We start from the raw sequence: 111401 nt of genomic DNA, 5'->3' as shown, positions 1-111401 counted from the left end.
TGACTAACCTCTGGTCTCTGCGTTTTTGAACCCCAAAAATGACATATGACATATTTCTGAAAAACGCCTAGTCTGAATCCAGCCATATAGTACATGAGAACATACCCCTCTCCTAGTTATTCACAGGATAAGGGATAACAAGCCCTAAAGAGAATTAATGGAGCACTGTCCCCACTGTTTATTTGAGGGGGACATGTTTCCCGCATTCTCATAACCACTGGGACCCCAACCAATCAGCTCGATATCCCCTATCCTATGGATTTTTCAGGGGGGGGGGGCAGCTACCTAGCCCACACCTGCATGCATGGGTGTGGGGGCACAATACTCTGCCTTGCCCCTGATCCTGCCCACACACACAAGATCCACTGGGTTGTGTATATTAGATGTATATTTATGGTGGTGTCCATGTTGCTATGGTTGGTGTGACCCTGTCACTTGATAAAACCTTTTGACAAACCTTGTAGATGTAGGTATAAACCTTGTGATGCATGTTTTTTCTTCAAGATTTGAGTGTTCCTTTAATCCAGGGATACTCACATACAAGCAGGAGTTCCACCAGCCACCGCTCTATACTACTTTTATGCATTGTGCAGGTGATAGATCTGTGTAGCAGGCAGATGTCCAGCTTTATGACTCTGCAATATGTCATGGACCCCCAACTCCCCCAAGTTAAACCAAAGAACGCAAAATAAAGACATAACACATTGTAATCAGGTGTCAAAGGGTCCCAATTTTATTTAAAATTACATGACACTGAAAATGGCAGACCCCCGACTCACGAAGAGTCATCCTCCAGCACTCAGGCAAGGAAAAACCCCCTGTGGGGGAAACCTCGAGGGAGCCATGGCTGGAGAGCTGCCCCTCCCCTGGGCTTAGAGGGTAATACCATACTATAAGTATAATAAACTGGATGTGAGAGAGATGAGGCTGCAATGTCTGTCACCTTATTGATGGCTAGGCGGCTGTATCTCTTCTCCTTCACAGATCCAGGTCCCCTGCTAGAACCTCCAAATTTCATCAAGGGTAGGGGGCAGTAAATTAGTAAAGCTCAAGGTCCTCTGGCGCATCCAAGATGGCACTGATCAGGGCACGGTGCATTGCTTTATGGAACCTTCTTTATGACATAAGCGCTTGTCATCACAGTGCATGGTTGCCATGGTTACTGCAGGTAAACACATCTGAAGCATTAACCCATTAATGACTGGCGATGTGCTTTACTGCAGAGGTCACTAAACACACTTGTGACCAAGCAAACAGCCTATGGTTAGGCCACACTAAGAACACTAAATAATATGGTTTGATGTGGCCCATAGCAACCAATCACAGCTCAGCTTTCATTTCTCAAATTACTCTGGTAAAATAAAAGCTGAACTGTGATTGGTTGCCATGCACAATTTAGACAGTCTAATCTGCCCATAGCAACCAATTAGAGCTCAGCTTTAATTTTATAAGAGCTTGTTAATATATGAAAGGTGATCTGTGATTGGTTGCTATAGGCAAATTAGATTGTGTTTTGTCTCTGGCAGGTTGATAAAGCTGCTCCATTACTGTAAAATCTTATGATGATGATGATGACTGAAAACACATGACATCAAGCTTCCCCATAATGCTTTGCAGTCAGCCCTTCCTCCATACCTCACAACTTTTTGGAGGGACACTTGTGGTTCACAGACATCTCTATACACAGTTTAGAAAACCACTGTTATACAGTTATATACGGCGGACATTGTTAACATGAATGAGACAGCTGACAATCTGATTTTGTTGTATGTGGAAAGGGCAGCCAAAGAGTATTACTACATTTCCCAGGCTGTCATAGGAAATCGGTGATCACCCGATTAGTTGATTAATGGAGAAACTGCACTGACTGTACAAAAGGGGCTGTCAAGTTGTTTAAAAGTAAAATAGTCCACAGTATTAAAGGGGTACTCCAGCAAAAAAAACATTATTGCAAATAAACTGGTGCCAGAAATTCGTACTTCTATCAAAAAAAATCTCCAGTATTCCAGTACTTATTAGCTGCTGTATGTTCAGCAGGAAGTGGTTATTATTTCCAGTCTGACACATTAATATCTGCTGCCAAAGTAAGTAACTGTCCAAAGTAAGTTCCTGGCATGGACAAAGGTGGAAGCAGAGAGCAATGTGTCAGACTGGAAAGAATACACTACGTCCTGCAGGACATACAGCAGCTGATAAGTACTGGAAGGCTTGAGGGGTTTTAGTAGAAATAAATTAAAAATCTAAATAACTTTGTGACACCAGTTGATTTGAAAGATTTTTTTCTTAGCTTGACATCCCCTATCCTATGGATTTTAGGGGGAGCACCACCTTGGGCCCACCTGGGAATTTGATTCTTGGGGCCCACCATATCTTACAACAGATATAATAAGCACCAAACCTTTCACATTACTATAGTGACCTTGCACAGAGCTGTGTATGTGACCAGCAATGCTGGCTCACTACTAGTAACTCTTCAGTCAGTCTATGCGAACAGCATAACCTGCCACTTAAGTTTCTTGAAAGTAGAAGTCCCATGAAACTAACAAATCTCAGGTAGGCAGGAACATGATAAAGAAAGTATACTTACCCATCCCTGTGCCCCCGAAGCTCTTCCTTAATGTGCCCACTCAGCCAATCACTGACTGGGGATGGACACCACTGCAGTCATTGACTGGCTGAGCAGGCAATCCATCAGGCGAGTATGTGACATTGAGCTGAGGCCGTGACATACACAGAACCTGGTCGAAAATGACTGAAAAACTTCCAGCAGCTGTGGGAGAGAGCGCTGTCCAGGGGCACCGGGACTGGTGAGTATAGTTTTTTATTATCTTCCCACACTCCACTCCCTGACTATCATTTGTTACGAGACTTCTGTCAACTGTAATTCGCGTTCCAAACTGCTGACGTTGTTAGATGCTGTTAAACCAAGAAGACACATGGTACCTTACATATAATTGTCTGTGCTTCTATAGCATAGAAATAGTTTTTATTCTCTGGTAGAAAGAGTCAGACAGGGAGGCCCACCTCCTGCCAGGGGCCCACCAAGGGGTAGGGCCCACCGGGGGATTCCCCTGTTCCCCTGTAGGCCAATCCAAGCCTGAACGTGGTGTGCTCACTACTGCTGTACTGATAGATGAAGCTTCAATATATATATATATATATATATATATATATATTTACTGTATATATGTAAAAAAAAAATAATAATAATTGGAGAGGGCACTCACCGTTAAAACTTTTATATTTGTTTATATCTTCCTAAAAACGCCATTGCAGGACAAGCACAACAGGAACGCCAGACCTCCTTAATCAGCGTGGCAGTGTGACAGCTGTTTCGCGAAGGTACGCTCTTACATATTTTGCTTCAGAGTACTATAAATAACTTTTTGCTATTTAGCACCTAAATGAGCATTTAGGGCCAGTTCACATGGAGTAAAAGAGTCACAATTCTACGACGGAACTCTCCTCTGCGGAATCCTGCCAGCCTCAGTGTCCTACAGGCTGTCTATGGGAGGGATTGCGCGCCTTCTTTCTCTGCGCCTCTCCACTTAAACAATTGACACTATTTCCATGAACAGAGACATAGACATATGAACATAGACAGATCTTACATTGGACGCCTTTCAATACACATGCTGAACCTCCGCGACCTTCTGCTTACAGTCCTTCTCACACCCCACCTCCTAGATACCATTACACCGAATGGAGACACCATGTTGCACGTCCCCCCCCCCTCCTTTCCTGCGAGGGTGACCCTCCCGGCCCCACAAATCCTCAAAAGAAAAATGAAAAGCAAACATACAGACGGATCATAGACCCTCCAAGAAAAAGGTGCCCCCAGGCCCCCCGCCATCTCAAACACTCCCTCCTACCATCTCTCATACTTGCAATCTCCACAGAGAGCCTGCCAGAGCCCCTTTCAGATACCATCCGGTCTGTGTAAATGGGGATACCATCTGTTTAATCTCTTGGGAAGTGAGGAAGGCGGTAATAAAGGTTTTCCATTTGGTAAAGAATGATTTAACCATCTTTTCCTTTTGTTGTTTCGTTTCCAATTGATCCATTCTAAGATAATATTTAACCTGAATGAGCACTTCGGACATGGTGGGCATATCTGACGTCACCCATTTAGCCAGGAGGCATCTTTTGGCCACCAGAATAAATATATGTACTAATCGGGACATAGGCCTATCTTCTGGGGAAATATGCAAGAGGATGGTTTGCGCATCTATTGTCAGGCTTAATTTCAGCTTATGCTGTAATAGGTTAGCCAAAGATTCCCAATATTGGGCCACCCTGGGACAGGTGAGCAGGCCATGCATCAAGTCTGTACCTGAAGTAGAACAATTAGGGCACGCCGTTATTCTGTCAGGATGAGAGGGTGATTTTGGTAGCGTACAGTAAATCTATATGTGGCATGATGTAAGATCTTAAAATGAGTCTCCCACCAGCGTTCGTTCACCACTGAGCCACGAACAGCCTCCCATCCTTGCAGAATAGGCTTGAGTAGGTTGGGAGCGCCTAATGTCCTTTCCCAATATGCGAATATAGATCGGGCAATGCTAGTTGTGTCCGCGTTTTTAAGGTCCTGGTACAGGGAAGACAATGAATGCCCTGCCATCTCAGACCCCACATAACTATCCAGGATTCCTACCTCACATTCTTTAGTCCAATCTTGGAGTCTGGAAGATAAGAATGAAGCTACCTGATTGTACGCTAAGAAGTGTCCCGGTGGCAACCTATGACGAGCCTGAACCTCTAACCAGGTCAGTAGACGTGATTCCGAGTCATGCAGAACATCTCTCACTCGTGCTAGTCCCCTCGTGCTAGTCTCATAGCGTCATAAATTTGCTGATCTTATGAGATAATGCTAGCTTGGTTCTGATGGTCTTCCACGCTGCAACAGTGTCCCTGAATATAACACTGTTTAATAGAGCGAGGGAGAGCAGAGAACGTAGTGTGCAACAGGGAATTTAGAGACCATGGGAAGGCCAACCTGCTATCATTATTGTCTTAAAAAACAATAAATAATTATCAGCAAATGTTACAAGGTTGTTTCCATCTTATTTTGCTGTATGACACCACTGCAGTTGCCTTGTGCTATAAAGGTATGTTCACACTGAGTAAAGCAGGTGGAAATTCCAAGCGGAAATCCTGCCTCAAACTCTGCTCGGAATCCTGCCTGCCTCAGTACCTCAATGTAATGTGTTGCTGCAGTCCTATATATAATCACTGATACACACTTTGTAATGCCTTGTTCATGAGTAGCTCTAATGCTATGTGGCATTTGTCATTCTCATCAGTGTTATGTATGCATGAATAAATATGTTCAGCCTGGCATGCAGAAATAAACTGGCTGATTTACTGGCAAAGACATAGCTGGAGATATGTAGGTGTGTCCAGACAGATGAGGTGAACAGTTAAAACACGTAGATGATATGTTGCAACAGTTGCAAACACAAAAGCTCTGGACACCTTTGCAATCATTTCTTTATTGTTCATTTGCTTCCTGAATGTACAATTAAACAACTTACTTAATAGTCTTCACTATAAATTTACTACTATTTAGCCCCATCTATTCAAAGATTTCCTGCTCTCTCTCTCTCTGTTAGGCCTCATTCACACGTTCACAAAAAGTGTCTATATTTGCGGATCCGCAATTGTTGGCAATGATAGATCACTTTTCACACATACTCATTGTTTTTCTCTGCATTTGTGTTCTGCAAAAAAAAAGGACATGTTGTAGTGTGGACCACAATTGCAGCACCTTTCCCATGGAAATCTATTACAGTTTCCACGATCCGCAAACTATCCACAAACCGTGGACAAAAATGCTGATCACAACACAACTACTGTAGTTCAAAATTGTACACTGTGGGGGAGATTTATCAACCATGGTGTAAATTGAAACTGGCTCCGTTGCCCCTAGCAACCAATCAGATTCCACCTTTCATTCCTCACAGACTCTTTGGAAAATGAAAGGTGGAATCTGATTGGTTGCTAGGGGCGACTGAGCCAGTTTCACTTTACACCATGTTTGATGAATCTCCCCCTGTATTTCTGGGCATAAGCAAAAAAAACACATATGCTATAGATGTGCACTACGGATGGTACGAAGGGGGAGTTACCAAAAACAATCTTTTAAATTAACTGGTGCCAGAGATTTGTAATTCACTTCTAATAAAAAGTTTCCAGGCTGACACAGTGCTCTCTGCTGCCACCACTGTACGTGTCAGGTACTGTCCAGAGCAGTAGAAAATCCCCATTAAAAAAAACTCCTGCTCCTCCTTCTCCTGCTCTTTAGACTGGAAAGAATGCAACACTTCCTGCAGGACATACAGCAGCTAATAAGTATGGTAAAATGAGATTTTTTTTAAATAGAAATCTCTGACATAGTGCTCTCTTTAATAGAAATCTCTGACACAGTGCTCTCTGCTGCCATCACTGTCCATGTCAGGAACTGTCCAGAGCAGTTGCAAATCCCCATAAAAAAAACTCTCCTGCTCTTTAGACTGGAAAGAGTTCAACACTTCCTGCAGGACATAAAGCAGCTGATAAGTACGGGAAAATATGAGATTTTTTAACAGAAGTAAATTACAAAGTGCGTGAACATAGCCTTTCTGTGTTTTCAATCCACTCCTGGTTTTGGTTGCAAAATATTGAGCTAAATAGCTGAGTACATCACTCAGCTCTTTCCGGTGGCTCCATAGGAATGAATAGAGCCGAGGGTCACGTGCTGTACTCGTGGCTGTATTTATAACAAAGAAGCCAGGGGGGAGATACAGAGAGCAGCAGGGAGTATGGAGGTCAGATCCCCTGCAATTTCAGTTTCAGAGTGTGCACCAGCTCAGAGCGTGAAAAATCATAAATGAAGTGGACCCAGAGTCCGCCCCCCCCACATTCCGCCCCCTCCACACCCCCTCCCCACCCCCTGGCGAAGCTGGCGTAAAATGGCCAGATGCAAATATTTATTCACAAAACGGCTATTTCAAAATAAAATTATTTGCAGCTGGCTATTTTACGCCAAAAAATACAACTTTTTTCTTTGATAAATTTCCCCCCATGTCTATCCAGACCTGTCAGTGTCCTAAAAAAGAGCACTGGAAAAGAAGGACCTTCATTTAATCCCCTACTCTGGTCATCTACAGCTGAAGTATTGACATTTCAATTAACTAAGATGAGCCAAGTAAAGAGAGAAACTTTTTTATTTCTTGTGTATGACATATTATAGGACATCAATAGCATATGATCAATATGACCCACCTATTGTCATTATGTCTGGGCACGTATCTGAGGAAGTACAGCCAAAACCAACACAAGAAATGAAGCTCCCAAGCAGCCCATGTACCATAGCATAGCTTGTAGGGTCTATGGAGCCCTCCTGACTGTGACCACTGGTGACACTGCAAGGTCCAGCCAGCCCTCTGCTTCTGCCCCCATCAACTGGTATGCCCCCAGCCGATGCTGTGTTCTGCAATAGAAGAACACTAAAATGAAAGTACACTGCAGTACATAAGCATATCACGCAATGGCATAGTCCAGTTTGCTAATCATTTTAGGTACTACCAAACTAAAGTAAATAAATAAATACACACACACACGCTTAATACAGTGGATATTACTGTAATTGTACTGAGCAGAAAATAAAGCTGCCATGTCAGTTTTACTGCCCTGCCAATTTTTGCATTAAACTTTATGACTAAATGAAGAGTACAGTTAAAAAGCACAATTGGTATTACAATAAACAACCTCAGGATATGTTCACGCGTCTGAAAAGATCATCTCGGTCAGTACTGCAGTACCGGCCAGATGATCTTTATGGCCGCAGGGTTCTGATGCGGGTGCATCCATGCGCGCCCGCTTTAGAACTCGTCACAGTACACTATAGAGCTTGCGGCCGGAGACGCTCGCTCCACAGTGTGCACTGACATGGTTTTCTACAGCCGCTATTCACTGAATAGCGTCCGCAGACAACTGACATGTCAGTTTGAGGTGCCGCTAGGGATCCCGACTGGAGCGTATACTATGTGCATACGCTCTGGCCCGGATCCAATAAACAGCAATGCAACGTATATTCCCGTAATAATCGTATACGTTGTGTGAACATAGCCTCATAATGGAAAATCGAAAATGGTCTATTCTTGAGGGGTGGGTGCATTGCTTTGGTGCCATATGGAGAGTGACCCCTTTATTCTGAAAGTGTTTGCTTTTTTCTATCCTTATCTCCACTTGGAAACATTTACATAACTGTAGAAGGAATCATGCAGATTACAATCCTGTAATATACGATAATTAGTGGCGACACCCTGAAGCCTGTCCATGTGACAGTGTGTTAAGTGCAAATAATGCCTGGTGCAATGAATCACAGTGTAGGTCTAAAGTGGAGGAGTCCTATAAAAGCTGTTATCCTAACCAGTATGTACAGTGTATGTTATGACAATGCAGATTACAGCTTGGTGTGGGATAAAAGAGAAGCCCTGTAAAAAAAAAAAAAAAAGACAGGAAGGCCGGGGGGTGTGGAAACATAATAAAGAAAGTAATACTTACCCATCCCTGTGCCCCCATAACACCGCTCCCAGGTCTTGCTGAAAAAGAAAAGGTTATTTATGTGGTATCACCCTAACTGCTCTGACCTGCACAAGGCTAACACATATTGCATATGCTGAAGGGCACAAAATACATGGGGGTACTTGAGACTGCCTAAGCCTGTGTCCCTCTGGTGTTGTGTTGCCTTTAAAAAGTATAGTTTACACATTTTACCTCATTAAGTAAGATAATTATTAAGGGTGCCTTCACACCTACCGGATCCACAGCGGATCTCACTTCTGCGGATTCGAAACGAGAACCGCTGCGGATCCGGTATCAATTCACCCTTTTGATAGCACATACTCGCAGCGGGATTAACATCCCGCTGTGAATATGTGCTTTAACTCCCTGGTGCCTGCAGCCCCGCCGTCGCATCCCCGGCGCATCCCCCTCATACCGGCCACATCCCCCCATAAGCCCACCCCCCAGCCCGCTGCAGTGAGGCTGCCGGCTCTGGTCCCGCTCAGATCAGCTGACCGGAGCTGGGAGCCTCAATGCAGCCACGCCGCCGAGCAGGTAATGTATGCGATGGGGGATGCGACGGCGGGGCTGCAGGCACCAAGGAGTTAAAGCACATATTCACAGCGGGATGTTAATCCCGCTGCAAATATGTGCTATCATAGGGGTGAATTGATACCGGATCCGCAGTGGTTCTCGCTTCGAAATCCGCAGAAGTGAGATCCGCTGTGGATCCGGTAGGTGTGAAGGCACCCTAAACTTATATGGTGGATATGTCAGTGGATGTTGTACTGTGCTTTCCATCTTTGATGTTTTAACAGATACCTACCTTGGATTTGTTAACCGGCGTCCAATCTGCACATGTGGTGGTGATGGAAGTTGCTGGGAGAAGGAAGCATATGATTGGTGGATGGATTCTGATCTGGCGTGGTAACCATCATCTGATTGGTGGAGCTGGCTCAGGAGGTTTGAATATAAAGCGGCTCTATTTTCAGTCAGTTAACCTAGAGACAAGAAGAGGTAAAAGTGCCCTGCCCGCCCAGGGTAAGGGCTGTCACTGTCCTTCTATTCAAAGGGAGGAATTTGTCACCCAGCGCTGCTGGGGGGGACTGGAGGTCTGAAATTTATAAGAGTTTAAAAGTTAATAAAAGCTTTGGTTTGTGTGTTTATTATTATTAGTTTTAAGTATTGATTAAGACTTATAGCAGGGAATTTATCCAACTGGTGTAAGGTTAGATTCACACTGGACATATCAGCAGCGGATTTCACAATGCGAGTTTGCAGCGAAATCTGCAGCGGATACCTCTCCTGTCACTTCCAATGTGATTACATACTCACAGCAGGATTGTCATCCTGCTGCGAGTATGTAAGTCCCAGCCCTAACCCCCTGCTGCCGGGATGTTACTTTACCTGTCCCACGGTCCAGCCACATCTGAGGCTCCCGACTCCAGGAGGTCCCGTGCAGCCAATCAGTACACGGCCCTGCCGCAGTCACTTATTGGCTGCACGGAACCTCCGGAGCCGCACTCTCCATTGTGTGAACTGACATGTCTGTGCAGCCGGAAGTAAACGAGTGCTGAGCCGGGGACGGCGCCATCTTGGAGCGGTCCCCGGCCGGCTTCATTTACGGAGATCGCTCCTCCAGGATAACATCCCGGAGGAGTGATCTCCCCACTAGACACCAGGGATGACGCTGCGTCCGGTAATTGGATGCAGCTGTCATGTTTGACAGCTGCATCTGATTACTGTATTAGCGGGCACGGCGATCGGACCGTGCCCGCTAATACCTACGGTCCCGGGCTACACGCGGCACCCGGGACCGGCTCTGAACTCCCTTACCGGCATCAGGGCGTAAATTTACGCCCGATGTCGTTAAGGGGTTAATAAGAGGAGAAATCTCAGTCTTTCCTTTATGACCTGTTCTCTGTTTACAGTCCATTCCTGGCTTTGTCTTAAAAAAATCTGTCAGATAAATCTCTTTGTGTAAACACACCATAAGCCCTTCTTTTCATTATTTCAGTAAATTCGCTCATCTCTACGATCAATTCAATCCATTGGAACATACAGCATATTGCATTTGTTGTCTTAGACAAGTATCTTGAAACAAGCTTTACATTATATGAGCCAGGTTCAGGACCTTCTAAAATCAGGCAATAAGCCACAGAAGTTGCTGTCAAGTGTGAACCCTGCATTATTCACTATTATGATATTTAGTTTGATTTATAATAAAATATCTGCCATTCAGCTGCCATCTGGGAGAAAAACATTATTACTGGCACTATGCCACCACTGTGCTTAATGTTGAAAAAACAGAGTTCTGCTGCCACCTAGAGGTTGCTACAGTCTACCACACTGTACGCTACAAGGCTTTATTCACACGTTCAGAGTTTTTTTTCTTGCCCGTAAATTCTATTTACGGCCTTCATTAACAAACGTCTGTTATTTTGCCTAAAAAGAGGTTGTCTGAACATAGCCTAAGTGTGTTCTCTCATAGCCCTCTGTCACATGACCAGGGACTGTCTAGCTTTAATAGACACTAAATGGAGACAGAGGGATGCGGTAGCCCACAGCTCTTTCCGCTTGTTCTCCTGATCATCTGGGTCTGAACACTCGGATTCCAACCGATAAAAGCTATTCACATGTCCCTGTGTCATAACAAAAGCAGTAGAGGTCCAACAGCTTCTAGATATAGAGTCCGATAATGAGAAGTTAGAGAAGTTGATGTGTTGATGCACAATCCCAGTGTGGACATGGGGACAACTTGCAAACATGGAAGACTCCTACAGTATCCAGAATATCAGCAAAGTCCAATCTTTATTAGTACAGAGGGCTTTACCAGATGTTGTAATAAAGCTTGGACTTTGCTGATATCTTGGATGCTGTGGGAGTCTTCCATCTGCACGTGTCATGTCAAACGTTTTTCTGTGACAAGTACATGCCCCTTTTGTTTGAGGCCTTGCTCCTTTTCTGGGATATTGGGAGAAGGTACCTAAAACCCATAATTATCGGGGCAAAAGTGATGTACTATGTTTTTTGGTGCAAATTACACTGGAATTCTGGTGCATTTGCAATTGTAAATCTGCCCCTTTGTGTGCTACTCTACAGGCTCTGTGTATATAGCATAGTATATAGCACTGTTATATGCACAAGGGTGCCCTCACACAATACTTTTTGTCTGGTGTTTTTCAGACCCAAAAAAACCCACCACATTTTTTCTAGTGTTTTTAACTTTATGTGTGATTGATCTTGCTTGTGGTTTCGGCATTTTTTTGTACTGAACTTTTTTTTCTTCTGCCATCGCATGACCTAGCTGTTGGACCACATAAGGTGACAAAAACACCATATGCAAAGCAATGCATTTCTGAGAGAACTAGAACAATCCCATTGAAATCTATGGGAGAAAAAAATGCCACGAAAAAAAAAAAAAAAAAAAAAAAAGACACACCCTCAGCATGCTGACAAGGCGATGTGAAGGCAACCTCAGCCCTTTGGCAGGTTTCATATTAGCACGAGTATTACATGTGCTAGGCAATGACCACACATTTTTTGGCCATTTGATGACTATCTTTTTGAATGGCCGTCATTTCGCACCAAAATAGCAGCTGTTATTTCAAAATTCTGCCTATTATTTGTGAATGACGCCCATTGTTTTGAAATAACAGCTATTATTTGGGCACAAAATAATGGCAATCCAAAAAGACATCCAAAAAAAAAATTGTGGTCGTGGCCCTAAAATACATCTGTACGTCCAGCCTTGTACACGATTATATGGAGGTATATCAAGTTTTTTTGTGTTGACAAAATGAAAAAAATATATATTGTGTATCACTGAATTTAATGTATTCACATATATGTGAATATATGTTCACACAGTATTATGGGTCTTATTTACAGCCATTTTAGAACATATGTATAGTACGGAGTTGTATGTTTATTGCAGTACAGTCTTCTGTGTAAACAAACCTGTGAAATGCATTAGGCCATGTTCCCACAACGTATGTTTTACACAAATCCAAGCTGTGATTTATGCAAAACATACAGTACGTTGCATTTAAATGAAATCCTGGACAGAACGTATAAACATAGTATATGCTCTGGCTGGGATTACATACGGCCGCACGCAAAACTGACATGTCAGTTTTCCGTGGCCAGTATTCATTAAACAGCAGCCGCACAGAACATGTCACGTCACGCAATAGAGCATGCGGCTCCGGCAGCACGCTCCATTGTGCGCAGTGGTGAATTGGGATGCGGGCGCACACGGATGAGCCCGCATTCCAATTAATCAGAAATGAAGATCATCCGGCCAGTACTGCAGTACCGGCCTGGGATGATCTTCTCTGGCACCGGCCGTTCTGTGACCTGGTCGGGTCACAGAACAGCCGGTCTTATGCCATGTGTGAACATGGCCTTAGGCTGTAATAGACTTTCCAGACACCATCACTGCTGTCCTGGCTACAAATGTTATCGGCATTAGGGAATTGACCCTTGTTTAGTCAGTATCATTTAAGAACGCGTCTATCCAAGGTGAGTTTACATTTTTAGGTTTAGTAGCCTATACAAGTATTCAAGCGTATGATCTGACGGTGACCTGAGACAAGTTCACACACTGTGGTTGTATGAGCTGAAGGACCCTTAGTCAGCAGATTAGTCACAGAGCGCAGAGTTTGCTGATCTGCAGGGATTCACCACAGTGTTTAGACTTTATATCCCTGTCTTTCCCTTTTCTTCAGATTCTTCTATTAGGTAGGTGACAGATCTCTTTTTGGGTCCGATCTCCTGTGTTAGAGACAGTGATCAGGTGAAGACATAAAGACGTGTGAGAAATCAGTGTGCATGGCTTGTAGGAAGTGAGACAAGACTCACTACTTCTACTTTTCTCTCTTTGTTTTTGTGAGAGAAAAAAAACTGCTGCAGGAACACAAGGCCCAAGATGTTTCTCTCCGGCTTGACAGCCCTGCAGCAAAGTTCACAGGAAGTAAAGTTTTTTAGTGTTGTGCAGACAGCGGTGGGGTCTGTTGTCAGGGCTGCCAGGATCCAGGATCCCTCCTCTGTACACACACTCCCGTGCCTGTGTCTCAGGAGGACGCTCGCTCTAGGTTAGCGTCTCAATGTGGTGTTCTTGAGCAGTTTGTGTTTAACCATTGTTTAATTGTTATTGTTCAGTGGAAAAGCAGAGCAGTCTGATTGCTCCTTGGAAAGTCCAGGACAAAGGGCAAGAAAGCAACATAATTGAGTACAAATAAAGCGACAGGGAAGGAGCGGTGTGTACATCTCACAAGCTGCTGCAGGTACCATATGTGTACGGGGAGGTATGTCAGAACAAATTATAATAGAATGATTGCTGTGTAAATGATTGTGAATGCACTATGTTTTACTATCTTACGGCTATCCCCTGCTCCGTAATCCACAGAGGTTTACGAAGTGTGAAGCTGTGATGTGGACTTCCAGATCTCCAAACGTCATGTATTAATATAATGTAATGAGAACTGGAAGTGTATAAATATTTACAGGAATGTACTGATACAGCGTCTGTCAACATTGCTGCTGGAAGTTGTGGCTCTGCTATACGTAGGGTGGCTATATTCAAGGGCACTTATGGATATGAGTTTTCTGGAGTCTTACCAATTAAACAATGAGCCAAGTCAAGAATTATTTTAATACACCATGTACTATGTGGCCTTCTGTTATACACATATATCAAAATTGTCTGCCGACACATCCGCGCACGTAGTGCCATAGGTCCAATTTTCCTTAATGGCGTTTTCCCTAAGCGGGTCATTTCCTGCTTATTTATTTTTTACTCTAACTTAAAAGTTTTGCAAATCACATGTATGTGCAGGAAATCCCCCGAATATAGTCACTAGCAGACCAGCTTCAGGCCATTGAAGTAAATCATGCCTGTGGCTCTTTATGAATAGATATGTCAGCTGTCAATTTTGACAAATACGCATGATGTCAGTGAGCTCTTAGGTAAACAAGGGAGGAAGAGTTTACATCTCAAATGAATTTGACTATTCCATAAAATGTCTGGAACGTTCTGCATAGTCTCCCTGTATTTTACTGATCACTGTCTTTTTGTATGTCTTTATAGCTGTCAACATGGCTGCTGAAAGTTGTGACTCCGCTATACGCAGGGTGGCTATATTTGGGGGCACCCATGGAAATGAGTTATCTGGAGTCTTACTAGTTAAACACTGGTTAAAACATGGAGGGGAAATTGCCAGACCGGGTATGGAAGTGAGACCATTTATTGCCAACCCAAAAGCTGTGGAGAGATGTGTTCGATATATTGACACTGACCTGAACAGAGTTTTTGACAGTCAAAGTCTTAGGTAAGAAAGCACTATATTCTGTATTGTATTACTTCTAATGCAGTTTTAGAATTCTAGCTGGTTGTGGGAGCAAGGACTATGCTCTGTAAAAAGCCTTGTTAAGTCTTTTGAGCATATATATATATATATATATATATATATATATATATGTGTATATATATATGTATGTATATGTGTGTGTGTGTGTGTGTGTGTATATATATATATATATATATATATATATATATATATATATATATATATAATGTGTGTGTGTTCAGAGTTAAGTCACACAGGGTCCCTTTGTCCGACGGGCCCCCAAGGCACATCTGCCGATAAGAAGACACTAGTATTATATATGGCACATAGGAGCATGGGGCCCAGAAGCTAGAAGTTACACCTCTGTTCTGTCTTCAGGTCTATACTACCTGACAACAAGGCTGCCTGTGCTGTAAAAATACAGTATATGTTGCTCAGAAGTGGGTCGACCATACGCACTGTGAGGCCATTTTTGATCCATTGAACTGACTGGGTATAGCTCTGGTATGAGGCTGTATAAGTTTGTATGCCAACATATATGTCAAACATACCTGAATAAATCTTTATATTCCTTATGAACTAACAAGCACTTATTTTTAGAAACAATCAATTCCTCTGTTATTCACCTTCTAATGTATGGCTGGGCATTACACTAGATATGCCTGTACCCACTTTACATTGTCCAATGTTACACACTGTAGGGAGTCTCATCATATTGACAGGAATCATCACATCTATTGTTCAGACATTTCCAGGAGGAATAATAGAAGAACGGCACATTTAGTTTCAGGAAAAGAGTCATTATATAAACAGACGAGTCCAGAGAGCTGGCGGATCCCCTTTAAGTGGCCTCATAGCCTAAAAAGCTGCTATAGATTTTTGCTAAGAAATGAAGGCTACTAGAATTCCTTGCTTTCATGTCTTATGTCTAGTTTAAGGGAACGTTCACACTTACCGGCTGCGGATCCGCAGCAGATCCACAGCAGATTTCATTTAAATAACTGAACACAACATCAAATCTGCACCATTAAATCTGCTGCGGATTTGCTGCGGATCCTGTAGGTGTGAACGCACCCTTAGGGAATATCTCTGCTCCTGTAAATGTAGTGAAGGGTAAAGACGTCCATAGTGCAGCATTTAGCAGCTGACCCTCCAGGACAAGGGAACAGAACACTTCTCTCTACATGTTCAGTGACATTTGTGTGGATTGTGCTGAGTCATCCCGCCGTTTGTTCTTGGCATGAGCTCAATACATCTACTTTGTTTCATTATCACAAGTGTTCCTGTCTGGGATTGCCCAATTTAGCACTTCTATACTCTCAGGGGGAAATACCTTAGTACAAATAACTAAGATTCTCTTTGATCACTTAATGACGATAGAAGAGATTTATGGATCTATGTTACAGTCTCCTTTAAAAGATCACATATTTACAATAGTCTGGCATAACAGCTCAATTTTACTGACTGACTATATTGAAGCTGCCTGGGATTTAGGCTTTTAATATATTTTATTTATAGGGAATTTCCTAAAAAAAAAAAAAAAAAGTTGAATTCCCTTACCACCTATGAAAGTCTTGCGTTTAGTAATTGTTGTAAAGATCCTTATGTAGTGAGCTCTTTCTAGTGTTAGCTGTAGGAAGACTGAATCAGGTTAAACCTAAAAAAAGGCTTTATTTTATTTAAATTTTTTAAATGTAAACTGTAACTAAGCAGATTTATATTTCTTCTACTTTTAGAGCTGTCTTGTCTTCCTATTTTGCAGCAATGATCGTGCAGGAAAAGTATCCTATGAAATTGCTCAAGCACAGAAAATCAACTCTTTATTTGGCCCAAAGGGGAGTAAAGATGCTTATGATGTAATACTGGACCTTCACAACACCACGGCACACATGGGAGCAACGCTGATCCTTGAGAACTCTAGAGATGATTTCACTATACAGATGTGTAACTACATTCAGGTAACAGCAATATGCTGCAAGCTTCTACCCACTGAGGATACAAGGGGCACCCATACACAACTAGAGTATCTTTCTAGGTCTCAGAATTTGAAACCATCATTAAGGCTCTTATAATGTCCATGGACTGAGTAGATATCATGGGTTGTCCTTGGTTTTAGGCTTTTCTGTTAGTCAAATTAAAGTTTATCCTCTTCTTTTTTTTTTTTTTTCTCTTGCATTACATCTCCGTAATGTAAACACATAACTGAGTTATTCATTTATGTACACTGTAGACATCCATGGCTCCCGTACCATGTGCTGTGTTATTGATTGAACACCCTGGAGTCAAATATGCAACAACTCGCTCTATAGCGAAGCATCCTATTGGTAAGTGATCCCGTACTCCTAGAATCATCTCCTAGAATGAAGTAACAAATGACCAATCATTATCCAGTAATGCTTTCTTTAGCTAATTTGCCAACCATCCAAAAATTCCTGGTGGCCTTTTTTTCCAGTGTCTGTACAAAAAAAAAAAATTATATATAGGAATACATGTGTCTGAGTAAACAGTAAAGACCGCACAAGGGGGGGCAGTAGTTGGACCCTCTGCAATCAGCTACTTGTCCCCCATTTTGTGGTTAGGGGATACATTCCTTGGAGGCAGGCCCGTATCTGCCATGAGGCGAGGTGAAGTGTTCGCCTCAGGCGGCAGATAACACAGCCCTTGAGGGGGGCGGCATCAGAGTCCTGTGTCCTTATCATTACAACTAGTTAGGGCTCAGTGCCCAGCCGTGTTTCCTGTCAGTTGCCTCATGAGAAGCGCTGAGGAGGCACTGGAAGCCTTGTATTCACATCACACAAGACATAGATATAGTGTCTCCTGCTGTTAACCCTTTCAATAATGCAGAGTTATTATACTCTGCATCACTTACACACTGTAGAAAAGAAAAAGTTAACAGCGGGGACGCTATATTATGTCTTCTCTGCACTGCCGAACTGAGAGCTGACCTCAGCATAGTGCAAGAGCAGGAGAAGAGGCATAAAAGTAATGTTCTGCTCTGCTGTTAACTCTTCTTGTATAGCAGAATGGAAGTGATGCACAGTAATACTCTACATTCCGCAGTACTGAAAGAGTTAACAGAGCAGCCTGTTTTATGGCTCTTCTCCGGCTCCTGAGGTTAGAGGTCAGCAGTTGCAGATTGTTGTTTGTTTTGAAGCTCTCAGGGGGCACATAGTCGCTCAAACGGTTAAAAAAATCTGGTCACCGCACGGCGCACACTGTTATCTCTAGTGCTGTCCCATACACACTGCGATGCTGCATTGTGCCTGTCCTGGATCTTCTCTCCCTGACTATTGCTCTGAGGTCCCTGCAGTTTAGACTGCTGTCAGGTCACAGGATAGGATACTCAGCTGAGGCATTCATCATGTTGAATGGGGGGACCCGGGAGTGCTGGAGTTCTTGTATGGGGAATGTGAGGGGCACTATGGGCTTTGTCAGTTCTCGCCTCAGGCAGCAGAAAAGCTAGAATCTGCACTGCTTAGAGGAATTCCTTTTTATAAGCACATGTAATGTTCCCTCTTTATAAGGACGACATGGTTTTGCATGGATACCTCTATAAGTATAAATTTGGCCCTAGATCTTACTGTTGATTCGCTGACCGAATAAGTATAATATATCTATAGGAATGCAACGAGCACGCAGCATCCATATAAAACATTGTCCATCATTACAATGACCTATGACCTGCAGAAATCTAAGTGATTGTAATATTAACTGCCTTGTAAAAATGCACAAACCCAAAAATTTTTCTATATTATTGAAATGGTTTTCATGACTAGTTTGACTAAAGTGGTGTTGGCAATGGTGCCACTGGCAGGGGTGTCGAACTCAAATACACAGTGGGCCAAAATGAAAAAATTGGACAAAGTCATGGGCCAACCTTGATAATTATTGAAAATTGCATGCGGCGGTCCTGGCCCTGTCAGAGCAGCATGCGGTGTTCCTGGCACTGTCAGTGGTGTGCGTCTCCCAGCACTGCACACTATGATAAATGACATGATAAATTGCTATGATATAATTAAACCCCAACCCATATAATAGAAAAACCCCCAATTTTGCCCCATGTAGTACTCAACCCAGCCAAAATTGCCCCACATATTAGCCAGCCCTCCCAATAGTGCTCAAATAGTAGCCAGCCCTTCCCCATAGTCTCTTTATATAGTAGCCAGCCCTCCCCAATAGACTCTTATATAGTAGCCAGCCCCTAGAACAGTTGTTAAAAAGAACCTGTCACCCGTAGACGGACCCCTGAACCCACCCTACCACTGGATACAGCCCCCCCATACTTACCCCATCTTGCCGGTCCTGCCACACAGATACAGCAGCCCACTCATCTTCTCATGCAAGTATGGGGGGCCGTATCCTGGGGTAGGGGGGTTTTGGGGGGCCATCCAGGGGGGACAGGTTATCCCATTAGCTTGGACTCACCCTTTTCTAAGGTCCAGAGGCAGCAGGAAGCACCCAGCGCAGAACGTGTGTGATGACATCACTGTGCTGCCGGCATCGGGACACCACTCACATACTCCTAGGCCGCAGGCTAAAAACTGCCTGTGGCCTACAAGATTATAATATGGGCAGTCTGAGCGGCTGTACAGACCACCCATATTATAATCGAATGCAATGTCAGCGGGCCAGATGCAATTTAATCTTTGAATTGCCTGGCGGTCCAAAATAATGGCACCGCCAGAGTTTGACATGACTGTTCTAGGGGTTGGGATTATTATTCTTGGGTTTAGAAAGATTGGAAATTATAAACAGATCTTAAGATTGGCTCTGAAGGTAATACTATGTCATTTAATGTTGGAACTTTTTTTCACAGGTGTAGAAGTAGGACCTCAGCCTCAAGGCGTTATCCGAGCAGATGTTCTGCAAAAAATGAGGAATGTAGTCAAGTATGCACTTGACTTTATGCAGTATTATAATGAAGGTATACTGTTTGCTACAGCTACAAACAATATCTGCCATTGAAACTATTGTCAGTGAATTTGTGTAAATAATCCAATATACTTTAAAGCTGTTCCAGACAAAAATGCATAGTTAGAGGAGGACAGGTGGGGCATGTGGATGTTGAATTGCATACTGATGCCTTAACTTAAGACCTCTATCACACCAAACGATTATTGGACGTATTTGGCTGATTACCGTCCATTCTGGCAGGGCCGCTTTAACCAGAGGGCAAAAGGTGCACGTGCATCTAGCCCACTGGTTAAAGGGCCTCCCCGGGCAGGCCAGCCTTTGCTATGTCGACCAGTGCGGTCGCACAGGGCTCCGGCCACCAGCCTGTCAGGTGGAAGCGCCATGGATGGGTAATCTATCTACCCATCCATGGCACCCCCTGTACACGGACAGCATGGCCGGGGGTTAACTGCACACTACTCACTGGCTAAACCCATCCTCAGCTACACTCCTCTGCAAGCCGTGGGGGCCGTATGGCCGTCAGCCATGGTACTACTACCCCCAACATACTATATGGTGTGTCAGCCATACTACTACTACCCCCAACATACTATACGGTATGTCAGCCATACAACTACTATAATAAAACAAAAAAAGGAATTATCACCTTCCCAATCTCGCACAGTATACAGTCATTGCGCCAAAAAAAGAAACTCCAAAGTCATATATGCAAACATGGTTCCAATCAAATCTGCAAATCATGGCGCACAAAAATGACTCTCAGACAGCCCTACAGTTATGGTAATCAGAACAGCGCAATTTTAAAGCGACTCTGTACCCACAATCTGACCCCCCCCCAAACCACTTGTACCTTTGGATAGCTGCATTTAATCCAAGATCTGTCCTGGGGTCCGTTGTGCAGGTGAGGCAGTTATTGTCCTGAAGAACAACTTTTAAACTTGCAGCCCGTGCCAAATGGGAGTATCTGTGCCCTAACTTTACACCACCCCTCCGTCCCTCCTCCCCACCTTCTTCATCATTAGAAATGCCACTGGAACATTTTCTACATGCTGAACACTGCACAGGTGTATTAACGATCCAGCCCATGTGCCGGGCTGCCACAGGTGGGGAATAGGAGGCAATCTGCCTGGAGGATTCCTAATGATTAGGAGGATGGGGAGGAGGGAGGGATGGTACAATAATTGCATCACCTGCCGAACAGACCCCAGGACAGACCTTAGATTAAAAGTAGCTATCCGAAGGTACAAGCGATTTGGGGGGTTAGATTGTGGGCACAGAGTCGCATAGCGCAAAAAAAGGGAAGGGTGGGGGGGGGGGCACTCTTGAGGGCTGTGCACCGGGCCCACCAATGTATTAAAACGGCTCTGCATTCTGGCAGACGGGGCCGGTTTTAGACAAAATGTGGCCCTGGGCAAAGTTGAAGGTGGGGCCCCAAATGCTAAAACATTGTAGCAGCAATTTAAGGTCCCCATACTCTTTACTTTTTTGTCAGCGGTTGGCGCACTGCTCGAGGTGGGGTGATCTTCTGTGACCTTAAATAAGACCCCTCTGTGCCCCATATAGTAGATAGGTCCCTCTGTGCCTCCATAGTACATATAGTCGGTATCCCTTTGTAGGTAATTCTTCTGGTAGTTACCTCCACCACCCAGTATGTAGTATCCACCAATATAGGAGGCATCTCACTGTAGGTTATACACCTGTTAGCTAGCCCCCTGACAGTTGCCCCCTCAGCAGATAGCAGCTCCCTGATAGTTACCCCCCCAGCACATAGCATCTCCACTGATAGTTGCCCCCTCAGCAGATAGCAGCTCCCCTGATAGTTGCCCCCTCAGCAGATAGCAGCTCCCTGATAGTTACCCCCCCAGCACATAGCATCTCCACTGATAGTTGCCCCCTCAGCAGATAGCAGCTCCCCTGACAGTTGCCCCCTCAGCAGATAGCAGCTCCCCTGATAGTTACCCCCCCAGCACATAGCATCTCCACTGATAGTTACCCCCCCCAGCACATAGCATCTCCACTGATAGTTACCCCCCCAGCACATAGCATCTCCACTGATAGTTACCCCCCCAGCACATAGCATCTCCACTGATAGTTACCCCCCCCCCCCAGCACATAGCATCTCCACTGATAATTAACCCCCCCCCCCCCAGCACATAGCATCTCCACTGATAGTTACCACCCCCCCAGCACATAGCATCTCCTAGGGCTGGGGCGATGTGGGCAAAAAATAAAATCTCGTTTTTTCTTTTCTCGATTTTTTTTATTTGTTTTTTGATGGGTGTAGTAGTATAGGCATAGTGGATAAGGGGTGTAGTAATAGGGGTGTAGTAGTAGATAAGGGGAGTAGCAGTTTTGGTAGTAGTAGTATCAGGAATGGAGGTAATAATAGCAATGGTAGTAGAGCAGTATTAGGGGTAGTAGTAGAGCAGTATTAGGGGTAGTAGTAGAGCAGTATTGGGGGTAGTAGTAGAGCAGTATTAGGAGTAAAATTGGGGGTAGTAGTAGAGCAGTATTAGGGGTAGTAGTAGAGCAATATTAGGAGTAGTATTGGGGGAAGTAGAGCAGTATTGGGGGGTAGTAGAGCAGTATTAGGAGTAGTATTGGGGATAGTAGTAGAGCAGTATTAGTAGTAGTATTGGGGTTAGTGGTAGGGCAGTATTGGGGGTAGTAGTAGAGCAGTATTAGTAGTAGTATTGGGGGTAGTAGAGCAGTATTAGGAGTAGTATTGGTGATAGTAGTAGAGCAGTATTAGGAGTAGTATTGGGGGTAGTAGTAGGGCAGTATTAGGAGTAGTATTTGTGGGTGGTAGTAGTAGGGCACTATTGGGGGTAGTAGGGCAGTATTAGGAGTAGTATTGGGGGTAATAGTAGGGCACTATTGGGGGTAGTAGTAGGGCAGTATTAGGAGTAGTATTGGGGGTAATAGTAGGGCACTATTGGGGGTAGTAGTAGGGCAGTATAAGGAGTAGTATTGCGGGTGGTAGTAGTAGGGCACTATTGGGGGTAGTAGTAGAGCAGTATTAGGAGTAGTATTGGGGGTAATAGTAGGGCACTATTGGGGGTAGTAGTAGGGCAGTATTAGGAGTAGTATTGGGGGTAATAGTAGGGCACTATTGGGGGTAGTAGTAGGGCAGTATTAGGAGTAGTATTGGGGGTAATAGTAGGGCACTATTGGGGGTAGTAGTAGGGCAGTATTAGGAGTAGTATTTCGGGTGGTAGTAGTAGGGCACTATTGGGGGTAGTAGTAGAGCAGTATTAGGAGTAGTATTGGGGGTAATAGTAGGGCACTATTGGGGGTAGTAGTAGGGCAGTATTAGGAGTAGTATTGCGGGTGGTAGTAGTAGGGCACTATTGGGGGTAGTAGTAGAGCAGTATTAGGAGTAGTATTGGGGGTAATAGTAGGGCACTATTGGGGGTAGTAGTAGGGCAGTATTAGGAGTAGTATTGGGGGTAATAGTAGGGCACTATTGGGGGTAGTAGTAGGGCAGTATTAGGAGTAGTATTGGGGGTAATAGTAGGGCACTATTGGGGGTAGTAGTAGGGCAGTATTAGGAGTAGTATTGCGGGTGGTAGTAGTAGGGCACTATTGGGGGTAGTAGTAGAGCAGTATTAGGAGTAGTATTGGGGGTAATAGTAGGGCACTATTGGGGGTAGTAGTAGGGCAGTATTAGGAGTAGTATTGCGGGTGGTAGTAGTAGGGCACTATTGGGGGTAGTAGTAGAGCAGTATTAGGAGTAGTATTGGGGGTAATAGTAGGGCACTATTGGGGGTAGTAGTAGGGCAGTATTAGGAGTAGTATTGGGGGTAATAGTAGGGCACTATTGGGGGTAGTAGTAGGGCAGTATTAGGAGTAGTATTGGGTGTAGTAGTAGGGCACTATTGGGGGTAGTAGTAGGGCAGTATTAGGAGTAGTATTGCGGGTGGTAGTAGTAGGGCACTATTGGGGGTAGTAGTAGAGCAGTATTAGGAGTAGTATTGGGGGTAATAGTAGGGCACTATTGGGGGTAGTAGTAGGGCAGTATTAGGAGTAGTATTGGGGGTAATAGTAGGGCACTATTGGGGGTAGTAGTAGGGCAGTATTAGGAGTAGTATTGGGGGTAATAGTAGGGCACTATTGGGGGTAGTAGTAGGGCAGTATTAGGAGTAGTATTTTGGGTGGTAGTAGTAGGGCACTATTGGGGGTAGTAGTAGAGCAGTATTAGGAGTAGTATTGGGGGTAGTAGAGCAGTATTAGGAGTAGTATTGGTGATAGTAGTAGAGCAGTATTAGGAGTAGTATTGGGGGTAGTAGTAGGGCAGTATTAGGAGTAGTATTTGTGGGTGGTAGTAGTAGGGCACTATTGGGGGTAGTAGGGCAGTATTAGGAGTAGTATTGGGGGTAATAGTAGGGCACTATTGGGGGTAGTAGTAGGGCAGTATTAGGAGTAGTATTGGGGGTAATAGTAGGGCACTATTGGGGGGAGTAGTAGGGCAGTATAAGGAGTAGTATTGCGGGTGGTAGTAGTACGGCACTATTGGGGGTAGTAGTAGAGCAGTATTAGGAGTAGTATTGGGGGTAATAGTAGGGCACTATTGGGGGTAGTAGTAGGGCAGTATTAGGAGTAGTATTGGGGGTAATAGTAGGGCACTATTGGGGGTAGTAGTAGGGCAGTATTAGGAGTAGTATTGGGGGTAATAGTAGGGCACTATTGGGGGTAGTAGTAGGGCAGTATTAGGAGTAGTATTTCGGGTGGTAGTAGTAGGGCACTATTGGGGGTAGTAGTAGAGCAGTATTAGGAGTAGTATTGGGGGTAGTAGAGCAGTATTAGGAGTAGTATTGGTGATAGTAGTAGAGCAGTATTAGGAGTAGTATTGGGGGTAGTAGTAGGGCAGTATTAGGAGTAGTATTTGTGGGTGGTAGTAGTAGCGCACTATTGGGGGTAGTAGGGCAGTATTAGGAGTAGTATTGGGGGTAATAGTAGGGCACTATTGGGGGTAGTAGTAGGGCAGTATTAGGAGTAGTATTGGGGGTAATAGTAGGGCACTATTGGGGGGAGTAGTAGGGCAGTATAAGGAGTAGTATTGCGGGTGGTAGTAGTACGGCACTATTGGGGGTAGTAGTAGATCAGTATTAGGAGTAGTATTGGGGGTAATAGTAGGGCACTATTGGGGGTAGTAGTAGGGCAGTATTAGGAGTAGTATTGGGGGTAATAGTAGGGCACTATTGGGGGTAGTAGTAGGGCAGTATTAGGAGTAGTATTGGGGGTAATAGTAGGGCACTATTGGGGGTAGTAGTAGGGCAGTATTAGGAGTAGTATTTCGGGTGGTAGTAGTAGGGCACTATTGGGGGTAGTAGTAGAGCAGTATTAGGAGTAGTATTGGGGGTAATAGTAGGGCACTATTGGGGGTAGTAGTAGGGCAGTATTAGGAGTAGTATTGCGGGTGGTAGTAGTAGGGCACTATTGGGGGTAGTAGTAGAGCAGTATTAGGAGTATTATTGGGGGTAATAGTAGGGCACTATTGGGGGTAGTAGTAGGGCAGTATTAGGAGTAGTATTGGGGGTAATAGTAGGGCACTATGGGGGGTAGTAGTAGGGCAGTATTAGGAGTAGTATTGGGTGTAGTAGTAGGGCACTATTGGGGGTAGTAGTAGGGCAGTATTAGGAGTAGTATTGGGGGTAGTAGTAGGGCAGTATTGGGGGTAGTAGTAGGGCAGTTTTAGGAGTAGTATTGGGGATAGTAGTAGAGCAGGGGAGAGATATGGGGGTACTGTATCATACAGAATCCCCTCCCCATATACTGCTCACTAGGCCCTGAATGGGTGAGGGGATCCTGTGTGATTTAGCACCCACCTCCACCAAGTACTGCTCAGGCCCTGGTGCCCATAGATACAATGGGAGGAGGGCGCTGAACAGTATATGGTGGAAGGGGGGACTGCATCATACAAGATCCCCTTCCTGTATACTGTTCGCTAGGTATATGGGGAGGGGGTTACTGTTTTATAAAGACCCCCGAGGCTCCGCCCACCCACAGCCGTAAGCCCCACCCCTTGACCGCAAGTCCCGCCCCCAGCCTCCGCGACCCTCTGCCCCCCTAACACCCCCCCCCCCAGCCTCCTTTTCTTTACCTGGGCTTGCCGTTCGTCCTCTTCTCTAGGGCACAGGCAGCCGTTTTTCTCTTCTCTGTGGTCCTCACAGCTCAGCTCCTTCGTTCATTAGTGGAGCAGGGGAGCTGCTTGTGCTGCTCTGCTTCCTGCTTCACTAATGAAGGAAGGAGCTAGGGGGCCCCAGGGGGATGGGGGCCCTGGGCAAGTGCCCACTTTGCCCCCCCCTAACGCCGGCCCTGCTGGCAGATAATCTTTTGGTGTAATAGCTCATATTAAAAGGCAATGATCAGCCAAAATGCACAATTTTGGCTCATCATTGTCTCTCTCATGTTCTAGTAAAATGATAACAATAGCGATGGTCTGCTGCCCACCGCAGACCACCGCTTTCTTCAGTGAATTACCCAGATGATCTGCCTGTGTTAGTAATTAGAAGGTATTGGAGGGAAGGGGCACTAACAATCCATTTTGCAATTGCCATGATTTTTAGCGACACACGCTAATTACTTAACATCAAAAGCAGTGGGGCCATTAATAAATAATTGTGTAGGCAATGATGGGTATTCCACACAAAAATACTGAAGTTGCTGAGTGCTGTCAAATGTCACAGACTAAAATGGGAATTGTGTGACTTCTAAAGTTGGTTATGTAACCTGATTTTTTTTGTACATATATTGCAGGTATAGAGTTTCCATCATGTAGTATTGAAGTGTACAAAGTACTAGAAAAGATTGACTACCCAAGAAATGACAGTGGCGACATTGGTGCAATAATTCATCCAAGCCTTCAGGTATACACTGCTAGATTTGCTTATTAATTCACTGGCATGCAGATTATGCTATACAAGGGTAGTGAAACCAGACCCTGGGCTGGACACCCGGAAATTGGTGTCCCAGTGGCATCCAGAGGAAGGATTTTTTGTAAGATTTCGAAGTCCGATTATGTTCCAAATCTATTTACTCATTACCAGTTTCAAGGTATATCAGATTTTTTTCACACAAAACTACAAAGCGGTTCAGGCTGTAATAATCGCAGAAGAATAACTGTAAGAAGTAGAAGGATACAGATTACAATATAGTGCTTTTTCAAGCACTATAATTATAATCTCCTTCTTGTGCTGGATCCTGCTACAACCATTACTTGGTGATTCTTTTAATGTTCCAATGTCTTTTGGATATGAACAACGCCATCAACGTGAATAGTTATTACACTATTTTAGGTTATGGTCATGGCCAAAGTATGTTATTCTTTAAATATGAAAGGGGCCATTTTCTTCAGCAAATTGATTACTTGTAGGCCTTTGAACAGGCTTCTTGAAAAATGTATGGATAAATTGCAAAGCCAATATACTGTAGTAAGGCCTTGAAGAGGCATTCTTATGTTTTCACATATCTCTGGGACACCTGACATTTACAAGAACAAAGGGACAGAGGTCCTATGACATTGTATTGTCTGTACTCTGTACAGCGGATGGGTAGTTGTTTGTAGTCTAACTTTGTGGAGGAACAGAAGTCCTGTTAGCGATCAGCCTGCACCTAGGCCCTTGCAGATCAGAAGGTGATAGCTTTCCCCAGAAATATACCATCACTTTTAATTGTGGTCAAACCTCTTTCAATATCTTAGATGTTATTGACTAAGTTATATTTTACAGGACAAGGACTGGAAACCCCTGAATCCTGGTGATCCAATGTTTATAACAATGGATGGAAAAGCTATCTGCTATGATGGAGAAAAAACTGTTCATCCAACATTTGTGAATGAGGCTGCGTACTATGAGAAAAATCAGGCCTTCGCAAAAACTGAGAAATTGACTCTGACTGCACAATCTATCCGTTCTAACTCTATATAACCACCAATGATCCAAGTCATATCATGTTTTCTCAGTTATTGACAAAAACTGTGGCCTTTTTTTAACAGATTTTTTAATGCAGTGACTATAATTCTATAATATGATAGAATTATAAGCCATAAACTTCTGTCCCTATTTTTAGGGACACCAGCCCTCCAGTATCTACCAAGCCAAATCTGACTATATCCAATGATCATGGACTTATGGTATTGTGATTATGGACTTATGGTATTGCTTACACCATACTCTTATTTTCTTGATATTTTTCTGTTGCATTACATTTTCTATATAACAGTAATACAATGCCACCTTTAAAAGGGCAGCAGGGTTTAATTAAAGTTAAGGTAAGCACAGTATAAGGATCTTGTATGTAGATGTAGGGAATGCATGTAGCTCCTTACTATAAAGCAATAGGTGTGCGATCATGAAGCAATACAGAAGAATTGTTCTCGTAGAAGCTTTTTTTGTTTCCCCAAGAACAAACTGTTAGTAATACGGTGGGATCTGATGGAACATGACATTTTAAAGGTACAGTAGGGCCATATAGACCTTTATGAATGCTAAATTACAGAGCTGCAATACAGTGGTGTACTGTAGAAACTACAGCCCAAGTAAACTCCTTTTTTCACCAGAAATTGGAATTTTATAACTAAAATTTCCAGTTAAAAAAGTGTTCTTACTATTTATGACCCACTAGGCCCCCTGTTGACAACTGTGTTGTAGATGCTTATGCTAAATGGGCTCACTCTTTTTCACTAAAAACAACTGGAGGACCTAGTAATAAAATTTGTCCAAACCCAAGCATGCAACATCCCATTTTTTCAGCCACCGCTAATCAAATGCCGCACACGAATCCAAGTGCGCTTGAGGTTTGCTCATCTCTAGTTGTAACTTAAAACTGAACACAAAAGAACAAATCCTCATTTGATAGCCGTTATCTCCTCTTACTGTCTCATAAAAAATTGTGTGTGTTAAGTTACTAGGCTTGTATAGGGTTTTAAAAAAGAATCAATGCCGAACATACACAGGCTTTTTGTGATAATGAACATGTTCATTCTTTGAGCGGAGAGCAGACGCACAAGAGAAATCCCATTGAAGCACTAAGACAGGCCCAATGACAAGCGGAATCTGCCGCGTGGACTGTGCTTGTAAATTCTGCCTCTTAGTGTGCAAGGGCCCAAATAGTTGTTATGGGGCCCCAACAACCCCAGGTCCCTAACAAATAATCACAGGTCAAGTGTCACTGGACTAGAGAATTGCCCAGTTGTATGAGTTATTGTTGGCAAAAGGACAAGCTTTTATATAGAAAATATATAGCTTTATTATAGTTTTCACAATGATTTACAATATATTTTAAATAAATATATATAACAGAGAAATAAGTTATTTCTTATTGACTTGTTAATGTTACATTTTATCCCCTAGAAACCAGAATGTAGATGTCGGAGGTAGGATATGATTCTAACCTATAACACATAAACTTAAATGACAGTAAAAATTTTCATAAATATACCAAGATCTGTACTCTTAAAAATGTCTACAAAAATTTTGATAAAAATTAAAAATATAAATAAATATAAAAACACATAATCAAATAAACTTCACTGAACGGCGTTCACCAAAAATCAAGTCTGTTTGCTGTCATGTAGGACTAGAGCTGTGTATCCCTGAGATTACAACATTTAAGTTCCAGACATTTAGCAGAGCAGCAGCTACCGTGTTTCCCCGATAGTAAGACACCCCCGAAAGTAAGACATAGTTGGACTTTCGGGGGCTGGGCTAAAGTAAGACATACCCCGAATGTAAGACATAGTACTGTCAGAGGCTCGCACGCGCGCGCACACACACACACGCGCGCGGCCCGGCACGAGCGCTGCACGTCATGTGCAGGGACGCCGGTATTGGTGCGGGAGCTGAAGGAGCAGCAGGGCCCAGGTGACTGCCCGCACCGCCCCCGTCTGGTCCAAGCGACCTTCCCCCCACCCCCCGTGCGCGCACCTGTCCGCCCTCTCTGAGGCCCCGTCCTGCCGCACCGTCCATGCGCCCACCACCCGTCCGGTCCGGCGTCCCTGCTCACTGAGGGGAGTACAGGACAGCCGCCCTCACGTGCTGCTGCTCCTCCAGCTCTGACATGGCCGCCTCCCTGCACACACAGGACAACGTGTGACAGCTGACCTGTCATCTCATCCCCTCAGTAACAGTACAGGATAGGAGGAATAATGGGCTGCAGCAGGCGGGATAACTTATAGCTGTGTGTGTTATCCTGCCAGCTGCAGCACATCCATTCCTCCTATGTTACAGTCCTGCACTGTTACTGAGGGGACTACAGTCATACACCCCTGTCCGCCCCCCTATACAGTCATACACCCCTGTTTCCCCCCCCTATACAGTCATACACCCCTGTCCGCCCCCCTATACAGTCATACACCCCTGTCTCCCCCCCCTATACAGTCATACACCCCTGTCCAATATAAGACATACCCCAAAAGTAAGACATAGTGGGACTTTTGGGAGTAAAAAGAATGTAAGACACTGTCTTACTTTCGGGGAAACACGGTATATATTGTAGTTATTCATTCTGAAGAAAAATCATTGTATCATAAAAAAAACTTAATTTAATGCATCAAAGGAAACATCACTGACAAACTTTAAAAAGTGCAAAATACAATGAAATAAATGGGAGAGATTCATCAAATCCATCAGAAGTACAAGCCTTCAGCCCAAATATGTCCACACTGCCTCGTACCATTTATTATTGGCTCTTGTGCTAAACTTCTAGTTCTAGTATGCCCTGTACATATAGGGACAGCATTGCACTAGGGTTAATTGAGTTCACTAGTGGATGTTATTCAAAGGATCCAACCTCCATCTATAAAGAACATGTCTGCAGCCACTTGCTTATTGCCATCATTGCACATACAGGACATGACATCAATAAGGCCTAATATGTATATGGCCCATTCCATCCAAACTGAACCTTTCGTAACACCTAGTTAAACATTTTTTTTTACAGCTAATTAAAAAAAATGCAATTTAACCACAAAAGTTATAAATATACATTAAGACTCTTAATGTATATTTATAACTTTAGTGTTTAAATTGCAGTTTTACTAGGTGTTATGGGTGTTACAAAAGGTTCAGTTTGGATGGAATGGCCCATATATGGATGGCTCCAAAGTCAGCTCCAAGTGGTGTTTACTTTGAGACCAATTATTGTGTCAGAGCAGTCCAACTTTTTTAGGCCAGTCCGACCCCGTAAAGTATTTCTTATGGCAGCTAGAGAAGTTAAGGCCTAAGCTTTCTCCAAATTATAAGGAAAAGTAATGGCTGTGATCATGTGCTCAAAGTGGTCCATTTGGGGCTCTGAACTACTCTGAACTTGCTTCTTCTGTTGATCTCTAGAGATTTTATCACTGTGGAGTTACAAAAAAAATCTAGCCTGTGTGGCTTTAGGCTTAACCAGGGTCACAAACCTGTTAATCTCCTTCTAAGAAGGCCTCAACTTTATACTTATGTTTATACGTATGTGCTATACTATAGATCACTATCAATTTCTTGTCAAGTTTTATGTTACATTTTCAATATGTTTAATAACAATATAACATTATTTTTATTCGTTTTGTCTCTAACTGGACCATGTCAGAGTGTAAGGAAACATACCCTATTGAAAAAAAAGGAAGAAGTTGTCAATTTTTAGATATGCTTACTGGAGGTATATCAGGACAATGCTTTGGAACAATTTATGGATTTTTTTTTACTGTTTTTGTGGCTATATAATTTTTTTTTATTTGGGGCATAGTTTTAGCCAAAATTATAGGTAAAAAAAGCTGTTTTTAGCTGTAAATTACCCCAAAAAGGACTATATACTTAATGAAGCCATAACGACTGTAGAATATATATATATAATATATATATATATATATATGTGTGTGTGAACATATAGCTGTTTTATTAAGTTCAATACAGACATTTTACAGTTCATAAAATGTCCCAATAGCTATGGTCCAATATTATCAACCTAAATTATTGATATAGCTGAATTTAATCTAACCTCCTAACGTCTATTAAAATAGATTATTGTCTAGTGTGGAGTGACATAACCAGTATTTATAAATTACTTGACTCATAGACGAATGTGTGGATCCATGGAATGTGCACATGCTATACTGAGGATTCATTGTGAGTCAGTGAATATATTTAGTGCAAACATTTTGTAAAAGAAATGTAAACAAGTACAATCAAAGTGCTATTAACTCTTTACGTCATCACACGACTATCGCTACAAAGGCAACGGAATTAGTAAAATTCTGTTTCTTTCCCTTCAGCAATATTTTCGGGAAATTTCATGTTTTTGTCAAACACTTTTCACAGTTTTGAAGTCACAGAGCAGAGGTAGGTTGTGTTTTACTCCACTGCTAGAAAGCTGCAAAGTTCGATGTGATAGAAGAGCGTCCTGTTGGATTTGCTGAAACTATTTTCAGGATGCCAAAGCGGGACATTCCCTTCTGTATATTACTCTCACATTCTAAACCGTGGTCTCATAGGTCTGATCCGTTGAATCTATGACATCAATTGTAACGTGTCGGTCTCTCTCATAATTATCTGCTTCATCCTCAATATTCAAGTTGGCATAGCTTGTCCCTTGAATTAAAAAAAAAAAACATGTCATGTATTTGTATTACTTATTATACGTGTAAATATCCGTGTGAAGTATATAAAGAGGGTTATCTGGTGGGATTAAAGAAAAGCAGTACTCACCATTGCTCAATGAGTCCCCATTTACCTCCACTTACTGATTTCATCTCAACATATAGTAAATGGTGGAACTGTCACCAATGACTGGCTGAGATGGGTCACAAATGGGGCCAATGATTGACGATTGACAGAGAAGGCATTTCCAGTGTCTATATGGCTGCTACTCCACTCTCAGAGATTTAGGGAAGCCAACCATAGCTGCAGGTGCCAAGCTTAGCCAAGAGGCCAGTGCTTACATTCTAGCAAACAGTAGGGGCTGAATGACTATAACTTCTGACTTGTCTTTACATGTCAGAGGTTGTGCATGAAATCATTGCGCATTGGTTTCCAGGCCCTCCTCTGCACCTCCTTACACCATTCAGGCCCATCCGGACAGGAGGGGGCATGGTGATATGACTGGAAGCATACAAGTTCTCTTTAAGGAGTCTAGAATTCCCTGACCCTTTTTTTTCATCAAAAAATAATACTAATCATACAATATGAGGACCGTGGTCAACTAATCCCACCAGAGGGGTCAAGCTCAGGCCCTCCAGCTGTTCCAAAACTACAATTCCCATCATGCCTGGACAGCCAAAGCTTTAGCAGCTGGAGGGCCTGTATTTGACACCTGTGTTCTATACTATAAATTACTATACTATAGAATACTATCCATATATTGTTGAAGGTAGGGGGGCTTCTGGCTTCCCTCAGGCACCAGGGCCAAAAAGCAACGATTACCTCTGCACTTCCCCTGCAGATTATCACATTTCAATCTAGGCTTTATCATATATGTGACTTTAATAAATGTCATGTACATACCAGGATGCATTTCAAAGCCGGGTTCTTCATTTATGCAGGTTACATGGTTGTGCCATTCTGTCCATTTCACTTCATTTATCCTGTTTAGGAAATAACACAGCATTAATAATATGAAGGGGCACACTAAATGATAGTTGACAACAGGCACTTAAACAAGATGTATAAATAGCTAATAGAAATGATTTCACATACAGTTATATTTAAAGCTCTATACACATCACTTTTCGGGGCTCTGTTGCCAGTTTATATTAAGCTTCCTTAAATAAGATACTGGCAGCGTTACTAATGCACAGCCATAGATTTTAATAGACCAAACATAGTTTACAATTGACTTTAAGGACTTAAAGGGTGGGGGAACAAGGAGCGTCAATCCTTAAACGGCCTTTAGTCTATTTCATGAAAGTATATGTTTTATTTGCCGGACACCACAATATATATATATATGTCTGTGGAAAAACAAGTCACTAGGACTAAATATACTGCAGGGCTGCACCATAGATATGCCATGGCATATGTTAGAATACCTCTTTAGAGGTGTATTAGTTAGTGATGAGTGAACCTGACGAACATACTGCATCCAACTTCTCCAGGCAGCAGTCAAATTCCAAGCATTCATGTTCGGATGAACACAAACTTTAGACAGGTTCGTTCATGACTAGTATCAATAGGGTAGATTTATCAAAGGGTGCAAAATATACACAGGGGTAAACTGCCCACAGCAACCAATCACAGCTCAGCTCTCATTTTACCAGAACTGAAAGCTGAGCTGTGATTGATTGATGTGGGCAGTTTACCCCTGTGTATATTTTACACCCTATCATAAATCTCCCCCAATGTATACTGGTAATGGTGCAATAAACCATGATGTGAATGAGACCTAACACTAGAACACCTAATTTCCATGAGATTATGATACATTGAAGGCCCTCAGAAAAATGCACACATGTAGTCTGTATAAGTTGAATGAGTCATCCATTAGATCTTACCTTAAACATGCCCTGTTGTCATTTTTGGAGACGGTGCACGATTCTCCAAGCTGAAACTTACTCTTTAACCATAAAGGTAAACTCTTCTCAAACTCCAGTATGGTCCGGGCCCTCTGCAAGTAGAGAAGTCAAAAAAGAACTGATTATTTTGTTATCATTACTACTCGTGATGTGTTCATCACTGGTGTGAACATTCTCATAATGCCTCCGCTAAACAAGGCTGGAGCTCTTAACGCATTGTCATGAGGGCATAGGAAGGGGATGCTACATACTTCAGGGTTGTAATTTTAGTATTAATAACTACTAGTATAACACATACACAAAACAAATAAATAATCCATGTGGAGATTAAATAAACAAGAGTGAACTAACCAATAAAATGGTAGGCAGAATGCTTTACTCACCTGTATTCTCCATATGTGCTCACTTTCTTTGGAAATCTTTTCCACGGTCTCTCCCATCAATGCAATCAGCATGTTCAGGAGAAGTACAAATGTCAGTATGACGTAAGCGATGAGAAGAAGAAGGAACAGGACGGGGTATTTAGAGTCATGCTGCATCTCCAGATCTCCAAGCCCAATCGTCAACTTGAACAATTCCACAATGGCCGTGCTGAAGCTCTTGTAGGCGCTGCATTCATCTCCATCAGCACAGCTTTCAATGAGAGAAGCAAGGGCTGTTCCAAGAAAGCAGAAAAATATATATTTATTATAGACATAAGTGTCATTCGTCAATTCCTACACAAATCCTTTCCTTAATTTTCACTCCAGATGAATGTACAGTAGTCACTCAGTACTAAACACTAGAGAGATTGGAGGGGATGCTCCTAGCCGAATGCCCATGAGCACAAGCCAATGAGGCATTACAAACATGTAGACATGGTCAAACTACGAAGAAAGATTCAAAACATTGAAACAGCTATAAAAAAAATAATAAAGTATACATACCTACTCCAAATCCAAAAAGAAACAAGATGTAGACAAATAAGAACTTCAGAACATCATTCAAGATGACCTGGAAGGAAAGGATACACATTATAATGTTTGCTACCATTAAAATCTTCAGATGTAGTTTTAAGATTTGCCTACTTTTGCTCAACATTGATAGCCAGTATCAAGAAAAATTATCCTAACATCTGTGTCACAGCCACATATATAAAGCATAGGAAGACACACAACCCAGTCTCATATAGTTTTTACCGATGGGCCCAGCATAAGAAAAGGCAGATTTATATAGATTATTATTATTATTGTGAGAAGGTGTATATTGGCTGGGATTTGCAAGCATATAATAATAATAATAATAATAATAATAATAATAATAACAATACATTTCTGTTATTATTATGATTGTTAATTAAGCCATTTCTGAGGGTAATTTATTTGCCTGTATTAGTCATTCACATAGGTAGACGATGTAACCCTTACCTTTTGGATCATAACACTGTAGATTCCCAGGGACTGAAATCCTCTTGTGTAATACAGCATGTTTGCCCATCCAAGTGCCATTGCTAACACAAGAAATGCCAGATATTCTTTGACACCAAAAAGGTAACAAAAAACTGATGCTATTACCAAGATTGCTTGAATAAAACTGGAAAGAAAACAGATATCCAGACTTTAGTATCATGAAGCAACCAAGTAATCATTCACATGTATTATCTAGTTTTCTATCATTGGCCTGTACGTACTTTGAGATGTAACCTGAAGTTTGTGGTCTCTAATGCAAAACCATTAAAAGGACCCCTTAAGTACTATTTGCCATTCACACTACTGGTAAGTCCCTACACTAAGGCTTAGGTGAAGTTATTCTTGTATATACCCCTATTCCCCTGCATAAAATCTATCTAGGAAAATAAAGAAAAAATAAGTTGAGCCAAGAGCTGGGCTTCACTACTTACAAGAGGACATGGAACCAGGCATCCGAAAGAACAGAACGAAGATCCGAAGGCCTCACTAAGAAAATGACCACACCCTGTGCAAACACAAAGCAGTTATTAAGTACCAATTCACTATATTCTATCCACTGTATAGATTACAGAATTAATTAAACAATTTTTTGCTGATTTTATTTTATAATAGATCATATTTCTAAATGGATACTTCCACCAAATGTGATGTATAACCTAACAAAATGTTCTATAGTACATATTAGGAAGACTATACCATTTTAGGGGCTGTTTAAATCTTGAATGTAGCTACAGACCCCCATGTATTTCAGTCAAAGGTCAGTGGGACCAGCTTACTATCTAAAGTCTATAGTGACCCTATTCTTTAACCTCTTAAGGACATATGACGTACCGGTACGTCATATGTCCGCACTTGCACTTCAAAGCGGGGCCGCGCGGCGGCCCCGCTTTGAAGTGCCGCGATCCCGGGTGCCGCGAGTAGCCCGGGACCGCTGCTATTAGCGGGCACGGTCTGATCGCCGTGCCCGCTAATTAGCTAATCGGAGGCAGCTGTCAAAGTTGACAGCTGCCTCCAATTACCGGAGGCAACGTTTCCCTGGTGTCTAGTGGGGGAGATCGCTCCTCCGGGACCTTGTCCCGGAGGAGCGATCTCCGTTACTGATGCCGGCCGGGGACGCGTCCAAGATGGCGCCGTCCTCGGCACTCGTTCGTTTTCGGCTGCAGCAGCCGAAAGCAAACGAGTGCCGATCTCATGGATCTCTGCAGCATATCTATGCTGCAGAGATCTCAATGAGAGATCACAGTGTATATACTAGAAGTCCCCCAGGGGGGCTTCTAGTATATGTGTAAAAAAAAAAAATAAAGTGTTGTTTATAGTAAAAAGCCCCCTCCCCTAATAAAAGTCTGAATCACCCCCCTTTTCCCAGGTTTTAAATAAAAGTAAACAAATAAATAAATAAATAAACATGTTTGGTATCGCCGCGTGCGTAATCGCCCGAACTATTAATTAATCACATTCCTGATCTCGTACGGTAAACGGCGTCAGCGCCAAAAAATCCCAAAGTGCAAAATTGCGCATTTTTGGTCGCATCAAATCCAGAAAAAATGTAATAAAAAGCGATCAAAAAGACGTATATGGGCAATCAAGGTACCGATAGAAAGATCACATCATGGCGCAAAAAATGACACCTCGCACAGCCCCATAGACCAAAGGATAAAAGCGCTAGAAGCCTGGGAATGGAGCGATTTTAAGGAACGTATATTGGTTAACAACGGTTTGAATTTTTTACAGGCCATCAGATACAATATAAGTTATACATGTTATATATCGTTTTAATCGTAACAACTTGAGGAACATGCATAACAAGTCAGTTTTACCCCAGGGCGAATGGCGTAAAAACACATTTCCCCCAAATAAAAGAAATGCGTTTTTTTTTTCAATTTCACCACACTTTGAATTTTTTTCTGGTTTCGCAGTGTACTTTATGCAAAAATTCAGCCTGTAATTGCAAAGTACAATTAGTGACGTAAAAAATAAGGGGTCATGTGGGTTTCTAGGTGGAAAAATGCAAGTGCTATGACCTTTTAAACACAAGGAGGAAAAACCGAAAACGTAAAAACGAAAATGGGCCATGTCCTTAAAGGGTTAAACATATGAATATTTGGCTATTTCGTATGAACATGAGTATAGTGTGAATGGGAGAGATAGCTTTGGTTAGACAAATGTTTGGTCAACAACTATTAAAGGTGTACAGTTACTTGGTAGGGTACCTGTCATAAGGTAGCTTTACCAAATTAGCGATAACCTTAGATACGACCACCCTATGTGAGATCAGTGCATAAGCCCTATTTAATCAGACTAGGGCTTGTGCACAGAACTCACCCGATGTGGTCATATCCAAACCTTAGACCTTAGATATTATCCCTAGAAGAATGTTCTAAAGTGTAATATTGTTCAAGCTCAAAATATGAACAAGCTTTACACCCATCTAATTGCTCAGTATAGACTATAGGAAAATATGGTTATGTCACATCAAACAATGAAATATGCGTACACTTGGGATGGGTGATAAAATGGCAGCATGTAGATGTGATTCATCTACAAAATAACACAATACAATAACTCTGCAGTTACTCACCTCTTTGATCATTAGGTATGTAGCACAAACAATAATAAACATTTGTCCGACTAGCTGTAGCCACCCTCGATCATATGTTAAACTTAAGGGATACAGAGCCTGTAATTGTAAAAAAAGAGACATGTTAGTGTTCTTATTATGGACACAATCTGAAAGTGCAAATACTGTATGTTATAACAATCAATGTACCATATTGAATGAAAGTATACATAACTCCATTCCAATATCCTTCCAACTGGTGGGACCCTAAAACTGTAAGGCTGGGTTCACACACAGTATATTTCAGACAGTATTTGGTCAGTATTTTGCAACCTCAACCAGGAGTGGATTGAAAACACAGAAAGGCTATGTTCACACAATGTAATAATTGAGTGGATGGCAGCCATATAACGGTAAAGAACTGCCATGATTTCAACATAACAGCTGTTGTTTTTAAATAATAGCAAATATTTTCCGTTAAATGGCGGCCATCCACTCAATTTTAACATTATGTGAACATAGCCTTTCTGTGTTTTCAATCCACTCCTTTGTTTGCAATATGAGGACCATATTACTGACTGAAATATACTGTGTGTGAACCCAGTCTAAGGCTGTCTTAATGATCCCTGTGCCTATATGGGATATGGAGGAAGCAAGATGGTTCCCCTTGCTATCAAAAACCCCTACTGACGAAAATGGACCAGTGTAAGAGGGCCAGCAATCTCTCACTTGTCAGGCGATCACATCTTTTGTGTGAGCATTGAAATCAAGTACCACATTGTAAGAATCCCATCAAAAAAATTCATATTTTTCAGATTCTTAGACTAGCCATACATATAAAAGAATGGCTGGGCAAAATGGGCAATTTCGGCCTACCATCATTTGTAAATTTTACTCAAACAATTGTTTGCGATGGCTGGTGTCAGACTTATGTCAGCTGAAAGTGTGATTGTTCACAGTACATTTCTTCTACTTTGGTTAGTATGATTGACCAGATTCTGCCAGTCATTCGTGCACCATCTTACTGTGGATTTATTTTTAACAAATATAGCCAGTGGTCCAAAAGTTTAGCCAGCTTTAAACCCAAGGTTGGGACAAGGACTGTAGATGAAGTAGACTATTAGGCTTTGTAGCAGTTACAAAAGAATAAGTTAAGACATACCTGTTCTCCCCGTGGTCGGTAATAGGAGACTAATGTAAGGACGACATTGTAGGTGAATGATAGGAGAAAAGACAAAAAGAACATATATCTTGCAAACTTTTTCCATTTCATCTGAAGAAGTGTATGGAGAGGCTCCAAAGCCAACAGCTCATGGCGATTCTAAAAGATGAGATGACAAAGAACAAAGTTTTACAACTTTTCAACTCTTCAATTACAACACACAATAAAACACCTTTAAAAGTAACTATATAACGTAAGCGTATGTTTACACTCAGGTTTTTTTTTCTGTTTTAGAGCTTCATTTTGGTCAGTACTTTTACCAAAACCAGAATTTTTTACACATCTCTAGGACATGTGAAATGTTTTTTTAAATGCCAGGAAAACTTAAAGCTGAGGCCCGTAACATCAGATTAATTGCAATCATTTCTTATTGACCAGTTCTAGCGTTCCATCAACTTACATCAATGCTGGTGTTGTAAACCACAATTTCAAGTATTGAATTCCGGGAACTAGTGTCTACGTCTTTCAAGTCGTACAAGGAAGATGAAACGGGTCCATAAGCCCAGTCTGTGAACTTCCTGGAGAGTACTCGGTTTTCTTTTTCTTTTATTTCTCTACTGAGTATGTAATGAAGAATCTGCGTAAAAACATTAAATATAGAAATGTGACACAAGATCTCATGAGATTGAAAGACAATGAATATTATACAGTAAATGTTTATATGAAGTATTACCTCTGTCTTTCCTGTTTTAGCTGCCAATTGCATTGGAGTGAGGCCTTCATTATTCTCAATACTTTCCAAAGACTTGTTCTTACAGTTTCGTAGGATTGTGTCATACATACGTATTATAAAAGCATTTTGTGCTTCAGAATTCTCTGCAACGGTCACCAAGGCATGAAGGACAGTGTTACCCAAAGAGTCCTGGATTGTTACATCTGTTTGGCTGTTCTCCATAAGGAGCTGCACCACCTCTGGTTGATTGGTACATGCAGCAAGAGCTAATGGTGTTTCACCTTAAAAGAAAAAGGAAACATTTTAAAAGCTGTTCCTATGCACATTAACGCTCTTGTTTTATTGGATTGTGCCCATTATCATACATTATAAAAATTTGGGTATTTGTCATTTTAGAAAATGTTAAAGCTTGGACTTAGTGAGTCCGAGATGGTGGGGAGAAACAACTTCTCCCTTCTGGCCCTAAGAATCGGACATGTACTTAGCACCCAAGCCCCAACCAATAGAAACGTTTGACAGGTCTCTATGACACATCAAATGTTTTCTGAATAGACACACTTCAACTTTCCACATAATGTAGCTGTCGACAAATAATTCCATAAGGCTCTGGTCACACTTTCAATCTAATAGGGTTTCAGAGTCCAGTTGAGAACATGATACCAGCTGTCAACTCCAACTGAAAACAGGGAGAAATGTAATGAACCACATTATAGTTCTATGAGACCCTTTAGGACATATGTGGGAAATCAGATCGGTCATAGCTGTCATGGCCATGTCAAGAACAAAAGCCATGATGGTTTTTTGAGAGTAGAGCATTCTTTACATATAAAATAGCTGGAAATATCCAATTTATAAGCAGTTAGAAAAGAATTGAACGTCTTACATTTGATTGTTAGTGATAGTGTAACTTCCATATAAATACTAAATGTTGCCTTCTAAACTACTAAGGTCTTTGTGCTGACTCCTTTTTTCAGATGAAAGGTAATGGTGAATATGTTGTAAGATCTCAACAAATATAAATGCCAAAAGTCCAAAAGGTTGGAATATGTCTCTGTTGTCGGGTCGAAAGAAATGGAGGCCTAGCTTATCTATTCCCAACTGTGGGGTGACCCTGCTTATGTTTACCTCTCTCTTTTGGCACTGAAACATTTTTATATAAGGAATAGGGAACCAATCTTCCTCCTCTCCTACAAGGGTTGGAAAGGAGGAAAACTACAAGCACTAGCCCTTCCTGTCAATCTGTATTTTAACTAGCCTTTATGTACACCCTTGAATAACGTCTATTCATACTTACAGTGGTAATTATTTTTTTTAACACATTATATCAACTTACCAAAATAAAATCCTTCATGTTTCCGCTTTGGATTAAAGAATCGCCCTTGTGCCCGTACGTTGATATTTGCCCCTTTTTTGATTAAACACTTCACCAGGTCACTTTGTCGCCTCTCAATTGCTATATTTAATGCCGTCTGACCTGAAGAAAATAATGGCAATGTCTGTGAGCACCCAAAAACATTATACTTACATTACATTACATTACATTACTTACAGTATACATTGTAACAAAATATACCCCCTTTAAATGGAAAATTACATCCACTGCCCCTGTACCTCCAATGCTCAATACTCTCTGTTTACAGTACTTCACCGCATTGAGTGAAATATCCCAGCGCCTAGTAGAACAATTTCATAGTAAAATTCAACTAGTTCTTCTTTATGTAAATTAATATTTACAGATATTTACTTGAGCCTTTTTTCTGAAAAATATTGCTTGTGAAAAGTGTAAAACTACCCCCCATACCTACAAAGTCTCAGGATAAGGCTATGTTCACACACTGTCAAAATGAAGTCTTTTTTCATTATTGTATGGCTGTCATTTTATAGCCGTTATTTTAAAATCACTGGCGATATACGAATAACAACCATTGTTATTTCGATGGTGTGTGAGCATAGCCTAATCCAGCAAACTAGGCCTCAATAGCAGGTATTTGGAGGCATTTCTAAACCTTTCTTGAGCATTTCCAGGTGGTCATGGGGTAAGGGCTTTAATGTCCATCTATATATATACATATATATATATATATATATATATAGCTACCTTATATAACATATCATGAATAGAGATGAGCGAACCTGGAGCATGCTCGAGTCCATCTGAACCCGAACTTTCGTCATTTGATTAGCGGTGGCTGCTGAACTTGGATAAAACTCTAAGGCTATGTGGAAAACATCGATATAGTTATTGGCTGTATCCATGTTTTCCAGACAACCTTAGAGCTTTATCCAACTTCAGCAGCCACCACTAATCAAATGCCGAACGTTCGGGTTCAGATGAACTCGAGCATGCTCGAGGTTCGCTCATCTCTAATCATGAACCATCACAGCTTCCTTTTTGTGACAGACTGAGCTATTGTGGAGCTTTTTTTTTTTTCTACCTAGCCATTGGATTTGAATGGGATGTCTATCATATCTATCATGTAAGTTTCTATTTGACAAGGTTTCATGGACCAGATGAAACCATGCATATTGGAACATGCTGAAATAAAAAAGTGCATGTTCCAATTATGTTTTTGAATCCTGTTGCATTGTCCTGTGTTGTGCACAGTGGACGTGTTGTGCTGCAGAACAGTATTCTTTTTGAACCATCCATTTTTTTAATTGATGCAAACTGATACAAAAGATCCATAAAAAAAACCTGACAGTTGATTCTTAAAAACTAAACTTTTTAAACAAATGAAAAAGAAAAAGTGGGCATTTCAGGACAGGAAATAATGTGAACCTAGCCTAACAATAATCAATTCTGGCAATCCAAGTCATGTATTATCATTATGATTATTATTATCCCGTAATCTTCATTCCATTGTGTAGACGCCTTGATACCTTTATAATTCTCTTCTGTGTACTCAGCATTGATAAACCTGTCCAGGAAGCCATTCTCCTCGGCAAAAGACAACAGAAGGCACACAATCTCTGGGGTGTAGTCATTGATGTTCAGCAATGCCTTCATCAAACAGGTTTTCCCAGTGTCCTTCGATGTTAATTTATACATGAAAAAATCTGAAATATAACAAAGATTTAATCAATTTGAGTGGCCACTAAAAGAAATAAGGTAGAAAGTAAATGAAGTGATATTTGTATTGCTACCTACAGCCTTTAATAATATAAAAAGACAAATAAAGATTTCAGCATGTAGAAAACATTATTGTGGTTACCTTGAGACGCTTTTTCTGTAAATGAGGATGAAGAATCTTCAGCTTCTTGAAGAAGTCTCTTCAGTGAGTCCACATCTCCTTCAGATACAGCTTTGAACAATAAATTTTTTGGTGGCCGTCTTGCAGTTTTCTTTGGGTTTAATGAGTCAGGGCTTAAGAAAGAAACCCATCAAAATAAGGTTAGTATATATCTGAGTTGCATACACAAAGGGAATCAGACGCTAGAAAAGGTTAATTTAGATTAAGTATATATGAGTGAATGTTCAGTAACATTCGCCATATCAAGAATCAAATAAATCAGCTATTGATTCGCTTAGTCTTGAAAAGGAAGCTCTGGAGACCTTGGTATTAGACAGTTCTAGGAGTCTCATACCAGACTTCCCCAAGGAATTTGAACAGTTAGAAAGCTGAATGTCTTTTTACAAGACTAAATTATTAGATTAGCTTTGGATCTGGCAAAATCCTGCTGTAGGTTTGCTCAGTGGAGGTGACCATGTGGAGGTGAAACTTGCACCCGTGTGCTTTATAAAGCAAAGTGTCAAGGATCAAGGAGCCAAATCCTGGCATGTGCAACTTATTAATATATTATGGAAGAAATTAACAAAATGTATATCTATAGTGAAAAGACAGGTATTCTACTGAAATGTAAAAAAAAAGGTCTTATTTTATATGATACAAGTTAGGATAATGATCTATATCAAAGGTTCTTACCCATTATTATATTGTTTTAACAAATAGTCAGTTACTTCTCGGGGGGTTTGTGGAGAATCGATATCCTCACTTTTTCTGCTGTCACTAATTTTTGTGGAAAAAATATAAATAGGTTCAAAAATCACATAAAAGTATGTGTAATAAGGTATCAATTTATTTAGGATATGAAATAGGTAACTTAGCAACAGATTAATATGTATATAAAAGTGTTTGTATTGTCTGAATATATTAAAGCGTAACTGTCATTTCAGGGCCATTTTTTTAAAACATTAAATATCAATAGTACAAGCGATTTAAAGAAACTCTGTAACAGGTTTTATGTACTAAAAGAGTTTCCTTCTGTAGTGAAAAAGCAATCTCCCAGCCTCCCCCCTCACATCAAATGCAGCAGGATTTCTGTCTCCATTATGTGGCTATGGAGAGGGGAGGGGCTGTTAGGAGTGACTGAGCACGGAGCAGTCCTGCACAGCACAACACCCTGCAATCTTCTCTCAGTAAGTTCATAGATAAGCACTGACCTTTCTGACACCTGAATTTAGCGTTTTAGGTGCCCAGAGAGTCTACAAACAGCTGACCTTCATGTCACCTCTTCCTGCTCCCTCATCTCCCTCAGCCCCTCCCCCCTTCATAGGCTTACAATGGAGAGAGCAGAGCCCATCTTCACTGGCTTCTCTGTAATGAAGTGTTTGCCTGATAATGCACAGATAAGAAGTCAGGGGGGGAGGCTGGGAGATTGCTTCTTGAGTACAGAAAGAGGCTTTTTTGGCTGATGAAGCCTATTACAGAGTTTCTTAAAATCGCTTATACTACTGATTTCTGCAATAAAAAAAAAATATGACAGTTACTCTTTAAGTCTTTTGGCAAAAAACACTAAAATTTTAAGGGAACGTCTACCCTTAAATAACATCTGGTGTTTTGTTCTGGAAAGTCCAAAATTTCATGATGATCAGTTTTTTACTTTTATTTTATTCGTTTTTGTAACCAACTGAGAACCCGCATAGAGGTAATAGAGGTGAATATTACAGAAAATTGATTGCATAAAAATCAGTAATAAAGTAGTTACATGGTAAGTGTAGTTGAAAAAAAGACATATGTCCATTTAGGTAACTATGGATAAAGGATTATGATAAGAATAATACATAAACCAATCTACCTTTAAAGAGGATGTACCATCTTTAATCCGACCGTTTTTTTGAACCGCGGCCCAGTTCCCGTGCACGGCGCCATTCTATCCACGGGTACTGGGCCGGGGCTGAAGCACATGAGGCAGGCCGGCCCGTCCCCAGTGGGAGGGAATTCCCTTCCCTCTATGACGCGGCTTCATTAGAATCAATGGAGCCACGTCATATGGGGAGCGGGGGATTTCGCCCACCGGGGGCGGGCCAGCCTGTTTCCTGTGCTTCAGCCCCGGGCCGGTACCCGAGGATAGAATGGTGCCATACACAGGAAACGGGCCGCGGTTCAAAAACCGGACCGTGGCACCGGCTTCACCGTGACGGCGCCGTTCTATCCGTGGGTCAGATTAAAGAGAATGTACCTGATGGTACATTCTATTTAAAAAGAAAGATTTCCTTCTTGATCCTGACTGTCGATCAGGCTGGTTCATCAGTAAGCAATAAGCTCCTAAGCAATAAGCTAGCTATAAGCAGCTAGAATATCAGCTTGGTGGAGGGCTGGAGGGGTATGTGCCCTAGCAACTAGGTACCCCATGCATGGTAAACATTACAGTATTTCCTGCACTATATAGGTTTAGGTTGAACCAATGAATACATGACTTGAAGGGGTTGGTCATTCTCAGTCGGCCATGCAGTGATCCATACCATGGAGACTTATGAAGAAGCATGTGACCATTAGGTCACTCAGCATCCTCATCAGGAACACACCAAGTGCTAGAAGCTAGCGCAGGCAGCACATGCCCCTCCATATGCTGCTATGTCATGGACAGAATTGCGGCATGGGCGGCACAGATGGACCACTGATCAAGGGGGAGGAGCTTCAATAATCTACTCATCAGGGCAAGATCAGTGTGTCATCTACTTTAATGATTCCCATATTTGTTTAGCAAATTTACAGAGCGTGGCCAAACTCTTTAAAGGGAAAAATCCTAGTTGTTTTCTATCATAAACAGCACCATTCTTATCCCCAGTTTGCGTATGGTAGTGCAGCTTTTACTGAAGCTGAGTTGTAATACCACATACACCCTGAGGACATGGGTGGCGCTGTTTGTGGGGGAGGAAAAAAGGAAAAGGTGTTTTTCTAATGTTAGATAATTTCTTTAGACTACATGATTAATTGGTAAATGTTTGGCTATTTCAATGCATTGGATTTATTCTATATAGAGCCCTATATAGAACCCCTGTGTCACTGTGAAATCTGAGCTCTCTTCTGACAACACAGTTGAATCTTTGTATCTACACCAGTCACAGTTGTTGGGAAACAGATAAGATTATTGGTGGATCCTAACAGGACCAGTGACATATAATGATACAAGTCAATGACTACTTTAATGAATACTTATATGACGTGTATGGTGAGTTTTACTCTCTGTAGATTCCTACTTGGCTATGTAAGAAGCAGCCCTTCCCTTATGTACTCAATTAGATACTTATCTCCTGCTCCAAAATACTGTTCACTCCTTGGAATACGTCAGTAGTTCTTTAGTTTTAGTACTTTTTAAAGACTATTAAAGAGGTATTCTGTTGAAATTAAACTGAAATTAAAGTTATTCTTTCCTCTCCACACTCCCCCAATGTCCTCCTTCATCATCTTTGTCTCATCTGAACTATTCCACTTCCAAGAAGGACTTGTCTCGGCAGTGACAGTCATCTCAGTGAGTGATTGGCTTAGTGGGCTGTCAATGCTGAGTCAAAAGTGGAGGTGAGATTGTACAGTGAGAACCAGAAGACACCGGGGGAGTGCAGAGAGGTAAGTATAGGCTGTTTGTTATGTTCTCCACCAGGGTAGCAACATATTAAAAGTTTATTTTCAGCAGAATATTCCTTTAAGTACTATCATGTGGACCATCACCATCACACAATAAAAAATGAACAAATGTTCACGTTCAGTTCTTAGAAGTTTTAGAAATAAAGTTACATGTCATAGTTAAATATTATAACAAAAGACCAGCTTTTAACCATGGGTTGTAACCATCATTCAAGATCCATTTCCCCCAAGACCTCCAATGTAAATTCTGAAACTAGAAAGCCAATTAATCTAATTGAATGAAATATATTTACTATATTTCAGTATTATTATTATGTTAGAAAATGTCATCGATGTTCCTCAAAAAAATATGTTTACAATGGGGCTCGAAAAAAAAGTAGATGTTTGTGTCAAATGGTAATTCTACTATATATATACGATATGTCACATCAAAGCACACAAACAAAACCAATGCAAAAGAATACCACCTTATACAGCAAAATGCTAAATATTGGTACTTACCATGGCTTTATGTTGGAGTCCATAGGTCTGGAGAACACAGGGAATGAAATTTTACTCGACACAACAGGAAAGTCGGTGGTGTCACTGCAGAGAGAAGCTTCTGTTAGTAAGGGTTCAAGATGAAGGACTGACATGGTGGATGAATAGAAAATAAAAAACAAAAAATTTTATATATTTAATAAAAAAAAAGTGATGTTCTAAGAACTGGAAGAGGACATCTGCTATAGCAGCGAACAATTCAAGTGTCTTGAAATATAGAGAGCACTCGCAATCTGGCATAATTTAGGGCAGAGCCAATCTTCCCTAACCAGTTGTGTGGCCTATGATACATTCATACATATATTTGATGGATCTAAGAATAGCATAAGCAGTTTGGGTTGCTTAAGATTATGATTATAGCTTTCAGTCAGATTAAGGACAACAATGTCATCCTAAAATACATTACACATATCATTTTTGGTGGGATTGGTGGATGGTGTTATGGGACAGTCATGTCTAATGTACAGTGCAAATTATAAATATAACTAGAAAATGTACCCGGCGCTGCCCGGGTATAAAGTGTCAGTGTCCTGTATACCTGCAGGGTCGTATTTACCATTAGGCACCCATGGTCTGGTGCGTAGGGTAGCACCTTGCAGAGGGGCAGTACCCTCCCGTTCAGACTTGCCAGAAAATCTGGTGTCTTTTCGAGGGGGGTATGGAGGTATTGGTCAGGTGTGGTATAGCGGTGTTATCCAGTCACAGTATGGCGGTATTGGTCAGGTCTGGTATGGCACTGTTATTCAGTCACAGTGTGTCGGTATTGGTCATGTCTGGTATGGCAGTGTTATCCAGTCACAGTATGGTGGTATTGGTCAGGTCTGGTATGGCAGTGTTATCCAGTCACAGTATGGCGGTATTGGTCAGGTCTGGTATGGCGGTGTTATCCAGTCACAGTATGGCGGTATTGGTCAGGTCTGGTGTGGCGGTGTTCTCCAGTCACAGTGTGGCGGTATTGGTCAGGTCTGGTATAGTGGTGTTATCCAGTCACAGTATGGCGGTATTGGTCAGGTGTGATATGGCAGTGTTATCCAGTCACAGTATGGCAGTATTGGTCAGGTCTGGTATGGCAGTGTTATCCAGTCACAGTATGGCGGCATTGGTCAGGTGTGGTATGACAGTGTTATCCAGTTACAGTATGGCGGTATTGGTCAGGTCTGGTATAGCAGTTTTTTCCAGTCATAGTATGGTGGTATTGGTCAGGTGTGTTATGACAGTGTTACCCAGTCACAGTATGGTGGTATTGGTCAGGTCTGGTATGGCAGTGTTATCCAGTCATAGTATGGTGGTATTGGTCAGGGTTGGTATAGCGGTGTTATCCAGTCACAGTATGGCGGTATTGGTCAGGTCTGGTATGGCAGTGTTATCCAGTCACAGTATGGCGGTATTGGTCAGGTCTGGTATGACAGTGTTATCCAGCACAGTATGGCGGTATTGGTCAGGTCTGGTGTGGCAGTGTTACCCAGTCACAGTATGGCGGTATTGGTCAGGTCTGGTGTGGCAGTGTTATCCAGTCACAGTATGGCGGTATTGGACAGGTCTGGTATGGCAGTGTTATCCAGTCACAGTATGGCGGTATTGGTCAGGTCTGGTATGGAGGTGTTATCCAGCACAGTATGGCGGTATTGGTCAGGTCTGGTATGACAGTGTTATCCAGTTACAGTATGGCGGTATTGGTCAGGTCTGATGTGGCAGTGTTACCCAGTCACAGTTTGGTATACCTGTCCTGTAGTGCCCTGTATATACATGTACTGTATAGATGGAGTAGGGGGTCGTGTATATACATGTACTGTATAGATGGATTAGGGGGTCCTGTATATACATGTACTGTATAGATGGAGTAGGGGGCCCTGTATATACATGTACTGTATAGATGGAGTAGGGGGCCCTGTATATACATGTACTGTATAGATGGGGTAGGGGGCCCTGTATATACATGTACTGTATAGATGGAGTAGGGGGCCCTGTATACATATACTGTATAGATGGAGTAGGGGGCCCTGTATATACATGTCCTGTATAGATGCAGTAGGAGGTCCTGTATATACATGTACAGTATAGATGGTGTAGGGGGTCCTGTATACATGTACTGTATAGATGGAGTAGGAGGTCCTGTATATACATGTCCTGTATAGATGGAGTAGGGGGTCCTGTATATACATGTACTGTATAGATGGAGTAGTGGGCCCTGTATATACATGTACTGTATAGATGGAGTAGGAGGTCCTGTATATACATGTCCTGTATAGATGGAGTAGGGGGTCCTGTATATACATGTACTGTATAGATGGAGTAGGGGGCCCTGTATATACATGTACTGTATAGATGGAGTAGGGGGTCCTGTATATATATGTACTGTATAGATGGAGTAGGGGGTCCTGTATATACATGTCCTGTATAGATGCAGTAGGAGGTCCTGTATATACATGTACAGTATAGATGGTATAGGGGGTCCTGTATATACATGTACTGTATGGATGGAGTAGGGGGTCCTGTATACATGTACTGTATAGATGGTGTAGAGGGTCCTGTATACATGTACTGTATAGATGGAGTAGGGGGTCCTGTATATACATGTACTGTATAGATGGAGTAGGGGGTCCTGTATACATGTACTGTATAGATGGAGTAGGGGGCCCTGTATATACATGTACTGTATAGATGGAGTAGGGGGTCCTGTATACATGTACTGTATAGATGGAGTAGGGGGTCCTGTATACATGTACTGTATAGATGGAGTAGGGGGTCCTGTATATACATGTACTGTATAGATGGAGTAGGGGGTCTACCAGTTATTACTGTGGATGTTGTGAGGCAGCTTCCCTAGCAACCATTGCTCCCTGTGAAAATGAGAGCAGTAATCCTATTGGTTGCTAAGGCTCCAACTGCCGTGTCTGCTGCAGCTAATTATATCACCTGTGTTTGCAGTGAGGAGATTTTCCCATTCATCTCTATGGGGCGCCGCTCTTTCCCCTCCCCCTCCCCTCCTGTACATCTGGCGGGGACGGGACCTTTGCTAAAACCTTCCCGGGCACCCAATGTATCTGTGTGCCAAATTTGGGGTCAAACGGTTCAGGCGTTTGGAAGACAGACAGACAGACAGACTTTGATTTTTATGATATAGATAATTCTATAGGGGCAAAGAAAGGTTTGATTGGCTTAAATCCAAAAATCTGTTTGTTTTAAATATCTGAGTATGTCAAAGGGTTCTTTAAACGATAGCCAGACAGCTCACCCATCTATACATGGCTGCCTGTGGAGGAGCGCATGACAAGCACAGGCGCAGTAGAGGAGGCCCAGTGTGGTATATTGTCATGTGCTCTTTCACAGGCAGCCATGTATAGATGGGTGATCGCTAGATTGTCTGGGCAGCCTATAGAGGTTAGTGGCGGTCTGCTGCCGCCGCTCCTATTCCACGGAGCGACAGCAGCAGATCGTTGCTATCACAGTCGTTTGTTTTTTAATCATGTCGTCTGATCGTTGCCTTCTATTCCACAGGACGATTATTGGCCGTAACGGCTGATATCGGCCAAATGCAGCCGATAATCTTTCTGTGGAATAAAGCCTTAACATGCAGCAATAGGAGCTGCGGGAGACTGAGGTAGGTGGATATCACTCCCCCCCCCCATCATTATATTAAAAAATGACACTAGAATACCCTTTTAAAAATTTCTCCACATAAAATGTCTGCTTATAAAGTGACTACAGACGGATGCAATACCAGATGCCACCCATGGGCAAGAGTGGTGCTGCTTAAAAATAAACAGCAGATGTTTCTATTCATATATGATGATTTAAGGATTCAGCCTAAGATGAGAATGGTGTTACTTTACTTTCCAATGTCAATCCATCTGAGAGCTCAAACTTTACTTGACAGATTAGTTACTAGGAATTTTAAGGGTGTTCAGGCGGTGTACCCCTAGTAAGTGTTTAGCTGAGCCTAGACATAATGGGGACTATGGAGTTTTATTCAGACCGTGCTTTCCTCTATCTCTTACATGGGCTGTTGACTTAAAGGGTTTATCTAGAAAGACATGTCAGCTTTCTTCCACAAACAGCATGTCTCTCATATCTAGTTTGAATGTGGGTTTTGCAGCTTAGTTCCATTGAATTGTATAGAGCTAAACTGCACAACCACACCCAAACTGGAGACAAGATTGATGCTGTTTCTGCAAGAAAGCAGACATGTCTTACTAATTCTGGATAACCCCTGCTCTCTGCTGCCACCCCTATCCAAACTATCCAGAGCAGCAGCCAGCCCCCACAGCAAACCTCTTCTGCTCTAAACACTTCCCTACACAGACAGAGGTGGCATTGGATCATTGGAGCATTGAATTGGAAGCAAGTACATGACTTCTTCCTGGGGCATGCAGCAGGTGGTAAGTACTGTAATACTGTCCAAATCTTTATTTTTTGCCCCACAGTACCCCTTTAATACTTGTTTGGTTGTCAGCTATTGCTAAAAAGCTTCCATAAACATGCTCGGTTTGGTTGAGTGTGCATTTGTTGTCAGTGGGGAGACAGTGGGCCCACTGAAATTGGTGGGTTCAGACAACTTTGCTTTACTCACACCACCGAGACACCGCCTAGAGAGGTAAGTAACTGGAGCCAAAAGTGACGTAATGTGTATTGCTGTAAGCCTACCTTTTCTTCATCCCATTGTCTAGAGGTTTATGTGTCCTGGGAGGAGTCCCTGGAGGAATCCTGTCCTTGGCCAGAAGTGGCACACCTTCGTTTTTACTCATCTTTCTGTAATAAACAGGAAAAAAACACATTAGATTAATGACATGTAACATCTAGAACAGCAAAATGTAAAAGAATAGGGAAAATGGCAACTTCACATTTTACATAATAATTATAATATTGATAATAATATAAAACCTACATCTGAATATATGTGTAAACTGACTTCATATTTAAATTTTCAAATGTAAATATTGTTATATATAACACTGTATATGGACCCTATAGCATAATGTTACATTGGAACATAGCGTATGACAAGGGAAATAAGGATGTGCTGTATTCTTGCCAATCTTTTCCAATCTCGGTTAAGATTTTAGTGAACATTTGTTAAATATAGTAGTCTATGCTAGTAGTATTTGATGCTTTTATATATTTTACACACCCTTATATTTTTCTTCCAACCTTCAATACTATATTATATCACACCTCATCACTAAACAACAGAAAATAAATGAGTTATTTTGTTTCCATGTATGTAAGTATGTAAACTGAGGCCGGATTTATCTACAGTGAGCAGCTACAAGCATCAGACATATGAGTGCACCGTGCACGCTGTTCACAATTGGTATTGATGTTGTGACTGTTCTGAAAAAAAAAAAACAATGACTAAGTCATTCTAGAGATTACTGAGCATGATGTAACCACGGGCACAACATGAAACATACCAAGAAGCAGGTACAAAAAACCATATTATGCAACACACTATAGTGTTCATATTGCCGCATTTATATTATATGAGTAGCGACAGTTTAGGGGCCATTAAAGAGGAAACTGTATGGGGGGGGTAGTAGTTATTCTATGCCTATTATGCTCTCCTTTACCATATAAACAGTAATGGAAGAAATATTTGGAAATATTTGCATGATCTGGACGGTAATTTGTGGAACGTTATGCTTGTACATACATGTGTTGTTCATATAGTACTGGATGTATAAGGATTTTATGCTACAGGTCATCTGTGAGGTGGATTATGTTGCTATAGCTATAATGATGTCTGCCTGGTCTCTGGCACAGTACAAAGTATTATGCGCTGTGATGTGCACTATTACGCTTTTGAGAGGAACAGCTAGGATTATATAAAAGTGAGGGTTGATGCCAGTAGGGACAGTGCAGGTGTTCCGAGGCCTACCCTGAGTATAGGTAAGCTGAAGCCTGGAGTGGCTTGCCTATTGTAAATGGGGGCTGGAGAGCGGGAAGTGTAACAAGTTGCCTGAGGAGAAGCTGTGTTGAGGAGGCTTGATCAGTTCCGGTACTCCTCTGAAGGAGCTTCCTTGAGCAAGGCCTTGATATTTGTCATATGAAGCAGACAAAGAGCTAATATAAGTGACCACTTGACTTCCCTAGTCCGAGGTTAGGGAAGCCTTCTGGTGGAGGAGAGTAGTTTGTGGTGCTCTAAGCATTGTCAGGTTAGCGCCAAAAACTGCAGAAGGGACATGAGTTTGGAGAACGGGATGAGCTGATGGTGGGGGAGGCTTTAGGTACAGTTTGGGCCATATTAGAAATCATCTCCACGTCAACAAGGGTGGACAAGTAGGAAACCATAGCAGAGACCTGGATATCTGAAGGCCTAAGGTGGGCAGCTCAGTCATGAGGTGTAGCGGACTGAACTAAATTGTCATTGGAATTGATGGTGTAGTAGGGCCCTTGTATACAGGACCAGGGTTGGTGTAAAGCATCCACCACTTACATATTAGGAAGCACATTTCAGGGTAAGTCCTGTGTAACGTAGCACAGTCCTGAGGGTGGGACTCCTGTGGCATTAGCAGGTACCCAGCCTAAAGAGTGACACAGTGCCTCATCTGAGTGTTGTAACCATCAAACTTGCTCTATTGTATCGGTATAAGAGAAAAAATAAAGCTGAACTAAGGGTCCTATTACACAGAGCGATGTTTAACGAATAACGACTAACGATAAAAGATTGCAAACGAGATTGTTTATCGTTAACCTTAAATCGTTCACCATATTACACAGAGCAATAATCGTTAGTTACGATCGTTACTATGATCGTTATTGCGATCGTTACTATGATCGTTTACTCCTTCTGATCCTAGCAAACAATGAACAATGTGCAATTACACGGAACGATTAGTGAACAAATGCAGAACTTGAGCGAACAAATGTGGAATTACAGCGAACGATTAACTATAATTTTAGGTTTAGATCTAAATCAACGATCAATGACATACGAAGATTTTTCGATTGTTGCCTGCTATTACACAGAACGATTATCACTTAAATTTGAACGTTTTCACGATTTTTCGCATGATAATCGTCCCGTGTAATAGGGCCCTAAGCCTATGATTATCTTCTATTAGGCTACGTTCACACACAGTATAACAACGGCTGTTGTTATACTGGCCAAACACCAACAGGTGTTTGCATGTTCCTGCGGCCATCAGAGCTCTGACAGCCGCAGGAACATTTATTTCCATAAGGCCCATTCAGGATGTGTATGGAAATCGATTAAGCATTAATTAAGCATTGGTTTCCATACACACCATGCAGTAGACTCCATCCATGTGTGCATGGAAGATTAATTACGGCCGCTGTTTGTGGAATTGACACGATCATTCTTTTGCACGACTGCACCAAACAATGGCCGTTGTCTGTGCGACGTGTGCATGAAACAGGCGGGATTGCATTGATTTAAATGCAATACCATCTGGGCTGAAAAGAACAATGAAAACAGCGGCCCTTCTTTAGTAAAAACTTACTTTGGTGTGAACATAGCCTTAAACGGGAGTCACTTGAGAACTTCATGTTTTAAAGCAATAAACAGTAACAAAATATGAGAAACTAAATTATGTTAGAATGACAGGTCCAGCAGCTATATATATTATACTATATAGCTGTATATACTCCATTGTGATGTCAGAACCCGCCCTGACTCTTACAGCAGCAACATATGCATGATTTTCTTCTCCTGTGATAACCACTCACATACTGTATAGTGCTCCCTTTTTAGAAGGGGTTCTTCTGCAGCTGCAGTGCATATTATACAGTCCTATGTTGTAGCTGCAGCAAAACACTGAAATAAATACCGCAAATGCTGCAGACTTATTATTATTTATTATCCTATATATTATGTGAGGAGATGCACAGAATTTTTTTGGAACAAGAAACATGCATTTACCAAACAAGATCCTGTAGGGGGCACTGCTTCCCCTGTGTTAGTGCATGAATCACTGTAGATCACAGGATTTCGGCAATTCTGTTGACCCCTACTTTCTATTCATTGTAGTGGGTGATGTGTCACTAGTATTAAGTTGTATGATAAATGATGTAGAAGCTACAGCCATTCATGATGGGTCATGTAACTAAGACATAACATACAGGCTGGGACATTATTAGAGGTGACCATGATCTGACAATACAGACAGCTTCAGATCATTCACACACAGACCTGTGTTAGGATGACAGAGATGAGTTGCAGCTGCAGGTTTTCTCTACAAAGACTTTTTACTCATCAAAACGTGTACCGCATTTAATTGTTTCTGTAGTGTCATTGTGTAACTGCTAAATCCCCATCATCGTCATATAGTGCGTAAGAACCAAACAAGACAGTAAACAGATCAGACGCAAGTCATGTTATAAAGAATCCTGAACTAAACTGTGTGTTTCTCTGTTTACAGCCGTGAGGAATATGCAGAATTCTGCTCCATATTTTAAACTAAAAATGCTTTGTACTACCCCTGATGTCGGGAATGTTGGCATACTCGTCTTTTTAACACTAATTTTAGTCCCAACTTTCAATGATTATTTAATAATAAAAGCGTCCTAATGCAGTTTGTATGATATAGAGTTCCAATTCATCTGCTTCCCCTTCACACATAATTGTCTGGAATTTTTAGAGGCTACAGCATTAGCAGATTTAGGGTTAAAGTAAAGTAGAATGTCTATTTCATAATATTCTAATCTGTACACAATTTAAAAAAAAAATCTCAAACACCCCCTCTAAATTTTTAAATTCTTATTTTCCTACATCCACCACTAGAGGGAGGTTAAAAGGATACTTCAGATTGTTCTACATTTTTAACATGTTGCTGCTATATAAGAAAACCTAACAAACATGTTATGCTTACCCCCTCAGTGTGTAGCCACTGTTACTTCTGAGGCGGGCTTGTCTCGGGAGTGACAGCCCTCTCAGCCAACCACTGGCCACGGTGCTGACCTGTCTCAGTCAGTGATTGGCTGAGCCGACTATCACTCCCAAGAGCTCGTCTCGGAAGTAACAGTGGCTACAGACAGTGGGGGACACCGCCGACTGCATCAGGATATTGGGGGAGCATGGAAATGTAAGCATATAGAGGGGGATTTATGAAAAATATACACTTGTGTAAACTGCCCTCAGCAACCAATCACAGCTAAGGTTTCAGCTCTGGTAAAATGAAAGCTCAGCTGTGATTGGTTGCTTTGGACAGTTTACATCAGTGTATATTTTACACCCTTTGATAAATCTGGGTCTATAATGTTTTCTTATGTGGCAGCAACATGTTAATAATGTGCTCTCTCTCTATCTATCTATCTATCTATCTATCTATCTATCTATCTATATATATATATATATATATATATATACAGTATATATATATATATATATATATATATACAGACACACTACCCAGACCACATATTTAGAGTAGTGATAGGTAACCTAGCTTCTCAATTCCAGTCCCCAGGCCTCACCAACAGGTCATGTTTTGAGGATATCCCATACAAAGATCACCTGTGATAAGACCTGATGCACTGAGTATAATTATATCACCTGTAAAATACTAAGGAAATCCACAAAACATGACCTGTTGGTGAGGCCTGAGGACTGGAATTGAGAAGTACTGACCTAGACAACAAGATGGCAATAATATGAGGGATAGATCAGCATATTAAGCCATATAGCGTAAGCAGGTTAGCTCCCCCTAGTGGTGGATGCAGGCACATAGAATGTAAATCCATAACTATGGCAGGGAATTTTGGAGCTCTGTGTCATTAGATAGTGCTGTTATAAAGATATATGAAGAAATTAATCTGAATTTTGGATCTATTTATGTTAAAAAAAAGGAGTGCTGCACCACTGCACCTCATTACCTTCAACATTAATTTATTCTTTTTTTTTTTTGAGTGTGACCTAAACGATCCTTCATCAAGTCTACATTTTAGTATAAGCCCCAATATACAGATATATTTGCACCTATGGTGTGCTATTTGACAACAAAGCATAAAATGATTCCAAAATCCTATTCACCCGTTCAGTAAAGTTGTCCGTAATTGCGGATCTGTAATCACAGTTCAACTTAGAGCACATTGATGTATATTGGGCTATTCGCACAGTCTGTTTTAATTTTGATCCGTAATCTGTTCCGTAAAAAAAAGGACATGCTCTACATGCTCTGCGGTAAAGATCACCAATAGAAGTGTAGGGGATTCGTGTTTTTTACGGACGTCACGGATGTCAAATCCGTGACATTTGCAAAATACACGGATCATACCTCTGCAAACTAGTGCTATTCACATTTTACGGAAACGGATGCAATTGGGAATGCAAATACGGATGAATTTATACAGACCATGAAGTAAAAATAGCGGGAGGTTTTGTGGTCCAGAAAAATCACTGAACGTGTGAATAAGGCCTTAGTCTTCTAATAAAGTAGCTATTGCTGACGGAGAATTTAACTATTATGTGGGGGCACTAATTGGAGGAGTAATTACTATGTGGGGCACTATTGGGGGTATCAACAACTATATGGGGCACTACAGGAGGGCTGACTACTATATGGGTAACCTTGGGGGGGGGCTGACTACTATATGGGGCATTTTGGTGGCTGAGTATTATATTGGCCACTATTGGGGGGCTGAATACTATATGGGCACTATTACTATATGGGGCACCTTGGGGGATGACTATTATATAGGGCATTATGTGGGGCTGACTACAATATGAGGCACTATTGGGGGAGCTGACTACTATATGGGGCACTATTGGGGGGCTGACTACTATATAGGGCACTATAAAGGGCGGCTGAGCTCTATATAGGGCACTATTGTGGGTGGTGACTATGATATGGTACACTATTGAGGGGGTTGACTACTACATGGGGCACCATTAGTTGGGCTGACTACTATATGGGGCACTTGGGGAGCTAACTATTTTATGCAGCACTATATAATGCAGTAATGCAGGTTAGAAAAACAGTGCAAGCCTCTGGTTATACCGCTGCTCTAGTTTTCATACATGACCTCACTTATATACACGTATCATATGATCAGCAGAAAACAGACTAATTTCCCTAAGGTTATGATATCTCTGCTGATAAACCACAACCTCTTGATGGTTACTCGTGCCGTAGACAGGACTATAATTATAGGACTTATTATGACAATGACTGTCAGTAGCGCTCGTGTGCCAGTCACATCTAGCCTGCAGTCATTCTGTCACATGTCTAACTGCACGCATGTCCATGTGCTAAAGATCAACATGTCTGTTCAATACAAACAAATCCAAAGTGGTACAAAGTTTATTTTTATTCTTTGTTACTATCACTTTAAATGTTTATGTAAAAACTAGTAGAACTAAGGCAGAAGGATACTTTCAGATATATTATAATAAATGTGTTATCTGTTACCTTATGTGGCTTTATATGTGGTTCATATCAATTACTGTAATTTTATACCTTTCTATAGCTTATAGAAAATTGTGAATATTGGTCAGAAGTGGAACTTTAATTCACAAAATAACACACATTATAAAGTTATACAACTTTGTATTGTGTGTTATGTATGTGAATGGCCCCCTTCCCCGTGTTCCCCCCCACCCACGCTAGACCCGGTTGTGGTGCATTATACTTACCGCAATTGTGTCGATCCCCGGATGCCATCTTGTAACAATGATGTCATCTTAGGGATGGCGGCCGGACCACTCCAGCTGTCCCTCATGCCGCCCCCCCTCTGCCGGCATGAGGGACGGCAGGAGCAGTCCGGCCGGCCGGCCTCCCAAAGATGACGTCATTGTCACAAGATGGTGGCCGGGGGTTGACACGAATGCGGTAAGTATAATGCAACACACTTCCGGGTCGAGCGTGGGGATGGGGGGGGGACATGGGGAAGGGGGCCATTCACATACATAACACACATTACAAAGTTGTATAACTTTGTAATGTGTGTTATTTTGTGAATTAAAGTTTGGCTCCGCACTACCCCTTTAATGTATAACCTGGAACAGCTCTCCTAACATGTGTCATTTATCTTTGGCTTATTTCATTTTTGTGTTATATACGCCATAGACACCGCAATGTTTCAGATCCACTATGGAAACGGATACCAACGGAATCGGATCGACTACATTTACATATAATGGGATCTGACAAGGCTTCACTCTAGTCTCTGTTGTTTGCACTACTCTTGGCACTAAACGAGATATACCTGAGGAAATCGACTCTGAGAAGAAGCCTCATCTAGCAGTGTGACTACATCCTTACCATTATCTTCTTAGGGCCTGTTCACATTGAGCAAATTTGCGGAATTCCGTGGTGGAGCTCTCCAACACGGAATCCCGCCTGCCTCAGTGTCAAACAGTGTGTCTATGGGAGGGCTCACACGCCTTTGTTCTCTGCGCCTCTCTGCTCAAAGAATTGACATTTTCTCAGTGTTAAAAGGCCCTTACTTGGCAGAAAGGTTCTATGGCCCAGTTACAACTACCACCTCTGTAACTCCTATAACTTTATGCCTGGTATAACTATAACGTAAAGACAATACATGATGTTTTCAGTTAAGTAACTGATTTTCATACTATATTTTAAGGAGTGTTCCAGAAGATACAGTTCGGGTATAAACCCACACACCGTATATGCAGCGTGTTTACTGCTGCGATACGCAGCAAACTCGCAGAAAACTTGCAGCAAACTCGCAGCAGATTAGATCTAAATAACTGAACACAGCATCAAATCTGTACCAACAAATCTGCTGTGTATTTGTTGCATATCTGCTGCGTATACGGTGTGTGGGTTTATACCCTAAGGCTACCTATCACTTTACAAGTGTGCGTGGCATGTTCGAAACTCCATCATGTTCACAGTCTGTTCCTAAAGCGAGTGGAGCATGGAACTGCCTGAACCACCATAGCCATGCATTGTAAGTGTATTGCAATGGCTGAACCTCCATGAGTTTTGAAAGGGTATTCTGAGAGAGTAGTCTGCAGCGCAAGCAGAATGATATGTATGCTCTAACATTTAGGCTGGGTTCACACTACGTACTGTATATTTCAGTCAGTATTGTGGTCCTCATATTGCAACCAAAACCAGGAGTGGATTAAAAACACAGAAAGGATCTGTTCACACAATGTTGAAATTGAGTGGATGGCCGCCATATAACAGTAAATAACGGCCATTATTTCAATATAACAGCCGTTGTTTTAAAATAACAGCAAATATTTGCCATTAAATGGCCGTCATCCACTCAATTTCAACATTGTGTGAACAGAGCCTTTCTGTGTTTTCATTCCACTCCTGGTTTTGGTTGCAATATGAGCACTACAATACTGACTGAAATATACGTAGTGTGAACCCAGCCTTAAAGTGTCAAGGGCATCATTCTGTACCATAATAATAAAAAAGAAAGCTGTACTCCCCCACCAGTACTGTTCCCATATTGCCAGTCTCTGTTGTCAATGTTATCTCTCCTCTGTCCCAACATGGAGGAAATTCCCATTCAGCCAATAAGGGGCTGAGTTAGGTTACTGTGGTGGCCACTGATTGGCTGAGCAGGTATTGTCTGTGTGTCGGAACAATGAGGAGGAAACATACTGACAGCACAGACCACCAAGACTGGATGGGCACTGGCTGGGGATTGGCTTTTTAAAATATTAAACTGTATCTTCCAGATGAGGCCTTTATAGCTAGCCCCCCTCCCTATCAGGAACAGAATGCCACATGGGACAGGCTATTGCTTAAGGCCCTAGATCTTTAAATCATCAGTATACTGTATATCCATGGACAAAGGAATGGGAAGTCACCAGTCTATGAGGCAATGCTTAGGCCCTAGCAGCTAGAGGGAGAACTGCCACACCTGTGTTTTGTAGATACGCGTATACCTAGTTGCACTAAAACTTGTTTATATCTTATACATATAAGTTTTGAAATTTGTCACCAAAACATTAACCGAACAACACAAACACTAACCAACTTGGCAAAAACAATAAACTTTACCTCAAAATGATAGATTTCTCAGACAGAAGAAACAGCAATACCTTACAATATAAGTACCAGCCAAAATGCCAGTCAGAGGCCTTATAAGTTGTTCTTACTTATGCCAGTCACAATGATCCAATAAATGGCAGCCATTACATCCACATCAGTGGCCAGATCTGTTGTAAAGACTAACTTCTTTTTTTTGTCCAAAGAGAAGTCAACATAACTCTTAGTTTGGCATAAGGCACACCACTACATCTATATCTGAAAATGTTATAAAACCAATGTATATCCTTCAAGTACTTCAATATAGGAACTGTGTAAAACAAGTAAACATAAATTATAACCTCAGAAACTACATAGCCATCAATCTATATATCTATATAACTATAGCTATCTCTAATCTAATACAGATATATACGGTAGTTAACCAACTCATGCTTGTTCACATAGACAATAGATTCTGCCCTTACCTTGTGTGGTTGAGTTCCCATGCAGGTTGAAGAAATTGTAATCCTTAGTATCCCAATGAGAAATGAGTCCTGTGCTGCTGAGGATATTCCTTTATAATGAAGACAGGTGACTTAGAGGCCTGCTTAAATATGATATAATAACACCTTGTGCTGTGTAGTAGTAAGAGGAACGCTCCTCCCATCCATCCTTTCCATTTCTTGTCGTACAGGTTGAGCTCATTAAGATTATAATGTCATGTGTCATTTTTAATCATAGTCTTAGGACCTTTGTAATGTAAGGGTAGTACTGATGATATAGAGAAAGCCCCTATTCCATTCCTACAGTTCTCCCAACTGTTTACTGATCATATACTATCGTGATACTTGCATATGGATTGCAGCCCACCTTTTGGGGAACACGTTGTATATGTTTAATAAATTGTTCTCCTCTTTATTTCTTCTTTGATGGTTTTGTTAGATGAAAAGTACTAGTAAGATTTTCAAGGGTCAAATAGAATCTTTTGAATGTCAGTCGTAAAGTTGAAATGATAGTTAATTGTGTTGGATCATGTGAGATATTATTTAATGCTAAGTATAGTGCCAATAGGTAACATTCACTCAAACATAAGAACATTGACAGTTCTATGTGGAACTTGAGGCCTGCACAGTTGGCACAGCACGTAGGTTTATATCATGCAATGGATCATGCTGCTCAAGGGGGGGAAAAGTGTACATCATTATTATTGGCCATACAGGTATTGTTCTAAATAAATATTTTCTTTACATGTGGAAGTGCAGTAGACCATGTTTTTGAGTCCTGCATAATCAGTGGATACAATTGGGAAATGGACTGAATGTAGCCCATAAAACATATTTTTTTAAAAGAAATTTACTAAACGTATTCATTGATGGCATATTGATATTAATGGCATATGATGTATTGATGGCATATCAGTAGAACTGTGAGAACAAAATTGCAGTGAAACTAGGAAAATGCTCTGCCACTTTGCCTTCTTTGGCCTAGTACACGGCCTCTGAAGAAAATCAAGTAGAGACTACAGGAGACAAAGTAACGCAGTGATCGCACTCCCACCTCCCATCCCTTTCATCAGACATGGACGGCATTTGCTGCTTGTATGCCATCAATATCTGTCCAATAAATGTATTTTCCATAATTAGACTGGCAAAAAAAACTCCAGCTTTATAGTAAATTACATTCACATACTGCGGAAATGAAAATGTACAGTATGTTCTATTGTGCCCCACCAGACACTAATGTTGATTATATCTGCTATATTATGATAGATGAGATCTGCAGCATATCAGTATGAAATCTGGGTTCACATTTAGGCCCATTAATCACCAGTCAAAAAGTTAATTAAATGTGAATTGCAGTGTATCCATAAACTGGGCCAACATAGTCTACCAATGACTCTGTGTGGCCAGCTTTACAAATCTATACGTTTGTCCAAAGAATGTCTAACAGTGTCCACAGTAGACTCAAGTAACCCTCAAATGTTTATTGTGAAAGCAAGTACATAGCAACGTTTGATTCCAAAGGGTCTTTGTTGAGCATAGTCACATTTGGTCATACATGCATAGTAAACTAAAGGCAGTCTAAGAGAAAATCAACTTTTTCACCAATGATTGTGCAGAAGAAACACACAGCATGAATCACAATGTAAGTAATATTAATGGCCAAATTAACTAATTCCTCACCAAGGGATTTGCAACTGAAGGACCTGTTCCTCTGACCACCAAAGTCTTAAGAAATCCAATTAATGGTGGTAGACTCACACTTACATGGTTATTCTGCCCACTGAATGCAACTCCATCAGGGGATCATATTTGCTTATGCACTAATAAATATTATATTTTACAAGAATGGAACCCTATAACACACCTTTGGATTCTTTTTTTCCCCCGCTTAGCTCATCATTATGTTCTATGCTATTGTACTGCTTTTAGGTTCCCTTCAGGGTCAAGGGTCCAGAGAAGGAGCTGCAACCCCAAAAACATGGCCAATTTCCCCCCTCTCTTGTCTCCAGTTCAGGTGTGGTTTGCAATTAAGCTCCATTTACTTCAATGGAACTGAGTTCCAAACCCCACCCAATCTGGAGACAAGAGAGGGGTTAAAAGTGGCCATGTTTTTGTAGCGCTGGATAACACCTTTAAGTTACCATCCTTGTCTTTCCAGGATCTTGGATTATAATGCGTTTCCTTGATCCATTGATTTAACTTGGTCCCCTGAACTCATTATGCAGAAAATGCTGGATTTACTAATACTTCTGGGAATATTTGATATATGTTCTTTTACTATATTTTTACTATAATGTTATACTATATTGATATTTTAGATGCAGCCCTATGGGGAACTGCACTTTCCACATTTGTACAGTACACAGTGTGGTACAAACGTACTGTACCGCAGAACATCACATGTGTCTCCTGACACATATAAAGGAATTAATAAAGAGTCTTTACATTCTTGAACACATTTCTCAGGTATGCATCACAGGTCTGTCCTAGCTGCAGTCTCATGGATGTGTATGAGCCGACAGTGTGCCAGCAGAAGTGACTGCCGATGATGTGGAGCACCTACAAGGCAGCAACTGGTTGGAACTGGTTATTCCAGATCTGGGCCTTATTTTTGGCCAGACAGGTTACAGTTATGCGGTGTTGTTACCACACGTTGTTGTTATTTTGATATTAGAGAACTTGGAATAGTATGTTATACTCTAAATCCTAGTCATAGAAGATAAAAACACACTGTTCACTACGAAATAGCACATAGCAACCAATCGCTTTGATTTTGCCAGCGCAATATAAGAAATAAAAGCTGAGCTCTGATTGGACAACAAAGAGATTCTCACTAGAAGACAGCTAGCTAAAAAGATATTGGTATTCATTTACCAAACTGTTATATAATAGCATTACTGAAGGAATAGATATTTTGTCTTGATCTTAAGATGAAGGGGGAGATTTATCAAACATGGTGTACAGTAAAACTGGCTCAGTTGCCCCTAGCAACCAATCAGATTCCACCTTTCATTTTCCAAAGAGTCTGTGAGGAATGAAAAGTGGAATCTGGTTGCTAGGGGCGACTGAGCCAGTTTCACTTTACACCATGTTTGATAATCTCGGCCACAGTTTATAGTTTCGTTTTAGAGAATTTTTTTTTTACAGGCTTAGGTCTGTGTTTTAGGCTTTAAGGCTATGTTCACACGACGTAAAGAGACCAGCCGTTCTGTGACCCAGCCGGGTCACGGAACGGCCGATCTCTGCCCAGATCATCCTGGCTGGTACTTAAGTACCGGCCGGATGATCTTTACGGCCGCAGTGTTCTGATGCGAGAGCATCAGCGCGCGCCCGCATCAGAACTTCACATAGCACACAATGAAGCAAGCGGACGGAGTCGCTCACTTCATTGTGTGAACTGACAGAGCTTTCTACGGCTGCAATTCACCGAATTGCGGCCACAGAAAACTGACATGTTAGATATTTGCGGGTCAGCATGGGATCCCGGATGGAGCGTATACGATGTGTATACGCTCCGGCCAGGATCCCATAGAAAGTAAAGCATTGTTCCACACCGCACAAAGTACGGCCGTTGTTGCCGATGGCAACAACGCCCGTACTTTTATGTAGTGTGAACATAGCCTAACCCTATAACAACCCAGGGAATTTTTATTTTTGCATATTTTTTTTCTCCATACAGTACCTTCTAAGAGTCATAATTCTTTTTATTTTCCATCTACAGCCACGTTATTTATTTATTTATGTTTTGCAAGACCAATTATACCACTAAATTTGCTGCAGAACAAAAGAAATTATTTGTGGTGTGAAACCAAAAAAAGCCCTTAAAGTGTCCCTGCCATTATGAAGATAACTTTTAACATACTACAGAGACATGTCAAACGTTTTTAGTGGTCTGAAAGTTTAACCAATAGTTGAGAGAAGTGAACAGCTGGCGGCAGAAGTTGCAGAGATCTGGGGAAATTTCACAAATCAAAACATTTATCATGTTTCTGTGCTAATTCAAAAGTTTTAGTTTTTTCTTATAATAACACTGACACTTTAAATCACATATAGTGGCATCAATGGGAAAATAAAATCCATGAGTATGAGTGACAATGAAAAATCCCAAAAATTGCTGAATTATGAAAAATAAATATGTTGGTACTGAAAGGGGTTAAAATGATTACTTACTTTAGAATTATTATACAGTACTGCCTTGGATTACGAGCATAATTTGTTCTGGAACCGCGCTTGTAATCCAAATCCACTCTTAAACCAAAGCAAATTTTCCCATAAGAAATAACTGAAATGCCGACAATTGGTTCCACACCCCAAAAATAATGTTTTTTTTTTTTTAATAACATGTAAAACAAATGAAACAAACATTTACAAACAGCTGAATATGTAACAGTATAAGTTACTGTACAGCATTGCAATCAGCATGTGGTGTATAATGTATAGTAAGTGCATAAACCTGAAAAACAGCAGCAGTTTGTAGATATAGAATGGAGCTGCACATCCCATAATGCAGTAGAATAGTACAACAGGTTAGAATAGAGAAGCAGGGCTGCTGTCAGAAGGCTGTGTGGTTACATAACAACAATGGAGAAGGGTATGTGTTCAGCATGGACAGGAAGTGAGAATCACAGAGCTGTGTAGAAGGACAGTGTCAGAAACTTAACTATAAATCAGTGTGAATGGCTGAGTGTAAGTGCAGGCACATTATAGCAGTCGGCTTATACTCTGGCTGCCTTTGATCTCTGTGCTGTTCCCTGCTGCTCCAGGCTGGGTGCCTGGAAAAGCTGGGCTCAGTCCTGGGAAACTTCTCCCAGTTTCCAAGGACTGGATCCAGCTTTAACAGGCACCCACAGCAGCATGGAGATAGAAGGCAGCAGGCATATAATGTGACTGCCGAGCAAAGCGATTCGCTTGGTTTGTAATGTAAATTTGTTCATCTCTAATAATCACTATCGCCTAAGCTGTTACGGCACGTTCACTTAGCTGCCTTCTTGTGCAAAGCAATTATATTGTTCCTATTAGTCAAAAGAAGATTACTATGCTTTGACCAATTACTAAAGACATTAGAGAATGGATACAGTATGTATTTATTCCAATAAATGATTCAGCCAATAATTAGGTGCTTCATAGTTCATTAAGGAAATTTGTACAGTAGACTATTTTAGGCAATATTATATTCTAGCTACCTTTTTTATAGGAAATGCTACAACATTCACTTCTGTATGGTCACCGATATGTGACTGGAATTATTAAATGGGCAATATCATGCATCTGGCATATCCAATAATCATAATACCTACAATAGGACCTTTAGATACCTTTATGTCCATAAGCATTACGCCAAAATGTACTGTATACCCAATGAAAAATAATAATGCTGGACAATAAACTTTTAGTATTAACACCAAATATCTCTTTATTTATTACATAGGAAAGATAAAAACAAATTTATTTGACGCATAAATATATGTATATATATGTATATAAGAATGATAGGGAGGGACAACACAAATACTAAATAAGTAGATAGTGGGGGAGACACACTACACCAATGGCAAAAAGGGGTAAAGAGGGGGCTACAAGTGATATCCAAATGTAATGATCAAATAAATAAGAAAGTCTGCACTTGAGCCACTAATAATCTCTCACATAGCCAGTGTGAAATCTCCTCACCTAACACCACTCACCCAACGCTGCGTTTCGCCAACAAGCTTTGTCAAGGGTGGTGGAACACAGGTAGCTTGTCCTTTTTATATGCCAGTCAGCCAATCACACCATATCACACAGCCGTCACATATATCTCTAATCATCCAGGAAACCAATCCAAGCATGCATCACAATCTAGGTACAGCCCACCGCAATAATCATACTAAGTGACTCTGACAAGGTACTGGGTCAGAGCATATACAAATTTGTAGGTCATTGCCCTTGGGAACTTTACTATGTAATAGCATGTACAACATACTGCAATACTTTTGTACTGTGATTTTTTCAATCGAATATAACTTTCCCTGGCAGGCTATAATAGCAATACCATAGTAGCAGGCCTGGAGGCCCCTGAATGCCATGTCAACTGCTTGGCATCCTACAAACATGTAATGGGGGAAATAATGGTTTAAATGTCGCTGCAGCTAAGTGACTTAACATCTGGAATCACAGTGGCTATCGCCAATCTTGGCAGCTGATGGTGGGTGTCAGCGTATTTAACAGCCACCACCCCCTGTATATGGAATGGGCTCAGATCCTGAACCTGCTCCATATTGCCTTCTCTGACATCTTGATGTAAAAATTGTTTAGAATAAAAACATGAAATATAAGTCATTCACTTTCTGATAAAACATTCTATTTAGATTAAGTTAATTTTGCCATCTATTAAAAAAGGATAAAATACATTTGTGGTTAGTAAACTCCCTTTAGATGACCTAAAAACAAATGATAAATATTTTGTTAAAGAAGTATGTTACCTCCACACCCATCTGCACTGTATATAGATACAGAAGATTACCAAAAATGACATGATACACAGGAAAAATTTGTTTTGTGTGTTATATCATACAAGGAAGTAGGTCAAGACATATATTGTGTATGCTTAACCCTTTCTAGACCATTCATAGATCATGTGATTCCTTGAATCTTTTGAGAATCATGTCATTTGATGTTTGGCATGTGAGTAGTTATTGATCTTGGCGGCTCTCAGACCTGCTGCGATCAGGGGATACAGCTAGGGAGAGCTAGCCAATTCTTCCTGAGGATGTTGCGTCATGCGACGAAACAGGTAGAAGTGTTACTTAATGCCATTTTAAATAGCGGTTATATTTGTGACTGTTTAGACCAGAAGCTGCAGCCTTGACAAATATACTAATAGTTGGATATTTGGGAATTAGATTTGATTTCATAACCAAGATTACTCATTAGTCACATATTACCATGTTTTAACCTTCTTTTGTACTGCCTTTTAGGGTCCATTTACACAGAAAGATTATCTGACAGATTATCTGCCAAAGATTTGAAGCTAAAGCCAGGAGTGGATTTGAAGAGAGGAGAAATCTCAGGCTTTCCTTCATAACCTCATCTCTGTTTATAGTCTGTTCCTGGCTTTGGCTTCAAATCTTGGGCAGATCATCTTTCTGTGTAAATGGACCCTGGTTATTAAATAAAAGATATATTTTAGGATGAGGCTTAGGGTCCTATGACACGAAGCGATTTTTAATAATTAACGACTAACGATAAACAATTGCAAACGAGATAGTTTATCGTTACCTGAAATCGTTCACCATATTACAGAGAATTATAGTCATTAGTTACGGCCGTTACTACGATCGTTATTGCAAACGTTACTATGATTGTTTAATCCATCTGATCCCAGCAAAACAGTGAACAATGTGCAATTACACGGAACGATTAGTGAATAAATGCAAAACTACAGCGAATAAATGTAGAATTGCAGCGAACGATTTAAGTTCAGATCTAAACGACACACGATTGATTTTTCAGTCGTTGCCTGTAATTACATAGAACGATTATTGCTTAAATTCGAACAATATAACGATTTTTCGCATGATAATCATTCCGTGTAATAGGGCCTCACAATAAAGGGAGTGTTTACACCCCAGGCCTTTGTGCCTGTGAATTTGGTTGAATATATTGTGAAGTGGGTGCCCCTGGCCCACTTTATAGAGAGTAGTGTACAGTTGCCGAGAGAGCACTGCGGCCATGCGATCCACTCCTCAGCTGTATCTCCTGGCTATTTTTGACACTGTAAAGGCCCTATTCCTCTCTAAATGTTATGGCTGACCAGTGTATATATCTTGCTATGTATACGTATACATTTGTATAGATCTTTAGTGAAGCTAGCGAATGATAGTCCTGATAATCCTGATAATCTGACTGTCCACAACAGATTTGTTGGATCTGCTGATGTTGATCTTGCTTTATGATTATTAAGGTAAATGGAACAAAAGGCCCAGCCAGGGGTGTAGCTAGGATTCATGGGGCCCCCCTACACACTATAATTTATATATATATATATATATATATATTTATATATATATATATATATATATATATATATATATATATATATATATTCGGTAATATGGCAAAAAAAAAAAAAAAATCTCTTGTGGCCAGAGGCAGAATCCTGCTTGCAGCTACAACAGTGACTGGCAGAGGAGAAAGCCAATGTCTGCTTCATCCACTGTATTTACCGATAACAGCCTATTAGGAGCCTCATGGTTATATACATAGGTGCAGGAGCAGACTACCTTTTGCTTAACCCTTTATTTACTGCAGTGTGTAAGTGACCCAGTGTTCTCTTACATGCTGCAAAACAAAGGGTTAATACAGAAGACAATTGGCTCTATCTCCTTCACTACTCCTGCACTGATAACCCCTGACCTATGCAGGAGCTCAGAGAACAGAGGTCAGAGGTTATCAGGGTAGTGTGGCAGAGAGCTAATTGTTAACCCTTTTTTGTGTTGCAGCATGTAAGAGAACACTGGGTCACTTACACACTGCAGTACATGAGGGGTTAAGCAAAAGGACACAGGAGGCTCTTATCTTCCCTGGGCCCCCTCTCTCCATGGGCCCCATAGCAACCGCCTTCCCTGCCTCTATGGTAGCTACGCCACTGGGCCCAGCTATTCTAAACTGTAATTTTGTTGTTTCTGAACATGACCAGTCACATAACAATGGATAAATTCATGCCGAAATAGATACTGTAAACAATATTCAACCAATGTAAAGTATGGAAATACATGAAACAACAATTGCAAGTATTGGCTGATGTGACTGCATGTATGAGCAACAATACAATTCTACAGTATTACCATGAACACTTGTGTAAGAGACATAAGTATCCGTTCAAGAATTGAAGGGGTTGTCAAAGACTTTCACAAACTTAACATGCTATAATATATATATATATATATATATATATATATATATATATATATATATATATATATAAAAATATGGCAATTCATCACTAAAAAAAACCCCCAAAACTAGGGCGACGTTAGTATTCATTGGGGGTATTGTCATAGGAGTGGACAGGTGGCCATAATAAGAGGTAAAGTACTTTCTGAGTGCTCAAAAGTGCCTAATGTGCATATTCATAAAAAAATAAATGCATAAAAGAAAAATAATAGTAGATACTCCTCTGTGTAATGTCCCCTATTAGAATTTATCAGCAGGTTAGGGTGCCCTGACCTCCTAATAGAGTCCCTTTAATTCATTTCAGGGGGAGCAGTGTATATTGTGGCATGGTGGGGCTGTAAGAGGCAGTTCTATGCCTCTGGAGTGGGAATTGGAGTTCAGGTGGAGCTCCTGGTCCAGATACTCCACTCCAGCCCTAGAGCTAATAAGGCTCTGAAGCCACCTGGTGGAGCTCTATTAGAGACTCCAGAGCTTCCCAGGTGAGGGCTTCCAGGTGAAGACTCCCAGGGTGGGAGAACACAGGCAGTGCTAGGCCTGTGGGAGCTGCAGACAAGAAGTCTGGGTGAGACCAGTGGAGCTTGTGATATTGAGCATTAGGCTCATAAGTGACAGCTAGGGAAGCTGTGTTCTGTTAGTCAGTGGCTAGACAGCCAAGGTTTTATTTTATTGGCAGTGTTGCCTATGTCTTGTGTTTTTTGAACGGATAAATAAAGCTGACTGTGGTCAGTATAAAGCATACAGCATTGACTGGACTGCAATTTGTGATGTGCCAACCGTCTCAGGCCCAGAAGATGGCAATGCCAGCAAGTGAGTAACCCCCAGATTGTCACAATATTCTAAGGAATTTAAGGGTATAGTATAAGGGGGGCTCAGGTCTAGGCCTCTGGGAGCTGTAGTTTTACATGGTAAAAACGTTTAGAGTGTTAACCTGATTATAAAGGTCCCCATACACTTCATACCTTTATCATTCGTGATGGGTTTGGCCATCAGTATAACTTGTATGAGGCTTTCCTGTCCGTTCACAGACAGATGATGTCGGTGGAGACAGGGGTTGGGAATAATGAAAAATCACTGCCCAATCCCTTTGTTGTCCGAAAGATAAACCACATTCAGAGCTGTCTGGCTGCAGTTTTCCCAATAATCGTCTGATAGTTATTGAAGGTGTATAGCCACCTTTAAAGTAGAAATAAATGGTCTTTATTGATTTAACTATGTAACATTATTACTACTGTTGTCAGCAGTTTGAATGTCGGAAGAGGGGAGAAGGGATATTTTTTTTTTTTTTTTAGATTTGTGGACCAATCTTGTTACTAGGCCCTACTATAGGTTGAGTAAGAGAGGGACCTGACTGTCTACCACTGTGCTCCCCTGCTTCAGTCATCTTCTGCTACTTGTTTATATTCTGCCAAGTAATGAATTCTAACCCTGTGTCTGGCATCTCCATCCGCACCACCTACTGCTAGATTCTAACAGGGTGGGGGATGGGGAGTGCAAACATACTGTAGAAGGTCTATTAATAATAAATCTTTCTTTTTCTAAATATGTAATAGAGGTGGCTTAATACACTGTTAGAGGTAATGTAGCCCCCAGTGCATGCTGATTCCTGTAGCTTGCCTCCATATGCATACCTTCTGAATAAAGGTATGGCCGCATATCCCCTCCCCTGCCCTATTAGAAACTCTATAAGATCCATCTAACCTGCTGCTAGATGCACATGCTAAGCAGAAGGGGTCATAATCCAGCCCACGGGAATAGCTGAAAAAAGAGGGCCAGGAAAGGAGCACAGAAAGGCGTTTCAGTCCTAGGCCCCACCTCTTTGACACCAGTGCCCTGGAATAAAGGTATTTTTTTAACAAAAATAGCACTGGCAAAGATTTCAGTTACAGCAATGAACTTTCTTTGTTAGCAGCTACACAAAGGTACCAGCAGTTTGGGGTGGGTTAGAGGGACACAGATTAACTTTAAGTAGCCTCCATGTTTTTTTAGATATCTGGTAGAACTGAGCTGTGTGGTTACCTTCTCTTTTAAGAAAGTAGTGATGTTGTTTTTTTTCTTATTGATATTGCATAAGGTTTTGTGTTGACATTTTGCCAGTTTTTCCATTTAATTAACATAAAAAACTTGACAAACCTGAAACTACTCTAGACCATATATCATTTACAAGATACTGTAGCACTGCATAAAAATATTCTTAGTTTCGCAATTCTATCTTCAATTGTTTTGTGATCATGTTATTAAACTATGCAGATGAAACAGTCATTCCCTGGCAGGGACAGGGTGGAAATATAACATTCTTTTCTGTGTTTTCATTATGTCACGTCCCAGGCTTCCAGAAAGGACTCTACCTTCCCATATACAACACAGCTATAGACTCCATGCATCCATGATTCATCCATAATGTTTCTGTAAACAGAAAAGAATGTCTCCTAGCTTGTCCTCTGTAGGGTTCAAGAACATGCTGGGCACAAGCAGGGTGTCACACCTACTGTGTATAAATATACTGTACACATACTGCACATGTGTGTACAAACAAGTGAGGATTAAAATAACTTTTTACATTTATATGTGGTGTCCCATCACGGGTGTTGCTAGTGTATACACCCTTCGCAAAAGCCTGTACTCTAAGAGTTGATGTAGTCATACCTAAGTTTTGCCACTAGATGTCACTAATATGTGCATTGTATACTTAAGTATTGCACAGCTGTAGTACTCAAGGGGTTATTGTTGTTTGTGATTTGCGCACCAATGAGAGCTCTTTTCTCTTCTCTACCTATCCCTTTTCTCCTTCTTTCTCTGCACTCTCTTCTCACCCACTCACAGCAGGTATTACATACCCTGTAGAAGGTAGTCACATGGGGAGAGGAAGTGTTAGGGAGTCTTAGTCTGGTTCCTGTACAAGGAGGACGCAAACCAGAATGGTCCCTACAGCAGTCATGTTGGGCCCTGGCTTATGCTAGGTCCCCTGCTAGAGCCAAACTCCAGTGTAGTCTGAGGTGTGGTAGTGAACCTACACACATGGGAGACAAGGACACTCATTCTTGAAGGTAACACTTCTACACACTATGCAGTGTTAGACACACTTAGAGTGGACAAGTCAGGGATCATCCCAGCCCACGCCATGAACAAGTGTAAAGGTGCAGGACAGTATCCTGAAGAACGAGGAACTGATCCGGATAGAGCAAAGTTGCTAGAAGCCTACATACACTATCTTGCAGCACGGGTGTAACCAGGGCCGTATTAACAGCTGCTGTTGCCCTAGTCACTAAATATGAAGACGAAATATCTACACGCACCAATTAGCGATACCAGACCTGACCAATACCACCATACCCCCCACCCCCCTGGAAAAGACACCAGATTTATTGGCAAGTCTGAACGGGAGGAGGAAAACTAAAAAAATAAAAACAAAAAAATAGTTTTTTCTGTCCCCCTGCTCCCTGGTGCTGCCCCACTGCAAGGTGCTGCCCTAGGCACCGGACCACGGGTGCCTAGTGGTAAATACGGCCCTGGATGTAACCAGGAAACCTTGGCCACTCTGCTCAACCCAGGTAACAAGGTCTGGGGCTTGTGCCACCCTCTAGGATGGGTCGCCCGACACTGGTGGGCAATAGATGGTGTAAAGACCAAAGAAGTCAAAACATGGGCACAAGTATTCTCTCTACTCTCAAGTCTTCTACTTATTCTACTTCTAAAGTTACAGCAGAGCACAGTTCTACATTGGGTTGGGACTCTCTCGACATCCTCCTCTCTACTTCTCTGAACTTACTCTACTTCTCCGCATGCAACCAAGCCAGCACGACTATTCTATCTCTCAAGCTCTCAGCACAAGTCTTGTCAGTCAAGTCCAAAGTTTATTATCAAGTCAGAAGTCTATTGTATACTACTGTATCAAGTATTTTTGAAGTAAAGAAGAGTTTTTTTTATTGTAACGGGACTCGGTGATTATTGCTTAAAAACCGACACAGTAATTGCATCTTCCTTGGGTCATCTCCCCTTTCTGTGGGTGGCGGTACCGATAGTCTGGGTGGGTCACAACTCTTCTCCGGACCACCGTGATAATCGCCCAAGGGACCCTCTCACCGCCTGGCAGGTCACCGACCACAGGGGAAAGGGTATAGCCAGCCTCCCTAAAATAAAAACAAGTGTACCACTATACCTGTGTGCCCAATCTAACACCTGGCTGAGCTATATCCCAACCAACCACCACTGCAGTGGAGTCCCACTTCACCATCTAGCAAGTGACCGGTCAAGCCTCACACCGGGTTGCACCACATATAACATATCATTCCTGGAGAAGAGATAGTGGCCACCCTCCATAGAGGTTTATGGATAATTACTTACAATAATTGGCTGTCATTTAGCCATTCATCCCTCTTGGGATCTGGATTCCTCCTCAGAAGCTATAGCTTTTCTCTGGCTCTGGGTACTGCCACACACATTGTAATAGTGTTGGCTATTGTTAGGACTATATGCAAAGTGGTTCCTGTAGCTGCTGAAGAGAGATAGAAGGGGGCTGATCTGGAGTCTGAATTATGGGCTATCCCCCTACCTTAAAGGGGTTATCCTGCAATAGGTAACTTTTGATATATTACTGCTGGTATACAGAAAACAATAAAGAGATAATGCTTACCTTTTCGCACTCCTCAGGTGTCCTGTTGCGGTCGTCTCAGGAGTGACAGCCCACTCAGCCAATCACTGGCCATAGGGCTCTCCCGTCTCAGTCAGTGGTTGGCTGAGCAGGCTGTCACTGCTGAGATGAGTTTGTCTCAGAAGAGGAGACTCTGCAGTCAGAGCCTTCTAGCTAAAGGTCGTAAACCATACCATATCAATGCCTATCATGTGTCCCTAGAAGACTTTTTTTTAAAGTTGACCACTTTGGTTTTTGGAAGACCTGGAAACAGTCTAGTGAACAAAGGATCTGATTTCCAGGCTTTCCAGTAAATTGCGAGCACTAGTAGTTGCCAACAGCACTTGGTGTTTACTGATAATTGTGGGCTGTACCTGAACTTGGGCAGTTCCCCGGTACTTCTGCCCAAGCTACCATAGTATAAACTTCTTTTGTCATTAAGGATTTGCATGGGTTTATATATCGCTCTTTACTGCCATCACCGGTAGCTACACTTGTAAAGGTTGAGTGGGGGCCTGATTAGACCAGAAAAGTAGGAGTTGTGTGTCTACTTGGCTACATGAGGAAAGAAGGTTTAGGCCTAGTTAAGTCTCACTGTCTACAACATAAGTCCACTGCAAGCAAGTAAGCAAACCCTGGCTTGGCCATTAAATCTATTTCCAGTTCCAGTTGCTAAAGCTTAACCTGACCCAGCAGTTGGTTGCAGCAATCACAACATCAGGTGGCATTTCAGGAAGTTTTTCCCAAAGCTATCTCCAGTCCCCGCTGAGAGGGAATTCATCTCTAATATCCAAATCCCACTCCAAGAGAGGGAATCATCTAGTCAGAAGAGGAACTTAGCTGTGCAAGGACTCTTTTACCAACATTTAACTTTTTGTCTCTGGACTTCAGTAAAGATTACCCCTGTTTGCCAGTTACCTGTTTGTCTCAATTGTCTCTTTTGCCTCCCCCCCCCCCAAACAACTCCTACAAGTGGTTGTACATGGGATATAGAGGGCCAGCCTCAAAGCTATCTGGGATTACAGTACAGACTTTGCCAGAGGGACTACTATCACAGCTGCCCTGGACTACTCCACCCATCTTCCTTGGGCACCACACTTAAAACTGTTTAAAGTGGCAATTCCTGGTGCCACCTGCAGTTGAGGAATGCATGTTGTAGCTGTGGTCATTATTGCCACGTGTTAGCTTCTGACAAGCTTAAAGTGTCACTATAATTATAACTTTCAAAATCTAAATTAACAGTAGATGTGATATAAAGCAAGTTTGCAACATATATTCATTATTATTTTTTTGTTGTTATCATCATGCTGTAAAACAAAGCCGAACTTACCAGAAATCCAGGTCCAGTCTCCTGAAGGCAGATTTTCTGACTTGTACTAGTTTTAAAAAAACAGACTTAACACAGGAATTCGAGCCAGTACAGAGAGTCACGGCTCAATGTGTCCGTCAATCACATGATTGCCTTCTCTCTGTGATCGCTCAGATGGCCTGGGAAACACTGGACTTCCTGTTTTTTAAATGTTTCCTGTTTTTTGATTTAAAAAAAAGTCAGAAAACAGGAAGTGCCGTGTTTTCCATGATAACTAAAAAAAATTATAATAATGAATTTAAATTGCAAACCTGCTTTATATCACATCCACTGTTGATATAGATTTTGGCAGTTAAAACGACAGTGACACTTTGAGGCAGTGTTTCCACATTTCTAATCCTGAATGCAGCTAAAACCACACCTCCATGTCTTCACCTATAGTAGCATGGTATTGCTAGGATTATCTGCAATATTGCACAGCTATTGGTAACCACATGGGGTTATGGTTGCCGCCACATGCAAACACCTTAATATGGGGGCAGTCAATTGATTCATACAAGCTTAATAAGCATACACTGCTCTGTTTATTAAGAAATAAAAATAATAGTATATAAGGTGGTGGTCAATATAATCACAGCCTGATGGGGCAACTGTAACTTTGGGTAACAACCCAGGGCCTATAGGTCCATACTACTCCCTAATAGGTGCATGTGGACATAGTCAGAAAAAAAAATGGTGCCATCAACTCCTTGAAATACTGCTGTTTCCCAGGGATTGGAGATGTATGATCCCTTGAAATAGTGGGAGCAGTTGCATGTTCCATGACCATGGTCTCACAGGAGTCAAGAGTGCTGACCCTATGGATGTCTTCTCCAGAACTATTCACTGTATTTTTTCATTGCACCTATTAGCCAACTGGTCCAGTTTAGGGCAGTACAATGAGTTGTGTTTACCCATTATGGGCAAAAAATCTGCCATGACTTTGCAAGTTCTTTATTACTGCAGGAAAGAATATGAATTGCAATGAGTTGAGTGATGTGGTGACATTTTTTGTCTTCTTGAATGATGATGTAATAAACCCGCTCCACATCCTTATCCTTATACATGCTTTTCCTTAAAGTGCTGTTTCCAGGGATAGATCCTCCTCATTTTCCAACTGGATTATAGCATGTTCGTTTGGTTTCGATATAAACACTTCATCATCAATAGAACTTAAACTGGAGCAGATGGATCCTTCATAAAAAAAAATAAAAAAAATACTAATTATATATACAGTGTATATGGAGATATTTATATTATACATTATATATACTTTAATAGTCAGCTGTGAAAAAAACACAATATAGCAATGCAAATATGCCATATAATTACAGAAAATAACCATATTTCACACATTTTCCCTCTGTTTTGGGGGAAACCACCTGGGACCGTACATGCTGTAAATGAAAAAGAACTGTGTAGTAGGGAGTGCAGAGGTGTGAAAACAAAGACTGGTAGATTGTTACTGCAGCATCTATGTGGTTAGACACGTGACGCAACCATTGTGTGGAGATAGGCCGCCATAACAATGTGTTATCCATGTGCCTATAGCTCTGTAGTATCTGACAACATTCCTTATTTTACTTGTGATAAAGATACAGCGGGGTAAAGTGTCTGCCATTCACTCCCCGGCTGTCAATAAGATCCAACTGATTTGCTGCATTATAGTCTATAGAAGCAAATGAGTCAGATTTTGTGGCAGACCAAGTAGTGAAGCACAGCTGCTAGACACTTTATACATCTATATCTCATGGTTTCAGCAGGTCTAAGAAGTGAGACCTAGTACAATCTTTAAAATTTAATGTCAATAATTAATTTATTTGACAGTCACGCCTTAACTACTAGAGGTCACATGGCTGTATCATCCTGCAGCTTAAAAAAAAAGTTTTCTTGGCTCCAGAATTACAAATATTAATTTGGGTATGTAATGGTCTTAGTACTTATATGTTATAATTGTTACGTCTGCATTCATGGCATGTCAGGCCCGCTTCTGCCATGAGGCGGAATGAGCCTTCCGCCTCAGGCGCCAGATTTTGCGGTCCTGCAGGGGGCGGCATTATGTCCCCCCTGCTGTCATTTTTGTTAAGTATCACTTAACAAAAATGACAGCGGCCGCTCACCTGTCCCGTCGCCCGCGCTCTCCACATCCCGTCAGGTCCCGCGATGTCACCCTGCAGCTGTCACGGACCTCCAGGCTGTGGTGAGTGCCTGGGGTCGGTGGGGGACGCGCTGGGGTGATCGGGTCGCGCGGGGCCGCCCCGCGCGACCCGATCACCCCACTCACTCTCCACAGCCTGGAGGTCTGGGACAGCTGCAGGGTGACGTCGCAGGACCTGACGGGATGTGGAGACAGCGGAGAGCGCGGGCCGGCTGCGGCGTGGGACAGGTGAGCGGCAGGGGGGGTGGGGGGTTGGTTGGCAGGGGGTTAGGGGGATGGGGGGGATGCCAGCCATCACTCGGGGCGGCCGCCTGAGGTTTGCTTCAGGCGGCAGAAACCCCAGAATCGGCCCTGCGGCATGTACCTCTCTCTGCAGCCACATTGTCCCGAGCCTCTTAGGGTACTATTACAGGGAACGATAATCGCTCCGTGTAATATAGACAATGATCAGCCAATGATCGTTGTCATCGGCTGATCGTTGATATAGGTTAGAACCTATAATTGTCGGGCGCCGACCCCGCACCGCTTCGTGTAATAGCGGTGCGCGACTGACAATCTACATTACCAATCCCCGTTTCCCGCTTGCTCTAGCTTCAGAGCGGCCTGTCAGCTGACAGGCCACTCAGCCAATCACAGGCCGGGACCGCCGCGGCCTGTGATTGGCTGAGCGGCCTGTTAGCTGACAGGCCGCTCTGAAGCTAGAGCGCGGGGAGAAGCGGACCGCGGGAGCAGCCCTGGAGCGTGGATAGGTAAAGTATACAGTTTAAGCAAGGGCTGCAAGGACATTGGTAACAATGTCCTTGCAGCCCTTGTTAAACGATTATCGGGCCGTGTAATAGGCAGTTGTTATCGGGCCCCTATCGGCCCATCTAATAGTACCCTTAGTCTTCCTGCAGATCTCTCTTCCCTGCTCCCTGTTCAGGGCCGCCTCCTCAACTCGCATCCTCAGGCCGACGCGTGCGTCCCTGTGCCCAAGGGCAAGCGCACGCTGGCTCTGCATAAATTTAAGGGACAGCGTGCCCGCAGTCTTGGGGCTATAAATTACAGCCCCTTGCTTAGCTCCCTTGTTGGAGCCTCCGCATGCTTATCCTCTGCTTGCAGTCCCAGCTTTTCCTGCCTGCGATTCCTGCTTGTGGTTCCTGCTCGTGGTTCCTGCCTGTGACATCTGCCTTTGTCTCCTGGTTCCGATCTGTGAGTCCTGCCTGAGTCCTGCTGTGTACCTGCATGTTGTCCTGCATATGTTTCTTCAGCTGCACCTTGCCCGCTTCCGCTAGCAAGCCAAGCCAGGGGTAGCGACCTAGGCATGGCCTGTCACAGCAAATCTTGTGACAGGCTCTGGTGAAGACCAGCGTTCCCTTAGACTCCGTTCCCTGAGGCTTACGCCATTGCTAGCAGCGGTTCAGTGGATCCACCACACCAGTCATTACAATAATATTTTAAACAATCATGGTAACCCCTAACTAAACCCTTTAACCAAACACACCATGGTGATATGTTTACACAATCTTATTTTACCCATATTTTTAACCATTAAATAGCTATTTTACAGATAAAAAACTACCATTTTTCATAAGGCTCTATTGAGCTGGAAAACAGCTGTATTGTCCCACACCTATTAATTTTACAGCAATATTTTTTTGCAGCCATAAAAGTCCTTGGCATGTTTTTTCAGTCATATTTTTGCCAACTGTAAACTAGAAAATTATATCCCAACTACAGACATTTTTTGAGCTGTAAAATTGTGGCTCAAAAATGAAGTGTGAACATAGCCCCAATAAAAGTTAAAGCACTTGACAAACCTTTTGACTGTGAGAGTCCATCATCTTCACTTGCACAGGTGACTTGATTGTGCCATTCAGTCCATTTAACTGTGTTAATTCTGGAAATAAAATAAAAAAGATACATATATTACACTCACATATATTACAGTATCTATCTATCTTTTTTTCAGGAAAAAATATGCATGTAACAATTGCATTATTTCTACAACTCTTTGTGTTACCTTAAACATAATCTGACGTCATTTTCAGAGAATTTGCACTGTTCACCAAGCTTGAAGATATCTCTATAATAAAATCGTAATCTTTTTTCAAATCCCAATATAGTTCTTGCTCTCTGGAAAAAAAAGAAAGTGATTGGATGACTAATGACATCTTGCTTCGACCCAAAAATTTTCTGCCTCCAAAACGAAACCATTCCTCAAGCTCAAATGGGACAGGGGCCATAGTTCTTACTGGGGTAGAAGACGCACCCAGTTATCAAGGTGCTGCATCGTGGGACTGTGAATAAAGCCATTAGTGACTATACCAAAAATATTGAGATGATGCTATGCATATTTTCATAAACAGGTCACATGACTTAAAAAGGAATGTGTAATCAGAAAATTACTTATTGTTTAATGGTGCGTTCACACCTACAGGATCTGCAGCTGATTTTCTGCAGCAGATTTCCTTTAAATAACTGAACACAGCATCAAATCTGCTGCAGATCTGCTGCAGATCCTGTAGGTGTGAACGCACCCTTAAAGGACAACTCCGGCGAGACCCCCCCAAAAAAAAAAAAACACAGACACACACAGACACCATACTCACCATCCCTCCGGTGAGGATCGCCACTCCATTCGCCCGCCGTCTGCCTCACCGTCACCTGCCTCCGCCGTCCAGCGATGTCTCTTGCTTCCGGGTCCATGATAGAGAAAAGGCTGCCAGTGCGCTTGCGCACCGGCAGCCTTTTCATTGGCTGGAGCGCATCACATGGCTTCCAGCAAGCTCAGCCAATCAGGGCTGAGCAAGCTGGAAGCCATGTGATGCGCTCCAGCCAATGAAAAGGCTTCTGGTGCGCATGTGCACCAGCAGCCTTTTCTCTCCCATTCACTCTCAATGAAGACGCCAAAGAGGAAGAAGACCCGGACCACCCCCCGGCTCTGACGTCACCCGACACCAGAGAAGAGGACCGTGACGACCGTAATAGGTAATGTATACATTCTTTAACTTCCGGGGTGGGGGGTCGGGGGTCGGAAAGTGGGGGAAGGGGGCCAGACCGGGTATTTAACCACATTACAAAGTTATATAACTTTGTAATGTGTGTTAAATAACCAAAAAAAAAATTTCGCCGGAGTTGTCCTTTAATGTTTTTATGTTAAAGGGAACCTGTCACCCCCATGCCGGGGTGACAGGCTCCCGAACCCCCGCTACAGCACCCTATACTCACCTGATCCCGCTTCTGGATCCGCTCGGAGCACTGGACTTTCCGTCATTCTCTATGAGTGTTGGACTAATCTCTCAGCGCGCGCGCCAGGCTGCAGCAGCTGAGATCTCCGTGACCCGACCGGATCCAGAAGCGGGACCCCGCGGGATCAGGTGAGTATAGGGGGCTGTAGCGGGGGGTCGGGAGCCTGTCATCGCGGCAGGGGGGTGACAGGTTCCCTTTAAACATATTTTTTTTATTTTTATTAATTTTTTTTTCTAATTTTCCATTTTTCTCTCTATATTATAAAATATTCTTGAAATCTTGCAGTTTACATTTTCACCACTGGAGCTAAAACTAAGCCGAGACTTCCATGTTGTGTCTGTGGGGATAAGAGGAGGCTGCGGTAAACTGATCTGTACAGCATTGCAGCAACATGTGACACCAGTAGAAAGAGGAGAATGACCTCTTCACAGGTCACAGTGCGCTCAGTAATGTTTCACATTCATCTCAAGGGGGAAGATTCTGTCTATTGTTCAAGAGTAAGTTTTTCCGTTTTAACTCCCCATGCATAAGACACAGTTTTCCTGTGTTGAAACTGGAAACGGAGATGCAAGAATCCATACCCCCAGACAGCTGGATGTTAGGTAAATGAACAGAAAAATCTTCCAGCAGCATCTGATAAAATCCAATGTCTTTATTTGATTAAGCCCATAAAACCAGTTACAAAAAAAATGACGCATTGTCTCCAAAGTGCTAGACGCATGATGTGATCAAGGCCTAACGCAGTCCGAAACATGTCTAGCACTTTGGAGACAATGGGGGAGATTTATCAAACTAATGTAAAGTAGAATTGTCTTAGTTGCCCCTAGCAACCAATCAGATTCCACCTTTCATCTTTCAAAGACTCTGTGAGGAATGAAACGTGGAATCTGATTGGTTGCTACAGGCAACTAAGACATTTCTTCTTTACACCAGTTTGATAAATCTCCCACATAATGTTATTTTTTGCAACTGGTTTCATGGACTTAAAGGGGTAGTGCGGTGTTTTCTTTTTCTGCCTAAATAACACACATTACAAAGTTGTATAACTTTGTAATGTGTGTTAGTAAGCTGTCTGCCCCCGTTCCAGCAGCCTTTTCTCTCCCATTCACTGCACCTGGACCAGGAAGTGAGGATGGCGGCTGAAGATAACGGGGATGCGGCCGGCAGGAAATTCGAACGGTGCAATCACTGGTGGGGTGTTAAGTATATTTTCTGTGTATGTCTATGTTTTTTTTTGGGGGGGGGGCAGAGTACTCCTTTAATCCAGTTAAGACATTGGATTTCATTGGATGCTGCTGGAACTTTTTTCTGTCTATTGCTGTCTACGTCCATAAGCCTGGCTGTAAAGCATGTCACTAAATGGCATTAAAAACAGCCTAGGCAGTATGGCAGCTCCCATAACAATGTACAAAAAAGTGAAATAAAAAAAATTACAGTCTGAAAATAGAATTAGATTAGACTAAGAGAACAGCTCTTAGTATTTCACTCTAATCAGTAAAAGAAAATGTAGGTGATACATTCCATTTAAATGAGTGTCCACATACTTTTCACCATGTATTGTACCTCTAATCTAGAGTTCTCCTGGTCTATATCAATAGTAACACTCTAAATAATCCAGGACAGGGGTAGGGAACCTTGGCTCTCCAGCTGTTGCAAAATTACAATTCCCATCATGCCTGGACAGCCGAAGCTAAAGTTTTGAGGCCTACATAATTGTATCATTTAATCATCTCTTTATACTAGAGGTCTTTTATAGGTATCGTCTTGCTTAGCAGCCACACTTATACTATATACTGTACCCACCTGAAGCTTCCAGATGTTTTCACTTTCCTTGGAAATTTTTTCCACAGTTTCACCCATTAATGCAATTAACATATTCAGGAGAAGCACAAATGTTAATATGACATAAACTATCAGAAGAAGCAGATGCAGGGTGGAATATCTGGAGCCCTTCTGCATCTCCAGGTCTCCTAATCCTATGGTGAGCTTAAAGAGTTCCACAATAGATGATCTGAAGCTGTTATAAGGACTGCACAAATCTCCTTCAGAGCAACGTTCAAATAATGAAGCGATAGCTGTAAGGGACAAAAGAAAAAAAATCATTGTTTTGTTTATTTTTACTGAACTTTGCAACAAAACTTATAATGTTTCTATTTGTTGTTACTACGACAATAAACTATCTACATGACCCATAAAGATAGCAAATAATAGTGTGGCTGGCCACTGGAGGATAGGCCTATAGTAAAAAATTATACCCTCCTCGACTTCTGGTGTCATACGGCAGATCACCACTTGTCTCATCCATCCACTCCCGAACAGTCCTGAGGACAGGGGCAGTAGGAGGGGTCTGCTTTCAACCCACATCCCACTCAAAGTTGTCCCCTTTCCCCAGGTATTAGGTGTTACAGTTCCGATTATTATTCCAACAATTTAAGAAGACTGTATACCGTTTTTTATTTTTTATTTACAGATTCACCAGCTGTCGGCTACGCATTGCAATCGCACATGTCATATTATAAGTTACTGTAGACAATAGCAATCAGCATGTGGAGTATAATGTATAGTAAGTGCATAAGAATGAAAAAAAACAGCAGCAGTTCGTAGATACGGGATGGAACTGCAGAATACAACAGGCTAGAATAGAGAAGCAGGACTGCTGTCAGAGGTCACATGACAGTAATGGGGAAGGGAGTGTGTTCAGCATGGACCAATCAGGAAGTGAGAATCACAGAGCTGTGCAGGAGGACAGTGACAGAAACTTTCCTATACAGCAGTGTGAATGGCTTAGTGGGAGTGCAGGCACATTATAGCAGCAGTGTTTATCGCTGAGTGTGAGTGCAGGCACATTATAGCAGCAGTGTGTATAGCTGAGTCTGCGTCCAGTACATTATAGCAGCAGTGTGTATAGCTGAGTGAGAGTGCAGGCACATAATAGCAGCAGTGTGTATAGCTGAGTGTGAGTGCAGGTACACCGACGTTCTCTCCTACCCAGTACAGGGAGCTCTTAAACCAAGTTATTATTTTGAAAAACTGTGAGCTCTTCTAGCAAAATGCTCTTAAACCAAGTTACTCTTGAACCAAGGTAGCACTATGTATAAAAATAATTAGAGATGAGTGAACCTCGAGCATGCTCGAGTCCATCCGAACCCGAACTTTCGGCATTTGATTAGTGGTGGCTGCTGAAGTTGGATAAAGCCCTAAGGCTATGTGGAAAACATGGATATAGTCATTGGCTGTATCCACGTTTTCCAGACAACCTTAGAGCTTTATCCAACTTCAGCAGCCGCCACTAATCAAATACCGAACGTTCGGGTTCGGATGGACTCGAACCCGAACCCGGTTCGCTCATCTCTAAAAATAATATATTCCCTATTCTGAAAAGATAAATTCCCCAACAAAGCTAGGATAGTTTCCATTGAGACTTGCTGTTGTAAGGTCCTATATTATTACTTTAGTAAAATAAATAGTTTATTTAGTATTATAAATAGCTTACAAAATGTCCATGCTACTGTATGTAAATGTTTAGCTGTAGAAATGTCCTTTATAATAGAAATGTTATCTGTGTGACTATATGGGCTTGCATAACATCTGGAGTATACCCTGGGAGCAGTACAGTGGTCCCTCTACATACAATATTAATTAGTTCCTGGACGACCTTTGTATGTTGAAAATAATGTATGTTGAGACCAAAATTCTATGCAGAACAGGACATGTAGTATCACACTATACTCTGGAGAATCACTACTAGACAGCCAACCAGTGCATGCATTTAGGTAATACTGGGGATTAACCAGTAAAATGGGCAGTTTCATTGGTTGATCATCTAGTTATTCACATGTGCAGCAAATCCTGACTGTCTATAGAAATGTATGTTGAGTCTGGTCTCAAATGGTCCAAAAAGGAACATTGTATGTTGAAAATATTGTATTCTGAGGCCATTGTAAGTTGAGGGACCGCTGTATTCACGGACCACGGAAACTACAGATGCTTTCTACTGTATAGGTACAGAGTGGTAAACATTGTCTATTGGCATCCCTTGTATAAAAAATAAAAGTATATTGTAATGTGAATAGATAAATCTAGCACTCACGCAATCGTCATAATGCAGATGAAGTTTATTTTGGCATATATTGGGAGACATGCAGGTGAAGGTGAACATCCTGGAACGACCATGGTATTCCTGGCCTGAAGAAGGGTACATGCCTGAAACAGTCCTTCCAGGATGTGCACCTTCACCTGTGTGTCTCCCTCCCTTTTAATGCACATGCCGAAATAAAATTCATCTGCATCACGACGATTGCATGAAAGATCGTGTGAGTGCTGGCTTTATCTATTCATATTATACCATTGACTGTCTTCTCTGCATCTGGACTGCATACAGATTTAGTACAGCGTCCAGCAGCAGCTTGTGTGGGTCAGCTGTTCCTACGTGATTGATACAGCCTTTTATACTGTGTCCCACTGCATAGGAAAGTGTAAACTGAGTCTTACTGTAAATCTTTGGCCAAGTTTTATGTTTCAAACAATTTGGCAAATTACTAAAATGTATGTATGTTACAAAGCCTGTAACCGTCTACTTATGTATAAAAAAAAGGAATGGGGCTGCTTACCTACACCGAATCCAAATAGGAAGAGAATATACACTAATAAAAACTTCAAGACATCATTCAAGATGACCTGGAAAACATAGATGTTTTGGTTAGCACATTTGGTTAGCACATTTAGGCTATGTTCCCACAACAATGATCAATGATCATGATCAACTGCCGTTATTTGGTGTAAAAAGGCATTGTGGAAACATAGCCAATAGTGTATGTATTATATGTCCTTAGAAGGGTTGACCAAGGACTGCCTGCAGTGCTTACCGCTCTCTGGTCCTCATCACTGGATACTGGGTAGCTGTTGGTGAACACAAGACTATAGTTGTCCGTACACATATGATGAATGTCAACTTATCCTGCCAATTTGAACAGGATTAACCAAAGATCTAATATGTATGGGGCAGACAAAAAGTGCCCTGATATCTACCTTTTGAAATCAAGGATCACATACTGTATGCTGAATATTCTGATCTTTTTTTTTCTTGCAAGAATACAAGAAAATTTAGACCACTATGCACGTTGTGCTATGGGCTCCTGTGCACTTGTTACTACCCTCCCTGATAAATATGATAAATATGAAAGTATTGTCCCTTGATGGGTACCCATGTTTTAACAAGGTTCCCAATAAAAGAGATACTTGAAGCTAAAATGTGTTTAAAGCGAATGTACCACTAGAACATTGCTTTGTGATTTTTCACATGAATAGACTGGCGCAGGTATTCCGGTGATGTGGTCCTTTTTGAAACGTGGCCTGGTTGCCGCACACGGCGCATGTTTATTTGCAAGCAACTGCCTGGCAAAGAGCAATGGCGGCTGGCTTGCTGGCCCCCAGTGTGACAATCTCCCTGCCAGTGCTAGCCTGTTCATATGAAAGACCACAAAGCAATTAACTAGTGGTGCATTCCCTTGTTTGTTACACACAGTGTGACATTAGGCGTGGCTATAGAAGAGGATGGAACGGAGTTGGCTAACCTAGCAGTTAAAGCGAATATACCATCAGGTACATTTCTTTGGGTTTTATACTTTAATGGATTAGTGCCGACGCAGGGATGCCAGTGGATTAAGTCGACGGTCCTTTTGGGAACACCTGCCCGACCTGGAGACAAAAAGATTGGCACACTGGGGGTCGGCAGGCCAGTGCTCCTGAAAAGACCAGCACCACTGGCATCCCTACGCTGGCGCTGATCAGTTAAGGTATAAAACCCCAAGCGATGTACCTGACAGTACATTTGCTTTAACATAGTAGAAAATAGGTGTCTTTCTATCATTTTACTGCTTCAGGCTAAGTTCACCCTGCGTATGAATCCGCCCGTAGTGCGAACCGCGAATATACGCACGTAGTTTTGAGGTTGATGCGTTCGCTTGAAAGTATACGATATACGCCCGCACAGTGCACACTGCGCCGGGAAAAATGAACAAGACCATTGTTTGAGGACGGAAATGTTGAAACTCACGGCCGTGGATTTCCATGGGGTCCCGTACAAAGTACTTATTTCAGCCAAATTGAACTTGATTTTTCGATCCAAAAGGTTCTGTGTGGTTTAAGGGTGCTGGGCGAAGATTTCCAAGTAAATGACCTGTTTCAGATTGCTTCGAAACAAGCTAGGGAACCATAACTGTACGTATGTTCGCGGTGCGTACACATCCCTCGCATGTCGATTTTTCGTACGTCTGTAGTTTCAGCCGCACATGTACGACAGCATAAGACCTGCGTACGGATTCGTACGCAGTGTGAACATAGCCTAACAGTGTACATTGCAGTATGTATACAATACACAATTGTGGAGAAGTTCCACATTGAATAACAGTATATTTACCCTCTGAATCATAACGCTGTAGATTCCCAGGGACTGAAATCCTCTTGTGTAGAACAACATGTTTTTCCAGCCAAGTACCATGGTGATGACAATAAAGATCAGGGATTCTTGTACTCCAGATATATAAGTTATTGTTGAAAGGATAACCATGACACCTTGTATAAAGCTGGTAAACAAAAGTACATACATTTAATGGATCAAAACTAAATTAAATTACTGTATCATAAGATTACTCGTACCAGTATACAAAAAGTGCAAGTAAAGACAATGATACATGGTGGCATGTGCCATGCTTATATTTTCAGTCTCCTATATGCTAATCACTCTAAATAACATACAGTGTGACCAATTACCTTCAGGCTATGCTCACACAACATTTTGACGGGAAAAATATGTGAACATATTTTGTGGTGTTCAATTTTGCTTTAGTAGGGACATGGAAGCTGGAGTTGATGGAAAGAGAAATGGCGCTAAATCGGAGGCAATCGTAGTCAAGCAAATACTGTTAGAGACTTAAGACTGGGGCAGAGGTTCACCTTCCTGCAGGACAATGACCCTAAACATACAGCCAGTGTTAAGGCCCTATTATATGGAACAATTATCGTCCGTATTCGACCGATATAGGCAGCTACAGCCGATTATAGAAGGCAATGATCAGCTGACATGAACGATCTTAGCTGATCGTTGCTGTCGTTTGTCTTTCAACATGTTGAAAGACAAACGACAATGATAGCAGCGATCTGCTGCTGCCGCTCCATGGAAAAGGAGAGGCAGCAGCAGACCGCCGCTATCGTCTATGGGCTGCCCTCTCCACGGCCCCTTCTGCACTTACCCGCTATTACACACGGGGAGCGGGGAACGAGGAGCAAACAAACGCTGACAGCGTTCATTTGTTCCTCACAGTCGCTCCGTGTAATAGGGGCTTTACAATGCCATGGTTTACATCAAAGCATATTCATGTGTTAGAATAGATGTGCAAAGCTGGTAGAGACATACCCCAAAAGACTTGCTGCTGTCATTGCAGTGAAAGGGCAACCTCCAAAGTATTGAATACGCACACAACCAGATTTTTTTTTTAAAAGATTTTGAAAATCCTAATTTTCTTTACACCTTACGATTACTTTCTACTTTGTGTTAGTCTATCACCTAAAATCCAAATAAAGAACATTTAAGTTTGTGAGTGTAATGTGAAACTATTTGGAAAGGTTCAAGGGGTATGAAGACTTTTTCAAGACAATGTATTGGGAAACATTCTGAGGAATCACTGTACATATTTTATTACCATAGTAAAACTTACAATAGAATGTGATACCAAGCATCAGACACCAGGGAGTGAAGGTCAGAAGGCTGTAGCTGAATGATTGTTATGCCCTGGAAAAAAACAACAGACACTATTTGCATATAAAGTAATATTCCAAGTTATAACACTTACAGCATAGTTACTGCACTAGCTTGTATATAAAGTAATATTCCAATTTATAACACTTACAGCATAGTTACTGCACTAGCTTGTATATAAAGTAATATTCCAAGTTATAACACTTCAACACCCTGTGATCTGATACTTCATTTCTATCCTGTAGATAGGGGATAAGTAATAGATCACGGGGGGTAACCACTAGGACCCTTGCTCCTTCTACATAGAAGAGGTCTCTAAATCCAGTACCCAACAAACCACACAATACAACCCCCACTATGTGTTTTTTGTTACCATGTATTAGTAATGAAAGAAGAGAGAAAGGGTGCACAACAAACATATTGTGCAAATAAATGATCGAGAATGAGTGGGTGCAAGCCCCCCCCCCCCCCCCAAAGGCCCAAACTGACTAGTACCCACAAATGCACTCTCAGATGTATATATAGGGAGTATCACAAACACAGCTTCTTAAGACAGAAAATGTTTAGTAGGTACCCTGCCAGACGATTACTTTACCGTATACGGGTGCTGACCCATATTTGCAAGTGTAGCTGTGATGGCAGCTAAGCAAAGAGTATCCTGCCATTGGCTGGCTAGTGTGAGGTACAGCAGCTGTATCTGCATTGGGAGACCAGTGGCAGACCCTGCACTTTCAACTGTGAAGATTACAGGGAGACCTTTGTGGTCAATGTGAGGTGTCTGGAGGTGTCTCCATACAGTACATGCAACCCCCCTCCACCCCAAAAAAACAATACTCACTTAACCCCGATTCCAACAATGAATTATTTCAGGCCATAGGCCAGCAGTGCAATGCAGGGAGGGTTATTATATCCCTGCATCGTCATCAAGGTGCCTGTGGTCTACAATATATGTACTGTAAAACCAAATGGTGCCAAAAAATGAGAAAAAAATGACCTGGAGATTGCACTCACCACCGAACAACGAAGTAGAAACCGATGTTCACATAAAATACGATTTATTCAGTCCAACAATAACGCGTTTCAGGGCTATGGCGCCCCTTCGTCAGATTCAGGACAAACAATGATGTTTGTCCTGAATCTGACGAAGGGGCGCCATAGCCCTGAAACGCGTTATTGTTGGACTGAATAAATTGTGTTTTATGTGAACATCGGTTTTTACTTCGTTGTTCGGTGGTGAGCGCAATCTCCAGGTCATTTTTTTCTCATTTTTTGGCACCATTTGGTTTTACCTGATTCCACAGGTCCTTGCATAAGGAGCCCGGTTTGGACCTGTTGCGAAGACTGCTGCTACCCCAATCCCTGGGAGGTGTGTTGGACACACCATTACATGTGCTGCTGGGTGTTGTGGCTCTGTTTCCACAACCCCAAAAGGTGAGCAGTGATTTTTAACAGGTGTTAGATCATTATTTCAATCCAGAGGTACTACTCTATGAGGCTCTCTTTTTGTTCTTTGTTTCTACAACAATATATGGCAGGGCAGAGGGCTAATGGTTCCTTTTCACAGCATGCTATTCAACTGCATCTGTACCCCGAGGACTAGAATTTAGGTAAAATGAGTGTAACTGGGAGGTTTTCTCCATTTCTCCCCTTTGTGGACAGTGAGTGGGCCAAGGACCACCACCCCCTTTGTCCCTTGCTAGCTTCTCCTCTAACTGCATTTTGAAACACAGCACAGCATCAGAAAACAAAACAAAATTTATCTTGAGTTCCAAAATGCTGATCCTCAGTCAGATTAGATATGTATTGGAGGCCACTGTATAAATGTCAGAAATGAGCTGTATGATTGATAACATACTGTACCTCATGAATAACTAAGAATGCGGCGCACATCATAACAAATATGAGGGCAATAAGTTGAAAGATACCACTTGTACTGGATATATTCATTAGGATCAGACCCTGCAATGAGAAGAAAAGCTGTTATTACTATAATGTGGAAAACAATACTATTCCTTAAAGAGTCACTGTCGTATTTTTTTTTTTTTTGCAGAAATCAATAGTCCAGGCGATTTTAAGAAACTTTGTAATTGGGTTTATTAGCCAAATCTGCCATTATCTGCATGTAAAAAGCCTTTTCCCAGGTCCCCCCCCTCCTTCCTCTTTTTCATCCACTCTGAAAAATCTGAAAATTGTGACTTGTTGCAGGAGTCGTACCCTGTCTGTTCTAGGGAGAGGGGAGGGGGGAGGAGGAAGGAGGGAGTTAGCCGGCAGCAGAAAGCAGATAACAGAGGATTACAGGCACGGAGCTGGGTGACAGCTGTAATCCGAGCTCAGACAGGTCACTGGTGACCAGGGGCTGGCTGGCAAATTTTAGCCCGGGGGGCAAGCACACAGCACTGGCCCATAAGTAGCAGGCTGGCGGCTCATCCTTTAAGGACCACTCTGGCCCTTACCTATAACATCTTCGTCATTTGTGACCAAATATCCTACTGTGCCCTGTGAAGGGATCAGAAGTCACTTTCCTGTATAAGTCTATGGGGCGGCTCAGCGATGACACGGAACGTACCCATAGACAGATGCTAGGAATGCTGGGTGACCTCTATCATACTGAGTATATGATGCTGGAAAGCTGGTTGACCTTCATCAAACTGAGTATAAGATGCTGTGAAAGCTGGGTGATCTCCATCATACTGAGTATAAGATGCTGGAAAGCTGGGTGACCTCCATCCTACTGACTATAAGATGCTGGGAAAGCTGGGTGACCTCCATCATACTGAGTATAGGATGGTGAGAAAGCTGGGTGACCTCCATCCTACTGACTATAAGATGCTGAGAAAGCTGGGTGACCTCCATCATACTGAGTATAAGATGGTGGAAAAGCTGGGTGACCTCCATTATACTGACTACAAATACAAGATGCTGGGAAAGCTGGGGTTTCTGTATTTTTTTTACAATAGTTTATATCACTGCTGTGGTCCTGTGGGTATAGGAATTCTTCTTTTTAGAACACCCCCTTCGTGTGTGCACCCCCCATTAGTAAAAATAATAATAAACAAAACAACAAACACACATACTTATATGTATCCTCTATGTACTCCTGTATATATGTATCCTCTGTATCCTCTATGTACTACTGTATATGTCTCCTCCTGTATATATGTCCCCTCTATGTACTGCTGTGTATGTCTACTCCTGTATATATGTATCCTCTATGTACTGCTGTGTATGTCTACTCCTGTATATATGTATCCTATATGTACTCTGCTGTGTATGTCTCCTCCTGTATATATGTATCCTCTATGTACTGCTGTATATATGTATCCTCTATGTACTGCTGTGTAGGTCTCCTCCTGTGTGTGCGTATATATATATATATATATATATATATATATATATATATATATATATATTCACGAGGGAATATGCAATGCAGGAAAATTTGATCAGTGTAACTATATATATATATATATATATATATATATATATATATATATAGAGGAGGAGACCTACACAGCAGTACATAGAGGATGCATATATACAGGAGTACATAGAGGAGACATATATACAGCAGTACATAGAGGAGACATATATACAGCAGTACAGAGGAGACATATATACAGCAGTACATAGAGGATGCATATATACAGGAGTACATAGAGGATATATGATGTATCCTCTATGTACTTCGGTATATATGTATCATCTATATACTTCTGTATATATATCTCCTCTATGTACTACTGTATATACTGTATGTATCATCTATATACTTCTATATATATGTCTTCTCTATGTACTCCTGTATATATGCATACCCCCCCCAACTTTTGCTGGGGGGAAAGAGGGACATAGCCACGCCCATAACTGCGCTCTATGACCCCATAGCCACATCATCTATTACCATTATATAAGTAACAAATATTATCACCACTCCTTCACCACATAGTTACTTATACCACATACCACTGGTGCCTCCATCTAGGTAGGGTGTAGTAGTGGAGGTATAGTGAATAAGGGGTGTAGTAGTACAGGTAAAGATGAGGGGTGAGGTAGTACAGGTATAGATATGGGGGGTATTAGTAATACAGATGAGGGGCATTAGTAGTAGTAGTAGTACAGGTAAAGATGAGGGGTATGGTAGTACAGGTATAAATGAGGGGTGTATTAGTAGTACAGATGAGGGGGATTAGTAGTACAGGTACAGATGTGGGCTGTAGTAGTAGTACAGGTAAAGATGAGGGGTGAGGTAGTACAGGTATAGATATGGGGGGTATTAGTAATACAGATGAGGGGCATTAGTAGTAGTAGTACAGGTAAAGATGAGGGGTATGGTAGTACAGGTATAAATGAGGGGTGTATTAGTAGTACAGATGAGGGGGATTAGTAGTACAGGTACAGATGTGGGCTGTAGTAGTAGTACAGGTAAAGATGAGGGGTGTAGTAGTAATACGGGTATAGCTGAGGGGTCACTGGGGGAAACTGGGGCAGCTGGGGGTGACTGGGAGAGCTGGGGGTGTACGGTGCAAACTGGGGGAGCTGAGGGTGACTGGGAGTGCTGGGGGTGTATGGGGCAAACTGTGGGAGCTGGGGGTGACTGGGAGAGCTGGGGGTGTATGGGGCAAACTGGGGGAGCTGAGGGTGACTGGGAGAGCTGGGGGTGTATGGGGCAAACTGGGGTTGACTGAAGGGGGACTGGGGACAGTTGGAGTTGACTGAAGGGGGACTGGGGCAGACTGGGGATGACGGAGGGGAAATGGGGAAGACTGGGGGTGACTGAGGGGGACTGGGGCAGACTGGGGGTGATTGAGGGGCACTGAGGCAGACTGGGGGTGACTCTAGGGGGACTGGGGCAGCTGGGGGTGATTGGGGCAGGAGTGCACATAGCCCTCCACCTCTTCCTCTCACCCTGGCACACAAGTTCCCCTCCCGGCCACACGTGCAGGTCCCCGGTCTTTGAAGGAGGCCGCAGGGATTGTAGTGGTGATATCACCACTACAGTCCCTGCGGCCTGCTCCAGAGACCGGGGACCGGCATGTGTGGCCGGGAGGGGAGCAGGACGTGATATTTATAGCTCAGGCAGGTCAGTCGCAGCTCTGTTAGGCGGACTGCCCGACCGCCCTGCACCTCACCTCCGGCCCGACACTCCACGCACCGCCATAAGCCCGCCATGCACCTCACCTCCGCGCCGCCCGCTTGACCTGCACCTCTTGCCCGGCCGCCAACCCGACAATCCATGCTGCTCCGCCTGCAATGATTTTTTGTATTGAATTGAATTTAAGATTTTCACAAAAAATCTAATCGATTTTAACCTTCCGGGCGAATTAATTTGATTACTCACCCAGCCCTAATTCCTCTGTATGTCTCCTCTTGTATATATGTATCCTCCATGTACCCCTGTATATATGTCTCCTCCTGTATATTTGTATCCTCTATATACTCCTCTGTATGTATCCTCTATATACTCCTCTGTATGTCTCCTCCTGTATATATGTATCCTCCTGTGTAGGTCTCCTGTATATATGTATCCTCCTGTGTAGGTCTCCTGTGTGTAAGTATCCTATATGTCAGGGATAGGGAACCTTGGCTCTTCAGCTGTTGCAAAACTACAACTCCCATCATGCATGGACAGCCTATGGCTACCCAGGTATGATGGGAGTAGTAGTTTTGCAACAGCTGGAGAGCCTTGGTTCCCTCCCCCTGCCCTATGTCCTGCTGTGTAGATGTCCTGCTGTGTAGGTACCTGGCTTCCTGCAGACACCATCTTCTCTGTCTTCAGGCTCTTCTAGCCCAGACACAGGAGAACCAGCTGGGAGGAGAGAGCGGCCTCTGGTGGCCGGAGGAAGATACTGCCTACAGCAGTTTGCTTTTTACCATAAGCCTCATAGGCTTATAGAAAGCATAATGGCCATAAAGGGGGTTGGGCTTACCGTCATGGGAGCGGGGCTTCAGCGGCCGCTTCCAGCACAGACCGGATCCACAGCACAGCCACAGGTAAATATGACTGAAGAGGGCCGGGGCTGTAAGCAGGGGAGGCACTGAGGACTCCAGCCAGCTGCCAGCCGCCATGCGGCCCTGACAACTGGGGGAAGACCGGCCCGGGGGGCATGTGCCCCCGGCCCAGCCCGCCCCTGCTGGTGACTGTCACAGGAGATATCCCGTGAGGGATTTGTAGATTAACTCTTTGTTGTCCTGTTTTGGTCTTTTCTTTAGCTCTCTCCATAGGAGAACAATGAAGACAGGGGGGAGAGCTTCAAACTGCTTTTTCATGATAAAAATGCATTTTTCGGATAATAAACCCAATTACAAAGTTTCTTAAAATCGCCTGGACTATTGATTTCTGCAAAAAAAAAATTCACGACAGTGACACTTTAAAGCTGGATTCACACACAGTATATTTCAGGCAGTATTTGGTCCTCATGTCAGGTCCTCATAGCAACCAAAACCAGGAGCGGATTAAAAACACAGAAAGGCTCTGTTCTCACAATGTTGAAATTGAGTGGATGGCCGCCATATAACAGTAAATAACTGCCATTATTTCAATACAACAGCCGTTGTTTTAAGATAACAGCAAATATTTGCCATAAAATGGCGGCCATCCACTCAATTACAACAGTATGTGAACAGATCCTTTCTGTGCTTTTAATCCACTCCTGGTTTTGGTTGCTATGAGGAGCTGACATGAGGACCAAATACTGCCTGAAATATACTGTGTGTGAATCCAGCCTTAGGATGTATTATTAGGAAAGAAAGCAAATATGAAAAGACAATCCATTATGTAAATAAGTTATTTGAGGTGCCGACTCTCTGTCACATCTGTGGTTAGTAAACCGGCAATTCCACCTCTGTGACTGTCATTATTGATCTGCTATTACAGCCTGCCAAACATCACAGAAATTACATTTCACTGCAACACAAATGAATTGCAGCGAACTGTTCTAGAACTCAAACCATCAATTGGACTAGTCCCCAGGGGACTAAAAAAGTTTAAACTCCCCCCAGGTACTTTAGGGATGCGGAAAGTGCTTGACTAGTGCTCTCCAAAAAATTGAGACTGTGATGGGGGTGGTGGTCATTTTCCAGGTTGTGGACATGGGGGGGTTGGGGGGTTATAAATTGTGCGCAGGTGCAAGAGTCAGAAGTGGGGCTCAGCTTCCAGCTGTCTATCGAGCAGGAATGGGGTGGAAAAGGAAGAGAGGAGGGTTTTCACCCCTCAGCACGTCAGGAGCACACCTATTAAACAGGCTATGCAGTTTGGAATGTGATTTGTAGCTGGCAGATTCCCTTTACAATGTCTCCTACTGTGTATATTATAAGGCAAAGGCATTTATTATATGTATGCGCTATTGATTAAAGGTGCAAAATACCTCTTCTGCATGTGGTCGATAGTACAGCCAAGTAAAAATACTATTAAAAGCCAAGAAAAAAAGAAATGATATTAAAAACATGTATCTTGCGAACTTGTTCCACTTCATCTGAAGAAGAGTATTAAGAGGCTCCAAAGCCAACAGCTCATGGCGATTCTAGGGGGAAAAAAAGAGTATTAAATATTTAATTTTCCAGTACATACAGATTATGATTTAATTGTGGCTACTTCAGTTATGTTAAAGCAGTGTACATGCTATACCATTAATAGCCCCTATATTCAAGTCCCACTGCTTGTGGGATCAAGGGCTCCCCAGCCCCCTCCAGTCTGTCTGTGATTGCCAGAGGTCCCCCACATCCTGGGGGGACTACAGAAGCAGTGAGCGGTGGTCATCCACCGTATGATAACCACACTATACTATGAGGACATGTATCATCTGTAATATCGCTTACTAATAGGAACTGGTCCAAATACTAGAGACACCACCTGTTTTATGCTTAACATATATATATATATATATATATATATATATATATATATATATATATATATATATATATATACATAATAAAAACGGCAATTTCAATTAACATCTGAAATCAGGAACTCAGAGACTGTATACACAGCATGCAAGGGCCCTGCATTGCTGCAAATAAGATATAGATAGTCTTATGTTCTTTATGTTTTTAATATTTTATATGCATTTTTTATATTCCTTATACTGTTTACATAATTGACACTGTGTTTTGTGTTTTTTTTTGTATTTTTAATATTATATAAACAAAGTATATAACTTATCCATTTACAGTTGATTTAAATAATTCCATATATCTGCAACATTGTTGCATTTGAGTCAGTAAATACAGAAGGTTTAGAAAAATCTTTACGCCAACATGTGGCTTTCTGTTCCTTACACTTACTTCAATGTCTGTATTGTAAACCACCATTTCAAGTATGGAGTTTTGTGAAGAGGAGTCCACATCTTTTAAGTCATATATTGATGAGGAGACAGGTCCATAAGCCCAGTCTGTGAACTTTCTAGACAAAATTTTGTTCTCTTCATCTTTTATTTCTCTACAAAGAATATATTTAAGTATCTGAAAAAATAAATGCAAAACAAGGATTAAAATATATTTTTGAGAAATGTTTGGGGTTGTCCCTGGAAAACAAAGGGAAGGGGTGAGGTTTATTTTGTACTTTGTATTTTAAGTGGTATCAGACAGTAATCCTTACCTCCAGTTTACCCGTCTTGGCCGCTAGCTGCATCGGTGTGAGGCCTCCATTGTTTGGAATATTTTCTAATTGCTTGTTGTTACAGGAGCGTATGATCCTATCATACATATTTATTATGAAGGTGTTGTGGGGTTTTGCATTCTCTGTTACAGTAACAAGAGCGTGGAGCACAGTGTTCCCAAAAGAGTCCTGGATGCAGACATTGGTGTCGCTATGCTTCATCAGCAGTTTGACCACTCCTGGCTGGTTGGTGCATGCAGCAAGAGCTAAAGGAGTTTCACCTAAAATATCAGAAATGCACTTATTTGATACAGCTTTTATTTTTGTCTTTCCCTATTCATTTAAAGTAATACAAACTGGTAAAAAGTTCCATTCACACCTCTGTTACAGTTTTCACAGCTAAAGGCCCTATTCCATGGAACGATTATCGGCCACTACGGACGATAATCGTCCCGTGGAATAGAGTGCAACGATCAGCCGACATCGTTCATGTCGGCTGATCGTTGCAGTCGCTTGTTTTTCAACATGTTGAAAAACAAGCGACTGATATAGCAGCGATCTGATGCCGTCGCTCCGTCGTATAGGAGCGTCGGCAGCAGACGCTGCTATATCCTATGGGATTGCCCGGAAGATCAGCGATCACCCGGGCAGCCTCCCCGTAGCTCCCCGCCGCCCCTCCCGCACTTACCAGCTCGCTGCAGCGGCGGCAGCGAGCAGGGAATGAGGAGCAAACGAGCACTGACAGCGCTTGTTTGCTCCTCTATGACGACCCGTGGAATAGGGCCTTTAGAAGCCTTTCAGGGACTTCAGGAAACCATTAGTGTTTCCTGGCCATAAAAACAAAGGCGTAAAAAAAAAAAAATACTCGCCTGCTGCAGGCTACAGTGGTGCTCTCGGCCAGCTTCCCCTTCACTCTTCTAGCTCTGTGTGCACACAAGTAACGTCACTCGTACGCTGCAATGCTGAGGGAGGTAACAGCCTCTTGTGGCCAGAGGTATAATGCTGCCTCCAGCAACAATACTGATTGTCAGGGTCAGAATCCCAGCTCAGTCAATCACAGCACCGCATTTAACAGTTAAAGGGACAGCGTCAGCAACCGGCGGCACTGACGCTGGCCCAGGTGCTGATGCTGGCCTGGGCTGCCAGGCAGTGCATCCAGAATTCCAGACTGATTCCAGATGTGAATCCAGAGCTGTCCAGAATTTTGGCTTTTAAAGTTATCCCCATATAGAGATGTTCACAGCAGGACCTTTGGGATCCATTACCGAAAATTGACCTAACTCTGCATTTATGTGGTCCATGTACTGTAGATATGTAACTATAAAGACCTCTCGATCTAACAGAGTAAGGGCCCTATTACACCAACAGATTATCTGACAAATTTTTTAAGCCAAAATCAGGAATGGAAAAGAGGAAAAATCTCAATCTTTCCTTTGTAATAGGGCCCTTAGAAACTACTTTGTGCCCAAATAAGGTCCTTACTCACCAAAATAAAATCCATCTTTTCTGCTCTTTGGGTTAAAGAAGCGGCCATTTGCACGCACATTCACGTCAGCACCTTCTTTAAGAAGATATTCAACTATTTCACAATGTCGTCTTTCAATAGCGATGTGTAAAGCAGTTTGACCTAGATCACAAGAATATAGAGAAATGCATAAATGTGCGCATGGGGCAATCCTACCAAATACTGCATACCCTCGTATTCTCCTGTTAGGATGCCTTCACACCTACCGTATCGCAGCAGAAAATCCGCTGCGAATTTGACAGTGCGTATTTAATGCTGTGTTCATTCATTTAGTTAAATCTGCTGCGGATCCGCAGCGGATTTTCTGCTGCAATATGGTAGGTGTGAAGGCACCCTTAGAGTGTTTCTATTTGAAAGCTCTCACTGAGGCTCATACTGGATAATATATGCTGCAATTCTCAATTCCTCAATTCTAAGCATCAAGTTTGGAAGGACCCATGGTGGTGGTAGAATCATGCTGTGGGGGTCGCTTTTAACAGATGTAGCAGAAGAACGGGTCAGGGTTGGGGGAAAGCTAAATGAAGTACAAATGTAGTATAAAAGGTATAAATGGTTACACTCTGGCAGGAACAATTTATTGGGGTACTTACTGGAAGGAATGTTTTTCTTTGTAGGCACTCTCAGGCATGCACTGTATATGGGGCACCTATTGGCAGTGTAATTGTGGGCACTGTATATGGAACTAAACTTACTAAATGTGGGAACTAAAGGGCTTTCTGGCCCACACCATATATTATAACATTTACTGACTGTATTTAAAGGGGTATTCCACTCAAACATAACTTTTGATATGTTCCTGCCCATGGTGAGACTAACAATTCCTTCCTTACTTGTTATTATCTGTTCAGTCTCCTTCACCCAGTTATCAGCTGCTGCTTTCTACTGAAAACACAGAAAACTGTGTGTAAACTTTTCTCGCTGTCCCCCTCTTCTCCCCCCTCCCTTCTGACACAGCGGATGTGAGCAAGTCCTTGAGTGGCTTTATCTGCAACATTGTAGCTTTTTTGTAATGCTCAGAAGGGAGGGGGAAAAGGGGGGAAGATAGAAAAGCTCACACACAGATTTTTGTGTTTTCAGCAGAAAGCAGCAGCTCAGAAAAGGGGGAAGGAGACTGAATAGATAATAAGTATGAAATTATTGTTTTTCTCTCCATGGGCAGTAACATATCAAAGGTTATGTTTGTGTGGAATACCCCTGTAATGTTTAAAGTGCATCATCACTTTAAAAAACATAGAGACAAGACAAAAGTTTTTATCAGACAGGGTCTGGTTGCACTGAGCTGCTTGCTTTTCCCCACTTGTTCTAGTGATCGAATAGGGTCTGAAAATCCCAAACCTCCACTGAGCGAAACTTTTAAAGCGACTCTGTACCCGCAATCTGTCCCCCCCAATCCACTTGTACCTTCGGATAGCTGCTTTTAATCCAAGATCTGTCCTGGGGTCCGTTCGGCAGGGGATGCAGTTATTCTCCTAAAAACAACTTTTAATCCTACAGTGCTGTGTCTAACAGCCGGGGCTTACATTTGTATATGCATTAGGCTGGCACCACATCTCCGTCCTTCCTCCCCACCCTCCTCATCATTAGGAATGATCCAGGAACATTTACTGCTGTTTGAGCTTTGCACAGGTGTATTAACGATCCAGCCCATGTTCATTAAAAACACAGGTGGGGAATAGGAGGCAATCTGCCTGGAGCATTCATAATGATGAGGAGGGTGGGGAGGAAGGACAGAGAGGGTGTACCAGCCTAATGCATATACAAATGTAAGCCCCGGTCGTTAGACACAGCGCTGCTGGATTAAAAGTTGTTTTTATGACAATAACTGCATCCCCTGCCGAACAGGACAGGTCTTGGATTAAAAGCAACTATCCGAAGGTATAAGTGGTTTGGGGGAGGGGGTCAGATTGTGGGTACAGAGTCACTTTAACAACTTAGTCTCAACATGGTATACTTGTTGTATAACTGTACTACCACATGGCAGAGATGGAGTGGGGCCCTAACACACTATGTATTGATTTTCGTTACCTTTATAATTCTCATCTGTATATGCAGCGTTGATAAATCTGTGCAGAAAACCATGTCTCCTGGTAAAGGATAGTAGGATCTGCACTATTTGTGGAGTCTTTCCATTTATGTTCAGCAATGCTTTCATCAAGCAGGTTTGACCAGTGTCCTGTGATGTCAGTCTGTGCATAAGGAAATCTAAAATGGAAAATATCCTTTCAGTTTATACAATTAAGATAATCAAATAGAGAAAGTTGATAAATAGATGCCCTTTAACTAGTTTTCTTGACCCCTCCATACACAAGAACACTCGACTGTATTTTGTAATGGGGGGGGGGGGCGACTTGAACTGCTACCAACAATTTGTCTCTTCAAACGGGCTGGGCATGTGAGATCCAACATATATTACCTTTCTTATCTGTAAACTGATAAGATAGTTCCTCGATTTCTACCAGTAGTCTTTTTAGTGGCAATACGTCCCCTTCTGTAACAGCCTTCAGTATGAGGCTTTTGTGATATTGCTTTTCATGTATTATGTTGTGTTCAGGTTTACTGTAATGTTAAAAAAATATATATAGTTTAAAACATTTTGGTATAATCAGTAAAACTTCAGCAATGTGCTTTCCCATATAGGTTAATGGCTGATGTGAAGTACAGGTCACACCAAATACTTTTTATGGACACCATCAAAAGGCATCAATGGCTTGAAGAAGAGTTAGGAAGTGTAAAATGGCCGTTGGCTGAGGCTGTAAGAGAGGTTTCAAAGATCAAGTTTTATGGTCAGTGCAGCTGGACTTTTTTTCTTTTTTTATTCACATACTGGTGTCACCTGTGACTGTACTCCTGTCTGTTTTGATAAGGTGAACACTGCTGGGAAAAGATCTGTACAAAGCAGAAGTCTCAGCTTAGTTTTAAATGAGGTTAATCCAGCGCTACAAAAACATGGCCACTTTTCCCCCTACTGTTGTCTCCAGTTCAGGTGCGGTTTGCAATTAAGCTCCATTTACTTCAATGGAACTGAGTTTCAAAACCCCACCCAATCTGGAGACAACAGTAGGGGGAAAGTGGCCATGTTTTTGTAGCGCTGAATAACCCCTTTAAGCCTAGTGGCCAAAATAAAAGACCACCCTCAGTACACAGAACACCCTAATTTCCATATTAACAAAAGTTACTCAATAACACTGCAGCACATCAGCATAATAAAGGTATGGGTAGCCTCCCTGTCCCATGTCTAGTATTGGACTCTATCAGCAGGATTCCCTTTAGAGGGAATGTGTCACCTAAATTTTATTTTACTGATTAGAGCATGGGTCTCCAAACTGCGGCCCTCTAGCTGTTGCGAAACTACATTTCCCATCATGCCTGGACAGCTAAAGCTTTGGATTTGGCTGTCCAGGCATGATGGGAAACGTAGTTTTGCAACAGCTGGGGGGCCGCAGTTTGGAGACCCATGGATTAGAGTCAGATACTAAAAGTTGTTCTTTTATTCTAATCTGTTTTTATTTTCTGACTTTTATTCATTTATTTTACTTTTTGTACATTGTTATAGGGCCTGCCATCTTGCCTCGGCTGTTCTTAACAGCATTTAGTGACATGCTTTACAGTAAGGGTACTATTACACAGAGAGATTTTTAATGATTACCGGCTAACAATAAACGATCACAAACGAGATTGTTTATCGTTAACCTGAAATCGTTCACCATATTGCACAGAGCGATAGTCGTTAGTTACGATCGTTACTATGACCGTTACTAAGATCGTTCATTCCTTCTGATCCCAGCAAAACAATAAACAATGTGCTATTACACTGAACCATTGGCAAAAAATGCGGAATTACAGCGAACGATTATTGATAATTTTAGGTTCAGATCTAAATCAACGATCCACGACATATGAGCGATTTTTTTCGATTGTTGCCTGCAATTACACACAACGATTATCGTTTAAATTTGAACAATATAGCGATTTTTCGCACGATAATCGTCCCATGTAATAGGGCCCTAAGACTCATTGACATAGACGATAATAAACAGACTCTGTCCCCTTGAGATGAATGTTTAACATAAAAAAATTCTCCTCCTTATAACACGTTCTATTTAAGGATGTGTATCACATCATACTGGGGATCCATATATACTGTAAGGGTTGTTATACAACAAAATATTATGTTCTGGTGTTTATACTTATGCCACTACCTTTACATTTAAGCAAGTGACTTGGGTTAGTGGGATACACTGACCTTTGAATGAATGCCTAATAAGGACTAAATATGTTATTGTGGGGTAAGAGCTGGATCCTTACTGTTTGTTATTAGAGATGAGCCAACCTGGAGCATGCTCGAGTCGATCCGAACCCGAACTTTCGGCATTTGATTAGCGGTGGCTGCTGAAGTTAAATAAAGCCTTAAGGCTATGTGGAAATCATGAATATAGTCATTGGCTGTATCCATGTTTTCCAGACAACCTTAGAGCTTTATCCAACTTCAGCAGCCACCGCTAATCAAATACCGAACGATCTGGTTCGGATGGACTCGAGCATGCTCCAGGTTCGTTCATCTCTATTTGTTATATGTTCTGTTCCGATTTTCTCATCAGGAGGCATTCTTGCTACTATGAACCTAAAACAAGCAAGCAGTGCTGCCTTACTTACGATATTATTGCTTCTATCCTTATAGGCAGAAGCAACGTGAGAAATCAGAAGCAACGTGAGAAAATATTAATTTACTGAAAGAGTAGTAGATACTTGGAACAAACTTCCAGCAGATGTGATTGGTAAATCTACAATAACTGAATGTAAACTTGCCTGGGATAAACATATATCGATCTTTTCTAAGATAATAAGAAATACTAAAAGCGCAGACTACATGGACCAGGTAGTCTTTTTCTGCTGACAATCTTCTATGTTTCTATGTATCAAAATGGATTTTCCAAACCAGATAACCTCTTTAAACCTAAATGGCGGTCATTGTTAGGCTTTGGGCTGCTTATAACTACCATATACAATAGCTAATATTTAAAAAGTGGTTACTTGGTGTTTTGTAGTTTCAGCAGCCAGATGGTCTCATCCTTGGATGGGTAGTCAGTGCCATTGCATTTTCTTTTGTTACTATAGGAAATAAGCAAAGAGACCATTAACAGGTCACAGCTATTATTCCACAGCATTTCAGGTAGTAACCCCCCCCCCCAGAGATGACACAACAGAAAACCATCGTCTTAAGGAATCCCAGGCTGCCTGGCATATGATATTCAATGTCTTGGATCTTTGAGCAAGCACAAATTTCAAGTGTGTTTGCATTGCAAGGCTACAGATATAAACTATAGTGGAGATCCATTGCCATATTTGTCTTGGAAAAATGAACAAATTTGGGCAAATGTTTTGTAGGATGTTTGTAAAGAGATAACATAGGACCAACAATGCCTGTGGAATCATAATAACTAAATCCAATGGGGAAAATTTATATGTCCTTTTTGGCTACTTTCTATACCTACCCCTACAGCTTGGATAAAAAATACACCAAATTAAAGGCTTGAAATTAATATAAAAAAACTAAAATGTTATACTGATATATGAAAAGTGTTTGGGTTTTTAGACCCTCACGTTCACTAGAATGAGATGGAGGAAGCTCTGGACAGAAGGCTTCTCTCCCTGGCTTATTGCAGAGGATGGATTCTATAGAAGTCTATGAAAACCGTGTTATGCCGCGAGCAGCTAACCAGGATGAGAAGCTCTCTGCTCAGAGCTTCTTCTGAACTGTGGATAACGATTAGTAGATGTCTGAACACCCAGAACCTGATGAAAATTTTTGATACCTCTGTTTTATAACATCTCCAAAAACAACCAAAACAAATCCATCATACATGAGTTCATCCCAATATGATTATATCTCATTGCTTTAGGAAGCAACATTTTTCAGAAACCCTTTGTTAGATCTACAGCCTATTGGAGAATCTGAATCTGACCACTTTTTCAGTAGAAGAATATAAGCCAGTTAAATGACTTCTCAGAGGACTTGTCCTACCCTGAAGGTTTGGTGAAACGTGGAGACCCCAACTTATGGGCACAATAAATGGCTCCACTGTCTACATAGTCACATTGGCTCATCCATAGGGGCAGCTGTATCTGACAATGTAGCTCTGTTTTATTTCCTTGAATGCAAAATGGCTATAAAAGTAACCAAATCAGGATTGTAAATCCTTGACCATAACCCATATACCACAGAGGTTCCCAAGAGATAAATCAGGATACATACCATACTGTAATGTTAGAATCCATAGGTCTGGAAAGCACAAGAGCAGAAACAGCAACAGGAGAAGGTGCATTCTCTACAATATCATCCGCTGAGGAGATATTAGGGGCCATTTTGCCGACTAGTAAATCCAGAGAGTACAGTTAAGACTGTATACAAGTCAAGAAGCCCCCAGCTTATTGCACTGAGAAGTCCATCCCCAACCCCGCATTTCAAAAGAGCTCTCCAGACTGTAAGTGATAAAAGTGGCTAGAATTACACACAGGAGGCATGATGACTTTGGAAGGATCAGCCTCTTACCCACCTAACCTGTTTATGGTTACTGTACTGTAGTTGTGTCTATGGTCACACCCCGGCGTAAAAGATTCCTATCAGTCTGCTTGTCTTCTGCTCAGCCCAGCAGATACGATATAAGGGCCCTTTACAAAAGCCGACTATAGGCAAGGAACGTTGCTATAAACACTCATTTGGCCAACCCATGTAAAATTGTCAGCGATCAACCAAGGACCATGAAAATTGCTTGCTCGTCGGCTGATGGCATCTTTTGTGCAGCCCTATAAATCATTAAATGTATTCATACAAACGATGCAGGGATTGTTTGTGCAGCCCTGCTGTTCATTTAGCTGTGCAGTGTGAAGGCACTGAAAATAGTGCTGATTTGGGGGAACTCTGTCAAAAGGTTATATGACAAGACCAGTTAATGAGATGTAGAAAATAATAAATTAACAAGGCAGATGGTTTATTCCATCATCTTAAGCATAATTTAAAGCCAATCTCCACTCACTGTGCTAGAAGCTAAGGGAGCAGTGATAGCAACCACCGCTCCCTCTGCAGAGGCTGCCAGAAACCGCAGTCTTGTCGGCAGCCTCCTCCCCCTCTTTACTTTATAGAGGAATATACAGTACACAGAGGGAAGCAAACCCCATGCTCTGTATAGAGATAGCGCTGTTCTGCAGCACTAGCAAGTGGTCGGAGCCCTACAGTATGTGTTGGAAACTGCAGGGCTTAAAGCCATGTTGCCCCCTACTACTGCCAATAAATGGAAGTACAAATATATATTATTATTATTTTTTTTTTTTATAAATTAAATTTTATTTAAGCAATGTAATGGCAAAAAAACAGTTTTGCCCTCATTCTCTGGAGTACCCCTATACTAAGAAGTGGTTTGAGGGCCTATGTAAAGCTTTGTGTATTAGGAATGATGGATCTGACTTTTTAGGATAATGCATTTGAGACTACTGGTGGAGCTCAGGAGGATGATGTTTCCAAAGAATCGCACAGTGTAAAGCACGAGTAGGATGTTAGAGATGAGGGAGAAGTTGTGAGGTGCAGAACTGTGGAGAGATATGTGGGTGAGCAAGAGTTTATATTGTACTCTGCACTGAATGGGCAACCAATGTAGTGAGTGGCATGGGGGCCGGGGGGAGGCATTGGTGTTGTGGCTGGAGAGGAAGATGAGCCAGACTTCTGCATTTAGGATGGACCGAAAAGGGGAGAAGAGAAGGCCGATTAGGGCCCTATTACACAGAAAGATTATTGTGCGGAAAATCATGAAATTGTTTTAATTTAAGCGATAATCTTTTTGTGTGTATGCTGGCAACAACCAAACGATTAAAACGAAAATTTGTTTCTGTGTCGTTGATGGCATCTTTTGAGCTGACCATAAAAACCATTGTTAATCATTCGCAAATCTTTTGATGTATGTACACATCGTTAGTTCGTAATTACAAACGTTCATAGACTAAAGTGTACAAACAATCAGAATTGTGATAGTAACTAACGACAATCGCTCTGTGTATTATGGTGAATGATTTCAGGTTGTTCCCAAAAGTGCTTGTTTGCCATTGTTTATCGTTAATTGGTCGAAACAAAAAATCTTTTTCTCCAAGAGGACCCTGAGTAAAGTGTTACAGTAGCCACAACCAGAAGGAATCAAAGTAATAATAAGAATATTGGCTGATTCAACAGTAATAAAAGGACGGATTCTAGAGATGTTTTTAGGTGCAGTTGGCAACAGCATGAAAGGGGTTAAATATAAGGAGACATCAAGCAAGCAAGGCCACTGGGGCTGACACAAGCCACCAGGGGTTACTCTGATGGCTCATAGCATAAAGTGATGACAGGGCACCTTTAAAGTGGTTTTCTGGGCAAAATGGACTAATGAGCTATCCACAAGATAACTCACTGATCGGCGGGGAGCTGACACTTGGCACCCCTGCTGATCAGCTGTTCGCACCCGTACTATACAGTAAACATAGTTGGAAGCAGTTAGTCTCTTTTCGCTGTGTAGCAGTGGTGACCTGTACCTGCAGCTCCGCTCATGTGCCAGTGGATAGGTCATCAGTCTATTACCCCCCCCCCCCCCCAACAAACTCTTTAAAGAATTAGTAATGCATTAACAAACTAAAGGGGTTTTCCCAATTTACAGTCTGTGTATGGGGAATTACAAGATTATTGTGTGGGCTGGACTATTGGCCCCCTACTAATCACGAGAATGGTGGAAAATTGTCTGAATGAATGGAGTAGACCATACGCTGAGCTTGCCTATGTTCAGAAGCCCTATAGTGAATGAACTGACCTCTGGTCATGCACATGCGGTGAGCTCTATTCTTTCTGGGAACAGTTTTGTTTTGTTGTCATGATCTGCGTGGGTCCTCGCAGTCAGACCTCCACTTATCAGCTTGTTATCTCCTAATAACTGTCCTGTGGATAGGAGATAACGTTTTATGTTGCAAATACCCCTTTGAACCTGGTATGCAGAAATAATCTGATTTACTAACAAAGATATAGCTAGAGGCATGTGGCAGTGTCCAGACAATGAGATGAGGTGACAGATTTCTCCATGTATATGATATGTTTCTTGACTGATACCTTGGGGGAACCCTGAAAAAGACCATTGTAAGTCAATAATTCATTAACCACAAGGAATATCCGTCATGTGACAAATCCAGCAATGAAAACCATGATACAGATGAAGACAGAACCAATAAAATATGTTAAAAAGAGTGCCTGTCTCTGATGCACAAGCCCTGGCCATATGCAAAAGTTCTTAGATTCTTGCTTGTATTCCCACCTTGACAGTTTTCCATGTAATAGGGAATAACTAAGGGATTAAAGTGACAGCACATAAATGAGTAGCGGCCCATTTTTTCGCACTAAAATCTCTGTTTGCGCTTGTTTTACCGGTTCTACCGCATGAAATATGTATGAAGTGTACATGCGATTTTTTTTATTTTTTTTTATAATTCACCTAACCAAATGTATAGCAGGTTTTTAGACTGCACAATTCTATGACACTTTGATCACGATAAAACACTAAGAGAATTTATTTTTTCTCAAAAATGTGAAAATTGCATAAACTTTTTGGACAGCTGGTCACCACCTTCTGACCGGAATTAAAATTTACACCTCTTTTAGGAAAAATGATGCGAAATTTACTAAGGATTTTGCAGAGTATAAATAATTATCAGACTGAATGATAAATTGACCCCATAGGGTAGTACTAAGAAATGTCCTGTTATATTAAATAGGTACCTGTAAATCCAGTTTACTAAAGCATAGAAATGCAAAAAGGTCATGCTGACAGCTGTTGCTTTACAATAGCTGGTGAGCCAAGGATTGGAGACAACTGCTCCAGGCTTGGTACCATCTGAAACAAGCTTCTCCTCTCCTTTACTGGAATAGTGTTTATTTGCATTATCCTCTCCTTATCTCAGTGGGGAAGCATTTACATAACAGTGTGAGGAAGCATGCAGACTACAGTCCAGTAATTAAGGCAACTTACTGGAAATACTCAGCTTCTGGAGGTAATTCATGTGAGTGTGTGTAAGTGTTAAGACTGCCTGGAGCAGTGATTCACAAAGTAGGTTTCAAGTGGAGGAAAACTATAAAGACTGTTAAGTCAGTACGTACACTGTATGTTATGACAATGAATTATGCAGATCCCAACATGGTGCACGTATACTATGGGTTCATTCCAACCTTTATTTATTTTTATAAATCTTTATTGTCACTATTTTCAAAGAAACAACATACAGGTTTTATTACAATACCCATAAAATCACACGAAACGATTACCGTCCGTTTTCGGCCGTTACGGCCGATAATGGTCTTGTGTAATAGAAGGCAACGATCAGCCAACATAAATGATGTTGGCTGATCATTGCAGTTGTTTCTCTTGTTGAAAGACAAAGGACTAGTATAGCAACAATCTGCTGCCGCCGCTCCGTGGGATAGGAGTGGCAGGAGGCAGCAAACGGATGCAAGTAATAGTGGCGGCAGCAGCGAGCAGGGAGCAAGGAGCAAACGAGCGCTGACAGTGCTTGTTTGCTCCTCTCAGTATATAGTTTATAGTATAAACAATGTTAAATATTATATTGTATTATCTGATGGTTTCCTGACACCGAGACCTTCTTTACATTTCCACATATGGTCTCCCACTGTGCCTCCCCTTCTTATTCTATTTCCTCCTGCCATTTTCTGTTAACTTTCATTACCACCCTCATTAAACTCTACCAGGTGATTATATACTGCTGCAGTCCCTTTTTTATTTTTTATAAAATGTTTTCTAAGTTTCTCTATCAAATTACTAGTGCTACATATCACAACCTTGTTTAAATTGGGGATCGACTTTAGCACACGTCTTAACCTTCCATAGTGGAACCAAGCATTGGTCTGTAACTCTACTTTAATACTTTTCCAGTTCCTTCTTTCTCCCCCAACACAGACATCTTCTAGAAAATCAATACTGGCTTTTGTGCAAGCTTCTTATCACCCCAATAAATGCCAGCTGTACATAGACCCTGTAGTGATTACTGTGCAGTTACTTACAGAGGGCATCCTGTCTGAGTGAATCAAAGGTGACGTCTTCTTTTCCTTTTCTTCTTCCGCTGGCCTGGGCCAACATGAAGACTTCTCTTTATAGTAACCATACTATAGGATGGCTGCATACAGGG

The 111401-nt window shown here is 41.9% G+C and overlaps 3 protein-coding genes across 7 annotated transcripts; 1 reads left to right on the top strand and 2 right to left on the bottom strand.

The window, feature by feature from the left end:
- Positions 1 to 13589: 13589 nt before the first annotated feature.
- ASPA (aspartoacylase) lies at positions 13590 to 29448 on the top strand. Of its 2 annotated transcripts, none has more exons than XM_069945023.1 (7): positions 13590 to 13835; positions 14639 to 14879; positions 16660 to 16855; positions 17128 to 17221; positions 19714 to 19821; positions 26571 to 26680; positions 27542 to 29448. In XM_069945023.1, exons 2-7 carry the CDS (start codon positions 14647 to 14649, stop codon positions 27737 to 27739), a joined length of 939 nt encoding a protein of 312 aa, XP_069801124.1. In that variant the 5' UTR covers positions 13590 to 13835; positions 14639 to 14646; the 3' UTR covers positions 27740 to 29448. The 2 variants fall into 2 exon arrangements, with proteins under 2 accessions (XP_069801124.1, XP_069801123.1); XM_069945022.1 differs by having other exon boundaries at positions 13591 to 13856.
- An 854-nt stretch (positions 29449 to 30302) lies between these two features.
- On the bottom strand, positions 30303 to 62093 carry LOC138768122 (transient receptor potential cation channel subfamily V member 3-like). Of its 4 annotated transcripts, XM_069946179.1 has the most exons (18): positions 62004 to 62093; positions 52250 to 52354; positions 47567 to 47650; positions 44123 to 44206; positions 43412 to 43563; positions 43080 to 43256; positions 41533 to 41673; positions 40200 to 40480; positions 39927 to 40103; positions 39467 to 39625; positions 38326 to 38424; positions 36179 to 36252; positions 35706 to 35871; positions 35226 to 35292; positions 34683 to 34954; positions 34279 to 34391; positions 33293 to 33372; positions 30303 to 32380 (listed from the first exon to the last, which is right to left on the bottom strand). In XM_069946179.1, the coding sequence occupies exons 2-18, from the start codon at positions 52348 to 52350 to the stop codon at positions 32265 to 32267; spliced, it is 2343 nt and encodes a 780-aa protein (XP_069802280.1). In that variant the 5' UTR covers positions 52351 to 52354; positions 62004 to 62093; the 3' UTR covers positions 30303 to 32264. The 4 variants fall into 4 exon arrangements, with proteins under 4 accessions (XP_069802280.1, XP_069802281.1, XP_069802282.1 ...); XM_069946180.1 differs by lacking the exon at positions 44123 to 44206; XM_069946181.1 differs by lacking the exons at positions 52250 to 52354; positions 62004 to 62093 and adding an exon at positions 50395 to 50573.
- Positions 62094 to 78005: 15912 nt separating this feature from the next.
- On the bottom strand, positions 78006 to 106559 carry LOC138767392 (transient receptor potential cation channel subfamily V member 3-like). Its single transcript, XM_069944891.1, has 16 exons — positions 106450 to 106559; positions 105228 to 105305; positions 102610 to 102752; positions 102222 to 102398; positions 100158 to 100298; positions 98672 to 98952; positions 98359 to 98535; positions 97440 to 97595; positions 91936 to 92034; positions 90035 to 90108; positions 88738 to 88903; positions 86930 to 86996; positions 84123 to 84394; positions 81091 to 81203; positions 80888 to 80967; positions 78006 to 78124 (listed from the first exon to the last, which is right to left on the bottom strand). The coding sequence occupies exons 1-16, from the start codon at positions 106557 to 106559 to the stop codon at positions 78006 to 78008; spliced, it is 2253 nt and encodes a 750-aa protein (XP_069800992.1).
- Between the last annotated feature and the right edge of the window lie 4842 nt (positions 106560 to 111401).

The sequence above is a fragment of the Dendropsophus ebraccatus genome, chromosome 11 (genome assembly GCF_027789765.1).
Source record: "Dendropsophus ebraccatus isolate aDenEbr1 chromosome 11, aDenEbr1.pat, whole genome shotgun sequence".
Classification (NCBI taxonomy): Eukaryota; Metazoa; Chordata; class Amphibia; order Anura; family Hylidae; genus Dendropsophus; species Dendropsophus ebraccatus.
The sequence above is the reverse complement of the archived record's forward strand: the minus strand, read 5'-3'. Positions and strand labels throughout refer to the sequence as shown.

What these genes read in the sequence shown, in the direction of transcription:
- ASPA (XM_069945023.1), top strand. Translation starts at nt 14,647, where the DNA reads ATGGCTGCTGAAAGTTGTGACTCCGCTATACGCAGGGTGGCTATATTT. An exon ending in AGATGTGTAACTACATTCAG is followed by an intron (nt 16,856 to 17,127) that starts GTAACAGCAATA and finishes TGTACACTGTAG; the next exon opens with ACATCCATGGCTCCCGTACC. An exon ending in TATGCAGTATTATAATGAAG is followed by an intron (nt 19,822 to 26,570) that starts GTATACTGTTTG and finishes CATATATTGCAG; the next exon opens with GTATAGAGTTTCCATCATGT.
- LOC138768122 (XM_069946179.1), bottom strand. Translation starts at nt 52,350, where the DNA reads ATGAGTAAAAACGAAGGTGTGCCACTTCTGGCCAAGGACAGGATTCCT. An exon ending in GACTCCAACATAAAGCCATG is followed by an intron (nt 44,207 to 47,566) that starts GTAAGTACCAAT and finishes CACAAAAATTAG; the next exon opens with TGACAGCAGAAAAAGTGAGG. An exon ending in GCCTGGTTCCATGTCCTCTT is followed by an intron (nt 35,872 to 36,178) that starts GTAAGTAGTGAA and finishes TTTTCTTTCCAG; the next exon opens with TTTTATTCAAGCAATCTTGG.
- LOC138767392 (XM_069944891.1), bottom strand. Translation starts at nt 106,559, where the DNA reads ATGGCCCCTAATATCTCCTCAGCGGATGATATTGTAGAGAATGCACCT. An exon ending in TCAGTTTACAGATAAGAAAG is followed by an intron (nt 102,399 to 102,609) that starts GTAATATATGTT and finishes TTTCCATTTTAG; the next exon opens with ATTTCCTTATGCACAGACTG. An exon ending in GCTTGGTATCACATTCTATT is followed by an intron (nt 88,904 to 90,034) that starts GTAAGTTTTACT and finishes TTTGTTTACCAG; the next exon opens with CTTTATACAAGGTGTCATGG.